This window comes from Cebidichthys violaceus, unplaced genomic scaffold (assembly GCF_023349555.1).
Source record: "Cebidichthys violaceus isolate CVI_PGR_0920_01 unplaced genomic scaffold, fCebVio1.0.p SCAF_15, whole genome shotgun sequence".
NCBI classification, from domain to species: Eukaryota; Metazoa; Chordata; class Actinopteri; order Perciformes; family Stichaeidae; genus Cebidichthys; species Cebidichthys violaceus.
This window is the reverse complement of record NW_027176318.1, coordinates 8,581,392-8,725,570: the sequence shown is the minus strand read 5'-3', so window position 1 is coordinate 8,725,570 and position 144,179 is coordinate 8,581,392. Positions and strand designations below refer to the sequence as shown.

The following is a 144,179-nucleotide window of genomic DNA, read 5'->3' as shown; positions in this document are numbered from 1 at the left end:
ATGTACTTTATGAAATCAAGAGTTGTCCTTCAACATCCAGCAGCTTCACAAACCTAAAGCAGATGTCATGATAACATTGAGATTTGCCACGAATGGCTTAGGGTAGACCAAACATATAATGTGTTTCAGGTGACCAGGAGGGGCTGTGCGTCTACCTCCGAGACAGACGCACTTCCTGCGTCGTCCACTGCCATAGCCTATATAAAGCCCCATAGACGGACTTCTCCTGAAGCACTCACAAAGTTTGCAAAGCGCCAAAGCTCCAGACTTTCCCTCCCTCTCTCCAATCCGTTACTGAGGCTTTCGAGGTGACACAGCCTTGGCAACGCAGGCACAGGGTACCGCTGCGCGAGAAAAGGTAGGACCACAGACTGTGTGAAGGAATGCCACTGGTATTTCTGTATTTTAAAGTAATACGTCTTAAGCGTGTCTTTTTTTTGTAATTGCAAAGCTTATTTGCGCGCACCACAACAAGACTTAACGTTTGTTTTTGTCTTGCTTTCTTTTCAGATCGCTCCTAGACCCGGGATATTGCGTCTGCAGTTTCCTAAAACCGAAAATGAGACCTGAGTTATTTGCAGTAGACTTAATACTGCTGTGCTTATCTTGCGGAGCAAGTGCATTGGCAACGACTATTCCTGCCGTCTCCACGTTCTTGCCTGCCGCCAATTTCACCAATCTTGGCCCAGCGCACAGCTATGGGTCCGATATCACGACTATTTCTAAAACCAGGAGGAAGCGTTATATTAGTCAGAACGACATGCTCGCCATTCTTGACTACCATAACAAAGTAAGAGGGAAGGTGTTTCCCCCAGCGTCCAATATGGAATACATGGTGAGTGAAAGCTGAATTTTTTTTGTTCATCAATATGCATGTATTTCCAATCAATGCAATTATTGGATCCATGTAGCATATACCTCCTCTAATGTGTTATTATTATGTGCATGTTCTGGAAGTGACCAAAGTGCATGCATCAAGTATAATTTTGTATTGATGGAGAATCAGATTTGTATAGCTGCAGTTTTGCACAGAAGTAAAGTGACACATTTCTTGAAGTTTCTTGAGCTGTTAAGCAGATTGCAATGCAGGAGACCACCAAAGCAGTCACACAAGGAAGAGGGGTCATGTATAATACCAGTAGCCTGCTGGCAAGTAATATGGAAAGAGCCGTCGTGGTCCCTTGATGGGAACGTCTAAATCAGACTTTTAATTTCACCATACACACCATTTCAGCTCCAAAAAAAACCTGTTGAGGTGTGAAGCAGTATAACGCTCGTTTTCCTTTGAATGGTTGCTCCAGCAACTGTTTCAGATGAATGAGCAGACATACTGTATTTCCATTCATAAAATTGGCAGCGTCTCCATCCTCTATAACTGAACTGGCAACAAGATGTCAAAATTACTGTAGAATGAAGTAATCAGTAATCTCTCCTCATCTCTCCAGTCACAGTTCATATTCCCATTATGAGTCATGAGTGTGACTGTTGACAAGTTAGGGTATCTGGTATTCTTAAAGCGATGCTGTCCAACTCCCCGTCTATTCGGTGAAAGAGTGACATCGGACACGAGGCAACTAACTCTGATTTGATGGATGACTTTTGCGTCTTGCCATGGCAACACCTATAACAGAGCTATGAACTCAAGTGCCGACTCTTATTTCACATCTCACTGCTGAATGAGAATCTAGTGATGATATTTTCAGTTATGTGATATGTTTCCATGTTCCCTGTGTGTGTAGGTGTGGGACGACACCCTGGCTAAGACGGCCGAGGACTGGGCTCATGCCTGCATGTGGGAGCATGGGCCACCTCACCTCCTCAGGTTCCTGGGTCAAAACCTCTCCGTCAGGACAGGACGGTGAGTGACCTTTGACTCCCCGCCTCCCCTCCCCGACATCTGCTGCTCCTCTCAGGGATGACTCTCTCTCTCAGCAGTCATGGTCGTTGCCTTGCCGCCCCCTTCTTCTTTCTCCTAAAGGTTTTTGCACTGTGACCCGGTGACTGCTTGAGGAATGCTCCTGTGACCCTTCAAATAAACACAAGTTGTGTTTTCAGCCATGACCCCTGAGGACAAAGGCGCATCCCTTTAGTGGGTCTTGACTTTCCATTTGGAAACACAGGGCACCTTCACATGTTCCAACACTTTTAGATTTTATTGAGGAATAACATGAGACTCAAGGGAATACAGCTTATTCTGACTATTCCTTGTGACTCGCTGAGAGAGTTCTACAGTGAGGTTAATTCCTAAAAAATCGACTAGATCTAAGTAGTAATACCATTTAGTTGACTTACTTACTTATGTATGTAGAAACAATTCTTTAATTAGAAGGAAATAGTTTATCTAGTTTGACTAACTTTTCTGTGAATTGGAATTCACTGAATGCACTGCACTGTCAGCATTTTCCAGTGCAGAGCGTGTTTGAATATCTTACAAATAAACCTTGAAATCATTGCTGTTTGGCTGCAAACCCTGAAGCTCTGGGGCATCTTCAAAATGCCCATGTTGATGTGCTGAAATGTGGCCAGTTTGTCCATCTTTAATGTGGTTTTGATAGTGCAGACAGTCCATATTGTATTTCAGAACCTCAGGTGATTTCATTGTTATTGGGGTCAGAGTAGCTTGAAAAATGTAGCAGATGTTCTAAAAACCATAACAACGACCATTCAGGGTAAGTCTCAGTACACAATGTGACAATGCATATCCTGAAACACCGTAATGACTCTGAAATTTGAAAAAAATCCAATCAAATTCACAAGATATATTAAAACAAACTGTGTGGCAAGTTACTAGATTTCAATGACTGTTTGAGGAAACCGAAGCACCTGAAGGGTATTGAAAACTGCAAACTCACAGAAACAGGATTGAGATTAGAACCCAAAAGCTTCTTAATTCAAGATCCAAGTCAGTGTCTAAAGGTTTTTTGTTCCCTAAATCCTGAATGCACCTGCAGCTGAACTGCACGACAACCTCTTACAAGTTTTTCCTAAAATATATTGACAAATGACAAATCAGACGTAATCAAGGTTTGAATCTCAGCCTGTATTAGTTCCTTATCACCAGTTGTGACAAGTTGTGCAGTGTAGTTTTCTGAACATGTCTGTCTTCTGTTCACAGCTATCGATCCATTCTCCAGCTGGTGAAGCCATGGTACGATGAGGTCAAAGATTATTCTTTTCCATACCCCCGTGACTGCAACCCTCGATGCCCTCTCAGATGCTACGGGCCCATGTGTACCCATTATACACAGGTACAAAGACACCAATCAGCATTAAATGTAACACTGTCGAGCTGGTGTAACAACGGCATTAACTGGCTGGTTTTTTTTTGTTTTTTTTGGCAGATGGTGTGGGCAACATCCAACAAAGTTGGCTGTGCTGTTCACACGTGCCATAACATGAATGTGTGGGGTTCAGTGTGGAAACGGGCAACGTATTTAGTTTGCAACTACTCACCCAAGTAAGTATGGCCAATCTTGTATGGTGTTAATTACATGCTGTAAGGAAGCCTGTTGTTTCTAACGAACCTGTTAACCTGATGACGATATGGTGACGTCAGGCTTAATCCCGACACAGGCGGCTCTGTTCTTTGCCGAGTTGCGAAATGCCACCCATGTTGCTGGGAGATTCAGATAACCTCGATACAAGCCTGTGAACCGGTACCGCATTACCAAAGCTCAGAAGAGCCACCAAACAGAAGAATCAAAGCCTGTTTGGACTTGTGACTGACTTGTGACCTAGGTTCTTTAATCCCACTGGTTTGAGACATATGTAAGAGTAACAGGCTCGGGACATTGTTGACTGATTATAGTTTGCCAACTGCAAAAAGGAAAAGGCTGTCTGCTCTGCAATGGTCACTGTATGTGAATAACTTGATGCAGCTATAAAACCAGCTGGCACTGACATCTAAACATTTGACTGGTTTCCATTTATACACCTTATTATAAGATGTCTTGATACACATACTGATTTCTCATTTGCTCACAAAGTACAGATTGCTAAACAAGTGATATTCTGCTCTGGACAAAACAATCTCATTGTGATATTTAAATTTCATCTCAAGGGTCATTTGGTATCTGTTTTGGAGCTTTCGATCACATCAAATGATCTTCATCAGCAGATAACTGGATTCACTGGATTCCACATGTTTGGATTTACTTTTTTTCTGAGCACTGTAAGGGCTTCAGATGAAGGAGTTAGAACTCCAGAACCGCTACTAAATGGACATTAAGATGAAACTGCTGTCTCCAATGCCTAGAATGAACATCAATACACTGTATTCTTTAACTTCTTGGGAATAAGTATCTTGACAACCCGCATTCATTAATTTATTCATCAGCTTTTACTTCTGCATTTTAGGCATTTTCTAACTCCATTGACACTGTACATGTTTCTGTCTTCCAGGGGTAACTGGATCGGAGAGGCTCCCTACAAAGTAGGAGTACCCTGCTCCGCCTGCCCCCCCAGCTACGGGGGCTCCTGCAGCAACAACATGTGCTTCCCCGCTCTCAAGACAAACTACCTGCACTGGTTCAAATAAACACAGGTTTCCTCTTGACATAAGCTGACAACCTACAGTACCACAGAGACATTATTTTAATCCCGTAAGGATTTGCACAAAAAGTCTTGGACCACACTATTTTGTATATATGGGCTTATTTAATGACACAAACATACATTTGAAGGCAGCAAACAATTTTGATGACTTGTACATAAACTGTAAATTAATTTGTTACGTGGCTATTTTCTAATTGATGAAATAATAATTTATGTATAGAATGGGTCCTTAAACACAGAATACACTATATGTGGTGCTGCGAAATTCACTGTTCGTTTACCATTGACAATGTGGTAATTAAGGACACAACAAGATCATAGCTGCTGATACCTGCTCACTTTGGTGCTATGGGCATCACACCTTCATGTTGTGTGCTCTGCCTCCACAGGAATGTTGTGATATAAAGATCAAAGCTTCTGACCTCAGAGGGTAAAACCTACACTGTCAGTGTCAACTTTGTAGCTGCTGTAGGCACAACAAACATCATACTCAACTCTATTGCAATTTACATTTGTGTCCTGCAACAAATTGTTGCTGAAAAGTGCACTTACTGTTAACTTAAAGTATATGACAAAAGGAATATACGTCAGTAGGAGGCCTTTATTCGAAGGCCTTATGCTAGCATAGATGACGTTTGTCTGAACAGTTTAAATCCGTGCAGATTGGTTTTGTTACATTACAAATGTTTCACTGGTTTCATTTATACTTGTATTGTTATTCATACAATAATATTCATGCTGAAGAGAGCACATACAATAAATCTGGCCCACATATCTGTTTTATAATCATATTTGTATGCGGTGTATTGGTATATTTTATACCAATATATTGATATATAGGACAAATCCATTGTTTATATTTTGTTATGATCACTGATGTAGTTTGGTTTTTGGAGTTAGGCACTCAAGTGCACCTTAATTTTGAAAAAAATTCCGAAATACCAGGATTTTTTTTGTTTTGTACATGTAGATAATCATTATACCTTGACTATCCTAAAAAAGTATACTGTAAGTTATTCATTTTTATATGGGAAAATATTTAATTGATATCAATTTTGAATTGTTTGTAAAAGGATTGTAAATATATCTGAACGATTAAAAAGTATTGAATATGGTTCTTTTGCATGTCAGCTTTTATAATGTTGAAGGAAATTTACTATAGTGTTTTTTTAACTTGGTACATTTGAACTAAGCACTAGCGTTATATTGACAAGCCAATGCCTCAACACTTTTAATTTTGGCAAATGTATCAGAATCTCTTTTCGAATCGGGACAGTTTCTGAGAAGGACATGATCCAAACTTAAGTGGGAGATGATGCTTTACAAAATGGGAACATTTACCGCACTGACTGTATTTAAATCAACAACAAGCTATTTATGCAATGAACTGAGCTTTCCCTGTTGTGACTTGTATTTTTAATAAAATGGTGTATTTTGATTGTGTCCTTTTATATTCTTTAGAGCTGGTCTAAACAATAAAGTTGTTCTATATACAAGTATTGCTGAAGTTATGACCCCATCAAACCTTTTCCCTTCATGCACTTTGAGTTGTACCACTCTGCTTTTTTAAATTTTGTTCAACCAATGGCTTTCCTCTGTCCAAATCAGTATCATTGCCCTTTGTCTGTGGCTGTGTTGTCTTAGCTCTTCCTAATGTCTGATATTGATTAGCGGTTCTGGCCACAGTTTCAATCCAGCTCTTTGATTCTCAGCTTTCATTTTCAGTAAGATGGTGCCATTGCAAAAGTCCCACATCCTGCATATCAAAGGCTGCGAGGGAGAAGAGAAAACATGGTGGGACTACATCTGAATCCTAATAAGCAAAGGTTGACTTTGGCCCCGTCGGTCCATGTCTACACAAATGAACAGACAACTGACAGGGTTTCAAGGGACCGTCTTGTCTGACTTTGTCCAATGACACCACTGACCTCAGAGGGAGAGACAGGGAGCAAAGTATAATGCTAGAAGCAGAGAGAAGGAGAATGTGTGACACCACCATACATAGAGACTAAATCAAAATGTAGCCAAGTTGAAAGACTGTCTGATAGAATTAGATATTTTCTTGCTTTTCAGCTTTAAATTTTGTGTGCAGAGGATGATGGAGAAATTGGTAAGAGGTAGGAATAAACATAAAAGGGGAACCATACTGTTCTGATGTGCTGGGCAGATGCTGAAGTTTCTGTTTCTTCAGCTGGGATTGCAGGATGTGGTTCTGGTCCAGCCTGAATCAAAGTTATATGCATGAGATTTACAGGTTACCAAACAATCAAATCAAACCCTGCGTTAGTTCAGGCACAAGCTGGGCTGCAGAAAACGTCTTTTAAATTGAAACATTTGCTGCACTGCAACGCGCTTTGGCAGGTTGGATTACAATGCCTCACATTTTCATGCCAAACTTTGTGAAGCGGGACGTTTTTAAACCATTTCCTGCACTTTTTTAAGAAGCTACGCAAACCAGCACAGTCCCTGGAAACAACCACCAGAGAGTTTTTGAGGAACACATTAGTATGCATGGGAAAAATCCTTCTGTCTGAGCAAATGCCTGAGCCAGAGCCAAACAGATGATTGGTGGGTGTTTAAAAGGCACACCATGAGCATGCTGCTGACATTTACCTGGCTTATCCATCAGTGGCAGAGGCAGAGCAAAGGTTAAAGATATGGATTTGGGTTGAGATGAAAGTAGCCTGTGATGGTACCCTGTCACCACAATGTCGAATGAAACTTTTTTTTTTCTTCAGCTGACACTTGAACTTCTTTCAGATCTCATACTTCCCCTTAATTTCAACTACATCCTCTTACTACTGCAACTCACACAACCTCCACAGTTCATACAACTTGTTCCAACAGCTTTTCACCCCACGCACTTCTTCAACGCACATCAACTGCCTCATCCTTACTCATCAAATGATAATCCAACTGCTTTAATTTCTTTCTTTACAAATGACATTTCAACTGCTTTTACCATGCAACACTAGAATGACACTTCAAACCCGTTCAGGTTTCATTAAAAAAAAGAAATTCAGCTCTTCCACTGTTCATACACAGGTCATTTCAATCTGCAATGAGCTGACTTGAAGACCAAGAAGAGGGAGAGAGGAACGCAATCAGAAAGACAGAAAGAAGAAACAGAGATCTCCAGTTGCTGCAGCAATAAATTCTATTCAACTAGTTTATGTTATCAACCAGTGCCAACACCCACTGAGGCCACGATGACGCATCTGCAGCTCATCCGAATGTGTACCACTTTTTCTAATAACACACGTGAATTACTGACCTGTCGGATAAACTGTTATTGCTAAAACAGTTTCGCCTCCCTCAAGTGTGAAGGTGGTGAATCGTTTATTTGGAAAGAAGATGGAGACTTCACAAGGACTACGGCAGGGTGATAGATTATTAACAGGGAGAGGGTGAGGTTGGGGGACTCAGTTTCCAAAATGTGCAAGCAGCCATCCAATTCCAATAATGGTGAGAAGTGTGAGATCAAGTTTGATTGAGTACAATGCTGAAAAAGGGGGATAAATCTTTTGTAGAGGGAGCTTGTTAATGGTTTAGAGGCTCGCTGATGTTTGCTGTGCAGCTGCAGAAAAATCTCCTCTCCTCTCCTCTCCTCTCCTCTCCTCCTTTCCTCTATCGTCTATGTACTCTACAACCTCTCTGCCCTCCCTGACTTAAAGCACTGAATGGTTGAAAACTTGGCCTCTCTGTACCTCGAGGGGGATATTGGGAGAATTAATTCATTGCATGTTTTCTCTTTTTGTTCCGTCTCTGTTGGAAGCACAACAGCTATGTTTATTTTGCTCCCATTGCAGCCCAACCATCTGAAATGTAGCCTGTCCTCAAACCTCCCCAAAATCTATCACTGGGACCACAGATTGAGGACATCTGAATGGAGCTACAGTTAATTCACAATGTAGAAAAGAGCTGCAATGCTAAGCTGCTGTGCATAGTACACACAATAACAAATTACCGTTACAAAACAATATCAACTCATGGTCCACCTGTTTGCTTTTTCTGGATTCTGCTTCGTTCTTCATCTTGGAAGCTGCTGTTGACAATACAGTCTCAACTCAACATTCACTTACTTGCTTGTTTCAGAGCTTTTGACCAGATCACACAGTATCACATGTCCTTTAAAACTGCCCATTTTAAAAGAAATTGAATAATTAATAATTTGTAGTTCCACAACAGCAGGGCAAACTACATAACCTGGTAAAATTATACAGTCGAAAGCATCAAACTAACCCTTTTTTTGTTGACTACTCGTTCCAAGGCCAAGACATTCAAACTCACCAAATTACCTTCATATTTATTTTTTATTTGGATGAAAGAGAACATATGGGATGTGTATTTACTACCACTTAAAATATAATGTTTATGTATTGGCAGGATGTTTAATAGAAGACAGTTGCATCAAACATGTATGCATGTACATGGATTAGTATTTTATGTTATCATAATCACATTATTATGGCCACTTTTTTACATATTGCAGTAAAAACATCCACAGATATTTATAATATAACTTTTAAACTGTAAGACAAACTTGATACTTGTATTCATAACTCTGACATGTGCTTAGGTTAGGCAGGAGTAAGTTGACTTATGTGTTTCCCAGAGACTGATGTCAGCTACTTGAAGTATGTTTTGGGATCTCCTCAAATGTTAATGTGTTCATGTTAAAACACTTTCGCAATCGTAAATCTCTCGAGGCAGCAGAGTTAACTGCAGGGCTCGTTTTCTGCACTGCTTCTTTTGAGTTGGATGCCCTTACTTCAAACAAGAAGTAAAAAATAGCGTTTTTTAGGTACACAAATCATTTGCGGTGTCTCATGTGACTATTTTGGTCTATAAAAGTGTTTATTTAGGAGAGTGCCGCTATAACATGTGGGGGAATATTCATTTCTTCCAGGTTTTCATGGTTGAATTTACATGTATTCCCTATGCTAGCAACGTGCGGATGCTTCATCCATAAGCCACAATGAAATAAGACTTTTCAGTTTATGTTATGGTCACTTTTCTCGTCTAGTGACTTTTCTGTGGCAAAGTAAGTTCATCACATGCTCTAGTAAAATACATATAAAGCATATCTGGCATACTTGAGTATAGATATTCCATTTTATGACAAAGGACGTAAGCTGGTGCAACATAGTACAATTGTATAGTCTGTATTCACCTCATATTTGACATTAAAAGTAATGACATGCTTTCTGACCCTGGCACTGTTTATCTCCACCACAGTGGATATAAGAATAAGTCTACAGTATGGCCAACCCTGAGACAGACTAGACTTGACCTTTCTGTTGAAGTCCAAGAATATAAACTATGGGAAAGGTGGCTCATGTTCGGTGTTTGCCCTCCATATCCCACTGTCGTCTTTGTCTTGGATGGAGCCACGTTTGCCTCCTTGCGGGGCCTAGCAGGGACTTCAGACGAGCAACATCCTGCAGCTGCAGGCCAAAATCAATGTCCTCAGAAGCACAGCGCTGCATAATCAGATGGGCTTTTCTCCTTCACTCTCTTCTCTCTTTTATACCTGTAGTCCACAAGCTCACAGAGGCTTTAGTGCTCGACTGGCTTATAGAACATTGAACTCTTTGTACTCATGGTGTATTGTAGCATTACATGATTCCTTCTAATGGGATATTCTGTACAAAGACAAGACATTCACAAAATGTGTGTCTCTTCTGTTACCTTAACTCATAAAAACAACTCTATCAAAGTTAATTTTCATATTTATGACAAAGTCAAAGATTTTTTTTTTTTTAAATGTGCAAACCAGCCCACGTATCAAATCCAAGAGAGAGCGTGGTTATTTCATTCTCTCGAGAAGACAGTCGGCATTTGGCATTATTGGGAAATTTCTTGGTTAGCACCACAAGCAGCTATCCATTCAGCATAGAGAAGCAAAGAACACTCTGAAATAAGGTGAGAGGAGTTTCTGATAGAGTTACTTAATTGGAACATCTGTAAAATATGACATACAACAGGAAGAGTTTGGTACTGAAGGTTACAGCAAGCTGAACCTGACATCTAGTGGTTATGTGAACAGTGTGCTACTAAATCTATTAACAGTCACTTCTGTGCAGGAGGATAAACAAGTATGATTCAAGAACTGCTGCACGTCATTTGATACTGTAGATTAGATTATCTTTAATTTGTGACAGACAACACTGTGGAAAACACACAGAAGTATTCACACAATAATACTTGCAGGTAAATGATGTTTCATGAGGAGGATCATGAGTTGATAGAAAGAGAAAGTGTGAACGTGCAGGTAAAGTTAAACATGACCGATTTTACATACAAAGATCAACTCCATATCAAGATAAACATTACAGTTGATGCATTGTTCACGATCGAACTATCAAGCAGTATATAAAGTAATAACAATAAGCTCCTTCACCATCTACAACGAAAAAACACATTTTATACATTTTGTACATTTTACACATTAATGAATTAGTAACAATAATCCAGTGATATCATTTAACATTAGTCAGGGTCATTTTCCCACAATATTAGTACTTTTACTTTTGATGCTTTGATACTTCTTTTACCAAAGTATAATTTAGAATTTATTTTTAATGACGTATATTTACATTGTGGTATTTGTACTTTTACTTAAGTTAATGTATCCTTTACTTCAGTAAAAGTACTAACTGGTATTGTATTGTATTGTATTGTGGTATTAACTATACAGTAACACATAGCAACACAGAGCAACCTACAGCACATTTTCCATTTTCCTCACAGATGCATTGGCATCTCTTCACCACAAGGGGGTAGAGGCAGACAAACTAAGCCAAACAGACCTGAAGTAGATATCTGAAGCAGCCTTCTGCTGAACACTGCTGATAATGTCACGAAAGCAATGAATGATGTAGAACAGCTGCCAAATGACCCTGATGCTCTTCACTCCCATTCTCACCCCGACGCCGTTCCAACTCTTTGACCTCAATCCAGCTCAACCAGAACCATTAGGGAGCAACGTGCCAGATATCGTGGGCCAACAAAAAGTGTTCTTCAAGTGTGTTTGTGTGGTTCGCTGTTGAGTCCAGAGGCTACTGTTGTGTGGATGCCGAGTCTGGCTCGGCTGGCGCATTCTGCTGGGTTCACGGGGTTTCTCGCAGAACCAAATACTGAATAGAGGATGTACCAAATGGAGCATCTGGACCTGTGGCTCAGCAATGACTGCATGGGTAAGATAGAAAGAGCAAGGGAGGGGGATAACAGTGAGAGAGGGAGAGGGGGAAAGTGTGTGTCGACAGAAACATACAGGTAGAGAGGAGGTCAGCTATAAAAGAAATTAAAAATGTGAAGTATTAAGACAGACAGCAAAGAAATAGAAATAGAAGGGATGAAAGGGAGAACTCTCAAGAAAGGTTGTTAACACGAGAAGCCCAAGCATAAAATCATTTATATTGCTCTACCGCAGGCACAAATAGTGTATATTTACTGGCAGGCATTGTAATAAACATTAATCAGAACGTCTCGTCTGTTACAGATGGCTTGACCTAAATTACCACACTGTAAATCATCGAAATCCCTGAGCAGTTGGTAAATATTTCCTTATCCACACAATTTCATTTTACAGTCAGGGTCAGAGACATACTCTTACAGTCAGTCTTTGTCTATTTCAGCCTTAACCTTAATGTAATATAAGTCATGTCATATCCCAAGCCCATAAAACTTATTTTGAGTCTTTAAAATAATTGCATGTTTTATGTATTGACTCATACATTTATGTCATGATGGCATACCAACACACACACACATGTACCATGTCACTCACCTCTCCTCTCACTCTTACTGTCAGAGACACACACACACACACACACACACACACACACACACACACACACACACACTCTCTTCATCCCTGTCAGACACACATCTAAATGTAGAGCAACATTAATTCTATAGCAGATGAATGAGTTTTTTCGGCGGTGCTTCCCTCATGGGAGTTACAGCGTTGCTATTTCAGCTGTAGGGTAAGATGGAGGGGGGTGGGGGTGGGGGTGGGGGTGCTGCCGGGTCTGACCGCAGAGAGAGGGCCGCTGCTGGGCCTGTGGCCGAGGCCCCTGCTACTGACCCAGGGAGCAGACAGTAAACCCTGGGTTTATGGAGGTTCAGAATGCGGTGGGTCCTCAATGTGAGAGCTCTTGTATCACTTTCTGGACGTATTCAGACAGCAGAGGCCCCCTGGAAGACAGTGTTTTATGTACATCTACGATGCTCAGTAAGCACTGGTGCTTCTTAACAAAGACCAGTGGTAGAATGTAAATTATCAAGTACTGTACCTACATTTTGAGGCCTGTTATTCCCATTTTATGTTACTTAATACTTCTACTTTGGTACATTTCAGAGGATGATATTACAGTTTTTACTCTACTACATTTAACTGACAGTTAGTGGTTACTTTTTACATTTTTACATAAAAACAACTTATGATGAGCTTATGAAATACATTAAACAAGTGGTTCCCAACCTTTATGGCTTGTGACACTTAACAAACAAACCAACACTGGGTCACCTGATGGGACCCATAGGTTTGGAACCACTGGACTAACTGAAGTAGGTAAAACTCATTTTTGATACCTTAAGTATATTTATCTTTACTTGTACTAAGTGATTTTGAATACAGGACTTTTACTGTCAGTGGAGTACTGGAGGATTCTCAAAATGGAGACTGTATTGTATAGTTTTAAGCGCAATGGCATGACATATCTTTTCACCTCACAATCTACCAAACCATGTTTTCCCAGCTTTCCGGGACCATGCTAAATGTGAAATGTGGCACAGATCACAAAACTCTAATATATCCATAACTGAGTGACAGAGCTAACCATTCAGTCACTGACTCACCTAATGGGTATAAGGCATGAAAACATAAGGGAGTCATGGAAACAAGGGGATTTACTGAAAAATACAGAGCAACGGTACTGCCGGCCACATGGTCGGCTTGGCTAGCGTTTGGTTTATTATATTTGTCAGGTAAAATACAAGATTGTGTCGCCCCCAGTGGAAAGTAAGTCTGTACAGGGGGCAAACACACAGAGGTCTGGTGATTAGCTACTGTTTCCACATGTGCAACAGCAACCGGTGAAAATGACCAGATGACAAAAGACAAAACCTGCCTGTTTTCATTATGGAATTTGTACGGTGTTGCAGCGGGAGGGGAAACAGTGACGATGAGTTTGGGGATTTGAATTAACAGAGAGTCGGTTTGTGTTTTAATCCCCCTAAGAAGTCACCTGTGAACAGTCAGAATGGGGCCACTTTTGCTTGCTGGCCCCACAGAGGAGGAAGATCTGGTTTAAATGAATGTATTTTTAATACATACAGATGGGCAACCATCAGTCAACAACCTTTACATGTTACTGTTCTGAGGATGAACCACTATCATTAAAAGGAGTACCATATAAACTACAAACGTCATCATTATTGTAATACTTGAGATAAAAAAAAAAAGATTGGAATATTATAAAGAGACATATTTAAGATCTACTTCGACAGACTTTGTGGTGGTTTTGCTCTTGTGTCATTATGCAGCTTTTTGTGGTGTTGTGTTGATTTGTAGTTGTTTTGAGTATCTTTGCAGATGTTTTGCATATCTTTGTAGTCGTTTTATGTTTATTTGTGGTAATGCATCTCTCCCTGGTTGGTACACGTTTCCCTGCATGTAGGGGGGGGGGTTGCGCGTTCTTGCTGGGTAATAGGTAGTTTGTGGGCATTTGAGAGTCAAACTTGTCCAACATTGGTGGAAAAAAAAAGTTTCTTCTTACAGGCCTTTCTTTACACACGCACGACCACGAACGCGCACGGAGGTCTTGGCAGGACCGAGTGTGGGCCGTTTCCAACCTTTTTTGAGGGGCGTGGTCTGGGGCGGCACTCTCGAAGCGCAGCCAAGTTAAGGATAAAATGTGGATAAGTGATGCTTTAGCAGCTTTGGTGCAAGAATCCCGAAAGAAGAAAGACCTCTCTCTCCCTCTCTCGCTCTCTTTTCAAACGGAGTGAAGCGACCACCATCGCATCTTTGATTTATGTCATATGGCAGCCAGCGACAGTCATCACCGCTCCACCTGAGCTCTGCTCAACTTACTTTGAAGGCGGACTTTTTTTTCTCCCTTCCTCTTGCTGCTGAAGTTTTCTCACAGCCAGATCTCTGTCAGGATCTCAAGAAGCGGGCTGCGTTCCAATTCATTAAAGGTAAATTACTTCCCAAGTCTACGTTAAATCACACCACTCCATTTCAATATACATTAGCCTACTCTTCACGTTTTCCATTAGCTATTGGCACTTTGTATCAGCTTCTGTCAGCATTGCAGCACGCATACCAAAAACGGGAAATATATGTATGCATAGGGTATTGTAAATTCATTAGCTGCATTGTGCATTCTGTGCACTAAACTACATACAGCTGTACTGCTAAATTCGATGCTGTATTTATTTTGAGCAGCTCCCAAGCTGTCTTTTTATTTTTTATTAAGGAAAAAAGTCCTCAGGGAAGTTCAACACTAGTAGTAATTTCTTTAATTCACACCTTCACTAGCCATTCGCAGTCTGCCAGCTTTCCCCCAGTGAACTCCATGAGGTTACCAGTGGCGCTGCACCAAACCACGTGTCTGCAAGCCAATGCGGTGTCCTCACCAAGTTCAATATTGACCCAAGTTATTCAGCAAAAATTTGATACACCATTCCTTCCAATAATCCTGTTTTGTTCTCTCCTCTCGACTTCTTTTGCCAGCTCACATTGTAGACTTAAAGGAGTGTCTTTCTGTGCTGTCCCGCTCCCCGGTCCTCGCCATCCACCCTGCCTGAGTTTGAGAGGATAACCATCACCATCATCACAGTCTCCAGGATGAGGCATGTATCTCCGCGCTGGTTTAGGGACGTGTCCCTGCTCCTGCTGCTCCAGACGGCCACTTCCATGGTGATGCTTCCTAACTCCAGCTGGGAGCAGATTCTGGACAAGTATCTGGACGAGGAGGGGGACTGGTGGGAGGCCAAGCAGAGGGGGAAGAGGGCCATTACCGACAGTGACGCTCAGCTCATCCTGGACCTTCACAACAAGCTCAGAGGCCAGGTTTACCCTCCTTCTTCCAACATGGAGCACATGGTAGGTGGACGGAGGATGCGGAGGTTTTGTCTGTGGACATTGATTCCCATGAAGTAGTGCATGTATCCTTCATGCTGTTTATGTGTGTTAAAAACACTTTGACCCCATTCTGAACTCTCTAAGAGTCTTGCACACTTGTAGACCATGTAGCTTAGTGAACTGACCCAGTCACCAGACTGGCTGCCCGCTTGGCTCACACACAAGCAGCATGCCAGCATCTAAGCACCTTCAAAGATGAGGACAGCCCCCCCACCACACACACACACACACACACACATGCACGTCTGTACCCATGTGACTTTGGTTGTTTTGCCAGAAGAAAAGAATTCCACCAACTTGCCAATGATCACATTACTACTGCGTTTTTCTTTTACTCATGCTGAGAGATTTGTTTGACTTTATCCTTTGGCCATCACGCGTGTGTACAGCGCCAGATCACTTTTCACAGTGCAATTAGAATCAGCGCACGGCACCGGGGCTTGTTTTACCAGCTGTCTACCCCCCACTAAACACACCCATACACACACACACACACACACACACCACACCTTCTGTAAGTCAGCACTCCACAGATCTGGAACTTTTCCAAATACACTACATGTGTAGGCACTGCTTGACCGCCACAGTGCATTGCCACCAACAGTACTTAGGAGGTTGAAAATCAATACAGTGTGCAGAAAGTAATGAGGTTTTATAATCCTTTCATCTCCACTTAAAGAGCTACAGAACAAAAGGCAGTATTATTCGATGGTTAAGGCAAATAAACAGTTCCTGCTGGGGGCAATTGCTGGACTGTGTAATTGTATAATTGAGAGGTTGGACTTGAGGACCCCTTGTGTGCGTGCGTACGTGTACGTGTTTGAAAGCAGCACTCTGCCTGACAGGCTTTTGGTTGAGGCACACTCTACTGGAGAAATGCTGAGCCAGCAGTGCACAGCTCCTTTCTACTGTCTCCTGTTACAGTTTGCTGTTTTTTTTTTAGCTCCTGGGGCACCCAGGGGTGAAGAGGCATGCAACAAGAGGACGTTAGGTGAGAGAAAGAGAGTGAGAGCTGGCAAGGAATACCGTAGGTACATAAAAATAGAGGTGTAAACATGATAAAGGAGTTGCTCATAGAAAAGCAAGGCAATGAGAGATGGATGGAGGGAAGGACAGAATAGAAAATAAAAAGAGTGAAAATAGATGAGATGGTTGAATAGGAGTAACGACAGAGTAAAAGAAAGATGGAGACATTTGGAAGGGGCACAAAGTTAAAAGAGACAATGACTTTTAAAGATACGTGCAGAAATTATTTGCAGTTCTGTAGATGTCAAAATCTGTCAGGCGAAAAACTGCTCAGGTCACAGGGATTGCCAATGATTTTCTTGCGCTTTATTTTGAAAGGGGCTCCCAATTTCTCAGATTTTCTTCCAGTCTGTGTTGAACTGCTGTCACCTTTCAGAAACCTCACAGCTTCACTGTACTGGAAGACTTCATAGACATGCTTCCCTGCTCTCCCTACACACCCATGCATGCAGATGCACACACATATATACAGACACACACACACACACACACACACACACACACACACACACACACACACACACTCTCACACAAATACCCAAGCGCACATTCATAACAATTTCGCCATCAGCTCTGTTATTGTCTGCCATTCTATTAAACCATAACTGGGCTGACCCTCTGTGGCAATCTTCACAGAAACTCTGAGATAACATCAATTCAAATCCCCATCTTTCCTCCCCCCTTCATCTGTTTCCTTTTCTTGCCCCCTCTCTCTGCCTCCCTCTCCCTTATCCCTGTGGCTCCGTTCCCATTCTGTCATTATCCAACACAGAGGCCCAAAAAATTTCCTGGATAAGCATTCACACTCCATAGTGATCCACAAAGCTTCAATGCACCTTTAGAAGGGGGGGGGGGGGGGGGGGGGGGGGAGCGGTTCTGCCTCTCACTCAAATGTTGACCCACAGGTATAAACAGAGAAGTGTCAGTGTTTGAAGTGCTGCAAGACAAACAGATGGCATCATGGGAGAAATGGCCCCACCTGCATTGATGTTTAACTTGGCATTGCCGCGCTGCGGTCAGGTCTGAGGTGGCAGTGATGTTTGTGGTTTAAGATAAAGCTGTATTGACAGTTTTCTGTTTGGGATGAGTCAGAGTTTTGCTAAAAGCGCTGGCCATTTTAATTTATTGTTGGATAATTTGGCTGTTCAATCAGACAATAATTAAGGTCTAGACTAATAAATTAGCCTTGCATTAACCCAAGATGTTTAATTATGGTAATGTAGAAGAGCGTGTGAAATAGACAGCTTAAATGTTAAGAGAAAGTGCTTTAGATTAATAAGATTGCCAAATAAAAAGTAATTACCAGACTCCAGTGGCAAAACAAAAAAAATGAAGGAGAGCTGTCTAAACTTCTCTTTATCCCCGCAACTCTGATTACCTCAGCGCTCACACAGGCCAGCTGGGAGATTGAATCTCTCCAGTGTGTCTAGGGTTTGTCCCTGGGTCTGGTCAACTGGTTACACCCAGGTAAAACACATCCCCTGGTTTTCTCTAGATTTTAAGAGCAGCAGCTGAATATCATAGTAAGAAAAAAAATGTTGATCCTCTCAAAGACCGTACTGTAGTTCCTACGAGTGCTCAATTCCACATCCAAGGTCATGCTCCAGTGAAGCAAAGAGGACAACACTATCCCAAAATAGCAAAGATGCCACCCGAAAGCTGGAAACTCTCTTGGCCTCACCTGCACCGGCTGTATCCTGTCCGCGGATATCACGAACAGAAGAGGCGAGTGTCCACATTGAACTTGCTTGATGTAATGCCAAGAATGTAAACAGATGCTCTTGCGCCGAACGCACTTATAAAGAACACCTTCTGCGAATATTTCAGGGAGCGTTGGTCATAAAACTTTGCAGAGATGCAAAACACATGGAGATCGAATTAGCAAATTCCAATGATCCCACAAATATCTGTGAAGCTTTATGCCCAAGAGGACAACACCCTCAACCTGCATCCTGTCCAGACTACAATGTCTTTTGGGTTTAGGAGTGACTCAGCTACTTGCTTGGGTTGCTGCCATGATGAGCACCAACCGCCATTATTGGGCAATGAAAAGTGAAAGGGAACTGTGGAAAAAATGACTGCTTTTGTAAAGCTATACTCTGGAGGATTTTTTTTTTTTGCTGATATTGTTTATTGTTAAGAATGCTGAAGCTGTTATTATTATTTCCAAGAAATTATAAATCTTTATAGCAGACCAAATCGAGTCTACCCTTACCATTACTGGCTCACTTATGATGCCCAGTAAGTGAGACAGCTTCCTGATTCAACGCTACAATAATTGGCTACGCTGTTCTGGTCAAACTATGCTCCTGTTATAACATGATAATGGAAGATAATGGCATTCACTGGTTGACAAGATTCAGACAGTGGTCAGCCCCAGGACCTCTGAAGTGAGTTGTTGTGGGCTGGAATGTGCTGCATGAAACATTGTTTACTCTATACTGCTGTGGGAAATTAAAGTAGTAGTTTGGGAAGACAATATATATCATTTTCCCGAGTCACCCCTTTGTCTTTCTGTTTTCTCTCTCTTACACCATCTTATCACATCTCCTCCTCCATTCTCTGCCAGGTTTCTCATGGAATTTATTTCATTTTTACTCAACGTCACCTCCTCCAATTCCCATATCTTTCCCCTGCTTTCTTAGTATTTCTCTGCATGCACCATCGACTATGAACAGGAAACTCAGACTTGCAAAGGAAGTACACCTCTGTACCCTTTGGAATGCAACCAGATGACCAAGGAAGAGAAAAAAAATAACTCCAAAACCTGCAAATGAAGTGTCAAGCGAAATACACAATGCTGTGTGCACTGTGCTGAAAGATTTCAGCAGGGGAGGTGTTTTTCTTTTCGGGCCCCAGCAGAAGTGCGGTCAGGGTGTGTGGAGTGTGTGTGTGTGTGTGTGTGTGTGTGTGTGTGTGTGTGTGTGTGTGTGTCTGGGGGGGTGTCTTGGTTACACGGCCTCCCCTGCTGGGCTAACTGTGCAAGCAACAGCAGCTTGACAAGCTGACTGCACTCTGCACCAGGTTCAACAGCTGAAAAATACGTGTCTTTTCCTGCAAGTTTTGGAACGATGGAATGAGTTCCTCAGCTGCAAGGGTGCTGCTTGTATTCATCATTATTTAAGGCTTCGAGAGCATCACAGATCATGTAAACTGTAATCAGCTACACCCCCCCCTCCACGACACTGTAGCCAGTGAGACCTTAGTTGTGGCCAGCTGAATGTTTTCCGACCCATAACCATTCATTAATGGTCAAAAACATTGTGTTGACCCCGCTCTAGGACAGAGCGTCCTATGTGCTGTGGTTTGCGGATCGTAGTTACCACAGCTCTAAGCAATGTGTTTCAGTCTGCTTATCAGGGTAAACATTGATTATTTGGATGTGCAAGGAGGTTGTAGAGAAAATCAAAGCTCAAAGGGACGTTGACAGAAACAAAAGGTAATAACCCAGGCTCAAATCTCTTCCGATGTTTCTGTTTTAGCATCGTACGCTCTTGTACTGACAAAAAGGGATAACTGGGGACAAAACAAAACAGATCTGACAATACTGACACACTGACTTTTATTTTCAGCTCACTACCCACAAAGCTAATTTCTGAGCGGAGATAGGGTTTCAGGTAAACAAATTGTCATTCCTGTTTTACCCCTGGCTCTGTCAGTCATCATTTGGCCTTATTGTGCAAGACAGACTACAGGCAACTGCAGACAAGGTTGCTGTAACGACAATATGCTCCCTCTTTGGCAATGTAGAATGAAAAATACACCCCACACCTCCAACAGCTTATTTATTCTATATGTCAGTTATGTAACATTTCTACGAGGCTTTGTGTTGAAATCTAACATAGAACACCGTGCCAATATGGAAGAGTCAGACAATATTGCCCTAGCGTTGTTAATTTAAACAAATAGGTCCTCTCAACAGCAAGCTGGATTCCCAGAAAGAGCTGCAGAAACTGCTCAGAGTTAAGAGTTAATTTGCAGCGCTGCCAGACATCCTGTTGTTAGGTAAGTGTGTGTTATTCAGAGTAATGCAGAGAACAGCAGTTGTTTCTGGTGAGACTGTAAGAGGGTGACGGACGAAGGAGGTAGTGGAGGAAGCGGGGGAGTTATTTTAGTGTCTGTTATTGGATGAGATTTCAGTGAGGGTAAGCTATTACTTCCCGGGCCCAAAGTGTGAGATGTGAAAACTTGTGACACCTCCGCTGGTATGCTAAGGCTAACGCACCCAAACACATTCGTATGCACACACACACGCACACACACACACACACACACACAAACTAATTGACCTTCTTGTAGAAACCAGTTACGTTAGATAACCCACACTGAAGGTGAAAGTGAAGGTGTGCAATTAAAGGCACATACAGTGTCCTTCAGAGGAATTACAGCTGGAGTTTCTCTAACATTTTTTTATGAAAGAATGTAGGTCAGCAGAGAGGAAGGACACTCTTCGCATTCCCAGAAAACCCCAGAATGGGAATATGATCCCTTAGTATCCAACCAGAGCCAAACTTAACTGAGAGGGCAATTCAGAGAGAGGTAAAGTGAAACAAAAGCTTGCACCCAGACATCTCACCAGAGACATATGGAAGGTATTACTTAAGAAAAAACAGCTTTTGCATTTTTTGAATAACACCAGATCCTAGGGGACAACCCATTTGGGGAAAAGTCAGCTGAGCAGCAATAAGAGAGTCAAAAAGCTCTTTTTAGCAGCAGGAACACATCAACATAGTTCTGCACTTAGTTTAGAGATTAGTGCAGTTACTTAGACAGCCATAGCCGCTCCTTGTCCCCATTACTTATCATGACATATGATAATGAATCCTTGTTCAGTATGTGTTTGAATACCACCACATATCATTGACAGCTGAACAAACCCTACAAGGCAGTGACTTTCTCCAGTTTCACACTAGCCGTTCAGTGACCTGCCATCTCTATAGCTTATGGCTCATTAGTTGCAATAGCTTTGTGTTGCGCTGAGTCGCTTTATTTTATTATTTTCTGTTTATCAAACATAATCCTGAAAACTTCCTATTGTTTTTCCATCTCATCACCTGTGTAGGTGTGGGACACAGAGTTGGAGCGTACGGCAGAGGAGTGGGCAGAAACCTGTCTGTGGGAGCACGGCCCTGCCAGTTTACTGCCACAGATCGGACAGAACCTGGGAGCACACTGGGGAAGGTAAACAAGAATTGACTATACACAGTTTCTGCATACGCAGACTTTTAATTTATCCAAGGTTGAGGGTAAAAGGGTTGCTTTGCTGAAAACATTTAAAGTCTTCAAAGTCAGCATGTGTGCGTTTGTGACTGACGGGAACATCGATAAGAACAGAATTGTTGTATAATTTCATTTTACAGACACAGTAACATACAAATGGGAACTTGGACAGAGTCTTTTAGGCTGCCGTGTTGGCCAGGAACCCATTGGAAAATTTAAAATCACAACATGACTATTCTGAATTAATAGTTGGCCATATTTGGCTCAGATTGTTATTTTAAATAGTAAGGAATATTATATATAATAATTCTCTTCTGCTAATTAGCTTTTCTGCCATTTCCTTCACAACACTACCACGTTCACACAGGACATATAATTTGCTACATTTGTACACTCAGCTATAGAGCGTCTGAAAACAGCACTGCTTCACATAAGAGACTCTTGTTCCACATCTAATCATATCACTTCACAGTCAATATGTTCACTTGATTCTAATCAGATTGACTAACCACACATGCGGCCTAATTAGTGGCAATCTTTGGTCACTGCTGTCTTTTCAGAGAGCACAAATGTTTGATTGAAAGCTAGATTCTTAATGGCAGCAGATGTGTTTACATCGCAGTGCTTCCCAATGGGTGCTTACTACAAATGGTAACTACTTGTGTTACATACAGTGTTGTGTAAATGACTTTATCTTTTGATCTTGAGACACCTTGCCAGGCTAAATTTTGAAGTTATGAGATGCTTGCTGTATGTTATCTCTTTAGCTTCCACCTGTATCTTGGAAAACATTTTGACAAACAACTTAGTGGTTTTGTAAATCCAAGAGTTGCTTTGTTTTGCACTAATAAACCATAGACTATGGGTATCATGCATATGCATAGGTTCTTGAAAGAGGACTTGCAGTAAGCAGAAAAGAAATTTGATGCATAATACCAACTCCCACACCAAAAGAGACACAAGACAATAGAAATGTTTTTTTGGAACATTGTCATCAAAAGGTACGCTTACTCATCTCCCCAGGTATCGCCCACCCACGTTCCATGTGCAGGCCTGGTATGATGAAGTGAAAGACTACTCCTTCGCTTACCCTCAGGAGTGTGACCCCTATTGCCCCTTCAGATGCTCCGGCCCAGTTTGTACTCATTATACACAGGTAGCTAGGTCTGGATCATACCATTTCTTTATCCTTTTTACTCTTTAGCCTTTAGTGATTTATGACTTAATAATCTGTTTTTCATGGTGTGTCTTGTTTTTCTTTTTGCAGCTGGTATGGGCCACCAGCAGTCGAATTGGCTGTGCTATCAACATGTGTTACAACATGAATGTGTGGGGACAGATTTGGGCCAAAGCCGTCTATCTTGTTTGCAACTATTCACCAAAGTAAGCACTTTTGTTGTGAGGTCTGTTCACAGCTGCATGACTGATATACAGGTTGAAACAGGATTTATAGTAATTTGCTGCTGAATTTTTTACGTTTCTTTCACTCATAGTTAAAGTTCAAAACCGTCACACACAAAGGGGTTGTACAGGAATATTCATTTTAAAAGTAGTATGTGTTTTGTTCAATAATTTCTGTTATGCTACCTGAACAGGGGAAACTGGTGGGGGCATTCGCCTTACAAACATGGGACCCCATGCTCTGCCTGTCCTCCCAGCTATGGAGGAGGCTGCAAGGACAACCTCTGCTACAAAGGTATGTGTCTGAAAAAAATAAATAAAGATATTGCTAGAAAGCCTGAGGAAAAATAAGCTTAATATACCCTGTTTTTGTGACTTTACTTGAAGATGACAGCTCTAACCCTCCACAAGAGGAAACAGAAGAAAACAATTTCATTGAGCCGGAGGCCCCCCATACTCCACAGAAGCCCCGGTCTAGGGCCTCCAAGCCCGAGCCTCCCAGTCTCCCCGCTCCAGCCCCCACCAAGCCCCCCACAGAGGACCTGCAGAAGAATGAAGTGGTCAACACACAGCAGATGTGTAAGCTGTCATTTAACTGTTTATTCTGGATCTAGTTTCATCTTAAAATGGAGAGTGTAGATCTGGTTTAGGATTGGGAAGTGGCAAGACATTTAGGACATGATCTAAAAGAAAAAAATTGGGACAAAACCAAATAATTTAGTGTTTACCCCGCAATCATTTTTAGACAACAAGCCCCAAAAAATGTGCTTGATCGGAAAAACTGTTCTTGCAATTTATCATAAATTGCCTTGATGTTCTGCAGCCTTTTGCTGTCATCTCCCTGATTAACCTTGACAGTTTGTGAAGTGTACTTAATATTGCAAGTCACTCTTTGGAGCAGGGAGGGGAGGTCTATTTCAGCATGATCCACCGAGTGTGTGTTTGCTTTTGGCCGGCTGAGAGGGGTTGAGGGGTGAGAGGCGCTCCATGCGGTTTTTAAATGGCTTCCTCTCTGCAGTGAAAAGGGCCTGTGCTTGTAAACTGAGAAGCTTCCTCTAGAATTGCTGACCACCCTGAACCTTGTTGCAGGAATTCTTCTCTTTGGTTCTTGAAGCATCAGAACAATGGTCCTCACTGGGTGTCTCTCAACTCAGCCTTTAAGAAACCGGCCGTCTGCATCAGAGCCGCCGCTTTATGCATGTTGGCTCCTGTACGTGCGCTGAAAGGCCTTTATGTTCATGTTTTTCAGCTCAGTTTGTGGCCTGTGACACTAAGCTCCGAGATCAGTGTAAAGGAACACCATGTAATAGGTACAGTTCATATTAAATATAATAAAAACAACAAAACTACAAAATGGAGTATACGCTTCATTTCACCTTATTTTTTCCATATTATTCACACAGATATGAGTGTCCAGCTGGCTGCCTAGATGCTACAGGAAAAGTAGTTGGGACAGTATACTATGAAATGGTGAGTACTTCAGTTCCTCAGGCTGAGTAATGCAAATTATGTGGTCAATATTAAGCCAATTAACAGACATTTGTCCTGTCAAAGTGTTCTAGAGACATTGAAGTGCTACTTGCATACAACTGTGTCAGCAAAAGGGCATCGATATTATGTTGTAAATCAAATATTCTATTTGCAGCAATCCAGTGTGTGCAGAGCTGGTCTACATGCTGGTGTCATAGATAATGACGGAGGATGGATGGATGTAACACGACAAGGCAGAAAGGACTTTTTCATCAAATCCAACAAGAACGGAGTTCAATCTCTTGGGTGAGACAATAATATAAGAAACATTACCATGATTTATACTGATGATATTTGATAGCAAGATTGGTAAAATATTCTCACAATGGGTGAAAATAATGTAGTCTCATGTCAATGTTTGTGTTTCCTCTTGACAGAAAATATCTAAGTGCTAATTCCTTCACAGTTTCCAGAGTAGCAGGTTAGTCTGACAAAAATGTGACACTATTCTTAGAGATACGTAACATTTTGCATGAAATTACTCATTATAAGCTGTGCTGCAACTGTGTGTGTTGACACTCCCTGTAATTCTTTCTTACAGTCAAAGCCATCACATGTGAAACCACAGTTGCACAGATGTGTTCATACCAAAAGCCTGCAAAACATTGTCCAAGGTATGAACCTGACTTTATGTCTGCCTGCATGCATACGTTTACTTTGTCAGCTTCATGTAAGTTCAAGTTATTAACCATGTCCAACTGTTCTACTTTTAGATTATACTGCCCGAGAAACTGTTTAGAAGAAAATCCTCACATATCCAGAGTAATCGGCACCAAAATATACTCCGATGTAAGTCAAGCTATTGAAGCTGAATTCTTCACTAGGGTAACCAATGTCCAATGTCAATATTTCTTATGTGAACTTTTCTCTTGCATACCTCTGTAGAAGTCCAGTATATGCCGAGCAGCGATCCACACTGGAATAATCAGGAATGATGTGGGTGGCTATGTCGATGTAATGCCAGTGGACAAGCGGAAACACTACATTGCCTCATACCAAAATGGCATTTCCTCAGAGAGGTATGGGATGCCTAAGCTGACCTCAGTGGCTAGTATGCGTGTGCAAATTGTCATGTGCAAATTTTAGATAAGATACAAACATTTTAAAATGTTGAACTTTGAGGGATAATTTTGCAACAAAAACTTCACATTTACAGTCAAAGTGATCACCCCTGTTGTAACAGCGTTGAAAATAGTTGTACCTTATATAGAAACAGCAGTTATATTAATAGAAGTGAATTAAAAGTGTTTAGGAGAATACATAGGAAATAGAAATAAAGTATAAAAAACTAACAAAGTCAAAATCAGAGGGTGGTTAGCATTCTGTTATGGGTTTCATTGTTTCGGGAGATCACTGATCCTATTTCAGTATTATGTCTTAAACTTTGGTTGGACAATGAAGGAGTTCATTTTCTGGGGCTCAAAGAAAAGGAATGAGAAATCAATGGCTTCCAGGTAGAGAGAAATGTATCCACTCTGCCTTCCCTTGTGGATCTAGTCTTTTCAATATGCAGGCAGTTCATTACATCTTTCATGCAGTGTGCATGGGGGGGTGATTAACATGCCTCCAGTTTAAAATAATGAATAGCTTGGCAATTAGTGCAGAGGAGATGAGTGCATCTTAATGTAGTTCTGGGAGGGGTTTCTCTTTTGGTAGTAAGTCAAAAAAGGGCAATGAGCAGACAAGGGTCTAAAGCTTAATATAGTGGATCAGTTAAAAAAAAAAACAATAATGCAAAGCGGTGACAAACAAAAACAAATGCATTGAGTAAGAGGGATCTGCCAGCATCAAACACAAAGGGGATCAATATAGGGTTAGACCGCTTTAGCTTAGTTCCACCAATTTGGTGGATAAACTTGAAAAAAGTGCAAAGTATAAAGAAGGACTTTCCATTCTTTTTGTGAAAATCTGCCTTTCAAATCAGTGCCTTACTGCTATCTCACCAAACAATGGTGGAGAATTTATACAAGTGGAAATCAGACCATGCACAATAGAGGCAACGTCTTTTGCATTACCATTATAGTCTGACTTTGGTTTTGGTAGGCTTAGGTAGAATATCCTGGACTGGGAGCTTGTTACCTTAGCCTTGTTATGAAGCAATTTAAAAAGGTAAGGATTTAGCAGAAGCTGTAGTAGGCATTAGGTTAATTGTTCTAATACAGTACGAGTTGGTCAACAAAAGTGGGAAGCACGACAGACTTTCTGCAACTGAACTCTTAAAGGGACCAAATCACTGCCGCTGTAGAGGCCATGTGAATAATTTACAGTAAGAGCCTGAGAATATTTATACACATGAAACAAAAGGAGGGGTAAGCTTTTTGAAGGTTGAAAAAGATAAAACATATGCAACACATCCACCTTCACAGACATAGTAGTTTAACGGTTAAGTCTTGTTTAACAATGTGACACATACTTTTAGGATAAAGGATCTCAAGTAGGAAAGAGCAGGTTAGCAAGTAGAACACTGCATCGTCCGCATAGAAGTACATTTTTGCTTATATTGCCCCATTATTTTCCCATTTCTACTCTGAAGAGGAGGGGTGACACTCTCTGTTTGAAACCACCTGCTAACTCAGAGCAGCAAACAAGATTGGTTTGTCATTGGTTGTAGAGTGGCTATTGGTGTGTTAGGAAGCATAAGCCAGGCAATAAAATACCTACCCAATTCAAAAATCCCCTATAGGAAATAATACAGCTGTTCTGTATCAAGAGGACCGAGAAGGTATTAGCTTTTGTCCAGGATACATCTTAATAATGTTCGATGCCTCTGATATTGAACAACGTACTGTTTTAATTAATCCTTTGGTATGTGTGTGTTGTTTCATAATAATAATGATAGTTGTTTGTCACCATCTTTCTCCATAATGGGTCCTCTGAGGCTGAAAGGGAATCGCAAAGAAGGGAGCTTGTGTTTGCATAGGAACAGAAAGTGAGAGCATGTGTTGAATCATGCTGTAACACTTTACAACAGCATTAAGGTGACAGGTCTGTACCAGCCTCTGTTCAAAGCTTAAGAGTGACCCACATACTCTATAGTATGTTCTAGTTTTTTATATAAAATTGCACCACCTTTGGGTTGTTTTATGGTCTGCAGAATGACTATTGTTAACATGACCTGCATAGAGGACAAACACACACTCATTCATTCTATGGCCTTCCCCCTCTCTTCCCTTGCTTCTCTCCACCACATTATTCTTTGTCACTTCACTGAGATGCCTGACGTCTGTTAGTATCTGCTCATCATTTATCTGTCTCCTTTAACTTCACAACATGTCTGTCTTTGTTGGATTAACTCACGAAGGCCCCCTGTGTTTGTGTAAAAATGGCTGCTTTATCTGTTTTCTCAGGGAGCCCCAACCCTATCTGGTTGCGTCCTATCTGTCATTAAAGTGTCAGACAACACCGATGCAGACTTTTCTCCGTAAAAACCTGAAGTCTATTTGCTTGTGTGTGCATGTCATCTACGTCTCTCTGCAAAAGGCTGGGACATGTTTTGTATCTGACAGATGCCGCAATCCAGACTGACTCTCCCTCTTCTTTCTCTTTTCCCTGTAGCCTTCAAAACCCTCCTGGAGGAAAGGCGTTCCGGGTGTTTGCTGTGATTTGAGTGTCCCAGAGGGCGGCTTCACCAAACAGAAAGCACACTTGGGCTGTTGAATAGGCAGTAATCAAGCCCCGTTGTCAAACTCAATGACTGAAATGTTTCTGGCTTTGCTACACTCCAGGGATTAGAGGTCATCTCCATGACGGCGTAAACCGAGCAACAAAAACTTGACACATACACAATGAGATACTGTCAGTATTCACTCGCACTGAGTGTACAATTTGACATCTTTAGCAGGAAATGTATATCTGAACATTTTGTAAATATCTCTGAAAATGTTGTTGTACATATTTGTAAATAGTATCACACTTGTGTCTTTGTGCCATTACCTTGCCCTCTTAACAAATAGCTGTGTATGAAAACTGATTCTAGAAATCCTACAATATAACATTATAATGGCACTTAAGGATGAATCATTTTTATTGTATTAAGTCTGGCACATTTTTACTGGTGCTCTGGAGAGGTCTCTTGTCATATTTTGTTCGTTTTTTAATGATTGGGGAACAAATTGTTATGCATTTATTTTTATATGATTATGCTCTATATCAATATGATTTATAAAGGATGCTGCTATATGTTTTTTTAAATTTCTTTCTATTGCTGTTGCAATTGCCAGTGTGATGGGTTTTGTTTGTTTGGTTATTTTTCCAGATGATGTGGTTTAGTTAAAACTCCCTGCAGGTCGGGAAGTATTCTCATCCCTCAGAGCTGTCATTCTCTAAACAAAACCTATACAGCATGTGCCAGACTTCATCATGCATTGCATTTTACTGGCTGTTGTTACCCCATATACATTTTCAGCTCATATCCATTCACATTCGTTTGACATAGATAAACAGAAGCAATACCATGCAACACTTTTATTTCATACAGTATTTAGAAGAATCAACAGATATATTTGCTCATATTTTTACCAGCTCTCCGTTTTATTTCAAGCTGCAGTCAATATAATGGTCAATTCATTGTATTTTTGTCACTGTTTCTATCTGCATTATACATATTTTCCTACCTCAGGTTATTAGGGAAAGTCCATTTTGCAATAAAATACTCCAACCAACACCGTTCTCTCTCGGGCATTGGCTTCTGATATTTAAATCACTCAAAGTCAACATGAAATGTGTTTGCAAAAATATTTACATTTGGACTATATACACTTCAAAATGGCAGAAATGTGATTGTATTATAATTTGCATTTGTTGTCATTATCAATATCTTTATAACTAAACATCAAAGGCGCCTTATTCCATAATTCAAGTGTTTGAAAACACTTGAAGTATCCGCTTCGGAACCACTGCCCCAAAAATTGCAATTCCTACATTTTTTAGATTAGAAATTGACAAATGTCTCCTTCAGACTTATGTTAATGTTAGATTTCCTGCTGGCAGTGATTATAGGGCGGTGTGCCATGTTCATTCCTATTCTTGAAGATTCCTTGAAAGTAACATGATTGTAACTCATGTTTACTTAACCAAAAAACACCGCACTGACTCAAACAGTCAAAAAGAAATCTGGGATGAGTATTTTAAAGTTGCAGACTTTGACAAAAAATACTCTCTTAGTCTAAAAGTAAAAAAGCTATAAGATATCATAACGTGAACTATTGGCATTCTAAAACTGGGAAGCTACGTCCACAGAAAGCTGCCAGTGGACAGTTCATCTGATATGGGTCATGATGCCCGTACATTAAAGCTGACAATCTGCTCTAAAACCTCCTTGGCAATCAGTCGTTTTACATTTGCTCTTACCCAGTGGATAAGTATGCAGACTCAAAGATCAAAGTATCGCAGGGAGTCACTGAAGTGGTAGGTTTTGTGGGTTGAATGACAACTAAACCCAGTCCCCTGGACTTCCAGATCCATTGCTGCGTTTGAGGGAGAAGCCTGCACTACCGACGTCAAAGTCTCACAGGATGTGGCAACCTCCTCTCTGATATCCATACTGTTTATTCATCCAAACCTTGGAGAGCGGAAGCGTTTGATTTTAAATGTCCCAGCTTTCCTCTTAGGGTCCGTCACCAGGGAGCTGAGTCGTCACTCCTCATTTGCTTTTGAGCAGCAATGGAGCGAAATGACCAATCCTTAATGGGTTCCACCATATCCTTGTCTGACGGCGTTATGATGTCTGGAGGGCTGCAATAGGTGGTGACTCAGGCTGCCAGTCTTTGTTATTGCCCAGACAAGTGCTACGTAATCTAACATGATGCCACTGGGTCAGTGACACAGTATGAATGCCACCAACTGAAATACATTGTGTATGAGTTTTATGGGTGTACATGTGGGGGTATCGCATTCACATATCTATCTGCGTTGGCAGATTTAATTGCGCATGTGGTGGAGTACATGCTACATGCACTCTGACCCTCACAACATATGGAAAACAACTTATTGGTCTTGAAGCATGGGAAAGTGGAGATAAATGTGTGTGTGTGCGTCTCTGCATGAGGTAGACAACTTGTATTCCTTCATTCATAAATGCACACAACATCATGCTCAAATATGTGTGCAAGCATTCACTCATTTGCAACACATCACGTTTAGATCAAACCCAATCACTTGTGATTGGCTGAGCTCTACAGGAGAAAGGGCTGCGGAGTGATTGATAGGCTGTCCATGTGCGCCCAGGTCCTGTGAGAGAAAAGAGAGGCATACATCAGACAGGTGTCAAAACTCACAGCAGGGTGTGGTGATAGGTGGCGGGGCTCTGAAGAATGAAAGGTAAGAGGATGACGAGCGCAGTGAAAGGGAGAAAGAGGGGGACATAGGAAAGGGCAGAGAGATAACTTGAAGGCTAGAGAAAGCAGCGTGGTGTTTTGATTCTGTGACACCTTCATAAGCATGACATTGGGATAGCATCTGCAGCATTTTTCATCTTTTCCAAACTTTTTGAGTTTATAAGAACAATACAAGATTCAAGTTTCATGAAATACAAATTCACAGGAGCAGTTTTATAGCATTGTTGGACACTATTAGTTAAAAACAAATGCTGCATGATTTCAAAGAATTAAGGAAGAGGTGCAACACATCAATTGATGGTGATAAATCGTTGTGTTCCTTCATCTGCGACCCACCAGACAGACAAGGGTGTGTTGGGAGCAAACTGACAGAGCGACAGCCACAGGCCCATTAGGGCCAAGGAGACTGAGTGCCGTGAAGACAGATGGGATGAAAGACAAGCTTGCAGCTCGCAGGGTCTGCATGGTGCCACCGGTGTTTTCAGACTGTCGTTTAAAATAAGGAAGGCCATTAATAACCTCCTCACTGTGCTCTGCTCAGCTGCAGTCTGGCGCTTCTTGCAGGGCTAAATGTGGCGCTGCATGGCAGCAGACTGGCAGACTGTGTCAAAGAGACCATATACACCTGGGGAAAGGGGGGGGGGGGGGAGGGGGAGGCAGGCAGACAGACAGTTTGAATGTGCTTGTGCATTTGTTTGTGCTGTATATGTGTGTGTGTGCATGTGCTTTATATTTAGTTGTATTTTTTTCACTCGCTCACCTGTTTGTTTTTGTGCTATGTCTGTGCTGCCTGTCCCACTATGGTTGGATGGGAATCAGATAGCAGTGATGCAGTCAGGGAAGCCGTCAGCACCAAGGTGAAAAGTTATGGTTGCCAGTGGTAATGACTGTGTTCCTTCTTGTCAAGCCTTTACTTTGGCAGATGAACAAAACATAAAATCTGACAGGGAGTGGGTTTTTTCCCCTCATGATCCAAAAATATTACATGTACATGGCCACACTGTGAATGTGTTTTTTCAAAGATGGAGTGGGTACTTTGGTGGAGAAAAAAATAAGCTTTTCCTGAGTGGCAAGGTGACTCATATAATTATCGAGTTATTTTAGGCCTCTGTGCTTTTAAAACAAACCTCTGACAAATCTTAGACATTTGATTTATAATAAACATTCATTACCAACTGGCTCTGCTGTGACCAACCCACCTAACTACTTGACTGAAATTGAAAATCTTATAACATGCAGTCAAATTGGTGCTCAAGACCATTCAGTTCTACTGGAATACAATATGTTTAACTTGATACTTTAAAATCAATCAGGATGACTGAAGATTCGTTAAATGTTTTTGTGTAACTAGCATTGAAAAAGGTTGTATTAAAACCTCTCAAACTGCATTAAAGTGTGTCACATGGTTCTCTTACTAAGGTGTGAGCAGTCTGACCTAACACCGTCAAACCAATGGTTACCTTCAAGTGAATGGTTATAGTATTCTGGTATAATCTGCAATGTGCGCTTTAGTGCTGCACATTACATCCTGCAACAAAATAGTGCCATTGGAGAGTGCTGAGGCTACAGCAGCTGCGCGATGTCAGCAACTCAGACTTTGCCAATGTGTTGTACCAGGTTAATTGCAAGAGGCTTCAACAGATCAAAAACTCCCTCTTTTCTTCGGCCCAGCACAAATAAATGAGGCTTTCCAAAAGAAAAGGCTCCTTTGTTTGATAGGAAACATGTGAGCTTTTGGTCCTGCAAGATTATTTTGGTAACAGGTAGGAGTAAAAAACTCAATCGAGAACATCTGGCAAAGTAACTCCTGACAGATTATGCTAAACACAATAATGTGCATCTATATATTTACATGTTGCATGCTATTGTGCTGTCTCTCACTGTCTTTGTCACTCTTGTACACAGACATATCTGTATGCATACAATGATGAACATACACATTCATCTTACTTCTGTCAGACAGGACAACAGACATATTTTCCAACACTGTATTACCAAGGGGAGGAAAAAACCTGTCCATCAGATGATTTATTGTCAACAATTTGCACACATAAGACACTAACACTGATATTTGTTCCTGTATAAATGGGTGTCAGTGAAGCAGTTTTATGCTCTGGATGCAGATGTGGGCCACATGTAAAAACCTTTCCCAAAACAAGCACTGTGGAGAAGGGAAAGTTGTGCTTACAGTACCTCTCCAGGAGGGGTTGGCTGCCTCCCAGACTGGACTGCTGTTAGATCTGTCCCTCCGAATAAATAATGACAGTCCACATCATCTGGACACTTACAAAAAACAATTAATATCTCCTCTTTGAAGGCATGTAAGTGCCAGGACCAAACTTCAAGCCTACCAGTTAGCCCCGTATAATTCATCAATGTTTCATAGAAGTCTTACTTATACAGAACACATTTCTACAAGTGAGCTGTCTGGCAGAGGTGTCCTGTTTATGCTCCAGATGTGATTGCATTAATGACAATAATAAAAACAAAACTAGCTCAGGAATGTGGCATCAATCTTCACACACAAAGCCATGAATAATAGAGGAAATGGATTGAGTTTCAAAGAGCCCTGCCTATCCGAGACACAATCAGATGACCTGGGCGTAAAACAAACACTTGTTTGCAAAGGAAAGAAAAATAAATGTTGAGGAAGAACATAAACAGAGTATGAGAGGCCTGGCAAGACAACAAGGAACTCTCTGAAAAAGCTACATACAGTCGAGTTGAGGGTCATAGCCGAACAATAAGGCCATGCATGGTAGATGGGCACACTTCTTTGCGGTTAGTCATAATAGAAGAAAAATGAAGTGGGAGAATCTTTGGGCCGAAGCCTAGAGGGCCCATGGGTAGTGTGAGAAGAGCACAGCGTGAAAAAAAAGTCATGAGAAACTACAGTTCATAGTAAACTACATCAAAAGGAGTCCCAGAATAAGTTTGTTTACAAGATTTTGTATGAGTCAGCAAAAAACAGTCCCCTTTGTAGCTGCCTGCACTACATAGTTCAGTCGCCAGAATTATGAGCAGTGGGTGATGCAGCAAACACAATTATAACAGAAGTGTTCTGGTGCATTCATATTGGGATCATGGTCAGGGAGCAAAGAGTGCAAAATATAAAGAGCTGCAACGAATCAGGTGTCGGCGACAGGCCGCAAAATCACGGAGGAGGCTGTCCCCGGACTCTGACGTCATCGCTGACCTTTCGTGTATTTACAGAGGAGGTTTGATTTCCACACTTTTTTCCATGCTCACACATGAGCCGTTGTGAAGCGGGCCCTGGAGGTAAAAGAGTAGCTTTGTCCCGACCTGGACGGTGAGCACTGGAGTCATGTGCTTCTGCCAATCCCGAAGAAGGGCCCACAAGCCACGGCCATTGAGAGAAGCACAAGCATCACCTGTTTTATATTAAATCTGTCAGATTAAATAAGGAAGCCAATAACCTGCAGCTTTCAGGGAACAGGTTTAGCCAAATGTGACCCTCTGCTACTCTGATCATACTTGTCCAAACTGTTTTCACACTGAGTTGAGGGACAGGACAGACACCTTTTGCAAAGAAATCCACGAAGCTGCATCATTTGTTGACGTATTAAATAAGATGCACGGTGATAAAGACATCTTCTGTATTTCAGCAACAACAAAGCATCTTGGTTTCTATTTGGGATAATGCAGCTTGTGTTAAATCCCCAGCACTTAAACTGATTGATTTTATTTTTTTTATTTGCAGCAAAATAGAACGTCTATTATACAACTTATATGTTGCTCATTCATCACCTTGTTAAATTATTGGACAAGTACAGAGATTTCATTGTCATAAAGTAGAAACATGAAGACATTTAAAGAGCTCTTTCAAAGTACTCCCCCTAACGCAGCAGACAATATTGCCCTCTACAGGGCATACATATTAGTCACGTTTGTCTGTCTCCACTCTTTTTTTGGTGGGGAGGGGGGGAGGGGGGGGGGGGGGGGGGACTGTGATGAGTTAAAGAGACACATGTGTTGATGGATGTATAATTAGTTTAGAGAGTTTGAGATTCAGGGGGTGCAGGTTGGCACCATGAGATCAAGACCCTGGAGTACACCCTCTTGACATTCAGCATCTGCCTTGCTGTGGTGTCCTCCAGCATGAGTCCCTACTAGCTTCATGTCAGGTCTTCTGTAGTTGACACTCACTGTGAAGAGCACAGGAGAAAGAAAGACAGCGAGGAACTCAATAATTCTCAAATTGCATTGATGAAAAGGATAACAGACATGATGTCAGTCTTATAAATTCAAAATAATGTGTTGAAAAGAAAAATAATTGTGTTTTTATCACGTGGAATTGAATAAAAAAGATATTATGCAGACTGATTAATAACTCCAAAAGATATGAATTAATCCAAAGGACCATGGGCTCTAATTCATCAAGTGTCTCTGACTATGAAAGATGATTAAAATGAATGAGATGGTCACATGAAGGACCTGGTCAGCGATCCAAGACCAGTCCCTCCTTCACTTGATGATACACAGTCTATGAATTCTGCCTCTGGTCTCCAAATTAGCTGCGTGGCATGGGGGGGGGGGATCACCTTACTCCTCTTGTCCTTCAAGAGGAGCTGAGTGGGATGAATTCAGCCTCCCCCGGTCTATGAGAAACACCACAGCAACAGAACAGCTACGTCTCCATAGATCCAACCCCGGGTTCAGCCTAACTGTGGCATAAGATGGACCCCAATTTAGGACACAAAGACACAGGTCACCAGCAGGAGGTATAGCCTTTCCCTGAGAATGAGTCACTCCTTTTCTATTCATTGCGACCATGCTCTGTCCTCTCTTCTTCCTATTTTTATGCTGCTTCACCCTCATCCGTCTGCATCTCTTTCCTGCTTTCCCTCACTCACTTTCCTCACCCTTCATCCTCCCCTATTACCATAACGATCATTAGTGTACCTACACAGTTTACCTCTGAAGCCAATTTTCTCAGTCCTGCTCTCATTTACAATTATAAATCTTCTCTGAATGCAAATGCGCACTTCATCTCATTGTAGATAAGCCAGAATTTAGAACGGACAATCATGAAAGGTGTATCTGCCAGCCATGAATTTGAACAAGCAGAAACACTGCCGCAAATTAAATCTTATCCTCAGCTCTTCTGATAACATTTTTTGGTTAATTTGCCAACGCGAGGAACCCTTGTAATAGGTTTATACACTCTACTCATGCGCTCATCTGAGATTGAAGTAAAGGACCCTCTTGAATCTCCCACTCTCACGACTCACCTTCTAGAGAAGGACAGAGAGGCCCTCCAACCACTTCTAGCTGTTATGGAGTAAATCACAAACATGTCATAGCTTGATCCTCTGGGACCATACACAACCTTAGCTGTCCTATATTGTGTGACTAACCAATGTCCTCCTTAGATGGCCAAGGACCCACTGAGCCCAGAACAGCCCACATCTCTTATTCTGAGAAATGGGCTTTTTTCCCCCTCTCTTTCCACACTTTTCCTTCAGGCATTGACATTTAATCAAACCCAAATCCCATTGTGCCTATTAACATATCAGGCTGATACGGGATGCTGTAAAAAGCTTGAGTACAAGAACCCGGAGCACATTACCATAACTCTGCCTGTGTGATCTCTATTTTCACTCCTCCGCCCACATGTAAAAATGCTTACCTGGCAAACAACTAAGCATGGAATCATCTCTCTCTCTCTCTCTCTCTCTCTCTCTCTCTCTCTCTCTCTCTTCCACCTCATTCCCCCCTGCTTATCTTTTTAGAATGTGTTAATTATTTAGCTGCTCGTGAATGTTCGCCAAATAGCACTGAGACAAAACAAAGCATCTAATGCAAAAGGCAATTTTAGTATTTCACCAGACCATCAAAACCATCTAAAGTTTGCTTTGCTCTGCTGTGACTAAATAAACTATTCAGGGCTTTGGAATGCTTAAGTGCTTTTAATGGATGATATGGTTTCTCTATGAGCAGCTCGGTCTTCCCAGTATTAATCATCATAGACGTGGAGGGACTCGGATATGTGATGCGGAACGTCTCTGAAAAATGGTGATGATTATGAGGTCAATACCTGATAAATTGCCCGTATTGGACAGGAGTTGTTTTCTGCAGCTCAGCAGATATCGGCTGCTTTGCTCTTCACCTTGATGAAGGTCCCTCTGCTCTTGAGTGACTCTCCACACATTTGACCCTGTTGGCGGCCGCTCATGTATATCAGGGCCATATGTTGGTTTGTGAGGCGGCCCTGCATGCTGAGCCTCTCTACCTGTGACCAACTGAGGCCAAACTGGTTGTCGGTCTTGTACCACAGCAGGTAATTACTTCCCCCCCGAAAAACTAGGACAGCTCTCCGTAATAACACAATTGTGACACGGAGCACAATATTTAGTGCAATCAGAAGACATTGTCGCTGTCAGCATTGGTTTCGTAGAGGGAGGATGACAAGGCAGCGCGAATGGAATGGGGCCATGTTGTACAAAGAGGATTATGAAGACAAAACAACTTTGACAAGTCTGAAATTTGAGGACACTTCCGCGGAGATATGAAGACTATCAAAGTCAAGCTGTTTGTCGGAGGGGCGGCAGCTTGCTTGAATGTGATGAACAGACAGGACAGAAAATACAGTCATTGAGTTTTACCTCCGCATTCAGAAGCTGACACTTGACAGAATAGCACTTCTCAGAGCGGCAGCCATCTCCATGCGCTGAACAAAGCCCCACTGTTTCTCAGCGGATGACATTTTCTTTCAGTGCAACACAACAAATAATACATTAGTATGAGCAATAGGGTAATTGTGCAGAGCTAGGAGAGATACAAATATTTGTGTCCTCATTTATCTGTTTTCTGATACTGACACATTCATTTATGGTGCTATCCTATTGTTAGATTAAAGAGTGAAAAATAAAGGAAGAATTATTCCTGAAGTGATCAGTTGTTTATATAACTCATGTTACATAAGGCATCTCTCTTCTCCACATTTTAATCAACATAAGTAATGGTAGACCCTCATATCAATATACCTGAGCCATCTGCTCCCTATACAACGGATTTCACTCTCTGCGATTGCACAACCGGAGTTACGCCTCTCACTACATCCCGATCAGGATTATAGCTTTGGCAGGGATCAAAGTGTGTTTCTGTGCTCTTATTTTCAGAGATTTTTGATTGCCAATCTGCAGCATTGTATCAACAATATACAAGCTGCAGGCGGTGGCTGTATGCTTTGTACAGCCTGGTTCGCTTTCAATTTATTTGATCCTTTACTGGACTAGCCGGTTTTATTATTCAACAAACCAAACAACATCAAGTCAAGTCAAGGCCACCTAATAATGACAAAACACGGTGCTCACACACTGGCAATTGTATTTCCTTATTAGCGGGCTGTCTGGTGGAAAATATGGAAATGATATTCATACTCAGGCAGGTAATAACGACCAAATGGCAATGTAAAAAACTGTTTTGCAAATTAGTCTTAACACTAGGCTCTGTTGTATATTTGCATATTGTCTTTGAACATATTGTCGGGGGGGAAAAGTGGAGGCCAGAAGTTGAACTCCAAACGTCACGTTTGAAAGTAGTCGTATAAAACATGTTGAGTGTTATAAATGACCAAGCGGAGCACATTAATCTTGACCTTGAGCATTTTTATTTTAGTGATCAATATGATCAATGACCACACCTGTCAGAACTTAGCACAGTGGCCTGTATAGGTTATGGAAGATCATTAAAATATGCTGTTAGAGGTTGACTCCAGGTAGGTCTATGTGTCCTATTAAACCTTCACTACCGTGCAAAATAAAAGGCTTAGTCAACTCATTGTTGCAATGTATAGTCACCACCTATATGCCTGGAGTCTAAAAATAGTAGGGCTTCAATTAATGGTTATTTTCATTATTGATACTATTATATTGATCTGCTGATTTTACTTTCACTAATGATATATTAATTGTTTGTGTATTTATTAATTGTGACATCTTAAACAAAAACAAACCATATATATATATATATATATATATATATATATATATATATATATATATATATATATATATATATATATATATATATATCTGACCATGATAATCTGACTGAGCACATTCCTTATAAATATTAGGCATTTTGGAGTAGGCTTTATTTGGACGAAAAAAATCCCTGAAAAAATGCGGTAATTAATGGTGATCCGCTACAGTAGGCCCTTCTCACCACAAACAATGGTGCAAAAAAATATTTTGAAAAGTCTGTATCCCCGCTTGAATTGAAGAGATGCCTACTCCCTCTCTCCCTGCACAGCCGTTATCCCCCACCCCCCTCACTGTTTCGGGGATGGTGTGGTCCAGGAAGCGCGCCTCTCCTGCGCTCTCCTCCTCTGCTCTCCTCTCCGGCTGAAGTGAATCAGCTGACGAATGGTATCTCCCTCCTCTCGCGCGGATGGATCGCGCCGCTGAAGCCGGGCAGCCTGAGCGCTGACACCAGGAGCAGGTTGCCCACCGCCCGCTCTCCTGCCGCTGGATGTGTCACCGACCGACCCTCAAGTAACATATTTCCGCTGCCCGTAAAAAAGAAAAAAAAAAAGGTCACTTTGTTATTATTTTTCACCTCGAGCAGGAAGCCACCCGCTTCCCCTCACCATGGCTTCCAACTTCAACGACATAGTCAAACAGGGATACGTGAGGATACGGAGTAAGAAACTGGGGGTGAGTACTGTTGCACTTGCTGTCTAGCGCGGTGGAGGAGGAGGAGGAGGAGGAGGAGGAAGAGGAGTTCCAGTTGTTTGCCGTCTTTAAGCATCAGGGGCGGCTGGATTAAGAAAGAGGCTTTAATTGCTCCATAGGCAGCCGTCCTGCTGCGAGCTCTTCAAGAGGAAAAACAGATTAGAGCAGCGCGAGCAGCGGCCAAGTTTCTCTCAGTTCATTGTGCAAAATAAAACATACTTCTTCTGCACATACTGAGATGTTGGTGAAGTCCACATGATTGACGGCTGGTGTCATGTGAATGTAGTTGTAAATTCCCACCTTTATTATCAACCTCTAGCCTGTTAGTAGTTTGTTGTAGTTTTCTCACAAACAGATAACCCGCTTTTCAACCAGAGCTGTAGTTATACAAGAGAAACAGGGGGTAAACTACCAATCTTAAGGAGTTAAAAAATGCTATGAGATAAAGCTAACTGAGATACTTTGTAAAAGTAGTATAACAGACATTAACCACACCATAACTGACTCTAATAAGGTCACTTACATTTGAGCACCACAGGCTATAATTGTGTCTATCATGAGGCACGGTGCCAATTAACACCATGCTTTATGGATTCTAGGATGTACAACATAATAGGAATTCTGGGAATGCCATTCATCACTATACACATTGTCATCAGCCTATTACCGGTTTAGAGCCGTACTGTAGTCTAACTCTCTTTTCAGTAATGATGAATTATTCCCAGCACTGAGAAGTCTCATTGAAATCCAGCTGATTTTGGTGTGATGGCAGCCCTTCAATATGCATTGATAATGGCTTTCCATTGAGGTACGGCACAGGGGGGGGGGGGGGGGGATGGCTAGACTGCTTAAAGTGAAATGAATGATATATATTCAATCATGAGCGCCTTATTGTCTGACTCATAAAGCCATCTGCTTTTGTTCATGCTTCCAGCTCATTACGCCAACAGAGCGGGGCACACTCCCTCTCCTTTTGATGAAGTGTGATGATGGAGGCTAATGATGTCTGCCTCCTCACATCATCACCTGGCTTCATCAACATTATTCCACTATTGTTTGCTGCATTCAAGGTTGTCTTTGATTGCTGTTCAAGAGTAATTGTTGTCGAGTAAGAGCAACCTTTACCGCCCCTATAAAAGGAACTTGCACAACACAAGCTCGACGTGACAAATGAAAGCGCAAGACATTTGTTGTTGTTAACATGCTAATTAGTTTGCTCACATACAGTTGGCTCGGTTTATTTATTTACTAGCGTTGTGCTGCTAGCTAGATGCATTCGGAGAAAGCGGGAGTGCGCGTGTTTGACTTTGCAAAAAGCAAGCGAGGATGCACGCTGCGTTGGCTGTGCTCGAGGTATGGATGCCATATCTCTGCCAGCTCCACATCTCATGCTGCTGTTTGTGGAGAATAACAGTTTGTGTCCTGATCGCCCACTCCCTCAGCCCTCCACCGCTCGCTGCCGTTTCATCATAGAAAAAGCCACGCTGCGATGGCCTCAGAGGACCCTGGTGTGGGAAGACAGAAAGTCTTTATCTGGCCACGCTAGGGTTAGTTATTCCAGGCAGATCCTCATTCAAACAACTAAAATGGAGCAGGAATTAGGTATTTGTGTGCCTGAATCAACAGGCACCAATGGAGTACATCACTGTGATTATTCCTGTTTTTTTTTTTCCATGGGGGAAAAAACACCTCATCATTGCTAAATGGCTTAATTTCAAGTGTTTCGAGGCAGATGAAAATCCAAATGTGTGACACATGCGTGGGCTCACTGGAAAAAATACACATCTGGAACGAAAGGATGATATTTAGAGTTGTGAGTCTTATTTTGTAGCTATTTTATAGCGTGATCTCAACCTGCATGTTTATTTCATCTTTGTCTCGTGTTTGACTCAACAGCTAAATAATGTTTATGGGTGTGAAGAGACACTTGATATGCTGAACGGAGAGTCATAACAGAAGGAGACTCAGAGTTAGTATCATGGACATGTAGATGCACAGGCCTCTTTGCTTCATAGGATTGCTCATCACTAAAATGAAGCCAAACGTACAACATACTGTAGACCTGCATCCAGCGGTCCACCATGCCGCTGGGGGCTGATTAAAGTTTAACATATCATATCTTACTTATAGAAAAATAAGATTTATTCATTCTTACTGAGCAAAAATGAGCCATAACTAAAGATTATTCTCATTAACTATTAATCTATTATAATGTTGTAATTAATTGATTACATCTCTGATCTATAAAATGACAGAAAAAAGAGAAAATTTACCACCAAAAATGCCCAAATCCCAGGGTGACATCTTCATAAAAAACTGTCCATGAAATAACAAAATATACTCTTAAATAAAAGGCAAATCTTCACATTTGACATGCTGAAACCAGTGTATTTTTGGTATTTTGCTTATCAAATTATGAAGTTATCATCAAAATGTGTTGCAGATACATTTTCTGTCTGTCTACGGATCAACATGTTGATTAATCCATTCAGCTCTGAAATAGAAGTCCTTGAATGTTTAATATAGACATGTCGCCAAATCAAAAACCTTATTTGAACCAGAATAATTTGGGGAATTTTAGACTTCAAAGTGGAGTAAACAAGATCAGAAATCTGACCAACCATTTGATGCCAGTAGAGCTGCAACTATCGATTATTTGATTTGCAGATGAATCGGCCGATTAATATCTGCTTTTCATTTATTAATAGATTTTTTTTTTTACTGTCACAATTTCTTAAAGCCCAAGGTGACTTCATCTTCAAGTCATAGTCTTGCCCATCAACAGTCTAAAACCCAAAGACATTCCGTTTACAGTAGTAGAAAACTGAGCTTTAGATGCAAGCTTTCAGTTTTCTGACAGTTTATGATATTAAGCTCTACCGACACATTTCATAAAAGTACCAAGAGTCGAAACCCAGCCCTACCTGTCAGGTTGAACCTTCTCAGTTTTAGGACAGAAAGGTCCTGGGTGTTTTCCACCTCATGTGATGGTTTTTTAATGTTTTTTTTTTTAGTGCTTTAAAGGTCTTTCAAATATCACATATCAAGACTTTGCATCACAGTTGACCTTCTAGTGCTCCCACCCACTATTATAATGCTGTGCCATTTAAAATGCATTATACATTATTTTTTATTCGAAAGTGGTACAGTTGAATGGTTCTCCTTATGCGATATTAAAGTGGCCAGACCAACAGCTTCGCCTGATCTCATCAGCATCTGTCAATATGATTGGCTCATTTCCAAACCCCATCAAGTGTGAAGGTTGAGGCCACGAGGTCAGCTCTGTGTTCTTCAGAGTGATCAAAACTACCAGGCGGGGCACTTTCTCTTCAGTTTTTTTGTTTTCACTGGGACATTTGTTTTTTCTTTTTTTCCACTGATGTGAATGGCAATGATTTCCTACATTAGCCAACTTCTTTGTCTCTTTGTTGGCTGAAGAGACAACGGTGCAGTGTTCTTGAATGCACAAGTAGTCTCTCTCTCTCTCCTTTCCTTTCTCACATTCCCCTCCTCTTCCTCACCTCTCCACCCATTCTCTCACCTCATGTCTCACCTGTGCTCCCCACCCTACAGTGTCTCTCTCACCCCCCCTCTTTTATCTCCCTTCTTCCTCTTTATCTGGCTATCTCCCTCACCTCATCCCCCCCTTTCTCTCTCTCACTATTCTCTCCTTCACTGGTTTGCAGACAGTTGAGAGACTGAGCACAAAAGCATCCTATTCATCACCCCACACTGCACCCTCCATAACCCCAACAGACTATTCCCCCTGACACAGTGCAAAGGCACGCACACACGCACACACGCGCACACACACACACACACACACACACACACACAAATTGGCTTGGTTCAACAGTGAACAATTGGCACACACATGCACCCGACGAACAAGTAAACAATCTGCTGCCAGAGAACAGTGTGTGGATTCTCAATTAATTTTAATCTTGTGGCTTTGGACCATACAGTATTTTTTTGATGACATAAAGATAAACTAAATGCCGAAAAGCGGCAAAAACAAGTGTCTCCGCACTTGGAGCTGCATGGATGACGGCAAAAATACTTTTTCTGTCTTTCTCCCTTTCAGTGATGCTATCATGGTCGCCTCTTTGACGAGCTGAATAACATGACCTTTGAGTAATTTGCGCGTCAGTCTCAGACCAGGTACATGTTTCCCAGGTTAAGCATCCCTGCGGTAAATAGAAAAGGTCAGCTGTTGTATGAATATTTTCCCCTCGTCCGTCCAATGTTTTCTTCCAAGCCTTAAACGGTCCATTTCAGTTTGCTGCAGGTGAGTGTGTGAATGGAGAGACTGAATGGCAGACAAACATGTTTTGACACTTCAAAAAGGAGCTGTAGATTCGATGTTGGCCCTAGAGGTAAAATATGTAATATTTTAGGAGAACGCAGAGCACTTCACACACAGACTTCACACTCAGGTTATTCTTGTTAAATTTCCCACCACATCAATGCCAAAGGAATTTCACCAAAGCAAATACCATGCAAAAAACTCAACATTCATTTATTTTACATACAAACAAATGTGCAATAAGAATAGAACCAGAAGATTATGATTTGACTTCATACCAGATATTTAAAGTGCCACATTACTCATATGGGAATGGGGTTGCATGTAGTAAGAAAGCCACAGAGAACTATTGCCTAACTCCTGCGGTTATAGCAGCTTTAATCTTTTTTGTTTTTTACGGCCTACAACTTTACTATTTTGGTTCATTTTCACCTCTCATAGTGTTGTTTTCAAACACAGCTGGCAGGGGGAAAAAAAGCTTTGAAAACCCACTGTGCACTACCTGCCTAGCACCGAACAGCAGACAGACACAGTTAGCATTTAGCTGGTGATGAAAGTGGAGGATTTAGCAGCTAGAGAGCCAGATATTTCCCACAGGCGTTGGTGGAGATCAAAATCAGAGCTAAAAAGGAGAGCTGTGAGATGGAAATTAGCTGAAAGATGCTAGCTGGGGGCAGCTGCAGAGTCGGTGATATTTCTCTGTGGGTACATGACAACATGTGATATCTTTCATATTGCAAACACAGTCATTGGTTCAATTGTTGTAAAAATATTTGTTATAGCAGCTTTAAAGTCATATTTTTAAAGCTAGACTACCTTACCTTGCACTCTCACTGATTTTGTTTTGGTGCCCAAAAGCAGACCAAATCCCCAAATTCCCCTTCCAGCGCACTGTTGATATTTTGAAACTTTGACATTTTTAAAAAAGTCTTATGGTTCACCGGAGATGCTGTCGGGCATCTTAAAATTACAAGTGTACTGGGAACTGCACAGCTGGTCCAAAACTCAAGCCCAAAAAGTCGAAAACTAACAAACTAACTTCGATCTTAAAAAGATACACACTGTATAATATTTAATAGATTGCTAATCTAATTAATAATAGCAAGAATACAATTGAAAAGCTCAAAGCTGTACTCTACTGCCATCAGAGTGCAGTTATGAGAGCGCCTCGGTCAAACCACAAACCTCAAAGCAGAAAACACATTAAAAATGCATTATGTCTGGTCCAGAATGAGGAGGAGTGAAATACAATCAGCCAAAAGTGTGGTTGTAAACAAATAATCAGTAAACCAATAATCAGGGCTGCAGACTGAGACTTTAAGTTATTCATCATCCAAACACAAAGGATATCATTCGCAAAAAAGACGGGTTACTCCCCCGTTTATAGATTTACAGAAGTGATTTGGGGTCCTAAAATTACTTTTTTACGAGATAACAATTTCACAATGTTAGGAATGCATACCGTTTGTTTTGGGGCAAATATCCCTCTGTAATTTAAGGACCGCTGTAGCTCAGTGCTTATTGGAACATTGCCACCTTTGGTCTTGTAGGAATGTTTGAGGGAAGTTTAATGTGTGACAATCTACAGTACTTGTGTTACAGTGGCTCTCGCCACAATACAGCAAACAGTAAGTATTACAGACAGTAAGTAATGCAATTTGTGATGAGTGTTGTACACATCTAATTACACTGTGTAGTACTCCTACCAACTGTTATGACTCTGTGAGTGTTTGCTCATGAGATGAATGTGAAATTCATGCATCCTTCCATGTTTGCTCTATTAGGGAAGAAGTTAAGCATGTAAATACTACAGTTGAACTACAGTTGAAGAACAGTTCCATTTAGAGCAATATTTAGCCGATTATTCTCTGGTTCCAGCTTCTCAAATGTGAGGATTTTTATATATTTTTAAACCAAATATATTTTATCAGACAAAACAACTATGGAGAAGCTGTTCATCTAAAGGAAGAGGAAATAAAAAAATTCTAAATGTGTTTTGCAGACCTTTGATACCTGAGTCCGATGCTTAGCTTGCACTTTACGCTGATAAAGACGTTCATTTTGCAAATGAAGCCTTTTTCTAAGCATTATATAAGAGGACAAAGTCAAGAGTTATTACTCGCATTAAAGTACTTTTTTGGACCCAATGGTGCTCTCCTCCTATCTCTGTCCACAAATACGACAGTTAATAAGTGCTTTGTCTCACTCAGCGGTTTTTGTCTCACAAGTGGGTATTTGTGTTCAGTGGCCGTTACGTGGACAGCGTGTGTTGTAATGGTGCGTGGGTGTGTTCCCCCTGGTTGCCGCACAAGCATCCACCAAAGCAGGGTCGCAAAGAAGTGCCGAACAATGGATCTATTGTCCAAGATATTAAGATAGGATCTTGCCACTTCCATGCACTCACTATTAACAGTGACAGGCTGTCCACAATGGTGGATGTCAGGAGATTTTTCACCCCAGGAACTGTACTTGTCAGTGGAGCGTAGAAACGACACAGTCAGCTATGTTAGACTTGTATAGCAGTTGAGACTTCCAAGCAACATGGATAAACGTGACGGGGCTTGTGCAGAAAAAAAATCAGATTACATCAATTAACAAATCATTAGATTCGTACATCCAGTGGCCACAATTAGCCGAGTCCTCCTCTCCATCTTTCTGCTTATAGAAACTGTAGCAGATAGAGGCTTTTTAACAAGCCTTGTATTGTTTATGATTTTATTTTTTGCCTTGTGGGTGCATGTAGCCTACTTTCAGTTCTCCTTGTGATGGATGCTTTTTCGACTTGGTGCATTAATTCACAGATATGCAGGGCTATACATCGTGTGGTCACTTCCTTTTGGTTTTCATCAGCTTCCTCCATCAGACAAAGACCTGAAGACAAATTACCAGCTCTTATTGGGCCTGATGAATTGCATCTCCAGCAGGATATGGGAACAACAGTCCAACAGTCGTTACTCACGGTGAAAAATGTGCCTCTATTATATAGTCGCTTTCATAAATAAATCTCTGCCCGGACCCCACTTGAACATTTCACATCATCGATTCCTCTTTGTTACTAATTATCAAAAAGGCTTTTTGTCATGACAGAATGTTGTTATTAGTAGTTCGTAATGTCTAAAACCCAATTGATTAAGTAATGCACCATCAAAAGACTAGTAATGCCAGAAACACTCTCTTTCCTTGCCCTCACTCAGTGTCATGCTCGCCAAAAAAAAAAAAGCAGACATGACTCCTCTTTTAATCCCAGCAACTTTTCCCGTCTCTCGCCGCCTCCTCTGTCTCGCCTCTGTGCCTGAAATCCGTACACAAACACACGTCACACCAAGCAGCCGATGTCCACAACAGCTTTGTGTTCCCAATGTTTTCTGATGAGCTGCTTTGTAAAGTGCAAAGTTCTCTAATCCCATTGAGGGAGAAGTCACAGCTCAATGGAAAAAAGGACTCTCTTCATGGCTATTTAATCTTTCCAATCCCCACAGACCCTGCCCCCCCCCCCCCCCCCCGACAACAGACGAGACACTCGATTCAACACCAAAAATCGAAGTAGAGAGAACAAGCATATTATCCAAGTACATTTAAATCTTTGTTCCACTTTCAAGTCATTACTTTTCTATATAAAGTGCAGAAGGCATAACAGAGCATATCATTTGAAGCAGCTTTAACAAGATTTATACAATCAATCACATAAGGATTTGTATGTGAAAGGGGTCGCTAATAGCGTTGAACCCACGGGGAATTATCACCCGGCTCATTGTTTTTGTGGCAACTTTAATGTTTTTGGTTCACTCTCACTGCATTCATCACCAGCGTTGGCAGCTGATTTCTATCTAAAATCTAAAAAAACAAAAACGACAGCATGCTAACTGCCCACCACTAAACGATGGACAAACAAAGTTAGCAAGTAGCTGTAGAGTGGAGCATTTAGCAGATACTTCCTTCTGGAGTTGGAAGAGACCAAAATCAGAGCTAAAAGGATGTGTTGGTCTTACAATGACGACAAATACATACAAATGTTGCCACCTATCGGCACAATGTGTAAATAGCCAACTGTATGCTAACAAGTTATATACATCAACACCAAAAGGTGAGAATATGTTCGTGCCTCCAAGTGGCCCAACACGTTATTGCAGATTTAACAAACTTGAACAAAAGCTACATGATCCTCACTCCTGATTGGCTCAGAGGCCTCTGTTATTTCAGGCTGCCAAACCCAGCGAAGATGATGACGATGATTAAATAATCAGAGTCAGCAGGATAGGAGTGGGTAGGAGCAGGACAGGTAAACATATCAACAGTAACTTTATTAAACAAAGGCTGTACTTTCAGCTACATTATATCTATTTTGTTATTCATAGATACATTTTGTAGCCAAAAGTATTTTATTTCACACAAGACCATTTCTAAAGACTATTTTGACACTATCTGCGATGTGATGTCACTTGTGATTGTTGACTGTTGACTCAGCATATTTAGTCAAGCTGTTAAATATTACATTTCAGCGATGTGACAGTCACAAACAAATCAGATTTTCCTGTTTGTCACAAAGCTGCAGCTTATGTCTCTCAGCAGTGTTTTACAAGAGAGGCTTTGCTCCCTAATTCTAAATGTTGTCAAAGATATTTTCAATTAAGCCGTGTGATATTGAAAAGGTATATGTATTTTTTTCTCCATATTCAGCCCGTCTTGTTCACATATTTCCCCTTCCACACAAGGCTTGTGCTTTACAGTTCTCTGTGGTACTGTAATGCTAGATTGTGCAGATACACCGGAGGCACACCTATAAAACACCATGCCTAGAGGAATCTATCATAGCTCCATTAACACTTCTGCTTCATCCTCCTCTCCTCGCCTTCCTCCCCTCATTAATCAACAGACCAGCCCTCGGGGCTCTACTCTGCAGCTAAGCTCACTCTCACTTGGTGTGTCTGCGTGTGTCTGTGGGCATTGTGTTTATGCGTTTTCATGTGTCAGATATGTAAAAAATACAATTTCCAGAGCAATTTACTTTATGTACTGGTAAGTGCAGGACTAAAAAAAAAATCATTGAAAGATCCATCAGAAATTCCTTCAGATGTCGTTATCAGTGTGTATGGTCTTATGATAAGAGTCAGTCGTCCCTCTCAAACTGCTTCCAAATTCAATTCAGAGAAATTGCATCGGGTCTTTAAGGATGAGTTGACAGACAATCAGATTTGTAAATACCGTCTCAAAAGGGGACCAGATGAAGTTATACTTAGATAAAAATAAAAAACCCTTTTTATATTTGAATCACGATCTATAATGAGTTCTTCTCCTGCTGTTACCTTTCATCAGCCTGCTTGCCAAGCACATTGAGTACAGTGCACAGCCAAAGATAGCCTCAGCTGTGTCTATGTGTGTTAAGGGGCTTGTCTTCGTCTGTGTTCTTAATTTAGTCAATGCGGCGCATAGGTAAACATTATTATGGCCTTGCTAAAAAAATAAAATAATGAAACATTACACCTGATCTGCTTTTAATTGTAAGCAAATAGCCTTGTTGAATAATGTAAATTAGCCCTAGCTGTGGAGTAAACAAGGTTTTTTGATGTGGCACTAATTGTCAGGCTCTGTATTATTAATGTGTTGTTAAAAAAAACAAAACTTGACCTTGTGTAAGAAAAAAAGCTCAAGTCACCCATCTACGTCGTTTGTTTTGGGATGAGTTTGTACCCTCCGCTCTCCTTCTCTCCCTCTTTCTTTCTCAGGGGAGTTCTTTTAATAGTAAGGAGGTGACAGCTTTACCTCTCTCTCTGAGCACCGGGGCGACAGTCTGGTACCTGCCCAACTCTCACGAAACGTTACAGACGACTCGCTCAAGTTGCACGCAAAGCTGCCTGTTTTATTTTGAAATCGCACTCCATTCTAATGAGCCGAAGTGACCTTCAGTGTATAGGCCAAGGTAATCGGATCCCCTTTTCTATAATACAGCGTTTAATATTTCCCCAAGAATTATTGTTCAGGGAATGAATTTCCGAGAAGGTCTGGCAAGAGAAATGGAGCCCACAATGGTATAGCCTTGGCAGTGGCAGTTTGGAGCGGATCATTCAAAAAGGTCATAATGGAGAAAATAATGGCTCTTAAGAGTCATAAAACAATTGAAAAACAAGGTTATTGGAATCAATTATAAAAGAGATGAAAGAGGAGTTCATATGGTATGAATCGTAAGTTAGCCAGCAGATTAGGACTTTTAAAGATAGGAAGTTTGAAGTTGAGGGCACACATTGGGGTCAACATTAACTGGTGTTACCCCACACACACACACACACACACACACACACACACACACACACACACACACACACACACACACACACACACACACACACACACACACACTCCTCCCTCTAACTCCCCTCTTAATGTTCGCTCACGTCTCAGAGAAACGTCTGTTGGGCTAAGTGATAATTGCATTCCTCAATGATTGCATGCTGAGACACACAGTGACACCGAATCACAGCCCACTTATTCCAAGGGAGTGTGTTCTTTTCGGAGGAAATGAGACAAAAACAATATGACCAACTCCATCGGACCCCTTTTCTTTGACACAAAGTGCACTTCCCTCATTTCCCTTCTTTCGCAAACACAGCCGTCCATTCCCCAGCGTCCTCTTTTGATTTGCAGACCAAACGTGGCCCGAGTCAAGTTAGTTCCAGGGCGCACAAATCTCTGCTTTTCTGGTCGTGAGAGAATAGTTGTTGCAGACACAGAGCCCGCTGCTTTCCCAGCTAACCGTATCAGAGAAGCAGCCCGAACATCAGTGAGCGAGTACCTCTTTAGAATTAATCCTCTGGGGGTATGACTGCACCAATGCATGAGGATTACTGCTTTTAGGGCTTCTGATGAAATTCAAATAACAAAAACGCCTGCACAGTGTCCTGGAAAACACTCTGCGTTTCATAATATCCTGCTGAAAGTATTTGCTGGAACACCTCGCAATGGTCTGTGCCTCATTCGGTTTCACAGTCTTTATTGATATGATAATCAAGTGGTCAGCTAATGGTAATTGGCGGAGTTGCGTCATTGTTGTGTGGGTGAGAGCTCCTTTCATTCTCTTACTTTATATTCTCTTCCCACAGAGGCTAGTCGGCCACTTCTGAGGCACTGTGTTTGGTTTCCGTGTAGCGGCCCCTCACCTGACTTAGATGCTAATTTTGCTCATCCGGAAGCCGCCTGCAGCGCAAGCACCAACATGCTGGAGTGAAAAAGATGGCTTTGCTTACATTACAGCTAGACCTAAATGGAGTTTTGTGCATGCAGACCATATTGCTCTTTATTTATGGATTTAGTTCAGTTCAACGTTCAGCCACGCTCGAGGATACACTGTGCTGGACAACTCATTCCAGTCTCATAAGGAGAATAACACCGCTCTGTATTGTTGCTTTCTGTCTACAGTGGTCTCAGTCTGCTTGTTGGCGAGGGTATTCTGCCATAGTTAAATCCTTCTTTGTCTGCGTGTTATTGTCTGTGAACGCTTCAGCCTTGTACATGGATTAAATGGAAATTGCTCTGTGTGTGTATGTGTGTGCAGAGGATTGCTGACTAAAGCTGTAATACATAAAGAGCTTTGGATGAGGGATGGTTCAAAGAGCAGGCAATTGTCATAATGATGACTTAAAGCAAAATTGTCCCACCGTAAAAAAAAAATGTTTTACACATTGCACTGCCTTGTATACGGTTGCCAGCAGTGCTTGGCAACCTCATTGTCACGAGAATCAATAGTGGCTGAAATATACGATGGAATAACTGAAGTAAGCAACATTATAAAACTATAAGTACATTATGGGATTATGATTGTGGTGTAGTCCTTTGTCCTAGCTTTTGTCAGTTTGACTCAATGCCCAAGGACGGATGCCGGTGAAGCCATAGTCTAAGCCCTGTTTATACCATTTAACCAAAAAAAATCCCCTATACTCCTCTTCATTTCATCACACCTGCAAGAGAAACTTCAATATTGACCTACATCTCCTTCAGAATAATTTGGCTGCTATTTTCGTGCTGTGCTTTTAAAAAAAAGAAAAAGGAAAAAAGAAGCCCTGCTACTGTAGCCGTGATGGCTGGATTCAGCACAGCGTGTGACATTTTAACTAATGTTTTCCTGCTCAAGGCTGCGTTGCCCAGCGTGGGTCAAACACGTCCCTCGTCTCTCCCCACAGTTACACAGTTATAACAAACAGTAGAAATACTTCCCCCGCACTCGAGGACGACAATTGGAAGCACAAAAGGACTCGGCTCGGTAGGTTTCCAAGGTGTATATGTTGTGCCGTAAATTAGGGGAAGAGGGTTTCTTATGGACGATACAGCAAAAGGTAGTCGTCAGGATCTGTGATCAGTGCTCTGACCACAAGCCCCAAGCATTATTCATCATGAATCCTAATGCTGCAGACAGCCTCTTTAGCTCTGACCCATTCCAACGCACCACTTTTTCAGCAGCGGCTCTCACCACCTCATGGTCGTTTCCACATCTTCAACCTTTCTCTTAAGCAGACTTTTTATTTATGTTTACTTCTTTAATGCTCTTATTTTTCATCATTCCTGGCTTGCTCCTAATCTCTCGCTGGCCCTCTTTTATTTCTCCGTGTTACGTGGTCATTTTAATGTCACTTATATCATATTGGGGAGACGCACCCTTTGCTTTCGGGTGAGGAATCCGCCGTAACCTGTTGTCCTTTATGTTTCACGCCACATTGTGACATTCGAATCCAGTATTCAGCTATGAATTAAGGGTTACTAATATTGCAATTTTACAATTCAGGACCAATTTGGCTCATTCGTGTTGGATGAGAATGTCCAATCGTGCATAGACACAAGAAAGAGATGATGAATGGGAGAGGAGAAATTTACAAGGGAGAGGGTGACGACAGAAGGGCAGGAGGAGAGACAGAGATGAACCAGGCTTGAAGAGAAAGTGAGGAGGGGGGGGAGTGTGTGTGTGTGTGTGTGTGTGTGTGTGTGTGTGTGTGTGTGTGTGTGTGTGTGTGTGTGTGTGTGTGTGTGTGTGTGTGGCATGAAGTGGGGGGGGCAGTGATTACTTGCTGCTGAGGTAGCACTGCATTACACATGAGGATTTGGAATGGCCCAGATAAAGTAATCTATGATTAACTGGGGCGCGGCTGGCTCGCCACCCTGCCAACAGCTGTAGTCAGGGGCGAATTACAAAATTATGGGATGTCCAAACATTTTAGATGCGGTGGGAAATGTATTTCCATACAGGGGGAGGGAGGTTCAGTGGGGATGAGTGTTACGTATAAAGTCAAAGGTGACAGCCGGCGACTAGGGAAGAGAGCGACAGAGGGAGCAGTGGTGCATTTAAGGCAAACGTTTTTTAGTGGTCGCATTTGGCAGAGGATTGTTGAAATGGTCCAGCACTCCTGGGAGGATTTGGGGAGGGGGAGGCAGGAGGGAGGCAGGGGTCATGGCGGGCGGAGTGATCGCCGCGATGATTGCTGTAACAACTGTCCGACAGAATAACAAATCAAATTATAAAGATGGACACCGCGGCACAGACCCCGCCGCCGTCTGAAATTGATTGCCAGCACCAGGAGCTGATATCGTCGGGCCCGGTCTGTCATAGTCCATCAGGCGTCATTATCACCAGGGGAACACTGAACCTCATGCAGAACGAGGAGGACGACGACGACTTCATCCTACTGCTTAGAGTCAAGACAGAAAAACAAACAGAACCAGGCTAGATCAGAGGTTTTATGCTTTTTTCTTTGTCATTACAAGGTTAAAAACGTGTCGTGTTCAGAATACTGTTTAGAAATAGCTCAGTATTCAACATGCTAAGTGCCAGCTAAATCCGGTCTGTTATCATCATGGGTTGCAGGACTACGTTGATTGAAGTGCTCTCATGTCTTGCATGTGCGGCAGCAATCATCTTTAAATCATAGCTTGTAGGACAGATGAATCACTGAGAGGTTACAAACCCTTCCCCCATTTGTCCCTTTTAAAAAAAAATAAAAAAAATCACATATCTTAGGAATAATGAATGCAAGTGCGCCTCTGAGGTATTATGATTGTGTTTCAATATTAACTCCAGAGAATTTAACAGGCGTCTATTTTTATTCTGCCATGTGATTAGTCATTTAACTGAAGCAGGCTGTCATTGGAAATCATTTTCATGTCTTCAGACAGTTCCTCAGTTCATCCAAATGACAAGTGATTTTGCCTGTGGGGGGAAATAGGCCCATATTTTATTGAGAGCCGAGACAGTTCTTTAATAATACCAAAAGTTTCCCGTGAAGTGAATGGACTTTGTGTTTGAGGCCACTTTCACAAAATGACTAAGGCTTGAAAGACGGCTCATTACTGAGGTCTATGAGGTGTCTGGCTTCCTAAATTATCTACTAGACCTCTCAGTCATGGTTTTACATACTCACCTGTCAGTAACCCAAGTTAAACTTTATTTTTTATTGTAACATTAAATGTTGCCATTAAGCAAGGTTATGTAGACAGCCATGCTCTGTTTCCTTTTGAACCTTTTACAAGAGCCCATCCAACAGCCTGCTTCCATCTGTCAGTCTGTGATCCTATTTTGGCTCCCATCCTTCTTCCGGTCCCCCCCCCCCGAACAACGGTCTCAGTGTGGTTGTCGTAGTAGAGCTGGTGTTGATGAACTCACTGCACCTTGCCAAGAGCCTCCTGAAGTGTTTTCCTTGCCACAGACAGACCTGCCTAAAACTGAAGGGTTTACCCTTGAAATGTTCTCTCCAGCGCCTTGCTTTTTTTTTTTTCTGCTGCCTAGTTCACACACTGCTTTGCTTTGTGTGGCGCTGTACTCATTGTTCTTTAGTAGCGTATAATCATACAGAGATTAGGGATGTCACGATAGCTGAAATTTGGCTGTCAATACCAATACCATTGAAATTCAACGATTCTTGTTACCAAATACGTAACAAAAAAAAGAAGAAAATCCCCTGGAGCTTTGACTTACTCTCCTTTATTACTGTTTGCATACAGTTTTTGGGGAATTCATTATGATCCCTCCATGTTTCTTGCCAAGAACTACATTTTAGAAGATTACATTTAAACACATCATGATTACATTATAATTCACCTTTGCCCTGATCCCTGTGAAAAAACAAGTACTGTCACGTTTTTCAGAATTTGGCATCAAACTTCTCAACCAAAGTATTGGTGGTCGTGACATCCCTAACAGGGATACACTAAAAGAACAGAAGAAAGAGTATCTTATTCATATCTTGTTAGCAAAATGTATTCAACTTTGATGACTTTTCTCAGTATGTCGAAGGTCGATCACCAAAAGGATTTCTTACACTTCTAGTCACGGCCTACACAAAATACAACATGACAACAAATGAAAACATGCTATTGGACGTTTTGGTATTTTTCCTTTTCAAATTTCCACCATTTTTCAAGGTTGAAAATTGAGTTGTTAATGCTAAAGTGAAAACCAATTTGAAAATCTTCATTGGAAATCAAATTTTGTCCCCAGCACAGAGAACCAAAGAGTACGGCCTCGTTTCAGCTGCCTTATTTGCAAACTCTTGGCATGTTATCATGTGCCTTTTATCAGAAGAGTTTTCTTTCTGGCCACTCATACATATGTAATATACATATATATATATATATATATATATATATATATATATATATATATATATATACATATACATATATACATATACATATACATATATATATATATATATATATATATATTTTAGATGCTCATTTGTACGGTTCCTTAGAGTATTGTAAAGACAGAGACCTATACTGTTACTACACTGTACATCATTGTAGCTGGAGATACTCGCCATAATCTGCTATTGAAAAATGTTGATCTTCGTGTCACACTTGGTTGTCCTTGTTGATAATACAACTACAGTTTTATGTGACACTTTTCAAAATTGCCATGGTTAAACAAAAACATCACATATATGATGTGCAACATGCATTTGAACTGCACTATCATAATTAAAAAAAACATGTTTTTTTTCTGAATCATGTCCAATCAGTTGAACAAATCTCATGTCTAACCCAAAGATTTGTCTCTCATCACTGCTAAGTTGTCATTCTTGGTTACATTAATCACATGGAAACGTACACGTAGGCCATGTTGAACCATAAAGAGAAGTCATTTGTTTTCCTCACATTCATTTCTGTTTCTGGTCTGTTTACTTATTAATGAAGAGGACAGAGCCACACATGCACACACACACACCACGCAAAATCGTGGGGAACTTGTGTTGGAAAAATTATTTTCTTTAATAAATCATTCTAAGATTGTGTTAATGAAGTGTTAAATTTTAATGACCCAATCTCGTTTGGATTCCAGTGGCCCTGTGGGTTCATTCCACCTCTCAGAATTTAAATAAATGCACAATAAAAAGACTTCTTCTTTTGTGATCCTCGTGACCTGCTGAATTTTGCCGTTCCCTGAAAGCACCATTTTGACTAGTGGATGACATGAATAATAATGATTAGTAATTTGTCTTCAAACGACTTGTGTATAGAGGCTTTATTTTAATCATCGTTGTGGAAATGTGCTGAGATGGTAGTAATTGTGTGTGTGTGTGTGTGTGTGCGTTTCTAAGCAGGTACATGTTGAGTGAGGTTTATGTGTCTGTTTGCAGACGAGGCAGCCTTCTCTGACTTTTAATGAGCCTCTCCCTCATTAATCAGACTTGGAGAGACCTGCCAATCAGGCCTATACAGGAAAGGTACAAAGTCCAGAGTTCACATTTAGTCTTTAAGAGGTCCCCTGTTGAGAAACTGCTTCTGTTAATCCATGTAGAAAACATAACGAACAGAAGGCGATTGGACCTGTTGCTTACTGTAGTCTGTTCAAGTGAATTCATTCAGAATTTGGTGTATTCTCCAACTTCAAATATCAGTGAAGTCATTGGGACTTAATTAATGTTGTCCATGCAAGATGGAGGAGCTTGTGTACTTGATCTGAACTTAGCTCTTGAAACGGTTGATCATTAAATTATTTTAACCCCCTAGTTGAGACATTGCATCTCTTCCCATATGCTGATGATACACTGCTTTTTGCGGCTATGTCTCCTGAGGACCTGAAGACCAATTGATGCTCTTTTTATATGTTTTTTAGTGTCTGGATGTTGCAAAACCTTGACAGCTCAACCCCATTTATTGGATAAAAGGAAACTATTAGTTATAGGCTCCTATAGGTTGAGAGAGCAGAACTGGACAGAGACAGACCTACCCAAAGTAAAGAGTCCTTGGTACTATGTTTAACTCAGAACTACACCTCAAAACTCACAAAAGGAATGTCACCAGATCTTCTTTTTTTATAATCTGAAAACAATTGCTAAAGTATGGCAATTTCTCTCCCTGACACAAAGAGAACTGGTGGGTTGGCTTTCACTGAAATCAATGTATTCTACACTGTTCTGGAATTAAATGAGTTGCACCAAACTAGCAGAGAGTCCCATTCACGGCTGTGTAATTACAATAAATGCTAGAGTGTCTCTGAATAAGATCCTGCAGCAGCCAAAGAACAGGACTGCCTTGACAAAGCATTGACAACTGTGGAACAGGCAAAATTTAGCCCACTCCATTCATACACCCTAGTTCTTATTATGCACAAGCTATCTCACTGAGCTTGCTTTTGTGCTGGTATAATTACATAATCTGAGCACTCCTATGGGTGAAATGCTTTGTGTGCGGCAAGCAGGCAGCATTGCTTTGACTCAAGTTCCCAAAGGGGAATTGAGGCTAGCTACAATTTTACTGTTTAAAAGTTGCAAATGTGGTAAGGGCCATTGTCAAAAGGGTTTCACATTGTTTCTTGTTTTTCTGTCAAAGCTGCAGTTTTGTTTTGTTTTAATAGCCGTTTTTTAAAAGACAAATACAGTATCTTCAATTTTGAGTAAGATTTGATTGCCCCTTTGTTTCCTTACTTTAAAGCCTTTCATGTATGGTGGGTGTGGAGAATGATCCTCCGTGCAGAAGGGGGCGTGTTATGCACTGCTGTATTTTGTGTTGTTTGCTGTTTATAATGGGCCTGGGCAATACTTAACTAGAATGGAGGCCCATCAAGGCAGACCGATAAGGACCTAGGGATCCACTCTAGTCAATTACTGCAAGTGCCAAGTTCAACTCAGTGGGCCTTTTATGAAGTACACCGGCTGAGTAAACAAATTAATCGTACATCCATGGTTCCCAAACACAGCCATGCGGCCCAGGGCAATCATACATCAGGCAGAGTGATAGCGGCTGTCTGCACCAGGAAATAGAAGGGTCCCACTATTAAAGATAGGCAACCACATAGGACTCATAAGCTATTGGCCATCACACTTAGTCTGTCTCTCAGCTGCACTGTTGTATGTTTTTGCTTTTTACACCTCGACACTGGTTGTGTAAAGAGAAAGGGTATCTTTTGGAATTGCAGAGTTTTGCTGTGAGGTAATACAGTGGACTGATATTAACAGCTCTTTTTATTGATCCTCAGGGATGTTGCAATCCAAAGAAAACCATGTATTGACAAATGTAGCGATCTAAAATGTGTCATATAAACTGAGGAAAGAAGTGTTTCTTTAGGAGTTACGGAAATTCCCTTAAACCGTTAAAAAGCTGTCCATTGTATTAGCTTAACATGTATAATGTACAGGGCAGTTCCTCTTAGCTCATGAATGATGATTACTCGGTTTGCTAAAGACTGCTATGTGACTGCAGGTAAATCATCCTGGTACAACATCCTGTGTGTGTGTCATCTACAGCTGATGGATAGGCCATATTGTGGTCCAGTAATCAATACAATGTATAGTAATGTGAGAGAGAGAGAGAGAGAGAGAGAGAGAGAGAGAGAGAGAGAGAGAGAGAGAGAGAGAGAGACTTTTTGTCTGGGCGAGTGTGCGTTCACAATGTATGGCAAAAAAGAAAAACTGTTTTTGTGCACACAGCCTGTAATAAATGGAAGCACATTACTTCAGGTTGACGCCAAGTTGCTCAGCCTATAAAGCAGGGTGTAGTTTGCTCAAAGCATCTTAGGAATGCAAGTTATTTGGTGAATTTGAAATGTGTTGAACACTTGCTCTAATTTTGATTCTGGGACAATATTTGTTAGTGTATGCGTGTATTCTGAAATGCAGTTTAATGTCTACAGTTACAGCCCATTTCTACCCTTTTGCTCATAAATAAACCAGGGAAGTCACTTAGAAATTGGGAAATTAATAAATCAGTGAATCAATAATATATCCAGGATTTGGGACATTAATCAATAATATTATATTATTATATATTTTTTTACTAACCTACAATCCCCCTAGCAAATGTTTTTTTTTTCAATCAAACCAAATCCTCAGCCAATATTGAGTTGAACAATCATATAGCATTAGTGCAAACTTAGTGCCTCCCTTTGGTATCCGACTTCTTTTATTGGCCCCTTCAAATATTCTGTACATGCCTTAGAAAAGGATTTCTTGAAAAGACTGAGAACTCAGAGCACTACAGCCTAAACACACAACCAATGACGTGTTTTTCCTAATCCTTCACCTCATCGGAGTCATTTGTTAGAGGATCGAGAACAAGTTCTTTAATTTCTTCTGAAGGTGCAATCTGAACGGCCTATCAGCCCACATTACTTCCGTTTTTTTCAACCCTATGCAAACAATCATAGGAAGAGTTTTTGGAGTCGCTATTGACCAAAATCAAAAGCATTTACTCAAGTCTCAAAACTCTGGTAATGCACCATCAGCTGTCATAGACAGACCCGTGGATTGTCTAAATGTATTATTAATGAGCTCATAACATTTGAATGAGATACATTCCAAATTTCTTTTATTTACAGATGTATTTGATTTATGAGGCAGAATGGTTTCATTTCCTTCCCCAAGACTTCTGTTTGGTGCTTTTACTTTCTTCTTGACATTCAGCTTGATTAAGCATGTAATGAGGGTGAGAATCACTTTACTGTGCATGTACTATACGTCAGTGCTTTCCAATGTAAACAACACGAATGAACCCTAAGGCCAATCTAACTTTAGATCAATGGGAAAACTTTCTCAGTCAAGTGTTCAATTGCTTTGATCTTTTGGCATTTTGCTGAAGTGGCTTTAGTGATTGAATTCTAGGATGGTAACTGGCATTAATTTATCTGCTCTCAGCTTTGGGAGAGCAGGCGTTGATTTTTCTGTCCTGTTTAGTCGTTAGTGTAGTCTTGTCTTGTACAGAGGGTCGACCTCTCTGCACAGTCAGTCTGTGTTTTGCTGTTGTCTGTATGTGCAGTTACTGAAACGCATGTCTTTGCTCTGGGAGAGTTGTGTTTCAGTAACGGGACTGCCATCGTTCTCTGTTGTCAGATCTTCCGGAGGTGTTGGCTGGTGTTCAAGAAGGCCTCCAGTAAAGGTCCACGACGGTTAGAGAAGTACCCGGACGAGAAGGCAGCCTACTTCAGGACCTTCCACAAGGTACACACACACACACACACACACACACACACACACACACACACACACACACACACACACACACACACACACACACACACACACACACACACACACACACACACACACACACACACACTCCCCCTCCTCACTTTCTCTTCAAGCCTGGTTCATCTCTGTCTCTCCTCCTGCCCTTCTGTCGTCACCCTCTCCCTTGAAACTCATTACAGATCACATTCTGGTTTTCATTCAATTTGATAATCTTTTGATTTACCTTTACCTGTAAATAATTAGTAATTTATTGCAACCCCAAGCAATATAATACATCGTAAAGCCCTTTTCTGAGAATGCAGAATGCGACACTATAAAAGCAAATAAAAACAAAGTATATAGTGTCTAGAGCAAGGGTATTCAATTAATATTCATGGAGGTCCAGTTAGAGAGAATGTCCTCATGCAAAAGTCCGGAACATCACAATAATGTCTAACTTGCGCAATGATTTAGTACCATATTTATTGAAGTAGCCAAACTGTCATTTCAAATAAAGAAATTTCAATTGAATAATATCTCAACAATATGTATTGGCAGATTTCAAATTCAACTGGATTAATTATAAATAATACATACTCTAATAATGATTTTTTCATTTCAAGTCAAATAAGGACTGGATTAAAACAATAATATACATAACAGAAAGCTTTTGAAAAATGTGAGTCTTAAAATGTGCTGAACTGAATTGTCCTGCAGTATTAAATTCAGTTCATTCAGGTGTGAAGTGAAAAGCCAAGATATCCATATTATTCTCATCTTCTAAAAAGATACATTTGTGTGCAGCGACTATATCTGTGGTTATTAAACCACTTGTTTCAGCTCTATTCCATCATTCAACAACATCATTGTTGGTCAGTGAATTCATGTTTTAGGATTCTGATCATATTGGGCTCTTAGGTTTATTTTTCTGTGCCTTAATTTCGAAAGCGAGTGGGTACGTTTGCTCAAAAGACGTGTGCTTTGTCTCGTAGTGGTGCTTCACATTGCCGCTTTTAAAAATTCCCACGGTCCCTGAACATGAGACATACTGGTTTTGAAGACTGAACATGTAAGAGTCCGTCTGGTCTCGCTGTCCACTTTTCTCTTTTTGGAGAACGCCATGTGAAATCATTTCTCTGACTCACGTTCTCTCTGACTGTTGGTCCTCCCTCCCCCCTGTGTTTATCTCACACGAGTCGAGGGCGATACTTATCGGAATACACATATTTGATTGGCCGAGTAGCATCACGTGATACGATGTACAACGCATGTAATTGGTCCGTGTGTTTGATCAACTGCTGAACGAGGCGCCCCGTCAAAATGTAATAATTCTCAATTATCTATCGGTTTCAGGTCTGGGTCCAGATACGACTGCGTTTGGGACCCCTATTAGTGACCCCTGGTCTGGAGCTTTATGGATATTTAATTTCTGTGTATATAAAAAGAATTTCACTAAGCAAAGAGTTTAAATTTACATATTTGTCGCTAGCGGTGAAGCCTAAGGGTACTAATGTCAGTCAGTTCTTCAATCAAGGTTATGCAACATGTATTGACGAGATTTTCCATGAAATTAGTAACTCAATATTCCTAATCTCCAGAGTGGTATTCCTAATGATTTGGTTACAATCTGACCTTGTGTCTTATGCCACCATCAAGTCGGACAATGCCACTAATATATAACACATATATGGCATTCAGAAGTTGGTTTTCTTGAATACCAAAAAGAGATTAAACCTGGTGTGTAACTCCCAAGGGATCCTTTTTTGGCTGAGTGTAGATTCTGCTGACATTGGCACATTCATCAGACAACAGTCGAGATTTTCATTTAGCAATTTGGACAACAGCTGGAATGAATTAGCTTTAGCTGATTCAATCTGACACCGATGGTCGTCCACCAAAAATGAGGAGCCTGGCCTTCTATTTAGGCAGTTAATGAATTCTCATTAAACATCAGGAAACGTGCTCCAGTAATACTGTGAAATCAATTAATCTTAAAGAAAGTGACGCAGTAAAATGCAGCACTTGTTGTGTAAGATTAGGTCACTCAAGGTGGGTGTTTTTTACAATAAAAAATAAATAAGTGAAATCACTCAGTACTGTATTACACACTCCTACCAATAACGTGGTTTTCATCCACTGGCCACAGATGATAAAGTTATATATCCATTAAAACACATTTTGCAACTTTATCATCTCCTCTGGGGCCTTTTCCCTCCCTTTTGAAAGTAATAATCCAGTATATAATATATCTCTCTCCGCCTCTTAAGCCCTTTGAAAGTCTCCATTTATGACTCATTATCATGGTGATAGGAGACGGTGTTAAGAGGAGTAGCACCGTGAACAGTGTTAAAGTAATGAGAGGAGATAACAGTAGATTATGGAGGACTTTGACACCAGGTTTCCTATGTGGCTGCAGTTTGAGTAGCCTGAAGCATTACTGTAACCATGTAATTATGAATTAGGTTGGGACTGTCTCACTGGCGATAGTTAGAGGTTTAGATCCACTTTGTTGTTAGCATCCCTCGCTGCAAAAGGATCAGCCATGTATGGTGAATGAAGCATCTCCCTACTACATCATGCTGCCACACTGGGCGTCCTGTGTGGCTGTAACCCCCCCCCCCCAGAGGCATCTCATACACCCAGCGCTGGAGTGAGCGATGAGCGCACACATGCACCAGTGCACCTGGTAATGCATCGCCACAAAGATCAAGAAAGGTCCCGTCTGAGGGCTTCATTCAACGCTGCAGTGCTTTGGGAGGAAATAGGCTGCACTGGTGGCTGATTTACAGAATCAACACAAAGGGGATTGGCTTTCTATAACACTTTTTTTCTCCCCCCTCCTACTCACACTCTCTCTCTGTGCCTTTTTCTCTGTCTTAGAGGCGCTGGTCCACACAGTAAAACAACCCCTGAATATTTTTAGCAATATTTCTAGCCCTGTGAAAAGTAGTTTTTTTCTGTGTGCCACACTTCTCGAGCTCTCCTGAGCTCCTGACAGAGGCAGCTGCAGTACAGAGATGGAGCTGTATTTAAATGCCTTAAACACAGTATGTCCATATGGAAGCAGATGGTTTTAGTCACACTAGTGCAGTCGGTTGGTTGGGACTCATATCTCAACAATTGGATTGTAGTGACTCTGAATTATCCTCTAGCGCCACCAGCAGGTTGACACCAATGTCTTTTAGTGACATGTCTCAACAGCTATTGGAGGGATTGGCATGACATTCGGTACAGATATAGTGTGGAGTAACAGCTGCAACTCTTGGATCAGATGCACTATTGCAGCAAGGATCAATAGAAACAAAATGCCGGCACTCACCATTAAAGGGTCTTTATTCATGATGGGCACAAAACAAACGCATTTCTAGTGAATTTTGATACAGACAGTCATGAACCCCTCAGAATGTATGGTGATCCCTTGACTTTCTTCTAGCGCCATCATAAGGTCTAAATGGGTCCAGTACTTTGGTTTTTACTTTGTGGTTTGTGCCAATTATCAAAAGTGAACATGCCAACTCACTGAACTGAGAGATCCAGCATTGTTAAGATTACCTGCTAAAAGTCATCATGTTAGCATTGTCATTGTAAGCATGTTAGCAAGCTGACATTAGCATATAACTGTAAGCACTGCCCACAGCATGATCACGTCGGGATGCGTCTTTTTCAACTTTTTTCGCTGCATTTTTCCTTTTTCCCAGCATCCCCTGCAGTCCCCATAGCCGTAGCACAGGACTGGTGGTTTTTACTGTGACACCTGATTTGGTTTGAATGCAGCCTTCTTGATATATGAGATTTAATTCACACCTTTGAATAAACAAGAAGAAAGATGGAGGGGGAAGAGGAGGACAGATGAGATGAGGAATAAGTCTCATCACAAATTATTCACTTTGCTCGGACTGTAGCGCCTCAGGCTGGGAATGCACCCAAATCTCTCCCTTAGACACATGGCTTCACACACACACACACACACACACACACACACACACACACACACACACACACACACACACACACACACACACACACACACAAAGATAGACTAAACCATGCACACTTTTGCAAACAGAGACAGAGATGAATGGCTGGTGGAATTCATGGCTCAGAAATTCCCACAGTCGATGCTTGCTTTGTAGCAGTTATATGTATGAATGGTCTGCCTGAGGACAAATACATACTGTATCCTCACAGGGACAAAAAAACATAAAAGAATCACCTCATCTCATATCAAATATTTAAGTACTATCTTTGAAGAGGATAAGAAATTACAAATGGAAAACCTTCATTATCCATAGCCTCTTCTCTTTTTATTGCATGCTTTTATAAATCTCTCTCTGCAACTTGAGTGCCGAGCAGAGGATATCTGACAATAGAGGGGAAATTTACGATACGTAAACTGTTGTCCACATATGTTGTGTGCGTTATTAGGTCTGGGCTTTTAACCTTAAACAGTCAAGCTTTACTATACGGGCAGTGAGCCCAGCTAATTCATTTCCAACAGTCTGGCAAAGGGCCCACAGTTAGCACACAATGGACTACAATAATGTAATGGGCCTTATCTCCCGGACAGAGTGAACACAGAGGAGACTGTTGAACAAAATGGCCTGTAAATGCTGGTGATATTCAATTAAATGTAATCTTCTCTTTATTTTCCATTCGCGATCAATATCCTGGTAAAGTGATTTAGATGCTTTTGATCGCCCGCCCCCCCACCACCACCACCACCCTATTGACTGGAAAATCACTTTCAAGGAGGCACTTGAACAGTGGATACACAGTGGATACAGTATGAGCGTCAGGTCACATTTATTCATAAAGTGCTTTTAGCGATGCATGACATACTACACTAATACAGCAATCACTGTGCTACAACGAGCTGACACTGGATGATTTCTTACTTTTTAAAAAAGCAGCTTTTTGTAATCAGCGGGAAAAAACTGCCATTGTTTATCTATCCCTTAAGATCGCCCACATTTCTGTTTTACTTTGCCATCCTTTATATGCTAAGCCTCTAACTACTATTGCACTTTCAGCGAAGTCGGTGCAAGATGGCAATTAAGCCTTTGCTGGCGCTGCTGCTGCTGCTCCTGGCTGTGTTCATTCAAAGTAATGTGCTGGTGCCACTCTCTCCTTCCTCTTTAGATCACTGAGCTCCATAACATAAAGAACATTACCCGGATGCCGCGGGAGGCAAAAAAGCACGCTGTGGCGATCATCTTCTGTGACGACACATCCAAGACATTCGCCTGTGAATCAGGTAAGTGCCCTTTTCCTCAAATTCTGATATCAAATGAGTCTTTTTGGCCACAGTAGACTCTGTAGCGGGGGAGAGAGGAAAGCTTTGACTTCTTGGATGTTTCGTTTTTATTTATTGCATACAAAGACTTGAATGCGTGGAGGGATATGCTGCATGACAAGTGGAGGGGTGGTTTGCAGAAAAGTTTGTCAAGAAGCGGAGGAAGAATCAACTTCAGTGAGAGTGAGAGAGGTGAAAGAGGTTGTGGAGAATTGGAGAGTAGCCAAGTGATGCTCATTTGCCGCTATATTAAGAAGTGGGAGGATCTGTTCCGAAATATTGATTTTCATACCGCAGGTATGAAAAACTATATTGGGCATTGTTTGCAACCCAATTACGGACTGTAACAATAGAGATTGCCTCTAATACGTGGACAGGAAGCTAAAGAGGCACATAATCTGCACACGGTCGGGTGAGATTCAGCAGCCTGTTCTTTAGGTGCAAATAAATGGAGCTGGGTGTAGAGGTAGCCAGGGGCTGGATAAGGCGGATGCACCTTAATGTGCTGGCGCTACACAGACAGAGGATGAACGTCTCCAACTTAACTCCAGCCTCGTGGATGTGTGTGCACATGTGGGTAGCAGTAAACATCAGGGGAAAAAATATTATTGAACGAAGAGCGGTGAAGTCTCTCTTGCCTTTTCTTTCCCATGATCACTTCTCCTTCACTCTCTTGGCTCATTTCCATGCCTACAGCCGCCCCCCTCCCCCTCACACCACCATATGGATGTCTCCATCACCCTGTGTACATGACCTATCATAGTCCTTCACTATCTGGAAGCCCCTTACATTTATTCCCCTTCATTTCCCAGGGCCTTGTGTGAGCATACAGTACGAACAAATGCATGATGTTAATGATTTTTCCCTAATGTAGCCAGCGATGCCAATGGGAGTTTGGATTGGAAAACTTGCAGTTGGAAAGCAAATCTCAAACTCATTTGACTGTTTTTTTAAAAGAAAAACAAAAGTGATTAGGCCTCACGATGATCTCCTGATATAGATATAGATATCTTTAAATAACCTTAGTGTTAAAAGATGGTAACAAATTTCACATCTTTTGACAGATGTGTGTTTTGGGTGCATCTGTCAAATATGCACCATAAAGAGATAGAGAGTACGAGCTGAAGATTGAATAATGTGTCAACTCCTCATTTTCCACAGCTGAATCAGGTCCAGAGACATTGTACACATGATATTATCTACTTTATTTGTCTGAAATGAGAAAAATCAAAGACCGTCTCCGACTTGATTCCCACATATTCTCTCGCTCTAACATCCTTTTTTTTTTCCTTGCACTGTTTAACAAAAAAGACATCGCTCCATCTTATACCATCGCATACCTACACTTCCGCACACACAGATATATCCGTCTACCGTATTTCTTCATGCATGGCACACACTAGTGAGGCTGCCTCTGTGTGGATGAAGTGTTTGTTTAGCCAATTTTCCACTCAGTGGCCTTAAAAGTGTGGGAGTTTAGAGGCACTCAGAGGCCATGGTAACTGTGAATGAGAAAGCTGAATCTGGGGAGGCATGAACAAGGAGCTAAAGTGCAGAGCTGCTGTCTTTAAATGTGTGTGTGTGTGTGTGTGTGTGTGTGTGTGTGTGTGTGTGTGTGTGTGTATTTCTGCTTTTTGTTTTGTGTGAATGAGGTGCTTCAGGCAGCAGCAGACCTTTCCTTCACCCTGCAACGTTGTGTAGATCGGTCCCATTGGACACTACAGTTGATCTGACAAACAGGCAGCTGTCATCCCATACGTTTCAAGTGAATGAAGTGTAAATATCTCCACACACATATTACACAAGCATGCATTGGCTTGATTAATAGACACAGAAACCGGGTGCTGTTCCCGCGCTTCCAAACACGTCTCTGTACACATCACTGGCCATAGTTACATATCCCAGAATTCCACAGGGCCTGGAGATAAGGAGCTTCTGAAAGATGACCCACTCTGGCATTTGCCTCATTTCATACCTCCGTAACTCTCACCAAAAGCTCACACAAGACAATTGGAAATCCTCCCCATTATAAACAGTGTTGATTTCTGAGTTAACGGGAAGATGCATTGGTATTCACAAACAACAGATTGCCACACAGACTTCCAGATTTGATACATGAAATAATTTGTCTCAACTTAGCCTCCAATTAAGAAATTCAGTCTTACAATGAATGCCTCTCCCCCCTTTAGGTGCCAGCTGTCACATGTTGTAGATATAACTCCCCACACAGAGCTCAGTTCCTACCAAGACTGCTGCTTTAAAAAAAACAAACAGTAAATAATCACAATTCTTCTGATCTACTCCAAAATACAGTGAACCCTTAACAGGAATTTGCTTTCTTGCCAAGGGTTTGATGAGAAGATTGATACTGCTCTCATGTCTACATGTGCGTTACTACCGCCTTCTGCCAGCAGCCGTAACCCCTGTAAAAAACCCTCAACGGTTTAAGTATTGATTAAACAACACAAGATTGTTTTTTTTAATTAGTTAAGTTAATTAATGAGCTGCTGCTGGTCGGCAGATTTGTTGCCCCTGTAAAGAGCCAGGCTCTCCGTTTCACCCAGTTTCCAGATGTGCTAAGCTAAGCTAAATGCCTGCTGGTGCTAGCTTTACATTTAAAATACAAACATTAGTTTAATTTTTTTCATCTTACGTTCCACAAATAAGCATATAAGTGTGCATTCCGTTGAAATAGTCCATTTTTAGTAGAGGATCACTAGTTTCCGTTGTTACTGTGGCCGTATTGTTCCAGCAGACTTATATATTGTACGGCTTTGAAACTGAGTATTGGCAAAGGAGGAGAGGAGAAACCCATCTTTCACCCGTCGCTGTTGCTGAACCCATCTCCTCTTTTAATCTGCATCGAATTGATCAGATTGATTTTTCCCCTCCCTGGTTACTGTTAGCTCATGTTCTGTACATGCAGCATTTTATTCTGAAATTCCTTGGGTAATTTATGTGCATGTGTAAACAACACACTGAAAGGCAGCGCAGTTGTGGTGATATGATTTGTGTTTTATTATCTCTGCAGTGTTGGATATGGAGGTGATGTGTGTGTGTGTGTGTGTGTGTGCGTGTGCGTGTGTGTTTAATGGTGGACATGCCTTAACGCTGTACTGCTGTGTGCAGAGCTGGATGCAGAGGAATGGTGTAAGCTGCTGTGCGTGGAGTGCCTGGGCAGCCGTCTCAACGACATCAGCCTGGGAGAGCCAGACCTGTTAGCAGCGGGGGTGCAGCGGGAGCAGAACGGTGAGTGCCCAATTAGTCCCTGCTACCACCGACAGCCATTCAGGGTCAATCTCTCACACTCAGCTCGCCACCAGCGGTTAGTGGTCGCAGTCCAGGCCGGTATGTGTTAACGCAACTGAGTCCTCAGAGGGTTAGAGGAGCAGAACAGCCACTGTCCAATTAGGCCTGGCTAATAAGGGCCACGTTTTTTTGTCAATATATGATCCGAAGTCCCCTGTAACAGTCTTTAGTTACATTAGCACATGTTGGTTCAACTTCAGAAGGAAGTTCGGATGTGTGTGTGTGTGTGTGTGTGTGTGTGTGTGTGTGTGTGTGTGTGTGTGTGTGTGTGTGTGTGTGTGTGTGTGTGTGTGTGTGTGTGTGTGTGTTGAAGGAAACCTGTGTGTGTGTGAGTTAGAGCACAGGTCACAGGCTGTGGTCGGGGCTCTGTTCCAACCCTAATGAGAAGTGCTGTGCATCACTGGCTTCCCTCATAATGAAGCTTGTCACAGAGATGGATGAGATTATGGCTCCTAAAGCCACGTGAAATAAATGTGCTTCCCCCACATATTCCACTCACAGGAAATGGAAATGGAAAAGAGAGGAGACAACAGGGCGCTGCTATCACAGTGGAGCTCATTGTCTGTGTAATTTGTAAACTCGCAGAGGAAATTGAAAAGGCAAACAGGCAAAGAAGAGCAGTTTAAAGTTGTAAAAGGAGCGAGTAATTGAAAAGAATCTGCCGTCATTTCAGCCCATTTCATTTCACTCTAAGGGGAATTGTGTTCTTCAACATAACTTGGCCTCATTTTATAAAAGATATACAAGTTTTTGACTGAACTGTAACAAAACAATTCCGCTCACTTCCGTTGCAGCAGACGTTTCGTGCTCATGCGACAGTTGCAGCAGTGTGTTACGGAGACAAATTGAGTCTGTCTGCTGTCTGTATGAGTGAATGAAACAAGAGGCTTTGGGCCTGCACCCATGTTTCAATTAGTAGCCCTCCCCAAACAGCAGGGGCCGATAATTAGATCAGAGTTCATTTTCACTGTCCCTAAAAATACGCCGCACTATGACGTTGCCATTTTCTATCCACTGCAGACACATACTTATTTTGAATCATTAAGCGTAATTAGTGAGAACTAATTTAGATTATGGAGAACTCGCTCCCTCTCTTCCTCTCTTTGTCTGCCTCAGAGAGTTAGTTAATGTGAATGGGCAGATTTGGCTCCTTGATCCCAGTCTAGATCACTGAACGGCTAGTTAGACCCACTTATTAAGGTAAAGTCAGGTAAAGTGTTATACCTTTTGTATGGTTGCTGTACTCCCCTTTTGTCACATCGGATAAAAAACACAAAGGGTGAGTCAGTACAGTCTATTTAGTGTATTGTTACGATGTATAACTAAAGATACTTATTGGATAATTGCATCCAAAAAATAGCTAACTATTTGAAATGGTGAGGCAAACCCCTCTCATTTGTTTCTGCATGCAAAATGCTTATATTGTAGAAACATTATATATTGTTGCAAATTATTTAAAAGCCACGCGTTTCATGCTCCCTGCCTCATGCATCCCTCCGACACTCCATATCTCAGATAGCAGAGAGGGAAGAATGATCCATCACTTCATAAGAATTAATCCTTTATCTTAATCAGGCTCTCTGCAACCCCTTGTAGCAGCTACATCCCAAATTATTCAATTTAGGTAGCTCGTCTTTCACTTTACTTCTGGTTTCAATAAATACCATTAGATAAATTACAGCTGAAATAGGTAATCTCTAAAAGGAAGAATAATCATCTGCACCAGGAGAATCATGCGATCGCTTGTGTGCGCGCATGCATGAGGGAGTGTACACCTCTGTTGGTCCGCGACTAATCTTCCATTCTGCTGACCTTTCGTGGTTGCGGTGACTCAGCTTTTTAAAACCCCTTTTTTTGCCTGTTTTGTGCTGACCAATGCCTGCCTGCTGACTGCCTTACTCTCCCCTCTTTAGGGGCCTTGTAGGGGCCTCTAATGATAACACAGGAGGGGGCATCGCCAAACCCCCGGCCACTGCTCTGCGTCCAGAGACACAGTGTGGGAAAACAGTTTGCTCACTTTCATTGTTTTGGACAGTGTGTTTGGCTAACAGCTAACCTATTGGGTATCTGCCTCACGTTTACACCTGTATTGTCAAAAAAAAATAGACTTGAAGCATAAAATAGATGCTTTTACTTGAGGTTACACTGTGAGACGGAGCTGAGACACGCCAGCACAGAGCCGGTGCAGACATCTGCATGGATTAAAATGAGAGCGCATCTGCTGTGTGAGACGTGCGAGTGAAAAACACGTCTGATATACATTTATGTACCCTCAAAAATCTGAAGTTCTATCTTTACAAGCACAATAGTTAATAATAGTTTGCTTATATGCTCTCTTGCCAAGAGTTAGATGAGAACATTGATAACACTTTCATGACTGTACGGTAACAATGAAGACAGGATACAACAGCGAGGTTGTAACTCTAGTTTGTGAATCTTTGCAGAACGTTTCAACGTGTACCTAATGCCCACTCCTAACCTGGACATCTACGGGGAGTGCACCATGCAGATCACCCATGAAAACATCTACCTGTGGGACATACACAACGCTCGCCTCAAACTCGTCATGTGGCCGCTCAGCTCGCTGCGCAGATACGGACGAGACTCCACCTGGTTCACTTTTGAGTCCGGAAGGTGTGTGTGCGCATGATAAGAGCTTGTTTTTCCGTGTGTGTGTGTGTGTGTGTGTGTGTGTGTGTGTGTGTGTGTGTGTGTGTGTGTGTGTGTGTGTGTGTGTGTGTGTGTGTGTGTGTGTGTGTGTGTGTGTGTGTGTGTTTGAAATGTTAGCGGTGGGAGGAAAATAAAAAAAGTTCTGGAAATGTCATAAAAACTTTAACAAAGCAACTTTGAATATTGAAACATCCCGGGATATCAGCATTTGCCGCAGAGCCCTTCAGGCACTGAAGTGACAAGTGCCTCTGTGAATGTGTCTCTTTGTTTGTGTACTGTATCTACTCATGCATGTGTGTGTGTGTGTGTGCGTTTGACTTCAGTGGGGTATTATATCAATGCGCCTCTCTGTAAGTGCACACTCAACCATGCATTTTTGTAAATCAGCAATCCAAGAGTGAGCACGATCAAAGCGTGTGCACTTCTCTCTGTCTCTGTGTGTGTGTTCCTGGCGCAGGATGTGTGACACAGGAGAGGGTTTGTTCACGTTCCAGACGCGGGAGGGGGAGATGATCTACCAGCGGGTCCACTCGGCCACGCTGGCCATTGCCCAGCAGCATGAGAGGATGATGGAGGAGATGGAGAAGAGTTCCCAGGTACGTTTTTTTTACATTTTGCTTGTTTATCTGATTTGCCCACAGCAGCTCACAATGAGGCCATCACATTTATTCTAGCACTGCCAACGTTGCAAACGGCTAATAATGCGTGCGAGTGTCAGCATGCATTTGTTCCAGGAATAATTACTTAACGCGTGCATAGTGTGTGTCACTTCCATGCGCTCGATGATGTACCCTGTTGCGCATTATGCTCGACGAACCATTTGTACAAAGACTGCATCTGTAAACATATATAACGTGTTTTTGTTTGAATTTCAATGGTTTCTTCGCTGTCTGTTTGATTTAGGCTGTTCAAACTACAGTAGCATGTCATTGAGGCTGTTCACAGAATTATTTTTAGAAACCAGTGAACACCAAGGCAATAAATCATGATTTTCACATAAGATGCGCGCACACACACACACACACACACACACACACACACACACACACACACACACACACACACACACACACACACATTTCTCTCAAGGTATTGCTGCCCAGTTTCTCCCAAAAGAGCTGCCTTGGACCAGAAGCCCTCTGACACCCCACAGTCTTGGCCTCCGCTCCCTCCTTCTATCACAACACCCGTCCATCCCTTCCTTCCTCCCTCCTTCCTTCCGTCCTTCCTCCCCCTCCTCTCCGCTATCATCTGTATTCTTTATTTATGTAGGCCTGCCTAGTGTTTGATGAGCCTTGACCATATGGCCATGCTCTTGGACCCCACCACTTGGGAACATTTCCAAATGCAGCATTTACCCTCCGCTCTATAAATCACATGGATAGCAATACTAATCTGACCACTCACAGTTGCAGAATGGGTGAAAATGCAGATTTACTCGCTTTACTCAGGGTGTTTCTGTAAAATATTGACGTATTTAATACATTTCCAGCAGCAGTATGGCTCTAAGATGAAGCCTTTAGTTTAAAGCTGCAAATAAAAGTCTAAAACACATAATGCAGTGGTACAACAACATCACAGTCCCAAATGAATCCTCATCTCGCCCGCCGAACAGCAATTCAAGATTGGAAACATGACATTCAACCAGCAATATACCGTATTATGTGCGCCCTTTGTTTACCGACATGCCCAGAGCAATCCCCCCTGTTGGGAGTGGCTGACTGAGATACATTGTAAGCTTTCTGTCTCTTTCAGATCCACCCCAGAGAGACGCTAACCAAGTCCATCTCCCTGCCACGCAGCGCCTACTGGCAGCACATAACGCGCCAGAACAGCGTGGGAGATCTCTACAGTTACCAAGGTACAGGCATGAAGTTACTAATTATCATATGCGCCGTGTTGCTATTTCTTCACCTGCTTGTGTCAGCGTTGATGTGTGGAGCACTTTGGATGAGCTGGAGGAAAGACAGGCGGAGAAACAAGACAGAGGAATAGTGTTCTGGGACTAGAACTGGTGACGTGCACGGATCAGTTTTGAACCATAAAAGAATAATTTGGTTACCTCTGAATTCCAAATTAAATGTGTTTAGCTTTGAAGTCTAGATTTATCCCATAATAGACAGTTTAGATTCTTAGCTTCAGTCATAAAGAAATTGTTTTGAACTGAGTCAAACCAGTGTTTTTTTTCTGTGATAAACAAAAAACAGAGACACAGACGGACTCATAATCTTAATTCAATTATATGGGACAAAATAATGTGCGAGTGTTATTGAAAGTAAATGAGTTCATGTCTGTACAAGTGTGTGTGTGTGTGTGTGTGTGTGTGTGTGTGTGTGTGTGTGTGTGTGTGTGTGTGTGTGTGTGTGTGTGTGTGTGTGTGTGTGTGTGTGTGTGTGTGTGTGTGTGTGTGCGCGCGCGCGCGAGAGAGAGAGAGAGAGAGAGAGAGAGAAAGACGGATAAATGTCACTCCAAATACATTGATGTTGCAGCAGGTGCTCTACAGCTTTCAGGCTCAGCGCTGTATGTCTCCCCTGAGCACTTCATTTACACATGGAAGGGTGTTTTAGTTTGTGTGCGTTAACGTCTAGATGTAGACCAGAGGCAGAGAGGTGATTAGTGAGCTGATGAGATTACTCTCTGTCCATGGTATTAGTTGATTAGTAGTCTTATCTGAGGATTATGGGCCTTTTGGCTTTCACTGATAGAGCAAAACAGAAAGCCAGGCAAAGATGAAAGTCACTCTGTCGTCATCATTTTCTTTTGAAAACCTAAGGCTGGATTTATTTATTTCTTCACTATCATTTAATTGTGGCCTGATAAGCTTTAAAGCAAAATATGTCTTCTATTCCAAACATCAACATGTTTTTTACTCATTTACACTAAACAGAGAAGCTTCTACCTCAGGGTCGTTATTTATAGGCCCGGTCTCGGTTAAACTCCTTTTCTTTTTTTTGAAACTCTTCCTTGCCAAACTTGGGTGAGCAGAGGAACTTCTCTCTCATCCATCACCCTGGCATCTCCTCTGGTCCTCCCACGCTTTCTCTGCATCGTCTGTCCGATTCAGAGTAACCCTCCACCTTCTCCTGCTCATACACATTCAGCGCTACCGCCACCCCCCCCCCTCTCCTTTCCCATGAATAAATTGAATGCATCAGTGTGTTTGAGGACGCAGCGAAAGGTCTCGTCAGACAAGGGGGACGACAAGGTGATTCTGGGGAGCGACAGGAGTTTAACTCCTGTTGTGACACGGGATGTTTGGACTGTGAAAGGCGTGTCAGGAGAAGCTCACACGCGTCGGGTGTTGGTGCTGCTTTGAACATGGCTGCGGGCCAATCTCAGATGGGGGAGAGCCATATAGAGTAATTGCATCGATTCTTCATTGGCAGAAGGTCTCGACCTCCCCGGAGCTCTTTCACGTGCCGCGTGTGTTCACTGTGCTGCTCTTTGCACTTTTAGCATAACCTTATATGTTGAAACAGCACAAAACACACACTGCGTCTTTAGTAGGGATGCAACTGATTATTAATAGAGTATTTAAATATATATATAGATATGAACCCATATGAGCTGCATCCAGATTTTTCGCAGTGATATTTTACCTCTCACAGAATTGACACTATTTGCCACAAACATAACACCACATTTTTTCTGAAATAAGAATTTCACGCAGACATCACACACACTCTGTGGCGGTATTGATTCCCCAGATTTCAGCTGATCGGGAAGAAGCCCGAGAACTAGTTCCCAACCACATAATACAGAAATATTTACTTGGAGAAAAAAAATAAAAATAAATCACGCAAGTGCCTTCACAATAATAAAGAAATGCCTCCTTAATAATAAAGACAATATTCCTCTTTGATAATAGAAGTTCATATGAAGGGAGTTTCAATGAAAATAAACCAGATAAAGCCTGCAGGTGTAAGGTTATCGTGAGGCTAGAACAAACTCTTGGCAAACAGAAATAAGGTCTGCACTGATGCAGGTGACGTAGTGGAAAATGTGTTCCTCAATAATCTCTGTTGAAGACCAACATATCTGGCAAATGAGGTTTGCATTAAGGCGAGGAAGGATCATAGTGCCCTGAGTGTGTAATTCCCCACCTGTCTTAAGCCCTAAGGAAAGGGCTTCGCCACACCCTGATTGGCCAAGAGGGGAAATGCACCCAGCTGTTGTCAATTCTTAATCAGCAGCCTGTTCCCCCCCCCCCCCACACACACCTTGCACAACAGGTGATCTAAATAAACCTCCAATCAACACAGGGGAATCATGTCATTCAGCTAAAATGAATTGGGGGAAAAGGGAAATAATAGCAAGAGGAGGATACATTTTAATAAATCTGTTTAAAAATCATAGAAAATTCATCAGAATCTAAATGTGTCTTTAGTATTAATAATAGCTATTATGGCCATTAAAGATAACAAAAAAATAATAATTACAGAGTCGAAGGAGAGGGGTAATATTCCGAGTCATACGTTTTTGAGAAAAAAGCTTTTTTTCGATGCTCCTAAAGTAATGTTCTTATGGTAAGGATTACCTCTGAGCGAGGCGAAGGTCCCAAAAGTTACATTAACACATTTTCATTTTGGTTTTATTTTATGAACATAATGCCGACATCGGTATGCATTGTACTGTATCCTCATGCAGGTAAAGGTCCTGAAAGATACATGTCTCTGTTCTTTTGACATAAATAAATACTAATGTTGTAGACGTTACAAGAAAGTAGAGACAAACAACTTATTTTTTTATTACACAACGGCGTGTCTTATTTCAGCATAGCTAGCACTGAAATAACAACCGTTGAGAAGACTTGAGTCCGAGCACACCAAGGTACCATATTACACACTGACCATGTCCAACTGTCACTGTGTCAGTGTGTAGTGAGACCACAAAAAAGGAATATAACATAACTGTTTGTTGAAACAGATTATGATGACTAATACCCTTGGAGTTTGCTGGGAATGCCCTGCTCCCCCATCGATAAACTGGTTGAAAATGGAGGGATGGATGTAATTACAGTCCGCTACAGTATAACACACTTTCTTGTAAATTTACCACTTCAATCTTAAAAAAATCTCCAAGTTTTTTGCTTGTGAATTTACGACTTTAATCTTGGAAAAAAGTTTTTTATCACCTCCTCCCCCAGCTCCGTAATCATTTTTTTTTTCACCTACACTGGCCCTAATATGCTGTCATATAAAGCTGACTGATGTCACACTGGGGTGATTTTTACCTCATTATCTGATATTGAGGCATTAGCGCAACTTGTCAGGTGGACAAAAAGTGACGAGTTGAAGTTAGTGACCATCTCAAAAGTGCACGCAAAATGGCAAGAGAGCTATTCAGAGTTTTACCAATAGCTTTCTCGTTGTCTCGCCACCACCCCATATAAAGGACAGATGAGATGGTGTGACGCCAGAACACTTTGAGAGGGACGCTGAAGAAGTCAATTGGTTATTAAGAAAAATGGAACCCGAGAAATTCATTAAAACTACATTAAAGTGAAGCAAAAGAGCACCAGACAAATGAAAGCTGCAGCCTCACACCAAACCATTTTAAGGGCAAGCACCTAAATCACACAAAATAGTGAACAAACCGTTTCTTTACTTAACATTTGTTTTTCCAAGATAGTCCCATTGAGATCCCTTTTTCCGAGGGAGTCTTGGCCAAGACGGCAGCATAAAAGTGCAAATAACAGACTTGCACATAAAAGCACAAAGAACAAAACTGCTAATTACATCATCCAATGAATTTGCGGTGTCGTTCGGTAATAGGACAAATGCATTCAGTATTCTAAAAGTTCTCCAGATGTTGCACAATTCCTCTGTTACTGCTGACATCATCACAATTTATGTATAGGCACTCATATATACCAATGAGCACACCATCAATAATAAAACGTAATTTACTGCAGAACTCCCTTACCTTTCTTCTTCCACATTAGCAGGGCCCCGCCCCTCCCTGCTGAGAGGACATAATTAGACAAACCTGTTTGCACTATCACTGATTGAGCTGCTGAGCAGCGAATCTACCCCGACATCCCAGGCAGCAACCAAGAAACATCACAGACCCAAACAATAGGGTGAACTCAACTCAACTCAATTTATTTGTCTCTAATAACGACGATATAAGCAACAATTATTTGGTTGCAAATAGAGGTAAGAAATCAGGACCATGATGGCTGGCTGCCTTTGTTCTTGGATTCATCACTGGGTGCGGGATGAATATCCAATCAGCACAGTCAATTTGCTGAGTCATGCTCGGGTTGCTTTCAAATACCCTGCGGGTCTGAGGGAATAATTAAGGAACACGTTTTTTTGTCCCGTTGAGGTTTATCCACCTATTTGTTTATTTCTTCGCCTTGATTAAAGGGGGACCTGGCAGCAAAGAACAAATAACTTCTTTATTTTCATATATTTCACATCTGCTCTTCATTTGTCTGGAAACGTCTCAAAAACACATCCCAAAAGCCTTGTTTGCCGTAATTGAAAGTAATAATTGTCAAGTGTGTTTTATTTCAAAGAAACTGAGTGATATGGTGTTGAAAAAAAATAACAGTCAGCGTTGATCATGGTGCTGTATGAAACAAAATCTGCCCGTAGTATTCACCTTTTTAAGTAAAACCAAAGGTAGGTTTTTTTAATCTCCAGAAATAATACAATGTATACTTTCGACTGCGTCCCACCTCTACTCTCCTAATGTTATTCCCTCTTTTGCATTTCAGGGATACTGCTGGGGCTCTCTGAGTTTGCTGATGCATAGAAATAAGTGCACTTTAAAGTTTTTCGAGTCGAAAAAGCAAGGCGCAACGCCTGTCGGAAGTGGTTCAATTACCAATATTGGAGTGGAACAGAGACAAGAATACCTGTATTTCTTCCCGGATTCATTTTTATGTAATCCATTGCCTTCACTCTCTCTCTCTGCATGTCATTGTGCGCCACAGTTTAGTGCCGTATCATTAGCAATTCTAATGGAATGGAGCGCTTTTCTGAGTTTGATCGGCTGGGAGTGATACGAGGGGATTTTGCAGAGAGGGAGCAAGTATCAAAGGCACAGGGACAAGATGATAGGAGAACAGGATGATAACACTATCTTATCTGCAACAGGCGACAAGGAACATAGTAGACGGGAGATGCAAAAAAGTGAATCGCATGAAAAATTCATTGCAGCCAGGTAAAACTGAGTTCAAATCTTTCTCGGTTGATGTTCGGAAAGTTTTTAATCTCAGCCATCGGCTTGCATTATTTGAAACTCAAATGAACTGACCCAATCTTCAGGTCGCATTGGGCTGATCTTTGATAGTGTGCCGTTGCTCCTGTGGCTGATTTAACACACTAAAGACACAAAGCTCCATGTCACCAGCCTTGCATAATCCAGAGTTCGTGGTACACAGCCTCCTCTCTCTCTCTCTCCTCTCTCTCTCTCTCTCTCTCTCTCTCTCTCTCTCTCTCTCTCTCTCTCTCTCTCTCTCTCTCTCTCTCTCTCTCTCTCTCTCTCTCTCTCTCTCTCTCTCGTTACAGCTGTTACTAGGATGCCATCTGGGTTATCGCACTGTGAGGAGGAAAGGTGCAGACAGGTGTGTGGGTGTGTTTGTGTGTGTACAAGCATTCATGAATGGCTGCTTGTGTGTCCGGGTCCACCATTGTATCTGCTAGTGTGTGTGTGAGTGCCCTCCCTGCGTGTCCTGTCTGCTCCGGCCCAGCAGCTGCCACCCCAGGCCAGATAGGATGACATGACCTTCCGTGGTAATGAAAAGGCACTGACAAATCACTGTCTGCTTCTCATAGGGATGGAGAGGAGGAGGGATGTTGACACCGCCCCCTCTCTCTGTGTTTTTATTACTTTTTTTTTTTTTTATTTGCCAGCGAGCCTACATTTGCATCTCCAAAAAGCGTGACTCTCGTTGGGGGTCTGGCATCGCACAACAAACGCTTCCGTTTACGACTGAGGAGATGATGAGATCTGCTTCGCCCTCTCGGCCTGCACTGGGCTCCCTGCCTCCTTTTTTTTTTTTTTTTTTTTTTTCAGCCCCAAATTGGCCTCGGTTGGGGAGAGGGATTGTCTTGGCAAAGATGTGAAAAGGACATGCCTGGTTGCGCACCAGTCTTTTCGGCAATCTATTAAGTACAACGTGGAGAGAAGGTGTCCTCTTTTTTTTAACCTGCAATGTTTTGTTTTTTTCTAGAACATGGACTGAGCTGTATTTAATACCTTAAGCCGGAGCCTTATCTCATTTTCCTTAATTTCAGGGAGTGGAGGAAGGGAAAGCCTAGTGGACAGAGGTGTGTGTGTGTGTGTGTGTGTGTGTGTGTGTGTGTGTGTGTGTGTGTGTGTGTGTGTGTGTGTGTGTGTGTGTGTGTGTGTGTGTGTGTGTGTGTGTGTGTGTGTGTGTGTGTGAGACTCACCTGTTATGGCAGGTACCATTGTGGTCTCATCCTCACACCCACACCAGCCGCTCTGCGCTTCCACCTGCAAGCTGTTACCTGAACTCACACAGGAAAATGCTTTTTTTCTGTGCTTTTTCCTCCTCCTCGTCTTACTTTACTTGTGCGTTGTTTCCGTTCACGCACGTTTCCGTTAAACTCTCTGTGGCTCTGACACGCATCCACACAGCCGCTTGACATTGCTTGCCAGGCTGACTGGGTCATGTTTTATATTCCACGCCGGGGTGAGTTGGCAGCGCGACTCGCGGTCTGAGCCTGATTCCCTGCGGTGGCGGCGTGACTGCTTGGTGCTGCTGAATAGACACACGCAGAAATATATTGTGCGTGTGTGTATGTGTGTTTGCCGTATTATGAATGATTTGCACGGCTTAAAATCGTATTTGTTAATAAGCACTTCAGCACCACAAGCAGAAGAGAAAATGATCTCCTTGTCGATTTTTGTCAATGTGGCCTTGGAAGAAGACGGCTTATAGAAGACAAAGTCAAATTTTAATTTGCTAATCAAATTTCAATTAACCTCTGGAGGTAAATTGATTTGAAGTGTATTGACCTGCAGCAACTTGTCTAAGCCAGCCGTGCTAGTTGGTACCATACATGCTATACGTTGATAACGGTACTGTGTTAGGTTTTTGCGCCTCCTGAAATATTAATCACTGGCCACTTCCTCCTTGTTCAGTACATGATCAGCAGCCTGCCAGCCACTTTATCCTCAACCTACCTCGCCGTGCACGTCTCCAAACAGCATTCTAATATATTATTAATGGTCTCACAGTTGCACAGAACAGCCCTCCACCCACAAGTATCCATTACTCCCTCTCAGCACAGTTAACCAATATGAACTGCAGAACAAATTGGTCCAATTAATTTAAATTAAGGTGGAGATGGAGAGAGCGGGGTAAAGAGGGGAAACAGCAGACAGTCCGAAAAAATGAGACGGTACATCAGTTTGTCTTTTATTTGAGGTGAAAGGTTCAAGGTCCATCAAACTATTGCACAGTTTATATATGATATCTATTTATATTTTTATGATCTGAGAACCACATACATCACAGAGTTTTAAAAGGTCATTTTACATAAATGAGGAATGCCAGGGTTATTCTTGTAATCTTCATTTGTATATGAAGGCATCAGCGTGGACTGTAGCTAAGCAACAGTTGTACCATAAATATATTGTCTAAGAAAACAGGACATGTTGTGGAGAAGGAAGGTCGCGTTAAGCGAGACGGATGAACTTATTTCATTCTGCTAAAAAGAAGCGCTTCATTTACACTCTCTCCACTTATTTTCCACAGGAAGCGGCCTGACAATGACTTTTATCCCTCGAGCTCAGACGTTCCCCAGCTTTCTGTCTGATGAACAGGAGGAGATCCAGCACCAGGAACAGGCACCGTCGCCCTCTAGTGGCCCTGAATCCAGTTGCAGCCGGAGACCCCTTCAATGACAAAGAGACTGATCCACCAAAACAGGACACTTTCCCCACCACTGTAGAGAGGATGTAGAAATGTGTATAGTGACATGTGTAATATATTATTTCCTGGTGATACTTAAACAATAGTGTCAACTGTAGAGCGAGTGACACATGACAAGGGTCCTGAAAAGGACCTTTTTGTGTGTGAGGTGTGCGACAGCAGCAGTAGCTTCAAAGATTGCACCAAAAATCCTGTAAGTGTAGTTTGAATGTGTTTTATGTTGTCATTATGCTGTTAGAGCCAGCAGGACCTCCTTTTTTTCTTTCTTTAATCACTGCATTACCTTAAGAAGTAAGAGGTACAAACACACTGAGGCCCATTGTAAAACAGTGTTTTAAAAAAAGCCTTTGTTCTGCAATTGATGAAATCACACAAGACTCATTCCAGCAATGTGCAGCCTCAGCAACCATTCTAAGAGAAACTCCACCATTTTTGACACATAATCCTCCCAAACTCACTGTACTTTGCTCCCTCGCTAGAATGTGAAATTGGTCAATGTCTTACATAGAAACAGTAGACTTAGGTGGCAGTGATGAATCAGCGAAAGCCCTTAATCAGTTACAACCAGCAAAGGGAAGAAGTCATTCAGAAATGAAACGATATGTGGACCGTCATGCTAGAAAATGCCACCTTCTCACAGCCTCTACTTTAAACTGCCAACCATACACTACACTAGCAGATCAGTGTGATTTGAATAGCTTCCGAGCTCTTCTCCAGCCTCATAACTGGTTCATTATCAAAAGCAGAGAAGCGAGATGTTGGTGACCCGATGGGGAGAGTTAAACAAAAGCAATAGTACATCATGACATGGGACTCAGATGTGGATCGTGGCAACAAAATCATGGTGATATTTGCCCAGCTGGTATTTTCATAATAGATTCAAATTTAGAACAAAATATTAGCATCATGAGTTGTATTTCACTGAAGCTGTGGTCATTAGAATACACAAAATAGGGAAAAGTCATTAAAGGAATAGTTTGACATTTTGGGAACTTTCTTGTTGAGAATTAGATCTCATCTAAAACAAGTTTTCCCAGATTGTGCAAAAATACCTTCATAGCATTTAGTTTCATCATTAGCAGCTGTATATAATCTAGAAAGAAATGCTATTGGTGGTGGTTGTCGCTGAAATCAACAGAAAACCTATCAAATATTTTCAGTAAACTCTTTCTGTGGCATTTAAGTGACATTTTTCACAGAGTCAGTGACGATAGCATTGTCCTCCTCGAGTAAGAAGTGCCTTCCGACACAGACCGCAGAGTGTGAGAGCTAACCAAAGCAACGTCTTTGGGTTTGAGTTTACAATGGTGGACAGAGTTTAGCTCTGTAGCCTACCTTCAACACATTTTTGAAAAGTCTTAAGTTCCTCTTAAATACTGTCCAACCAGCTTTGAAAGGCCATATCACCCCGAAAACATTTAGCGAAACCTAACCAGAGCTCTTTTAGAAAGTTGAGAAAGTGGTTTTTCTTTTACGTTACGTTATGTTAAAGAAAGGCAAGAATCCAGAAATTCCAGCAGCAACTATGAAATTAAAAAACGATCCACTGACAATCAGTTTGAGGCAGCAAAGCAGTCCTTTAATGTCAAATATATCTGAATGTGTTTTGTTGTTGTTGTTGTTGTTGTTAAAAGATTCCTGTAGAACTGGAGATACAAGTACAAGCACTTATTTTGTGTTGAAGTTAAGTTTCGCAGTCAGGCACTTTATTTTGTATATTGTAATTAAAAGAACTCAACCGTCCTGATAATTTGAGCCTGGAACAATGTACCCATCTATAAATGTGTCTGCATCACAGAGCCCATTGTAACAGTATGCAGAAGGACAGTTGTTGACATATCTGGCCACATTTCTGCCCTAGTTGTCCTGAGTCTTAGCTCAAGTGTGGTTAATACATGTATGTATAATAGTTCCACTACATCTGGAGCACTAGAGCAAAACTGAGGAGACTGGAGAAAGTTGTAGTTGACCGTTTATCATTTGTACATTTTGTTCTTTATGTAGCCATTGACTTGTTTGTAGGTATGACGTGTTTGATTTCTGTCATTGTTACTACAGTAGGCTTTATGATTTTGTTTATGTCCATCACATGTTGTGTTCTGGTACTGTCAGATTATGTGTTAATAGCACTTTGAAAACATTGAGTGTAGGACTACAGTTTTCACTAAATGTACATATGTAATGTTTTTGATGACAAACAGGTAATAAATTGAATGTTCTATCATGTATCAACATATTTTATATGCTAATAGTAATGTTGAATGCATTTGTGGAATTGCCAGACATCTTGGGAAATACACGTATTTGCTTTTTTGCCAAGAGATACAGAAGAAGATTGATTCTTCTCTTCTATAAATATGAAGCTAGAGCCAAGCTAGCAGCCAGTTAGCTTAGCATTAGCACAACGTTTTGCTGCAGGGTAAACAACTAGCCTGGCTCTCTCCAAAGGTAAATCTGCCTACCAGCACCTCTGAAGTGATGAAGTAGTATAAACGTCTTCTCACCAAACGCAAATAATTTATGCGAATAAATCCCATGTCAATAAAAAAGAAAAGGTCTATCTCTTTGAGCCATATAGAGATCATATTTCACAGTGCAGGATTGTTTTGAGTGCGGCTGGTTGGATTTCTGCAAATTATGGACGGCAATTAAAATCAAGCCAGCCCATAAAATAATGACTTTTGCTCCCTTAAATCAAAAGATTTTCTCGCACGTCAATGTCATAAAGGCCCAGTCACACGAGCGAATGAAGGCAAGTTGACGTTACCTGTCGAGGTGATATTCACGCTGAAACGTTACAATGCTTCACGCTGGAAGCAAATGTTTATTTTTTATTTCTTTAGCACCACCAATACAAAATGAAACCACATTATAACTTTTCCACACAGTATTGCATACTTTGAATAATAGCCAGTGGGTAGAGTTGTGTTGTTTTATTATAGTAAAAACAACGATGAATCGATGATTGTGTGTTCTTTGTTTCGTTGCTTGTGTGTAAAGGCCTTTTACTATTTCTTGGCTGGGCACATGCAGGAACTTCCTGAAGCATCTGCTGACTACAGGATTCCAGGAAGTTACTGCTCCCAGCCAAATCACAAATTGTTATTTTTACACATTGTACAGATTAAACAAACAAAATTCAACATAATTAGTGAGCTTCTCCCGTGCTGTTAACCATGCTGCTTTCCCCCGATTACAGTCTTTATGCTAAGCTAAGCTAACACACCGCTTCATATTTACCTTACAGACATGCAAGTGGTATTAATTCTCTCATCTAACTCTCGGGCGGAGAAGTGAATAAGCAAATTTCCAGAACTGAAGAATTCACGCGAAGATCATTTGGTTTCCTAGAAATAGATTTCACTTTCACTTTTCTGATTTGTTTCGTCTTATTCACAGGAAATAAAGAAGCTAGTGGCTATGACATTGTTTTATTTATACCACATGGGAGTCATTTACAGTCACACACATCAGCTTCAGTATTGCTGCTAACACACACAGCATTACAAGTATCACACTCAAATGTACAGTTGCAGCTTCTACTGGTTTGCCGGAAACAGCAAGATGAGACATTGAAGGTATAAACTTGTGGTTCCAAACTATATTGTCCCTTCATGTTCCACATTTCTAGCTTGTCCACATTTGTCTTGTTTCCTAGCAGGATAGCCTGCATATCCATTACTGCCTCTGCCACAGCCTCCATTTCTATGGAGATAAATGAATCACATTACACATAAACAATACACAGCTTAATAGCACTACCATAAACCTTAAATATTGATTTACTGAAGCCTATGGGCAAGCTTAGAAAATCAAACAAAATAAATACGACGTGGAAGACTTGTGACAGCTTATCATAAAAAATGACTTCTTTTTTTCAATTATATTTGCAAAACGCAGAGTGAAAAATGAACCAACACATTCATCAATAAACAGTTGATAGACAAAGTATAAGGAGCTGTAAACTAAAGCACAGGATTATCTAATTAGAGTTTAGCTTTCACAATAAGAGCATGCTGTAACTAGAATGCAGCCATCCTAGACGGAGAGCCCTTCGGGGAAAGCGACAGTCTCAAGTGATGGTACAGTGCTGAGTGACTGCCTCTCTTTTCCGTTAGATGATTAGACACCATTGTCAAGCTTTGAATGGAAACCAGGAGGGATGAAAGTAAAAGGAGAGCAATTACACAGGCTTTTGTCAATCGTTTTACTCGGGGGTTGGGGAAGTGAAAGGAATGATTATACAGGCCTTTGTCTGCTTTTTCTGCATAACGGTTACTGTCAAATATTGTTTTGCACAAAACAAATATTTCCTCAACAGTAATTATGAAGTACATACTACATTTAATTAGTGGGAGCAGGGTAGAACACAAACAAACCCGTCAGCTCTCTGAGACTCACATGAGCGCCAGGCTTGTTAACTCATGCCAAACCACAGTGTGAATATTAATCAGTGTGATCCCTCCCTGCTTCTTATTGAAAAAAAAAAAAGAAGAAATGATTAGAATCAGCCCAATGTCAATATATGTTCAGTCAGAAAAGGTCTTCAGACGGCTTCACTTTTCACACACTTTATTGTGTTGTAGAAGTGACAAGCCGAGCGAGACCTTTCTAAACTATGTCCAATCAATGCAATTTGCCACAGGTGGACTCCAATCAAGCTCTAGACACATCTCAGGGATAATTAGAGCAAACAGGATGCAGCTGGCAACAACTTAAGAGTGCCAGAGCAAAGGGTCTGAATACTTTCTTCACGTCGTCATTATGGATTATTGAGCTTAGATTGATGGGCAAAAATGGCAAATTTCATCCATTAAAAATAACATCTACAACACAATAAAGTGTGTAAAAAGTGAAGGGGTATGAATGTGTTCTCAAGCCAGTGTACATGAATCTGCTTTGTTTGGGAGGAACTACACAATACATCATATTTATGTACGCTCATTTATCACGAAGCTGACGTTTGGTTTTGTGTGATCGCACAGTCTGTAGGTTGGCATAGATCGGGCAGTTTTTGATCTGCCTGGACTTCTTTGCCACCCTGGGACACAGAGAGATGTTCTCATAGAGGTTTAACTGTAAATATGAGGTAGATTGTATTAGTATATGTAGTGTTAGACAAGGAAATGTCACAGATGATAGAGCTTGGCAAAAAGTAAGACAATGTCAGTCTAAATGGGCGGAAATATGCTTTTTATGATACTTACCTCATTACATGACACTTTTTTTACATCACAAAGACTTAACATATTTTATTCAACTAATTTATATTAAGATGAATTAAATGTCGTATAAGGATTACTTTAAAGAAGTAATCATTAGTTAATGTTTCAATTTCAATTTCATGCATTTCACATCCTGACAAGTTGCTCTCTTCACCGTGAGTTGATGTAAAGCAGCGTTAGTTCAGTCAGCAAGCATGAATAAAGTGGAGCAAGTTACATGATGACAGAATGTGCTTAATAAAGTGTAACGGTTTTATAATTGAGTGCGTGTCTGAAAAGAAGGTAAGGGAGGGCCTTAAATGTGTCAAGCGTCAAGACAAGAGTAGATATGATGACTAATGTGAGGCTCACCTCTCTCTGAGATGGGTGCAGTTTGACTCTGTACTCCTCTCTCCTGTTCTTCTTCCTGTCATTATTGTTGGACAACAAAAAAACAAAAAGGTAGGATTTTTTTTCAGGAGTTGGAAATTTTAGATGCAACCCTCAGCTAAGTATGTAAGTATGTCGATGTCCGTCTGTCGGTCAGTGCTCCGCTTTGGTTTGCTTTGGACTGAAATATCTCAACATCAATCGGATGGATTACTATGAAATGGTAAGGTTGACCTTAACCCTAACCCCTCATTACCCTAACCCCTTCTCCATTCATTGTCCCCAGAGGATGAGTCAGATAAATCCGAGGACAGAAAAATATACATATTTCTACCTGGACCTCCCAATAATCTATGCTCTAGCACCACCATGAAGATGACATTTTTGTTTTTTTTCGTGAAATGTCTCAACAACTACTGGATGAATTGGCATTCAATTTGATGCATATTGTGCACCACCAGAGGGTCAAATTATCTACTATTTCAACTTCATAGATTGGCACAAACTTTAGTTCAGACATTCATGGGTGCTAGACAATAAATCCTTACAACTAGGTAAATTCCATGACTTTTCCTCCAGCCCCACCATGATGCTAGAAGTTTGGGTTTTGACTGAAATGTCTGGACCACTACAGGATGTCCATCCTGTAGTGGTCCATGAAATCAGTCACATATAGTACATATTACATCTGTCAATGAATAGACCCATATGTACACAATCAATATTTGTGTTTTGCTTGCTAAAGATATATCCCACATTGTGGGATCTTACCTGTGCTTCACTGCTAGTATAATGATGGCAATGAGTAGAATAAGCCCAGCAGCTCCAGCCCCGATGTAAATATACATCATGTACACGGATAGGCTGAATCCACCTGAGAATGAGAGAAAATACTTGTGGTGTTCGCTCATGACATCACACCAATGCATGCATGTAGTGTGCAGACACACACATCTTCCTAATGTATTCAGCGACGTTCCACAGGATGTTGTGGTTTCAGCAGGTGTGAGTCTGAGTTTGCTGCATTATTTGAGGTTGTATTGTATTAACTACGTTTCATCAAGTATCCATAAATCATTTAAAGTATGAGAAATGACTCATCACCCAAGCCATAAGGCCATATATACAGTATATATGAGTATTTTAAGTGCTGCATGAGGTCTGTCTTTGTACCTGGAGGGGGTACAGTGAGCAGCACAGTGGTGGTCCGCGACCCTGCATCTGTGCTGAAGCTACAGCGGTAGAAACCGCCATCTTCTGGCACCACACCTGTCAGGTGCAGACTGACATCCAGGCTGTCCGCACAGCTGACTCTGCCCCTGTCGCTGTAGTCCTCGCTCACCAGGCCCCCTTCCACCTTCTTACACACTCCGATGATGGCCCAGGGCTGGCCATGCGGCATCTTCTCCAAAATGACCTGGTAAATGGTACCGTTGTGCTTGTGGTTACAGCTGATGGTCACGTTGTTGTTCGGCTCTGCCACCACCTCTGTGTCCGTCTCGATCACCTCTGGACCGGGGGGCTCTGTGCCGTTGTTGTCCTCTGGGGGCTCATCTGTAAACACGGGAAGGTGGATGACACAGGAAATAGCTCGTCAATAAAATCTAAATGCGTCAAGGAAATGAAATAATCTATCAAGTTTCATTTCCAACATCATTGTGATTAAAAGACTTCCACCTCAGTATTTTCTCACATCTTTTACCTAAGTCTTCCACCTGAATGTTCTTTGTCCAGGGGCCTTGAGGGAAGGTCTGAACAGAGCAGTGGTAGACCCCGATATCCTGGTGAGTTACGTTCCTCATGGAAATACTTCCATCCATAGGCGTGGTCCTCAGGAACTCTATCCTCTCCCGGTAATGGTGAGAAAAGGCCACTCCATACTCTGGATGGAAAATGGCTACCGGATCCTTGTCTGGTACTTTGGTCCAGGACACCATGCTGAGGTTGCCGTCCCAGGGGCACAAACAGTTGAGAACCATCCCTTCCTCCAGACGGACTGAAACAGCCTCCATCTGCTGGACAGCGCCTGGATAGAGTGCATGTTTCTGTTCAATCACAATCTAGAAATCATGACTCTGTTAAAGATACAAAACGATGTAAATAAAAACCAGTAAATCACCTACAAGAATAACAATGTGTAGGATTTTAATATTCTAAAACAAAAACTAAGAAATCATGTTTACACCTTTGTTACATAGCAAAAAAAAGAAGACATGTTTCCCCCCCCTAAATCTTCCCTACTTGAAGATTAACACAGCCATTCACAGCTATGAGGCCATCCCTCGGTTAATGGTAATTAAGCTAATTTGAGCCACTACACAAAAACACATCTGACAATAGTTGGTGATCAAGCTTCCAAGTTTTCAAAGCCTTTTATCCGAGCTGAATGACAATTGATTTCAAGTCCAGTGATGCCCTCGGGAGAGTTCTGGCAGGTTTAGAATAATAATGTCTTGCAAAACTCACAATAACAAGCTTTCCTACCATCTTCTCTGCCAATTAAAAAAACTAAACAAATAATGGAATAAAGGAATGTTTAGTTGTAATTACTGATTATGAATGAAGTATTATAAAATGATGAAACTATATGAAAGGTATTTCGATAAATTAGACTCACTTTTCAGAGTAGCCCACTGAGAGACAGTGAATGCCACTTTTCAACTTTCAATAAAAGTGTGGTCTTGTGACACATTACCATTCATGAATCTACTATAAACTATAAAAAAATATAAATATATCAACTCCATACCTTTAAGAAAAGGAAGAAAGATGAGTACCACGAAGTACCAGTGGTCCTTTTGTACAGCTTCCATCTTGCCCCACCGAGGGAGAATGAAAGCTGCATTGATGAGACGAGTCGAGGGGCGACCGAGCTGCACTTCCTGCTAGCTCTCTGGCTGCAGGGGAACACTTGAGCAACTGGGGCACTTCATGGTAGAACACTGTTGGCTCATTCCACACAGAGGGGCACTTTACCACTGGGGCTGGGAATGGGAGACAAGCTTATGGCATAATGTGGACCAGTGGGATCCACACTGACGTCTTCTATCAATTGTACCGATGTTGCCCTCAGCTACCTGAAAATACTGCAAAAGGATTTTCATCCTACATGCAAGAATTTCTATCCTTCAATTAGGACTTTTGAGAACTTTTTTTTTTGACATTTCATAAAACATAAAGTATGATTAAAGGGTGTAAATCTTTTAATGAAATGATCAACTCAATTGATGTTTAGTTTGTGAGGTTTCAAAGATTTCTAAGAAAGACGATGTCAGTCTGTCCACCGCTTTAGTCCAGACTGAAATATCTCGACATGACATTTAGTAAAGACATTCATGGATCCCAGAGGATGAACCCTACTGATTTTATGAGCCCCAACTTGTCCTCTAGCTACCTATTCATGAGGTTGACATAGTTCGACAGCTATTGGATAGATTAAAGGAATTTTCCACTGATATTCAAAAAACACCTGACTTTTTCCTCCACCACCATGAGGTTTACATTTGTGTTATTTATGGAAATATCTCCACTAGATTTCCATGACATTTGGCAAAGACTTTCCTGGTCCCCAGATAATGATTGACAAGAACTTTCATCCAGCGCCTTCCGTTAGGCCAAAATGTCTGTTTATCCATTGTGGCCTGCAAAAATGATGACATTCACATCAGCACAAGTACTTTGTGTGAGGTACAAATTTGCAAATGCTAGCGTGCTAACTCGCTAAGCTGAGATGGAGAACATGACAAACATTACAGCTGCTGAACATCAATACGCTAGCATTTTCATTAAGCATGTTAGCATTGTGATATTAGCAATTAGCTTAATGCATCCCATGTGCTTAAGTAAAGCCTCACAGAGCAACTAGCCTGTCCTATTGTTTCCTGTAAAAACAATGTTTGCAGTGTCTGTGGAACTTTCTTTTCACCTCAGGTGGTAATATGTGAACAGCAGCTTAACACCACCACAACCACAGCTGTCTAATACCACAATAGGCGTACTTCCTGTAAAAGTAAATTCAAAGTACACCACCACGTATGACGCCAGTTCTTACTTTGCCCCAGTGAAATCAGACCATACAAGACAGCAGCTAAAATCTGCCACATGGCACTTTAATATCAAAATGAATTCATATCTGATAATTACAAAACATATTACAACAAAACAATATAAATACAATTAGTTATTGAGCAGCTGGGAAAGGTTTTCAAGGCACTTCAGCAGGTAGGTCCTCATAGGATCCGGCTTCTTCTCTGCATCTGCGGTTCAAAGAAAAAAAAGCATTGTAAAACAAAACCTAATGTTCACATTCAGCACAAGGGCAGGTACCCATGTGTCTTCATCAAAGTGAATAAATGCATACCCTTCTTAGAGATGGTACGCGCCTCCTCAATTCTCAATCGAACAGAGGGACACTTCAAAGTAGTCTTAGCCTTTGAGGGAAAATTACAAAGACAGATTAGGAAGCAGATGAGCCTTCTTTTTTTCAGTTTATAATCAGGAGATAAAAAGCGTTGGTCATTTCCTCTTTATGTGAGGGGACAATGAAGATTTCAAGCTGATTTATTTATAGGAGCAGACGGAATGAAGACACGCCGTGATATAATTTGAAATGCTTCACCAATAAACTCCAATAGCAGCCGGTGAAATGCACTAAAATGAAACTGTGTGTTTGTGCACGTGTGTACCCTCTGATTGTTGTGGAGCAACGCCCAAAGTGCAGATGCTCCCATGGAGCGGGTTTCCATCTCTTTACTGCTCAGACAGCAGAGTAACACCTTCATGGCTGTGTCTGAAAGAAAGATACGCAGATAATCAGAGGCATCCATCGACTGTCAGATGAACATCAATGTGCTGAAAATAGAATTGGTTTGATTCAAAATGACAAGAACAGTTCCTAGTTATCAAAACACATAATATACTAGCATGTAGAAAACCATTGACCAAGATAACGCAACATAGTGATATTTTTAGGTGCAAATAACTGATAAACCACACTATTGTTATCTGGGTAATTACCTCATGCCTAGTTAATGTGGATATAATATAATGGCAATGTTTTCATTTTACTAATTTCCTGCCAAATGATTGATTGATTGCGATCACCCTACACAACATACACAGGAAATGTGATCTTTCCACAGGAAACAAAAATCCACCATCCACCTCCATCCGCCTACAACTCTCACCTACAGCTTGCATTGCACAGGCGGGGGGGGAGTGTGTGTGTGTGTGTGTGTGTGTGTGTGTGTGTGTGTGTGTGTGTGTGTGGAGGGGGGCAAACAATCTGTCTTTAGTCTTCTCTGTGACTTCCTCTCCTCTGTTCATCTAAAGGTCTCAGACTCACTAATCTTTTTACACCATCCAAAATTCCTCCTACTCATTTAAATACATGAGTTTACCAAAATGTTGAACTACGTATTTTAATATCAAATGCTTTGATTCTTGGTTTTTTTTTCTGCCTTCAATCTGAGCGATGGTAAAAGCAGATTGAACAATTAACATTTTGTATGCGATAAGATTGCCAAACCACACACACACACACACACACACACACACACACACACACACACACACACACACACACACACACACACACACACACACACACACACACACACACACACACACACACACGGTGCATGTTAACTCCGACTGTGTGACTCTGTTGTTTTCACACAAGCAAAATGAAGTCATTGCAAGATTCTGTTCCACAGAATTTTGGCCACATGAACATATATATATATATATATATATATATATATATATAAAAAAATCTCCTTTTTTTCACTTTCATATGCCGGCCTCCCTTCCATACCGTTGGCAACGACATGTGGCTTGTTGGCAGGGCAGAAGCAGAGGTTGTGAAGGGTGAGGAGTGCGTGGCGCCGGTGTGGTGCCAGGTCCGCCAGCAGTTCCAGGGCTCCGGTCACTCTAAAGATGCTCTGCTGGCCGTCCTCTGCGAATGAGAGACTGACCAGCAGCCTCAGCCACAGGCCCAGTAGCCCCCCCCCACCACCACCTATGGATGTGGCCTTAACACCACCCGCCTTGGGCATTGGCACGGACAGGAAGGCTTGCAGGAAATTATTCTGAGAATGACAAAAAAAAAAAAGCAAGCAGGGAATTATCATGTGGACAGATCATTAAGAGCGGCTCCCTAGTTTAGAAAAATATATCACCAGCCAGCATAGTGTGAGGGCGAGAGAAGCACATGTTTATTAATAGCAAGTACCGTGCATCTTCTAAACTTTGCAACACGGCATATCACACGGTATCTTGTGAATTCGTTTTTCACAGCCAGTTGATGAACTTAACTGGCTCATGTGAGCAGATACATTCTAAAACAAGGCATCCCTCATTTAGGGAAATATCTGATATTCTTCATATCTCACGCTGACAAAACTAATCATCACTAAAGTCTAAGCTTCTGTCACGTAGCAATCAGACACACATCTTGTCCGCTGTGTTGTGTGCGCTTGTACCTTTTGCAGGAGGCATCTGCAGTCGCGGGACATGGCGAGGTTAGCCAAGAGACAGAAGGATAGTTTCTGGACAGGGCTGTTATCTGGGGCGACCCCTGAGGCCAGCTTCATGACAGAGAGCATCACAGAGCTACTAGGGGGGCTTTTAGATCCTGGTGCAGCACTGGGGCCAGCGCCACAAACACAACTGCATGCTGGGAGGAACAAAAGAACTTTCTTTGATTAATCAGAATATTTCTTTTTATTTGATCAGAACTCAAGGTAACAAAGATAACTCATTAAACAACCTTCATCTCTCACACACACAAACAGACACAACTATTATATACTGAGGGCAATGGCCACGCCCCATTGCAGTGGATTGTGGGTGCAGGAAAATATGCCTTCCAACCAATAATTTACCTTCTAACGTTTGTATTGGGCTGTTACTCCCTGAAAAGTGTGCCAACACAATATTGCATGAATCCTAAACGTGCACAATTACCAACAACCAAAGCTTCAGTCTATAGTTCAAAAGTGTCACGGGTCAAAACAGGAGACGTTCCTAAAATTCCTCTGCTAACTCTGCGTTGTACTGTAGTTAGCTTCGCTATGGTGGCCATTTTAATCACCAAGAAAGAGTCCGACACAAACTAAGTTCAACACTCAGCACAATGCTCTCTTCTTCTTGTTGGAGCTAGTTGCTTCTTACTGTTTATCTTAAAGCTAGCTAGCTGTCCAGCCAGCAGCAGCAGCAGCACCGGCACCCGCAAAAAAATAAAGACTGACCCGCCGGGCTGCACGGCTGTCTGCTCACTATACCAAAACACCCTCTGCATGACTGCATGCGCAGCTTGTTTGCTGTCTAGCCAAATGACAAAAAATGATGAAGAGTGGACTTCTTGCACAAAGACAGAATTAACTTCACCTTAGTGGGCGCAATGAAGACGTAGCTGCTGAGAGAGACCAGATAACAGACACTGAGTAGAGTTCAGAAGCACTGGAGCCTCACATGAAGCATCAGCTTCGCCTCTGAAACTTTCATCTTCATTTATCATGAACGCACTCTGACTGGTGATGAAAACACACTCCTCCGACTCTGGCAGGGAGGGAAATTACTTAGCCTTGGGCTATGGCTTCAATTTATTTTTGACTTGGCCATTCAGAAATGCAAACAAATAGGTAACATACAAATAAAAAAGATCTCTTCCTGCACCACATTCGACACCAGTACAACTGACATGACTAATTGCTGCAAGCTGTAGAATACATACAAAATACAGAAAATAACAAGCTTGACAAGACAGTCTGAACCTGATTGATGTTGCTCATTGGAGAACATGACGGCTTGTTGGTTATGTTAATCCTGGAATGGTAAGATACAGCAACAGGAGTATGCTGATGTTCGCCCGAGGTTATTTCAATACCTGTCAAGAAAGCTCGTCTATCACAGAATTGACGAGGGAGGTCTGCTTTATAATGGATCTACCTCACTGCCTCACTGATGTGAGTCTAAGGCGTTCCCACTGCTGCTACAAATCTCCAATATTTTTATGATCATTCCATAGAAAATGCTTTTTTGGTCTGTGGGAGCAAATTCTGGGGCTGCTACAAAAATATCTGAAAATATCTGTGCAAACAAAGCCGTGGATGAAGGAGGCAGACTGGAGATGAAACATTGCGTAGAAATGTAGCAGTCTCAGGAGAAGAAATGGTAGCCTGAGGGTGGATGGTGTAATACTAAGCCTGGCTGCATGCAGCCTGAACATAACCTGCTGTTCAGTTAACCTTTAGGGACATACTGTGCCCGACTTCACTGATTTCTGGTGCCTCACAGCTTGAGCTTACGAGGGGGTCTAAAAGCGAGAGAGTGTAGATCAGAGCACATGCGCCCACCGAGGAACTGGTGCCAATCAAACAGCGATACAGACACACAGACACACAGACACACACACACACACACACTCTCAGAAACGTTCATAAGCGTTGCGCATGAAACTTCCTTTCCTTCAATGATGAAACCGATTTCCATTGCACAACTACATCACACGCAAAACAGATCAAAGGGACCACGAGCCGTTTATCAAAGTCAAATTTCCCTACTGTTTCCTCCCCACGAAGCTCGACTTTTCTCTACTCAAAAAGCTTTTTCTGCCATTCTGATCTCCACATATACAGCTCTTACATTTGTATGATGGAATACCAATATCTCAGGCAACACAGAGAGGCTTTGTGCTTCCACTCATCTCCCACTGGTTCTGAAACCCCGTTGCCGTACACAGAGTGAGGCGGCCATGCAGCCTGAACCCTGGATCCGGACACTGTGGCCATTGTGACTGGCAGGCAAGCAGGCGCTGGCCTTATACAGTGAGAAACAATGTTGTTCAGTGGTCATTGGAGAGCACAATGGGGCTCTTAGTGCAAAGTGTGTGTGACTCAGTCAGAATGCTAACTGCAGACAGAGGCGATGGGCAAGCACGGGCCAGGCACAGTGCCTGCACAAACACATGAGACACAGACAGACAAAACAGACAGACAGACAGACCGACCTGTGGTGCAGTTGGCCGTATAGACGCAGAGAAGCTCCAGCACCGCCTCCATGGTGGGGTCATCCAATAGTAGCCAAGGCCAAAGAGCATAGAGTGCCAGTGTTAGGCGAGCATCTGTGGCCACCGTCTACACACACACACACACACACACACACACACACACACACACACACACACACACACACACACACACACACACACACACACACACACACACACACACACACACACACACACACACACACACACTGCTTTATACAACAGCACAAACACAGATGGCAGTAATCACCATAAAGTGTTCCGCTGTTTTCCTAAATGTACAGGAAAAACACACGGGGAGGAGAATAATGGCGGGGTAAATAATGCAGCAGAGCCTCCCTGGCTGTTTAATCGAAGGTAACCACCAGTGAAAGGCCACTTAGAAAATGAAAATCGGCTAATATGCTCCATGAGTAATGCCATTACAGGGTTTAAGAAGCTAAACTTGCTGAGATGTTAGCAGGGCCGTGCACATTTAGGTGAATCTCATTTACAGGCACAGCATTGGTACTCTGAGGTCCCATTAAAAACCAATTAGCAGTGGAGAATACAAAGGCAGATACAAGAGGCTCACTTTGCATTCATCGTTGCGGTAAAGAGCATTCTGCAGGATCTCCACAGTCAGCTTGACTTCCTTTAAGTAGCCTTCTTCCTGATGATATAAAAAGACAAAACAAAGAGCAATATGTCGTATAGAATGTTGAAAACACTGCAACGGGACTAACTGCTGGGAACTGACATAGGCGATCATAATATTTGTCCAAAAACTCATGCAAGTTGTTATTCTGTGCGATGGGGAAAAAAAACACAGGCAGCACAGAAACGCTGAGACTGGAAAATTCCGGCCAGTCACTGCTCACCTTTTTGCGGTGGGAAGCCTTGCCGGGTCGGACGGACTCCAGGTGGAGCTGGGAGTGAGTTTGCTTCATTTGCTCAACACAGCTGTCAATTAGACCAGCTAGGGAAACAAAAATACAGTTATCTTAAGGGTTCAGAATAGGACACTGTCGTGTTAAATTCACAGATGCAGTGTTTTGGAAACTATTCCAGTGTATGAGGAAGCAGCAGACAACAAGCTAGTAACAGTAAGTAACAGGTAGGAGCCTGAGTTTTGGGGAATTACCTTTGGCTGCGTGGTTCTGAGCTGTAGGACTGCAGGCCAACAGTGCCATCAGAGCTCTGGCTGTCAGCTTCTTCAAAGGGTCCTGAAGTGTCCTCTTATCAAAACTCTGGCACCAACAGTCAAAGAGGGACATAGTGGTTATTCATAACACATAATCACAGACTCTCAAAAAAAAAAAAGCATCAACATTTTTTTGAATTCTTGAAACTTTGCCATTAGCACATACATTGTTGTGTGTTCAAAGTAATCAAGTTTAGACAAATCTAAATTTCCACTGTGTGCCAAGGTTTAGACAAGACTCCCCCCCACCCCCGAGCCCCCACCACCTCCACCTACCTGCAGCAACAGTTCACACAGCTGGCTGGCTGAGGGGCCGTTCACAATGTCAGACAAAGACGTAGCATGTTTAGAGTTTGAAGTTGTGACATCTGCTCCCAGACTCTTCGTCTCCACTGTGAAAACTGAACTGAGAAACTGCAGAGCGACTGTGTGGAGAAGAGGCTCTGCGAACTTCTCATTCACACACACTGATAATGTTCCTGCAGACACACGGGGAAAATAAAAAGAGTGAGCTGGTCTTTTAATGACACTGCTCTATATATATATATATATATATATATATATATATTGAATCACAGCGAGACAAAATGGCAAATCCATTCTCTAAATCCCCTGAGAGATATTTGTCCATGACTGAGGCAGTATGTACTGGTGGGGAACGCACTGATCATTCCAATGTGTATGCAGACACCCAGCTGCCATAAACAAGTACACACAGACATAAATACAAGCACAAAGGCTCAGCATTCATCTTTTACTGGACTCATCACATTTCCCTGCTGCGCCATTAATCACAGAGGAAGATGAGAAGGAGGAGTAGAGGTAGTATAAGGACAGGAAGCAATTATCTTATCCCAGCATCTGTTCAGGGAAGTTAATACACACAGTAATGAATTTTTGTTTTTGTTTTTTTTAACCAGAATTAAAGCTGCACAATACCTAAAATGCTAATCCTGGTTATTTAGTGATTTACTGCAATCAGCATAATTACCCTCAGTCTTTGTGATTTGAGGAGAAAAATTATTTTTAATGCCAGATTTCATGTCATTTATCAAGATCTTGATTCTTAAACTGTAATGGGCTGTTCAAATGAAATGAAAACACCCAAAAACAATAATTTATTATTATAAATAGTGATAAATGATCCATAATTGATTATTAGAAACAAATTCTACAGCCTAAACCAGAATAATTAATGTTTTCTCTTTCACTCACTCTCTTTAACACACACACACACACACACACACACACACACACACACACACACACAATCTGTGTACCTGCAAATGTCCGCCAGCGTCTCCCCAGCGCAGCAGAGACAGATGGGTACGCTGCCGAGCTGTCCCTCCTCACCAGAGTAGCCAGGAGCATAAACACGTCTGCCCAGCACACACAAACCACGTCCCGGGTACCTGCATCTTAAAAAAAAAAAAAAAAAAAAAAAAAAAGGGGGAAAGAGTGAGTCACACATTTTATGACACAAGACAGCCACACACACATCACACTGTAGAACGTCCTGCAGGGAGAGTTGGATACATGTGTGAATAGGAGTTGTATTTGAAGCGGCGTTGATAGTTTTTCGGCTCGATAATGGACTACTATTGTTGGACTAAAAACGGATGACTTCCATTTGAATTCAACATATGGCACTGACCTAATCCTTTGGTATCCAACATGAGTACTGCCACCAGAGTGGTCAACAGCTGTTTCAGGAAGTCCATCTGGCCAATCAGCTCCTTGCTCACCATGACACATGACCGCAGCAGTTTGGAGAAGCTGGACAGGAACTGAAGTAGCGTGGCAAACTAGAAACACGTACATTCACACAGGAAGACATTTTTTTTTTACAAATGAACCACACATGCAAACAGATTGCACACATTTATTGAGCAGCTGAGGTTAGAGGAAATATGAACATGGATGTATAGTAAGAAGAAGTTATTCTATGTTAATAGCTTATTTTCCGAGCTGCAAAAACAATGGTATGCTTTGAGTATTCCACCCACACCAAAATCAGGAGGTGCTCTCAGATAACCCAGCGCTGCACTGAAGCACTGTACTGTTCCAACCCACGTTTTTTTGTGGTAAGTTGCAAAACTCTTCAGAACTGTCTATCACAGTGTTCCTCACCTGGATCTTGATGTCTTCTCTCTCCCATGATAGGATATTGGGTGTCTTCAACTCAGTCAGACATTTCTCAATGGGCCCAATATCCACCAGACTGAAGAGGAAAGGAAAGATTTTAGAAAATGTGTGTTTGTAAGAAACCAGCTTGAGGGGATTAGAGCCACTTTATCTTTAATAATTATAAAAAATGACAAAATATGTTACCAGAGCTCAGTGTTGATTTTATGACTGCAAAACCATTCTGCCGCCACAAAGCATTTTACATTTCTACTGACAACTAAAACAGTTACTATTCCATTATTCAACTCTTCCGTTTAATCAAATAAACACAAAACATTTCAGCAGCTTGAGGCCTCTTACCTGGCCAGCGCTCGGAGGAGCCGGTTGTGTCGGATGGCTGTGAGGGTGAAGTCTGGCAGGACGGCCAGCAGGTTACCCAGCAGGCCACAGTGGGCGGTCACGAGGTCGGGAGTTACCATGACAACAAGTTCCAGGGCCGAGGTCTCGCCCTGTCGGGAGTCTTGGGAGGTCACAGAGTCGCTGGCGTCTGTGTCGCTCTGGCCTGTGAGACACATCAATAGACAGCTAATAGAGACGCCTCCGCAGTTGTTCACACACTGTGTCTGTATGTAACCACATAGTCAAAAACATTAAATTAAGATAAAACATTATTACTATTACTGTGTATGCATGGACACACTCCCCTCTGCACTAGTACCTTGGGTCATCAGTCTGCTGGCAGGGGTATCTTCCACAATGCTCAATGGGGAGGGACCCTTAGGGGTGTGTGGCCCCGAACCTCTTATCTGTAATAGACAAACATGAAGATAGTTTATTTCCACACATGTTAATTTGTGTGTGCATGTCTGAAGGTACAAGGGCCTTGCTGACCATGGTGCTGGATGTGGAGATGGAGCTGGAGGGTCTGCTGGAGTCGGTAGTTGGCGCAGGGGCGTCACATCTCCAAAACCACAGAGAATTCTCAGAATCTAGACAAGCACACACACACACACATAGTGCCACATCTATTTACACTGGGAAAGCAACTGATAAATAATGGAACACAAAAAATAAAAAAACCTACTCAGAGAATTGCTCTCCTGAGGATGCGATCCACCGGTAGCGCCAGCGCAAGGTTGCAGGTGGAACGTGTACCTGCCGAGGTAACATTTGGAGGCAGAGAGAGCCGCATGTTGGAAGTACTGACAGTGGTACAGCAGAGCCTGGAGTGCTGGAAGACCCACCAGAGACACACCAGACACCTCATCATGGACACACGGGTGCTGGAAGAGGAGAAGATCCAGAGATGAGTCCACATCCACTGACATTTTAATGATAAGAACAGGGCAAATAGAAGAGAGGAGGGGAAACAGGACTGAATACAGATGAGATGAAGATGAAATACAGCTGGGCTTAACTTTGAGTACTACTCTACTTTGCAAACTTAAGTATTGCAGTGATACTAGATTGCCATTTGTTTTTCTAAAAGTCTGATTTGACCAGTGTCTTAATGAACTTCTTTCCAAAAAATACAACTCTACAAGATTTTGAAAACAACAAGCCTGGTTTTAAATAAATACTATTTAGTGTTGACCTCCCAAATTAAGACGCTCTTGGTGTTTTCACAGAGATTTAATCTTAATTATTTTGGATTTGAGCACTGGAGGCCTGCGCCCCAACAGAGCTTCAATTTTTAGAAACACCTCTGGTCTGTACCCTGCAGGGCACAACAAGGGGGGAATGGGAGGGAGGAACAGGGTGGGGGGGGGATATAAACAGAAAGAAACTGAAAGAAGGGGAAAGAGAAAACATTTCATGGTCTATAAAAGCTTTTTAACTGGTTGGCAGAGCTGCTGACCTGCCAGTGGGAGTCCTTGGCCTCCTCTGCGTTGGCAGGCATGGGCATCACCATCAAGTTCTGCAGGATAAATGCAGCCTGGACACACAAGAAGAAAAAAAGAGACATGCATACACTGGGCCAAGTAAGACTGCATCAGCAACAGTGCCATCTGCCTGTATTTGGCTGGTAATACATAAGTCCAGCCACATTGTCTGACCACAGAGGAAATAAAAGTGAAACTGGCTTTATTCTTAATCATTTTGATAGGTGTGTGGAAATCCTACAACAACAGTAAGTGATGAGTTTTAACAATTTACAATACATGGGGTTAGCTTTTGACAATAATCTCTGTAAATACAAAATAAGACTCCTCAAAGGAAGTTATTTATTGTGTAGAAACAAGGAAAACAATGACAGCAGAGCATGGTTGTAGTATCGTACCTCTCTGCGAACCATGCTGCTCTCCTGCTGATCCAGGAGGATGTTCAGCAACGTGCCCCACAGACCTCCGCTGATGTTCTGACAGCTAGCACACAGAGCCTGGCACCCGCTGGGCACCGAGGACAGAGCTGCACCTAAACCCAAACTGGCAAACCTCACCTGACATGAGAGGGGAGACCCAAAATTTGAGTGGATGTGTGAGGAAAAACAGTGAAATAAGAACATATATATATAACATATATGACATAGGTGAATATACATCTGAAGACCAAAAACAATATTGTGAATGTGCATTTGGCCATGCTGGTTATTCATAACACCAAACTCGCATTAAACTGATGATGGCAACGACAGAATCTACCTTGCCGAGGGAGCGTCTTAGACCGACTTGTGCGAGAACTTATTTTGGGAGACAGACAAGAGACTTTGGTACGACTAGCTGTCATTTGCTTCTTTTTGTCTGCGAGTTCTTGCGCAACTCTTTTGGGTTTCATTTTGTCCCAAAAGTCAATCATCTGGAAACTTCTTTTTATGACAAAGAGTTTATGAAGTTCAGCTGAAGGATGAATAGTGAAACAGCTAAGCATTGAAGACTGGAGTGTCATATAAATATAGTTTATATACGTTTAAGTGTTTGAATTACTATGACTTTAAAGGAAGCTAGAGGCTGCCCGTACCTCTTGGTCGCGGTCGACCCATAGCGGGATGAGCCAGGCCAAACCAAGCTGAGAAGCACTAGCCTCCTCAGCGGCTGCCTCATTCCCCAAAGACCACTGGGATATGAAGTCCTGATGCAGACAAAGCAGAGTGAAATAGGTTGTTGCGGTTACATTCCGACATTTCTTTAATACTGTGTAGACTGGGCTGAAGGTGCAGACTTTCAGTACATGCATAAACATTGTTGACACTTGCCTTGTCCTTGTTCTCCACCATCATCTCATGGGACAGGTGAAGCAAGCAGATGACGGCATTCTTGGTCACCCCTTTCCCCATGAAAGACATGGAGTTGCCACCCCACTCTACATAAAATGATGAGATCACCTGTGTGAAGGAAACAGATCACGTTGGGGATATTGAATTAAAGAGCAATCACCTGGTTTTTTTTGTTGTTTCCCAGTCATTTTCATTTCGCAAAGACATGTTATTTGGATTTGGTGCACTAAGTGGTGTTTTGACATGTTGCTCACACGTTTCTGGCAAAGACGTACCGGTAGCTGAGCTACTGTATGCTTGTCATGCAACTCACTGCATCCAAAGGAAAAATAAATACAACTGAGACTAATTATTCTGCTTTGATGTGCCATCAGGATGTGGGACTGCACCGAAGAGCAGATGAAGAGAGAGGAGCCCAAGGCCTAGTGAGCTTTAGGGCCCTACAGTGCCAGGAGTATCAGATTGGGAGGTGGGTCAGAGGCTTGAGAAGACGGGGGTGAAAGTGTTACGTATCCGATTGTTATCACTGAGATGAAAGCAGCCACCAGAGATCAGGACTAAAAAAAAAAAAAAAAAAAAGAGGGAAAATAACCTTCAATCTTCATGCAATCTTAATTCATGAAAGCTGCCCATTAGAACAAACCAAATGAAGAAGCATAGGTATTGTGTTATTCCACCGGGGTCTTCATTCCAAATTAAAAATAAAAGTTTAGACACCTCGGTGCTGAGGACTGCTGCGCAAGCTGGTCTACACCGTGTTGCGCTAGTGTTTTATGGAGCGGTTCAAACAGATGGAATAGGTAAGGTTGATTGATCTCACCAGCATCTTCACAGTGTGGCATATCGAATCAATGAGATTTCTACCTATTGCAATGCATGTCCCGTAACCACATTTTTGCTTAACTATAATTAATTCCTCAGAAAGCACCGGGCTTTTTCCTTTTATTCATTTCTGCCGGCAGTCTCATCTCTGATAAGAGGGTAGGAGGATCGCATATGCCCATGCAACACATGAACATATGCACACATACTATGAACATACAGGCACGCACTCATACACACACACACACACACACACAGACCTCTAGTAGCCCACTGAGATACTTGGAGCAGAGGAAGATGGGATCCAGGTCAGAGCAGTGGGAGCTCCAGCCAGGCTGGGCCGTCAGACTGGCCATGCCCTGCAGTGTTCTCTCCAGGCTGGGAAGGCCATAGAAACGCGGGGCGTCAGAAACCCGCAGGCTCTGAAGCAAACGGACTGCCAGCTGGCTCTTGAAAGGGCCTGCTAATGCCAGACAGAGCCTGGACAGACAGGAAAGCACAGAGTGAGAGACAGCAAGGCACCAGCAAACCAGAGAGGCAGGAGGGTAGACAAGAAGCAGAACAAAAAGAGGAAAAAAGACAAGATAACATTAACAATTAGCATTCAAATTCTTTTTCATAAGCCACTGGCTTTTTTTTTTTTAATGTGTTTGGCATTCATTTTCATGTTCGAAGTGACTAAGCTAGTTGGGTTTCCATCACTAAAATGAGCCCTATAGCCCCCTTCAGTGGAAGACCGCTTCACTATCTGAAATATACTGTTTACCTGTTTTTAAAAAGGTAGAACTTGGTACTTGACTGTTTGTAGATAAAACCAAATTCTACCTATTCTAGTATTATAATACATGAAATTATCTTTCAAAACTATAAACAACTTGTGACACTTTATGACTTCAAATTGCAAAAAAGAGACACAAAGATCTAAAAATAAAGAAAGTTTCTGATAATGACATGAATAATATCCGTGTTCTGTTACCTGTCTTGTGACTTTCCGAGTGAAGTGTCACATGTTTTTGAGTGAAGTGTCACATGTATTTGAGTGAAATCCTCCTACCTGTCAGTGGTTTGTGAAAGTCGGAGGAGTAAGCTGTTAAAGAAGCTGGTGAGTTCTTTCTGCAGTCTCTGGCTGACATGGTTCTTCAGTTCCTCCGGCCCCCCTGGGCTCTGAGTTGAAGCCTGGGTCTCCACACCAAGCAGCAAATTAAGAATGGATGCCGTCTCCTGGATGATTGATAGGTGAAAGAACACCAACAATTTTCTATTGGTTTGTTTTTATATTTAATGTTTACAGTATATTATGTATATATTCTTAAGGATTTATCCCATCTTAATGAGATAATGTCTCTTCTTCTTCTGTTAATTCATTGTTGTTCCTTGTGCTTCCTTCTTGATCCCACCCACCCTTTCCCTGCAAAACTCTGATCTAGAAGAACCAAACACGCAGAATTTCTCGTTGAGCAGTACACATGGAGAGTTAATAATAAGTGTAGAGAGCGACAGATGTTCCTGAAACAGCTCAGTAATTACAGAAAAGTCAGAGCAGAGCCGCTCACCCCTACCAGGCATTCAATCTGAGTCTGCTTTAGCTGCCAGGGGAGGGCTTATTGTTTACACACACGTTAATGAGAAAACCAAGGTGAGACTGATTAAATCCTAAAAGTAGCTCTCCCCGCTAAAACAGTGTGGTGATTCTTCTCCTCGGGCAAACGTATGAATCCAACTTTGTTTTAAGAGCTCAGGAAATAATCTCTTCCGCAGGTCTGAGGTGGTACGCAGTGATACTACTTTTCTGTCGTTATGAGAGAGTAATATGTTCAGCTTGTCTGCCGGCGTGTGATTTATTCAAGCTTTGATTACAGGTATATAACCCTCTGTGTTGGAGAGGAGAGAGTCTAACCAGATTACTAGTGATTACAGAGATGCACACACATATTTTACAAGCTTATACACACACACACACACACACACACACACACACACACACACACACACACACACACACACACACACACACACACAAGCTACTGTACAGATACACATAATAGTAGGGCTGTGCAAAAATATCAATATAGCTTACTATCGTGTTTTTTAAACGATAGCGTATGGATATGTCTGCGACTACCATCGGTACATACGATTTGTTTTCCTGTTTTAAACAGATTTTAAATGTCCTTTAAATTGTCTTGAATCCCTGTGTGTCAACTTTACTTAATGCACTTTATTTCATATGATGTTTATAGCATCTATATGCAAGAGCGGTCAGTGACACACTAAGAAAAGAATACAGAGTGTATTTTATGCTCAAATGAAGGTGTGGCAAGTGCATGTGTTCAGTGACACAATGAGAATACAATATGCACTTTATTTTCAGATAAAGTGCATATTGTAATTTTAAGTGCATTTCAGTTCAGCATGTTCCCTTCTGAGTGACTGTGTGTAATACAAATACCTTTTGAAGTAGTTTGTGGTGGACGTATTAAGACTATCCAGGTGGTATACAGCGAGTTGTATTTTCAGCTCCATTACATTTTCATAAAAAAAAAATATTATATTGCAATATGTATTGTATCATATCGCGATATATCGTATCGTGACAGGTGACAGCCCTAAATAGTGGAAAATAGTACATCATCTAAACCCCAACCACACTGAAACTTCTACCAATTTGTGTTAAAAAGAATTCTCAACTGCCCCTTTAAGTCAAAACCTAAAAATATTTTTTTTAGTAAGGTATTACTTTCCTGCTTGCAGACAGTGTAAAATATTTGTACCTGGTTGAGAAGCAGCTCCAGTATCCAGCGTAGGTCCTTGTCTTCTGGCTCAGATGCAGACTCTGTGTGCATCTGTTTGAAGTAGGCATTCAAAAATGCAACAATGCCCACCAGCAACCTCTCATCCTCAACACTGGCTGGAAGCACCTGGAGAAACCTGCGGGGAGGAAGTGACAGAGACCGAGACAACAAGAAGACGAGAAAAATCTCAGTAACAACTTAGAAATTCTTTGTCTAGTATACTGAATACTCTTCTTTGTTTTTTTTTCTATTAAACAAAGAAGTGAAACATCATTGTACAGTGGAAATATTAATTGTATTAAGACATATGCTGCAACAGTAACTAAGAAAAACCTACATTTTGGCAGAGCAGTGGAGATCAAATGATGGAATCAACTGAAATAATTGACTTGAATGCACTTTGGTGGAAGCTCCTCTTCTTTTAGTCAGTATCACTAATGCATCACATTTTTATTATTTTCATTTAGTAAAATTTTTGTTTCAGGATTTGAGTAGTTAGAGAAAGAAAATAAATTTAAAATAAATAAATATATATTTATATATTTGTCATTTTATTCACACAAATGTTTTGTCAAAGATATCATGAGTCCCTCATACTTCCTCAGCTTTAATACTTGAATCAGGCACTGTAACCAGAAAAGGCATTTAACACTATAAATGATGTCAATCTTTCAAAATAAGACAAAAAGAGCCACACTGAGCTCACTGAACCATGGAGATCAATTGGTTCAGAGCAAGTATTGTTTGGTTCGACAGCAGCAGTAATAATAATGGCATACTGCTGGGGAATGCCATAAAATCCTACCATCGTTTCCTTAATTCATAAACCTTAACAAGACATATTTGCTTGTTATTAGCATGTCAACCTAAATGACGAGAATTTTTAACTGAATTTGTATCCTGTGTACCTCGTCACTGCTGCCTGCCAGCTGAGGGAGTGAAGGGTGTCTCTGCAGCTGTGGGTGGGGGTGTGAGGGAGGGCCAGTTGGTCAATCAGTAAATAGAGGCTCAGCCTGGAGAGGGCGGAGGTCACCGAGCTGTGTCCCGCTGCCGTCACGATGGCCTTGATGCAGCCCTGCAGCGCAGCGGGAAGATGCACCGCCTGCAGCGACAGAACCTGTGCTTCTGACAGCTTTAAGTCAGGATGAAATCTGTGGGGACGAAATGTAAATGGTTAAAAAAACAAAAAAAAAACACATATATTCAAAAAGCAGACTACGTGACTGTCAAGTGCCGACAAGTGCGCTGCATCAGAAGCATACTAATGACTTCATTAACAAACATATTTGATCACCAATCTGGGGGGATGAGACATTTATGAGTCATCCAAAGAGAGATGTTATTTGAGAATTACTTGTAACCGAACCAAGCAGAGGCGAGCATCATACCAGCTACGATTAACAAGCAATTCTCAAGAAAACTGTCAAAACAAGATGAAAAACGGTATGCGGTAATAAGATAAATAAGACAAAACAATACCATCAGAGACAACCTATGCACAGAGTTGTACTTTACACAGAAAAGGAAGACGCCTCTCAATTTTCACTGACTAGCTCATCTCAAAGAAGCACTCTTCTCCCAATCATAGCACTGTTAGTGGATTGATCCATCTATGGTGTGCTTTAAACATATTTATGTAATCAGGCTGGTTAGAACTGTGTGGGAGACATTCTCATCTTTTTGAATTAGGTCACATTAGAAGTAAATGAAGACAGATGAAACACAAGATGGCAAGCCTTTTGAAACAAATTATTTACTACAATTCTCCACGACAGAGAACATTGTATAAGAGTGATGCGCAGCAGGATTTATATTTTTATATATATATATATATATATATATATATATATATATATATGAAAACACCCCACTGCCTGCATAAGAGTAAGACACATTCTTACTCAGTAACATTGGTAGAGATTCCATGTAGCTCTTCGAGGACGTTGTCTATCCCAGAATGCCATGCAGTGTTCCAGGCCACCTGCAGGGCGAGGCGGGCGGGAGGCAGGCTCAGGAGGTCAGAGGACGAGGGCAGGACACAGCAGTACGGGCTGACAGCGTGATGAGTCGCTGCCTGGAATGGGATGTTGTACCTGGGAGACGAGTTAACCGTTTATATCGCTTGTGCAGTTTGAATGTTAAACGTTGATCTTCATAACTTTACAGATGAGTTTACCTGCGTATTACTGACAGCGGCAGGGAGAATGGTGTGAGGGTCACATCTGTGTTGGATACGTCCGACCTGATGGGACACAAAAAGCAGGAAGCGCAACAAAATATTGAACGGATGCACATTTATTTTAAGAAATTAGAAATGTCAAAAAGAGGAAAAATAAACTCACCATATTTTAATGCTGGCAATCTCGTCAAATAGCAGTAAACTCATCAGGACAGCGATCTCATTCCCATTGCCTTTGTTCTCCTTTAATATCAATGATGCTATAACGAAGACATAACAGACAATTTATATAACAACCATCACTCTCCACATCAGGCCGATGACTGAGGTTTTAAAGCAATAAGTGAGCGATATTTTTTGCATAAAAACTCTCAATAACATGTATTTCTGTCTGAATCTTTAACTGTACAGGTAATCACGCTAATCAAGATGCTATAATTTAAATTAATTTAGGCAGAAATTATGCAGAGATGAGCACCATGGCAACTAGTTGCATCATACTAATATGCCAATTACTGCAGTGTGACAACATGGTTAAAAGCTATGCATCAATGGTTGACTTGTCACCGTTTTTTTTTTTTGAGAATGTGCCCCCGAGCTACACAACACAACGTGTCTAGCTGTTACTTAATGAGTTGCCTTGTGAATGTACCCCTGAGCAGTGTGAGGAGCAGGAGGTTGCGATGTGCCAGACTGTGCCTCAGAGATGGATCAGCGTACACCAGCTTCCTCAGGACACATACGCAAGGCTCCAGCAGGCAATCTAAGCTCTGGGGAGAACAGCAACATATGCAGCCAGTGTTTAATTGCAGGGAAAACACAAACAAATACACATATTCTCTTCCTGTCTCCTCTTGCACTCTGTCTCTCACGCACAAATGCACAGGGTGTCTTTTTACTGTCTCTTCACATAAGCTAAACCCGAGACTGCTCAGGTTGCAGGCAGTGGAGGGTTGGGACAAATATAACCTGCAGGCATCCCTCTCACACACACTTGTTAGTTGAGTCAAATCATTCTTTGTGGCCCTGTTCCTTCACCTCCATGTAGCCAGACATGCTGGACGATTACCCCTGTTAGCGGCGTCTGATTCAAGGCTTGGGAACGATCAGCAGACTGTAGTTACTTGAGGGCAAAAAAATCACTGCTGACCAAGGCCTGTCTGACACTATTAATACAGGCCATTTCACCCTTCTATCATGCACGCCTCAGTGGGTTTCCTCCACATCCGCTGGCAACTCATGTACTCACATGAGCAGATACAAACAAGGACATGTACACGAACGGGAGTGCATGGAAGTGCATTTATGAGACGCGGAGGTTGTTTCATTCGGCACACGTCCATTTATCTCTTTGCCCCAAAACAAAAAGGTGTGTTTTTACCTTGTTGCCGTTTACACTCCCCGTAATGAAAGAAACTACTTTGTCTGTTATTCCAAGGTTCTTCAGCACCGGGTGCATTGCTGTGTCTGCAGGGAAGTAAGAGACCAATTCAAAATACAGACAATAAACATTTGCATAATCATTAACTATTTGCTTTTTCTGCCTGTGTGAAGCATATGGCGGTGGGAGGGCACACACTCTGCTGCAGTCGTTGCAATTATTTTCTGTAGGAAAGAGCTCTCCCTCATCACACACACTTTAAAGTTGTTTTTTCATTTTATCAAGTCCATAAAATTGTCTCTAGAACCCTGTTTAGGCCTTTAAAACCTATTTTTATGTGGTAGACAATCCAGGCACTATACCTCATTATGGAGTATCAAATTCAATATCATTCTCAAATCAACTATTAAGGGGATGTGAATTGTTTGCAACTACATTCTGTTGTAACACTTTGCAGTGATATTATCCCCTTTACAGAGTTGCAAGTACTTGTGGTGCACAGAGTGGCTCCAAAGTATAACCAGTCAGTGTGTTTCCTAAATATTAATATATGCCTCCACATGAGCACTCTCATAAGACTCAACCATGGGAGAGAAATGCACAGAGAAAGACTTACAAGTTGGTTTTAAAGTATTAGCCTAGCATGGGAATGCATTAAAAACAATAGATGATAAATACATTTTTAGATATATAAACACAATAGATGCATTTATAACAAATACTGTAAATTAAAGTCAGTATATGTTACAGACAGCTGACCTTGTAGCACTACAGACAGCTGCTCTGCAGCTGATCTTCTCAGGGAGATGTCAACAGTTTCTGAGGACAGGATGCAAAACAGCTTCTCCACCGACTCCACCTAGCCAACATGAAACACATTAACGATCACTTTATATCGGCCTGTGCAGATGTGTCTCCAAGTGTGTTGTTCTTGATGTGTATGTGGCTTTGTACCTTGAGGACAGACTTGTTGCTGGTGTCCAGCGTGACGTCTAAAGGGTTTCTGAGGCTGAAGAGACTGGGGAGGGAGGAGATCACCGTCTGATCCAGGTCTGGTCTGGTGTTAGCATCGTCAGCGCCGGTTAAGTGGGGCACGATTTGTTTCACTGCTGCTATTCTCACACTGTTAATAATGAGCAGAGTTTATGCAATACTTGGAGTTAAATATTTCATTGAAAATCCTACTGTTTAACTTAGCTTGGAAACCACAAAAAAAGCAAAGGCAAAGCAAGCCTTTTTTCTGCATTAGAATACGAATACATGGTTGAAAATGTCACCTGCCTCTCAGTTTTTGGTTGATTGGTTGTCAATAAACGGCGGACAGGGTAGATAAATCTATTAGCTGTTGCCAAAAATGAACCAGGGCTCATCTACCGGCCAGTGTCTGGGGTTAATTTCCATCTCTATAAATATGCATGGGGTGGGACTGGATAGCTGTTTTACACACGCCTCACAGAGCACTTAGATGACTTGATATGAACATCAGCTGACAGCACCAGACAGAGGTAATATGTCCATCACATTATGTGTTTTGAAGAAGAATATTTAGACTCTCAGGAGTTTTGTCTGAATCACAAAAAGCCCCGAGACCCAACGTCAAACTAATCAAACAACTTAGACGCAGAATAAAACATACCATCGCAAGACTATATACGCAAACCACACATCTCTGATATATGCAATCATCTGGTCAGGCACATAACACCCAAACAAACACAGCGTTGACAAAAGAAAGACTCACGTGGGTTGTTTGGTAAAAAGAAGTCGGAGCGCTGCTTTTAGCTTGGCGGTGCTTGGGACCACGTTGTCTCTTGCCCCGTCCGGCATGTCACTTATCAGCAGGACGCAGTTTCCCAGCGATTCTTCAGTGCCGGCATAACCCTGTCACACGCACACACACACACACACACACACACACACACACACACACACACACACACACACACACACACACACACACACACACACACACACACACACACACACACACACACACACACACACACACACAAACGCAATTCTCACACTGCCTTGGCAGACAATGAAACGAACAATGGGGAATTCCAGCTAAGCTGCACAACAGTAAATAAAATATGCATTGCTTTGATTATGGGTGGTTTCATTTCGTCTCTTGTTGACATGGTGGGCCCCCATCTCTGAATGGCCTCCTTGAATTAAATCACACTTGACAGCCTAGTCAAAATCTCATGTATATTCATGAAGAATTTTCCAGGCTTTCTGTTGCCTGAAACTGAACAATTAATAAATGCTTGTTTTTTTCACCCCAAAAGGAAACAATATAACACAGAATATGTAAATGAGAGAATAACTACATTCTTCTCACTGGCAGCTCAATATACAGTCTTTGTGGTCCAAGAGCGCTAAAATTGAACTTTTGATCATATTTGTTTTGATTGTGTAGAACATACACAACAACACCCCCCCACCCCCGTGCCATAAATGTAATGTAATATGCCGCTTTATGAGCTCTGAAGTACAAATACAACACAGCCTCTACAGGGAGCACAACACCTGTAATATGGGCATGACCGGGTAAAGTGCCTCATTGAATCTGTCCCAGGTTGATGCTGTCATCATCAATCGTCCTTTGAGCAGGAATAGCAGGATATCCTTGGCAGCGACGTTCACCTATAGATCACAGGTAAACTGCTGAATTCACAAAGGCGCTGCTGGCAAAACATTTACTAGCAAGTAGTGACAGTGACAGACTTTTAAAAGGCCTAAATCACATGACACCGGTGAACCCTGACAGCTTAGCGTGACCTTAAAGCAATGTACAATAACTTAAACAACACGCAGAAACCCCCGTACTTGTACTTTTAATAGTACTTGTGTTCGATAACATGTATTCCTTTTAACCTTGAACTAGCATATTGAAGACCTACGGTCTAAAAGTCAAGTTGGTTCTATAAAAATACAAAAAGTAAACATTTTACCAACCTTCTCTGCAGAATCCTGGAGTCCAAAAGCACTTATTTCATAGAGCACCCTGTGGTGCAGAAGGAAGTTGATTCCACCGCAGGCTGCCGATTCCTGTCGTGACACATTCTGGATGCCGAGGCAGTCCTAGGGGTGTATGTAATCACACCAAAGCACATCATAAATTATCACCATCGTCTCACTTGTGCTGCTATACGAGTTCCAATTCACTTTAAATGTAGCCGTGTGTTCTAGACGGTAGTTAGTAAAATGAAAAGCAAATCTGATTTCAAATGTCAAGCGGGTTTTTGTTTATTGCGTCAAAGACGTGCGATTCATCCATCTTCATCCTGCTTCTTTACATACGGGTGCCCCACCAACCAGACCCACATTAGGGCTTCAGTAGCCATAATTGTTTGGCCATGAACCTGCACGCTCTCATTTAAACACTGATATTAGACGGCTTGCTCTGACCTTGACCAGGTTTAAAGTGTGCTCGTATGTTTCCGTCTTGACAGGCAGTGACGGATGGGACAGCAGCTTGAGGAGAAGTTTCTGGCTCTCTGTTCGGAGGAATGGACTGGGCTCATCAAACTTCCACCTAGTGACGGACCACCAAAAAGAATTCAAACTAGCATAAAAATAATAAAATACAAAAAAATGCAGCAGAACAAATGACTGACTTTACATTGCATGATTTTTAACTCACAGGTGAGAGCAGATGGGAACACATTCCTTGACAATGGGTAAGTGCTGGTGAAACGGGAGGCCGTCTATGGCTTGGTCTGCCAGCTCCAGCAACTCCAACCAGTTCTTCTCTCCCTTAATGCAGAAATAAATCAATGGATTAAGAAAAAAAGCCTTTATGGGTGACGGGCTACACAGGCCTGAGGGCCACAGCAAGTGACCGTTTTTTTAAGACTTTTTTTGAATTGTTATATATCTATAATAGAGGACTGGCCTTTCTTTGCTATTTGCTTACTGTAATTATGCGACATGCAGCTCATACCTCGGCTTGTGCTTCCTTGAGAAAGCTACAAGTGGATTCCATCCAAAGAGCAGCGCGGTTCACCCTCCTGTAGAGGTCATGGCTGTCTGAGTTCACCTGCTCCAAGTAGGCCACCGCTGTGTCTTGCATGCTGGGTAATAAACTTCCGAATGAAGTGTCCAAGCACAGGTGGAAAATAGCTGTTGCTGTGTTTTCTGGGAGATTGTCACTCGCCTGTGTGAGGTTGAGACATCTTAATGATCTACTACTTTTGAGTTTAAGTTAAGTAATCACAGAACACCAGAACAAAAAGCATTGTGATTTGTTCACTCAAGTGCACAGAAGCACACCTGCACACACAAACCTTCTCAGGAGGGAGGATGGTCTGAAGGAGTTTAATGGTGAATACAGCAATGCCTGTGTAGGCTATTCTGTGATGAACCTGAGAGCTGTGGGGAATATCTGTTGAATAGCTCTGATGGTAGCTGAGGATGTCCCCCAATAGTTCCATGCAGGCTTGCAGCTTCTCCTTCTAAATACAAACACAGACAGAAATGTAGACAAAGGCATGCATGCCACACAAACACGACAACACACGTACATGCATTCACATCGTGTGCATGTTCACATACACAGGCACACACCGGCGCAAAGCTAGCTGGCAGGGGGCCAAGAGAAAAATTGCTCGTTCCCAGCGTTAGGAATTGAACGTAATCAGATTTCAGGGTTATTTTGGGACTAGATACAGATCCACCCTATCTCTGTATGAATAAATTGGAACAATCTATTCTCAGCCACTTTGTTCTAGGGAGGAGAAATTGAACAATAGAGGAATTAAACCAGCAGGGGGCAGTAAATGTCCTGTGCATTGCTGTTGCTGGCATGAACAGTTCGGCCCATTCCCATAGGGAAAAAACCTAGAGGTCTGGCACACTAAAGCTGCTCTCCACATAAAGATGACAAAACAGTTCTCAGGCTGCAAGACTCTGGGCATGTATTAAACAGCAGAGGGCCAGAGGGACCTGGGCTTGACAAGTGCATAAGTCCCCCTGCATAGGAACATACTCTTTAAACAGTCAGGGAGGATGACAAATGACTCTGCATGGTTAAAAAAAAAAAAAAAAACACACATCCATTGTGTGTGGAGTTTATACACAAAGTAAATGGAGACATTTACCAAACCAACGATTCTGTACCTAAACCCAGGAGTACAGACGAGAGGTGTGCACACATATGTGTGAGAAGCTTTGTAAACAGCAGAAAGCCTTTGTAACCTTATATCATTCATTCAGCTCAATCACATGCCTGCAGCTCTCCTTGACAGTTGAGTACCATATGCCTGTTTGTGTGTTGCAAACTGTCTGGTGGCCAACCCAGCCCCCCCCACCCCGCCCCTTTCAGTGAAGTGTATCCATTCATCTACATAAGAGGCTGTCATGAGTTGTGTTTTGACTTGCCAGCTCCATCCCCACCAGGCTGCGATCGTCCCAGACCAGCTCACGAACACTGTCCCCGAGCAGGAGGACGGCGTCGCACAGCAGCTCCAGAACACGATGGAGCGCATGCGAACCCTCTGAGAAAGAAGAGAGGAGGAGAGAAACTGAGTAGGAGCAAGGGAGATTTTTTTTTTCCAGAAGATCCAGAACTGACAGAATGCAGTCAATATGGTGAAACAGGTGATGGGATATCTGATCGTTACTAAAACAAACAAAAAGACGGTGGTAGCTGATTTATATAATTTACATAGACTCCTACCTGTTTTAAGCAGTGGGATGGCATGTGTCATGGTGGCAACAGTGAACTGAGCCAAAGTGAGCTGCTGTAACTGCAACTCCAGGACATCTTCTGCACCCAGGTCAGGAAGCTCCAAGTGGGCCGCGTCTGCGGGTGACTGGGGCGTCTGCTGGGGGGCCTGGACCGATGCTCCCCCTCTGTGCGAGCTGCCACTGGATGGATCACAGACAAGAGAGAAGGACAGCTGGAAATTCATGATCTGTACTTGGACCACTCAAATACAAGAAGTGACGTATGTACTGTATAGGGATGGATCATAAAAACTGCCATCATAGGAATCAAAACTGATTTTTTTAAACGCTGCAGACCGGCCGCTAGAGGGCTCCTGGTCTTATTTATATCCAAAAAGAATAATAACATCCTCCACAGTTTCTCTCATGTTGTTTCATCTAAGTGTGCGGGTTGCTGGTGTCACCAGCAATTTTGTCATTATCAAAGCCACAAAAAAAAAAAATCCTGCTCAAGTTTCTAAAAAGTATAAGACTCCCTTTTTAAGTGTAAGGTCTGGTGAACGGAGTTGACAACGATGCTGAATCATATCAAAAAGCAATTTCTTCAAGCAAGAGAGATAGACTAAGATAATACCATTTGTGCCTCAGAAGTGCAACTGAGTGAATCTCTGCTCTCACTGCCGAGATGATTGCTAAAGACATGCAAAGAAACAACACAGAGCAAGAACTGACGCACCAAAAGTGATGCAGTTCAATTTTGTCCATAGTCTCCTTCAGCGTGTTATTAAAATGCACAGTTACACACCTGGTGGAAGCTGCATCTCCGTCTTGGCCATCTCCCCTGGCCCTCTGGCCTGTGCGTCCCACCACAGAGGGCCGGGGAGAGCACTCTGCCGCCGGAGATGAGGCCTGGGAACGCTGGGTCCCACGCACTTCCTGGGAGTAGGAAAAGGACGAGTTCTGGGACACAGGATCTACACAAACACAAAAACAAAAAAAAAAGGAATTACAAAAGGTAGTTAAGAGGTGATACAAATGACACATTGTGAGAAATGAATCAGTTGAATCGGAAAGCTGTTACATTTATTTAATTTAAATTGATCATTTAAAAGTAAAACTACAACAACAATAATGTAAACAGAATGAAGTTTACACTTGAAACATGTAAAACAAAGTGGTATGATTTGAAAATTGGTCATGTAAAGCATATGATTGAAAATTGCAACCAAATAAGAAATATATTTGTTTAAAAACTAACTTTATAATAAAAGGAGACATGTAAACTGACAGCATAAGCATCCAAAAATCTACAAATCACCAGCTGCAACTCAATATGGCACGCTACCTTGCTTTGTAGAGTAAAAGCTTGGATCTTGATGGAAGCGTAGTCTCCTCCGCAGCCCCACACAAAGCTGCCGAAGGCAAGAAAGCGCCTGCAAGTGGAGGTAGCCTGCCTCACCTTTACCCGAACCCAGCCTCAACAGGGACAGGAGGTTCTGAAAACAGAAGGGGATATCAGAGCAGTATTATAACTGGAAATCTGGCTTATGGAAAGGTTTTCTGAGGACCTCATTACCAACCAGTAACATCCAATTAGGACATGATCGTAATTGGGCAAATATATTTATTTTACGGCTCTGAATAAAAACAGAAACAACAGAGCCCGAGCTGAAACAATGTACAAAGACTCTGATAGAAAAGTTGCAATTAAGTTCGCTAAATAAAAAGGGCAAGTAGAATTGAATTATTGAATTTGTTCCAAGTTTAGATTCCATGCCCTCTTCAGCTAATAATGTCATGTCTCTAAATCAAAGTCTTTCATTGTTCCTGAACAGCTCTAGTAACTCAAAGGAGGGCCAAGTAAAGCCACAATTGGAAAAGTACTTTCCCATAATGATTTTTGATGATGAGACTGCAGGGTGACAGTATGCTAATACTGCCTGGAGACCGATCGAACGTAATGCACCGCTTTATTACGAACAATAATGTTCGCAGTGTGGCTCGTCGGAGCACGTCTCCTCCCAACACTCTGTCTATGCCAATTAAAAGAAGAGCTCAGTGAAGAGGTGAACTATGTTGCTGACATGACACTGGTGGATACCTCAATAAGTGCAGGCCACTATTTTTTACAGAAGTAGGGAGAGAGAATATCTCTTGAACGTAAAAAAAAGAAAAAGATGGGGAACTTGACAGAAGCACATTGATCTTTTTATTTGCAACGAAGGACATTTTAGATTCCTCCGAAGCCAAAAAGACCAGGACGAGGTCACCTGCAGACAATTTGGACCCATTTTACAGAATCCCTGATATTCAACATTCGAGGAGGCCTTAAGAGGAAAGAAGCAAAACGTTCCACGAAGGTCTTTCGAACCTTGCAAGAAGGACATCGTGACCAAACTATATCCTCGTGGCAATCTAGTGCCTGCTCAAGCAAAGTAAGGCCCCAGAGGCCTCCACAACCTCCTGCAAGATCAGGGACACAGAATTATAAATTGGCATTTTGTTCAAGGACACCATTTGACAGGTTATTATTTTGACAGTGGCTTGAGTGACCATCCCATAAATTCCATTGTGGGACGGTCATGCTAGCCACTCAAAGCAATATATGTCATCTAACTGATGTGAATAAACAAGAATGCTGAACATTATGAGCAGTTGGCCGATTGCCATCACAAAAGCCCTGGTGGAGTTCTTCAGTCACATCTTTTATTTTGTCTCTTTGGACAGCCACGTTGAATCAAGCACTGAGAGATTTTAGGGAAAGCAACAAGCCACCATTTTAAAGTCAAATACAGGCGTTTGTCTCGAAGCATAAGCATTGGGACTGTCAAAAACCAAACACCCTGTAAAGTAAAAATGAAAGCCATCCTAATGCCCTATTCAAGGTGCTGAAAATAATACAAATTCTACTTGTATTTGTTTTAAATGACATACTTGATCTCAGTATGCCGAACGTTGCACTGACACCGAAACATTCAGAAGAAACTCATTGCACCTGAAGATGCTGAGATTCTAACATTACCTGTTAGTGCGTTTGATCAAACCTGTGACAGCAAATAATGGGACCCACAACCACTACAGCACGCCTCCTGTATACAACTACTTTCTGTCTGCAACAACCTTGCAGAGTCGGGCTCAGAGAACAACCTACTGCTTAACAAAAACCAAGGAGCCGATTGATGGTTTTAAAAAAAAAAAAAGAAAAAAAAGAAAAAAAAGAAAAGAGGAGTACAAGACGCACACCCCTGTCTACATCAATGAAGCTGAGGTGGAGAAAGTTCCTCGATATCAGCATCACAAACAATCTGACATGGTCCTCATCTCCGTCCTGGTGAAGAAAGCTCATAAATGGCTGGATTTCTTCAAGAAACTTAAGAAGATAAAACTCCAAACTTTTGCAGAGGAGCTATAGAAAGCATCCTGACTACAAACTGGCATGGGATGTGCACGGCCCAGGACAGGAGGGCTCTACAGCAGGTAATTAAAACCGCCCGAAACATCATTGGCACACATCTACTGAGCATCAGTGATATCGGTGAGAAGAGGTGCCTGCGAAGAGCTATGGGGATATTAAAAGACAAAACCCAGCCACCACCTGTTCACCCTACTGCCGTCTGGAAAGAGATAAAAAAGAGTCGGCTGCCGAACCAACAGACTTCAAAACAGCTTCTTTCCTCTGGCTGTGAGACTCCTTAATTCATCCTCCACCCTCCACATATAATGTAGGTTTTTTTTTTTTTCTTTCCTATGTAACACATTGGGACTACAATCTAAATGTCGTTGTCCAACTCTGTCGTACAATGAAAAATAAAAACCTTGTACAATTTTAGTGACGCACTGAATGGTTTAGGGCCAAAATACATCTCTGATCTGCTGCTACCTTATGAAGCATCCCGACCCCTCAGGTCGTCTGGGACCGGTCTACTTTCTGTTCCCAGTCAAAACTAAACATGGAGAAGCAGCGTTCAGTTCTTCTGCTCCACATATCTGGAACAAAGTCCCAGAAAGCTGCAGGTCTGCTGAGACCCTCAGCTCCTTTAAATCCAGACTGAAGACTTTTCTGTTTGCTGCTGCCTTTAATTGAACCAGATTCAAGGATATTAATCAATTTCCTGCCTTTCTGCATTTTACTACTGTATTTTATTTCTTACACAGCTTTTTACTGTTTAAATGACTGTTTTTAATGTTTCTTAATTGTTTTTCCTTTTTTGCCTATTGTATTGTTTTGATGCTTTTAATGGTTTTATGTGAAGCACTTTGAATTGCCTTGTTGTTGAAATGTGCTGTACAAATAAACTTGCCTTGATGATCTTTCTGCTCATTTCTTTAAAATGTAGCATCCAGCTAAGCATAATCGTATGCACATTAACAATACTAGTGCAAGAACATGGTTGTGTACTGATACCTGTACAATACTTGGTCTTTGCAGGAAGATCTCAGCTGGAAAGTCTTGCATAATGACGTCACACAGAAGTTCACATGTGGTCCGCACCAGGTTGGGGTTGCTGCTCCTTAGAGAACTGTTTCAAAAGAATTAAATCTGATACATTAAATACTCAGTAATTTGACATCACAGCACATGCATCTTATTTGGAATTCAAACTGTTAAGTACCAAAAGTTGGCACAGAATGTTTCTTTGTCTGGTTAACTTGTTCTTCAATGATTTGTTTCCTAAATTAAATCTGAATTTTGTAATCGCATTAATTGCATTTTAACTGTGCATAAATTATTCATGATTCATGAATTATTAAAGATTCATGTATTGCCTCTCACCTCTCATTGGATGCAAGTATGTGTCTGTCTGTGTTTGTCAAAGTCAGCCACGGAAACACAGAAAACTTGAGACATCTCACAGACTCATGCACTGTGCAACACAGAGGGATAAAACGTGTCAAACAAGTCATTCATTTTATAAACATAAAGGGCTGTCTTTAGCTAAAACTGCAAGACCCAGCACACTGAGGAGAGACAAATGAGTATTGAGTATTCAAAACACTGGTACCTGCTATCTTCTGAGCTGGTACATCTGTGTGGCTTGGCATGGTCTTGTGGAAATAACCCATTTTAGGAAAATTGTCATCAGGTGGAACAACTGTAGGTGCTGCTGCAGAGACACCAGATCTGTTAAAATATCCTTTTACATACTGCAATTATTTGATAAAAGCTTTATAAGATCTGTGTAAAGCAAAACTGACAGGCCACAGCACGCTCTTCAGCCTCCCTACTTCATAAGATGACGAACATTTAGAGGATTCTAGAAGACGGAATCATAAACAAACAACCATTTGGCTTTAACTTGCAACACCTGTTGGAGTTGTAGAACGCTGTCCATGCGAGTAGACCATTGTATGACTAGGGAGTAGCTCAGGTAGATGGAACAGCTGGTCCAGGGTTCCATCGATGACAGCTCGCAGTCTGGGTTCCACATTAGGAGACAGTTGAGAGAGGAAGTCCACCGCCCCAACGTCTCTTAGCATCTGGGCTGCACTAGGATGCTTGGAAGACAAAATGACAAATAGAAATGGGAATGGAATGAAAGAAAATGAGAGTTCAATGTAATACAGCAATAAGTCTGGTTAGCCTTGTTAAAGAAAGGCTGATGCCAGAGCCAAAATCACGTAACCTGGTGATGAAGGCATTCTAGAATGTAGTTAGAAGTGTGTTTATCTACCTTTGACATAGTTGAGAGCAACTCAAGGACCTCCTGCTGCATTGGCACCTCGGGGAAATTGAACCATTCAAGGAGATACACAAAAAGCATCTTCTCTTGGACGATGTCGGAGACGGAAATCAGGGAATGGTCCAGCTTAGAAATGATGTTCTTTAATGCTCGAACTCTTATCTCCACCAAAGAATGACCTGAGGTTGAGCAGAAAACATCATAGCAGAGTTAGCGACGTTATGTTTTAGCTAATCAACAGCTAGCTCGCTGTTAGCTAACTTTGGTTTGAAGTTCAGAAAAGGTTTGACTGACTTGGGTTAATTAAGGTTACTGAGATAACGTTAGTGTTGACAATGATTACACCTGTGCTGACTAAAGTTAGTGTAACGTGTTCCACCTAGGTGGAGGGAGTTTCTATTGTTGGCTAACGTTAACAAGCAATCGGCTAATAGGCAAGTGACAGTTTAAACAGTTCAGGTAAAGTCAGCGTCCTACGCTACATTTGCGTTGCTAAAGAGTTAGCCCACCTATTTTCTTTATAATGGGAGATAACTCCATGTTCAATGTATTGCGTCTCCCTGTGTAAAAACAGTTTTAAAAGCTTCATCAACGACCGAGGCTTGTCACTTCAGTGGGTGGTTGTCCGGCGGTGGCATGTCAACACTGCCCGGGTTTGTTTTCAACAAACGCGCCAGCGTCAGTCCACTTCCTGTAGAGGACCAGGGTGCGTTCAAGGGGTTCAAAAGGTGTAGGACAAACTTTTTTTGTTTGTCTTTTTGTGACACTGCAGAGTTAAAGATGCACTTCCACGAAACATTTACATAGTGAATGTAGACACAATAGTGTAAGCACCTAAAGGAAATTGTGCTATACTCAATCATATATACAAACAGTGCAGCATTTTTAGAGAGATCTGCTAATCAGCACTTTGAAACCAGCATGCAGCAATGTACGTGCGGAGAGAACACAAATCATTTGTCCTCAAATTGCAGCTGCATGTAAGAAAAACAAAACTGCCAAATTCAGACAAAGCTCAACAGCAGTTACAAAACCAACCAAAAAGGGCTGTGATGGTTGTAAATGACTGGAGGTTTGTTAAATTGTACTAGTTTGTTATTTATTCTACCACCTTTCCCACCAACAATGACACTATAGCCCTCAAACCCTTTCAGGGCATGTACTTAATATCTCTTTGTCAAGGACCCTCTAACATGTGCAGTAGATCTGATTAAATTATGTTGGAAGGCTTCCTGTCAGTAGGTGGGCCTTTCTCTAAACGGTGTTTGTGACATATCTGATGTGCCAATTTGTGGCGCATCTCTCTCATCGGATCTTTTGAAATGTTAAACATGCTGAAGCAATTTTCCTTGCGAGGATCCTCAGTGTTTTAAGGCATATTTCAAAATCAATAAAGGCTTTTCCATTACTTGAATATTAAATAATTTTTTTTACAGCAGCCACATTATCCTGCCATTAAATTAATATTCTCAAACATTGATGTTCTCAAAAATCAAAGTTGATGTGCATCGCCTCTTAACACAAGTGCAGGCACACATTCTTTTTAAAACTATGTGTGTAAATTAATCCAATTGCACAAGATCTCACACTTGAGATGTGATGTGGATATGATCAGCCAACAGGGTGATAATTAACAAAGTTAGCAAATGGTAATTTGATATGATAATGATATAATATAACACAGCTTTTGAGAATTCCAGAGGGATTTATGCCCATGATTCATTTGGCTGTGTGCTGTACTGTATATTATACTGTCACCTAGAAGAGTTTGAGGGAAAATTATAAATGTGCTTTCATAATCCATTACTTTTTTTACTTCATGCTTCACCAATATCATAACACTTTCCTTAAGCAGCTTCAATTTTAGATACATCACATCCATGTTCTTGGGCTTCTATCACAATGAGCCAAATATTCAAACACAAGATGCTTGGATGAATAGAAAATGATTGTTTACACATATCCCTGTAATTTTGTGTGACACATTTGTTATGTTTGGAAACCTTTGCACCTCATCAAAATTCAAAACAACGTTTTGTGAATTGGAACTTAGTTTGTCTGCACAGTATGTGTCATATTGAAAAACCTGCCAAAGGATCTGACTTGAGGAAGTTAACAAATGTACTCCAGTTTGCCCAAGCTCTGATACAGTATATAGGACTGAGTTTGTATGAATGTTGTTGACATTCTGCCGTTGTACAATGAAAATACAGAGTGAGAGTTCTGAGGAGCTGAGGAGGTCTTCTTTGCCTGGTGGAGAAATGCATCGCCCTAGGTCAGACTAGGAGGTCTCAATAGCTGTTGACTGCTTCAAACAGTACATCACATCATATCTGTCTGACAACCACTGAATGTCTTGGATCATTTGTTAGTCGGCTGCAGACAGGAAGCAAAACTTCACTTTAAATAAATAAAAAAACATGGGCTATGGTGTGTGTCTTTCGGCTCTGCATTTTTGACCATCAGAGATAAGGTATGCAACTCTCCCAGATGTCTTTACAGATGTTTTCCTATGTGTCCTAAAAACTGCAGTTATCCCTTTATTCATATGCCTTGTAAACATTTATGTAACTCTAAGCTATAAAAGTACATATTAAGTTTGAAGGGATATTTGTGTTTTGAACTTTCAACCTTTAATTGCTTTTGTTTTGAAATGGAATTTAAGGATTTTTAACATTTTAAATCCTATGCAAAATCTGTCACTTATTTTGAATCAAGCTCAATACCTCATATGCCAGAAATCACCTCGGGCGGTTAATGAATGTAAGCCTGATCTCTGAGTGGAAATCATGCCAATTTAAATACTTTGAAGCCAGATTTACTCTCGAAGCATCTCAGTCTCCGGACTCTCACAATGGTTAAAGCTGATCATGAGTCATCATGTGCCTGACCACATTAGCCAACAGACAGAAGTCATGGAGCACTATACTGCTGATGTATGTTTCATTTTGGAGATAATTGGCAGAGATAACATACTGTATGTAGCTGGAAAAGCAGGATAAATGTGCAGTGACAAGGTCAAAGAAAAATACCATTCGCTGACCCTTTCCAATAATTCTCATACAGTTAACGTTACTTTCATTTAGCAGACGCTTTTATCCAAAGCGACTTACAATTCAGTATCTATCTACACACCGTAGACGCAGCTACGGGAGACATTTTTTGGGGTTAAGTGTCTTGCTCAAGGATACATTGACACGAGACTAGTGGAGCAGGAGCTGGGGATTGAACCGCCAACCCTCTGATTGAAAGGCGGCCCTGCTCTCCACTTAGCCACGGTCACCCAGGTACAGTCCATGCATGTTTGCATATTTAAGGACTTTAAATGTGCCTGTAAACGTAAATGTGAGGAAGCAGCAGTAAACTAAGCCATGTACAGTAAATCTATCACCAAATGCTTCACAAGGGCTGCTGGGCTGAAGGATTGGTTGTTGCCCTTACAGCATTTCATGCATAAATCAAGGTAAAATGAGCTTATTAATATAATCATTATTGTAGTTGTCCAGCAAAACAATACAAGCAGTTACTTCCAGAATGAATAATGCAAAATCAAGGGTGATGTTTCACTATATCAGACCCCAAGAACATAGGCGAGCATGAAAAATGGACTTATTGTTTGAACCAGGCATTTGAAATGAGCTCAAGTCTCTATGGCTGAGTCATTACATTGCATGTGGATGCAGCTGGTTTTACCTGAGGCAAAAAAGTGATATGATGGACTGATTCAAGCATGGGACAAGCATTCATTTTTAAATATCGCAATGACAAAAAGAGGAAAATTAGTAAATGAATCTACTGAAATCCAGTGAACGACACCAAACCGAGGCAGAGGTGTAGACAACATCCTTACCATACAGTAAATCCTAAGACTGCATTGTTAAGGCAATCCCTCTCTATGTTATTCCACCGTCATCCCTGAAACAAAACCCAAGTGGTCCCACTGGCCCTGTCACTGTTTGACATGCCTGCTGTACCCGTCTTCCGCTCCGCTGCAAGTGTTGAGGATATGAGCATGGGCACAGAGGGGCCCTCGACAATCCCCCATCGGTAAAGGAGTCAAGTCAAAGGACTGAGTTAAACTGAAGCGGGCACAGACATATTTTCCAAATAATGTGGCTGATACAGCGTTCATTTGAATTTAAGATGAGGTGCGAGGAGCTTCCCCGTGTAGAGGTATATCTCATTAAACAGTGTGGCCTCACTCCGTGTGCACAAAGTTCCACCTCCACTCGAGAATTTAAAAATAAATTAAAATCCTTTTGGAAATATTGATCTTGAGAGAGAGAGAGAGAGAGAAAGGGGCTCAGAGACCCTCATGTTGTGCTCTGAGGTGTTGGACAACATCATGCAGATACTCAATCCCTATTCAATTCTTAGATTCCATTCATGTAAAATCTAAACAGCCTGCTTTGGTAACTATCTGATCTGTTTATCCTGTCGTGACACAGTCTGGGCTATGCCCCCAGCTGAATACTTACTTGTTTTCCCTGTCTGGCAACAAATATCAACCAGACTAAAGTTTGTTTGTCAGGTCTAATTTAGCTCATAGAAACATTGCATCCTTGCTTCCCAGCGTCCTTGGTGCTATATCTAAGCGTTGCCACCCCTCCTTCCTCCCCCTACGCCAGCCCTCCCCTCCTGTGCCAACACATCAAGTGAAGGCAGCCTGATCAACCCTAATAGGGCCTGGTAATTAGAGTCTTTGCATAGAGCCTGTCTGCACACAGCTGCCCTAAGCAGGTTGGGGAAGGACTGCCATACACTTGACAGTGTGGAAAAACAATGTAATGTTCAGTATATGGATCAAATTAGCCTGGCTGTGGTAAACACAATTTACTTTAGAACAATACTGACACTAATTAGGCAACCAATGTATCATTTCAGAGTTCAAGTTTTAGTTGCTGTATCAAATACTTGGAGAGCCAACTTGATGTTTCTGGAATACAAATTAGAAAGACCTTCCTGCATAAAGACTAAACACAGCAAGCTTCAGGGAAATAAACGTAGTGGTTGATATTTCTACAGTTATCTGATATAGTGGGAAATGGAATCCTGATTATTGCACTGGAGGGAAGTTATGTACTGTATAGAAACTGTAAGGTGTGACTAGCAAGCAAACAAGCAAACCGTACATTCTTTGCTCTAAAATAAACTAACACACATAATATGTTTCATCCATCAGCTATAATTTTGTGTTAAGTAGCTTCATAAGCAGCTGCGGTACACAGTCGAAACAAAAACTGAATATTGGATAAGTGAATGAAAACATATTGAAAAATATTTAGGATTTCAGTGTCATATTTTTCTACAAAAAAAACTTCAAGATAACAGACTTAAATGAAAGACTGGAATACATATTAGTGACTTAGGACAATTAAGAAAAAGAAAATGGGTATTTTATTGGACATGCCACCCATAGCACATTAACTCTTCCCATGCTGCAGTATCCTTATGAAAAGTCCAAATAACTTGGATCATGCATTTTAAAACCACAGTCTGGGGCAGTGTAGCAGCACCTTGCTAAAAATAATATTCAGTAATTTGTTCAAAAGCAAATTATTTCAGGGACTGTGAATGGGCAACTTCCTGCAGCAACTACTCTCTGTTTCTAGTTTTGTAATGGCTCGTGTTCAGTTTTATTTAGTTATTTATCTCTTACCATTCTCTGACCTATTTGAATTTCTTGTATTGATATTTAATGAGACATTTTAACATCCTCTGCTTCTACACTCAATAAAGACTATCAATACTGCACTAGTGTCAGCTTTTAATATAAGCCATATGTCTTTATATTTAATTTATATCTTAATAACGCAGCAGATGTTCACAGAGCATGCATGGTTTTAGCAACATATTGCTTCATGCCTGGCAACTGCCCTGCTCAACCACTTCCTTCTACTTTTACCAACGGAGCAGCCCCATTAGTTATAGTGAAATGCTTTGCTCAACAGCATCCAGTGGCGGGTTATTTGGGGAAGGGTGTGTGTCACTTAACCACCCAAAAAAGTTTAGCAATTATGGGATCTGATTACTGATCCTGTTTATAACCAAGTTATTAAAGTGTCAATCCTTAAGATTTAAATCTGAATTGTTTGCAAAACTGGAGAAAACGGTAATACAGATTTATTTTACACCTAGTTTGTAATACTGCAAAGACATACATGTTGCAATAGGTTCAAACACCTTCAGAGACAGATAGTGATTTAACATATATTTATTTCAATGAAAATCTTCTAGATTGCCACTTTAAGAACAAAACAACATTCCAACCACAGGTCTCCAAATGACAACATTATGTGACATGAAAAAAGCATGACACAGATTAGGTCTGTTGTTTGGTTGTAAATCAAATTATTTGCAGATTAGGTGAAACTATTTTTGTATGCTTGGTTTGTTTAAATTTTGTATTTTTTTCTCTTATTTATTTAGTTAAAATATATACACAGGATTTCTCAGTGTTTGGGTTGATCTGCCTCTGGGACGTAAACACTTGCTGTAGCTGCTGATTCGCTACATCTCATTCTGCTCCCACAATTCAACAGGCAACAAAGGAAGAAAGGAAGAGGCCGTCAGCTACAAAGTGTTAGCAAACCTAGCTAGAGAGATGTCACCTTATTGTGTCATCCTAGTCGGAAATGTAAACCGACACGTTTAGAGAAGAACCGATTTCAGCCATAATAACGCTTTACACTTTCGTTCTGGGCGTACTAGTTGACTAAAGGGAGGCGAACGGTAATGTTTTCGACAGCAAACGCTAACAAAGCTAGCTGATTGACTTAGTAGTACGCTAATATTAGCCAAGCTAACATTAGCCAACAATCGTGAAGACGCGAACCTTTCATGAACGTGTTGTGCAGGAGAGATGCCATCCTCTCTGGGTTATTTTGCCTAGTGAGACAAGCAGAAGTGACCGGGTAGGAGATAATATAATGTCTATCTCTATATATATATATATACATATACAGCTACATGTTTACAGATTTACTTGGAAAGTAGACATGCTAACAAACTAGTTCACTGGTTGTTAGCTAGTTGATGTTAGCATACCATACGTGCAAACCAATATCTGTCAAAATGGCAACTTGTATCGAGTAACCCTATTGTTTCTTATGGTCTTAGTATTCAAAGTGTAACGTTACCTATGATATCGTAGTTGTGCAGACAGTGTCAGAATAATGTCATTAAAGTCACAAACTGAGGAGCGTAGCTAAGCTAAAGGCATGCTGTAGTGACGGTAGGCCTTGCCAGGTCAGGACATACCTAGCTAACATTGACTTTATGTACACATGCTGTTTGTGTTAAGTTATTATATATATTGCATATTACGTGTTATCACCGTTTAAAAATCAAGTGCACATCAGACGTGTAGAACTTTCCAAATGAACTGGCTTTGTTTTTTATAGCATCAAATGAAAGGTGGTGGAAGTGGAACTTGACCCATCCAACTGAGTCACCATTTTCCTGCACATAATGGTGAGTAATCAGATTGCAGCTGTCTTGATATCAAGCAGCTTTATTTAGCTCAAGTCTTAAGTGGCACATGTCTCCAGATACTGTTTTAATCTTGTTTTGTTTGATGAATGATTTTTGTTCATTTAATATAGTCATGAATTACATTACAGTATGGGCATTGACCGTTGGAATCGTGATATATTTTGTTTTGTTTGGCTGTTTACAGCCTAGCAAATTTAGGTAGGAAGTGCCGGTTTTTAGTTATAAGGTCTAAACAATTTAAACACACAGTCAAAACAACCAAGGAGTTTTATTAAGGGCAAACAGTGGCAGCAGCACAAGCCTAGCCGAATATGACCTGGAAAAGTACCAAGCATCTTTTAATGTCTGTTGATCATAGACTTCAAACAGTCAATGGAACAAAGGATTAATTAAGTATGGCACTTATAGTCATTTGTTTTACTACAAATCCATTGTGCTGGGATTACAAAGTTTAGAGCTGAAACAATACTAAAATGAATAATCGAGTAATCTCTTAATTTTCAAGCTAAAATGCCAAACATGTTCAGGTCCCTGCTATATTTGCTGCTTTATTCTGTTTTATGTGACAAAAAAAACTGAATGCCTTTGTTTTTGATTGTTCGTCTGAGAGCTAATTGACTGTAATGTTGTTAACTTAAATCTTTCTAGTGTGCCATGATATGTGCGTTACTTTCTGAATTTTGCATTTTGTTGTTAAAGGGAATAATTCAATACTATGAACATAATGTACAACCCTCTGGAAGTATTTTTTTTGGAACAAATATGACTATAATTTAATATCTCTAATCGTTTGTGATTGTTCTTTCTACAGGGTTTGATGGCTCCACTGTATGCATGACTTGTTTGGTGCGGCCTGATGGGAGGACACTGTGGATAGTACTTTCATCAGGATACCAGGAGAGCCAACCCATGCCCCCACTTTGGAGGGCCTGTCAGAATGAAGAAGATAAGCCTTAAGACCATCCGCAAGTCCCTCAGCATAAAGGGCAAAGAGGAGGGTGACTTTGTCATGCTCCAGCAGCCCTCGGTGACTCCAGATTTTTCTAAGGAAGAGTCACTTTTTGGGGGCTGCTACACCAAAGAGCTATCTGGTTGTGACCTCGGTAGTGAAGAGGACAAAGGAGGCCAGAATAAGAGCCGCTCAAAGAGTGAGAGCCTGATGGGATCACTAAAGAGGAGACTGTCTGCTAAGCAGAAGGCAAAAGTAAAAGGCAGCTCCTCTGCCATAGGCTCAGTGGATGATGATGACACCTTCTCGTCCTCTTCTGTGCCCATCAGCTTCAATGAAGTGAAAGCCCAGAGACCCCTTAGATCTGCGTCCCTACGTAGTCACCATTATAGCCCTTCGCCGTGGCCTCTGCGCTCCGTAAACTCTGATGAAGCGTGTATCAAGATGGAGGTAAAAGTTAAAGCCATGGTTCACTCTCCCAGCCCCAGTCCCAACTTAAATGGTGTCCGGAAAGAATTTCATGATTTTCAAATGGAAGGGCTCTTTCAGGACCAAGCAGAATCCTTCAAGAATCTCCAACAGCCACAAAATGGAGAGCTGCATTTAAATATCGATGAAAATGACGTGCCTGTGGTGCTGGGGTTGACTCCCCAGGACTACATCCAGTACACAATGCCTTTAGATGAGGGAATGTACCCAGAAGGGTCCCACTCTTTCTGCCTGGAAAGCTCCTCTCCTATGGAGGTGGTGACTGAAGCAGACACTGCGTCCCTCCACACAGACCAGGGACAGGAGGAACATGAACTGGTTTGTGGGATGCCTCCGGATCTCTTCATGGAAGCCTCAGTTAATAGTCTTCTCATTGGTTCCGCTGGTGTGATGCTCCAAAGTTCTCGAGTAGAGGTCCCACCTCCCCTCTCTCCACTCCTGCTGCCCATGATGATGAATGGACGTATTCCAAGGACTTTTTCAGGGTTCAGCTCTTCGGACAGCCAGGTAGCCGAGAGGGTAAGACACCACCTCAACTTTGACCCGAATTCGGCTCCTGGGGTCAGTCGGGTGTACGACTCGGTGCAGAGCAGCGGGCCCATGGTCGTCACCAGTCTGACGGAGGAGCTGAAGAAGCTGGCGAGGCAGGGCTGGTACTGGGGCCCCATCACACGCTGGGAGGCCGAGGAGAAGCTGGTCAACTTGGCCGACGGCTCATTCCTGGTCAGAGACAGCTCAGATGACAGGTACCTGCTCAGCCTGAGTTTCAGGTCACAGAACAAAACCCTCCACACCCGCATTGAACACTCCAATGGACGCTTCAGCTTCTACGAGCAGCCTGACGTGGAGGGACACACGTCCATCGTTGACTTAATCGAACACTCTATCAGAGACTCGGAGAATGGAGCTTTTTGCTATTCCAGGTCTCGCTTACCAGGGTCTGCAACCTACCCCGTCAGACTAACCAACCCGGTATCTCGGTTTATGCAAGTGCGCTCCCTGCAGTATCTCTGTCGCTTTGTCATTAGACAATACACAAGGATAGATCTGATCCAGAAACTGCCCTTACCGAACAAGATGAAAGATTATCTGCAAGAGAAGCACTACTGAGGACACAGAGATAGGACAGTGGTAGCAATTTTGCACTTTTGTGTTCAGTTAAGAGATTTCAACAAGGTTTACAGACGGCCACAGTTTTGAGATGATTGGTTCTGGTGGCTCTTGATTTGTGTCCAGGTGACTCTGTCACTGTTAAGTCCTCCATTCCGTTGTAATGGGTTTTCCCGCTGGTTTTAGGAGGCTGTACTTCCATAAACATAGGCCAGCACATAATCTATTGCAGAAGTATAGAATAGGGATGCAGCCAAGTTGTTTTAGCTGCATAGATTAAGTGCAGACATTAGTGTAGTGTAACATCCAGCTGTGCAAGTAGAGCAGGTTTTCAAAGAATTGCCATCTGCTTTAAAGTTGAGCCTGTAGGACAAAAAAATAAAAAAAAACGCTCTGAATTTAAAAATTAATTTCATTTTTATCCCCCAAATTGTACATTTAAAAGATGAAAAAGTATTGCTACAATGAAGTTTTACGAATCAAATGTCAAATGTCCTGCAGACTGACCTATTTTGATCATCTTTTGCTTTTTATTACTTGTCAAATTTTTTCCAGCGTGACCAAACTACAAATTGTAACATCATTTTGCATTCATACTATGCAATTTGTCAAATGATGATGGCCCACCTATGATTGTTACGTTAACCGTATTTCTTTTCTAATTTACAAACGTATCTACTTGTCCAGTGGATGCGGCTTCTTCCTCAGGTATTCTCTGACTCGACAACTGACTTTCTACAAATACAGTTGTGCTTCAGTACGTTTCGCCTGGTGCAGCCTTTATATTTGAGTCATGTTTCCTGCTTTCATTTGTATAAACATGAACATTAATAGACATGGATGCTTATTGGTGAAACAAAAGATTAAACACTAACCACAGCACCATATCAATATAAAAAAAAAACAGGTCCACAATATCAACGACATGTTGCAAAAGATGTCCAAAATGTGCCGGTCTGTGCGAGGGCTTTAACCGTTTGGTAAGAGAAGTAACTTTAAATAGTATGGCTGCATGTAGCCATTGTATAATGTGCAAGCCTGAAGGTACTGACCATGCTGGATTTTAACGTGCCGTTTGTAGAAACGGCATCAAGATCATGTATAAACCTTTTTGAAATATTACCAATAATCGTTGAATCTTTCTGCATTAGGAATGTTACAAAAACTGCACCGCAGCTCAGGCCTAACAACTTTGTCACTCTCTGTAACGCTTGTATCTGCATGCAGTAACGGCGGTCAATTAAGGGCACAGTAGAGTCACTCTAAATGAGACAGGATGTCACAGTAAAAGTGTGTTTAAGCGCAACTCTGAGCAAAAAGCTGTTTAATGCACAATTCCCTTTTACCTTAGGCCGCTTTTAAGTAAATAAAATGGCCCTCAGTTAACCTACGACTGAAAAACAGACCTGTAGTCTATTGTAATGAGCTGGACCCTCATCTAAAGAAGAGTGTGTGAGCTTAGGTAGAAGGACTCGGGGAAAGCCAGGGTTAAGTCCTCCTCGCCATCTTGGGAGTGATGCCAGGGTCTCAGCACACGACAAAAGTTACATCACAGCTGCATGGCATCATTAGTGTCATAAGTTTCAAGGACATTTACAAAAAAACATCCAAGTTTTGCCATTGCTGCTTCACATTGTCCCCCCAGAGCTGCACTACTCCACCGACCGTCTCTACTTGGCTGCTTGTGCCAGAGTAAAGGGAAGAGCACACAGTAAGCTACGCAAGTGCTTTATATGGATACTTTGACAGGGAATTGTGTTTTCACATTATGAATGAGCATCTTTTTTTGACATCGGTGTCCTTTTTTTTTTAACAAGTATTTGGAAAATGGTCTCTCAGACAGCTTTGGTAGGTTGTTAGCGCATAGTTCTAGTTTTAGTTGGCTGGAAGTGTCGGCGTCTGAGGAAGTTAACCGTGAATCTAGCACAGCAGAAATTAGATAGGAACTTTGAATGGTGTTGCATGTTTAAAGACTTAGCATCTTAAAGCTTAAACCTTTGAGTTGTATAGGAATGAAGGATCTAGGTTGTGAGTTCGGCTGTGTAGAGGGACGCTTTTCTGTCACATACATTGGCTGGACATTCTCTGTACAAGAAATGTTTTTTTTTTCTTTTTAGAAATCCTTATGTGAGTTTGTTTTGTGACATGTGCCGTCTGGGGGATGGGGGCTGTACAAAAGGAATGTACGCTTGTTTGAGGTATCCATTCTATCCGCCTGCAGACCAGTTTCAGAAAGCATGAGAATCACAAGAACAATGTTGTCACATTTTTTTTGCACTTGAATATTCTCCCGTTGACATGCTTGGATCCTCTCCTGCCTAGAGTTCTCCTTTCAGATGGCGGTTTTAAAAATGAATTAAAGTCACACATTTGTCCTCATGTGTTCATATAACTGTTTAGATTGAAACAAGATTGTTTTGTTGTTGTCATATCTGTGGGATATAAAGGGTAAGGCACCAGCATCATATCAAAGCCTCTGCTAATGCTCATGGGCTGTCAAGGAATTAAATCATGGCAAGAATACGGATGTAAATTTGAAACTTCTTTTTTTTTTTTGGGGTGTGTGTGTGTGTGTATTTGTTTCAGTTGAAATGTGAAAGTAAAATGTTAGTCTTTTTTAATACAATGTTCTTTTAATTGCATTTTTCCATTTTAATTTGCAATTTGTCACCAGATTTTTGCCAAGCAGGAGCCAGTTTCATATGGCGTTGCTGCTGTGACTTTTCAATACCTGTTTAGTTCATTATTAAGGGTTATTGCCTTCAATGTTTGATTCCAGAAGTTGATGCTTGTTCAGACCGCTGAAGCATTTTGATTTAGTAACAGCTGTTTAGCACTTAAGCTCTGTTTTTTTTTTTTTTTTTTTGTGTGCATCTCCGTGAGTGAAGGTGATTGTTTACAACACTATGTTTCAAAAATGCCCCTCCCTCCTTTTGTTTTGTTTACCTACTCTCACATGAACATCTTGGTACAATTTGAAAACTCGTATTTCATTTTAATGTGTTTTACACATTTGTGCTGCTTACGGATATGATTGCCTTTTCTTGTATTTAACAGCGGGGAAATAGAATGTCACCAATGTAGATGTATGTGAACATATTGACTTTGGTTTTCATCTTGGGAGAGCAAAGCAGATTTAACAACTGTAGTCGGTTAAAAGAGCATTAGTAGCGATTAGTTAACCCTTTGTAGAATTACCAGTTCACTCCAGTTTACATTGGTTGTCAACTGTCAACTTTCCAAAGTAGATGGTCTTTTTGTATTTTTCTTTTGGAAAAAAAATCAACAGTGATTTATTGCACACTTTGGATACAGTTCAAGAGTTTTTTGTATCTGCCAATTATAAATTATAAATAAAAAAAAACAAACTATATTCTAAAAAAAATAATCTTTGTACACTTTGTATGTTCTCATATTGAAAGCGTGACTGTCATTACTCTCATTAGACTAGATTGAGCACCTTGCATGCAGATTTTAAATCACGCCAAAGCCTGGAGACACTGATGCACTTGACACAAGCCTGATCATGCTTGCAGTCGTGTTAATAGATAAAATCATTGAGGTCTCAATGATTTTCTCTCCACAGCGGGTACAAATATGCAGCTGGTCCCAGAGCGCTGGTTGCCTAATTTACAGAGACAACCCAGGCAGTCTTTAAATACAACCGAGTGAAGGGGAGACTCTGGGGGGAGATCAGCAGCGTTGCTACCGTCCTCGCTTTAACTTCACTTTAAGTCGTCTCTGGAGGAACACGGGTGAGTTCCTGCGTTGGGAGAGGAGAGAGGAGGAGATATGGGGGGGGCAGGGTAATGGTGTCAGGTTTGGACTTGGATCTGCTGAGATGCGGTCTGCATGATGATGAGGAGGTAGGCTTTGTTAACTACTGTGTCTGACAGGCCTCTCCAGGCATCTGAGGTGAAGATACACAACTGTTTACTCTCTGCCCGGTTCAGGATGATTTATTCATGCCACAGACTGGTGGTCGCATGTCATATGGAGATGCCTCCGTCATAAAAGGACTCATCTCTGCCTTCCACTGTTACTTTTTTTTTTTTTTTCCTCTTTCTTTTTCTTTTTAAATTTGCAGCTCTTCAAACTGTTTATACTCAGAATTTAGTGCGAGAGATTTTATTTTTGCTTGGAGAGTGCATCTTGTCAAGACATGGCACTGCATCTCAGCAGGTTTGAATTTGCAAACCTGCAAGTGAGCCGATGTTCAGCCGGCTCACTTTGCCCATTCGTACCCAGGATGCTGCCTGCTTACCCAGAGAGTTTCTCTTGCCTATGAAGCTAAGTTGTCAGGTGACAAAATGTCAAATCCGCTGCCGTTTCAGCAAACATTAAAATGATAAAAGTAAACAAAAAGATCTTGATAAAATCGACAGAAATACCAGTGCATTTTCCCCCTCAGTTTGAGACTTATTAATGATTCATGTGCTTCATTGTGACATGTACTGTTTGGCCTGGCATACTGAAATCTAGGATTTTGGATTTTTTTTTTTAAAAATAGAGCCCCTTCCTAAATGTCATGTACATATGCTTACAGTTTGTTTTGCAATTGCCATGACACAAAAACTAGAAGTTGTGGCACAATTAATAAAACCACTAACTCATGTGACCAGGTACGCTAAGCACATTGTCTGCTTTACACTAAGATTGAAATTATAAAAGAGCTATTTGTTGGTTGTGTGTGTGTGTGTGTTAAGTTGTGATACAAAAATACCATTTACGGTGTATTTTATATAGTTTTGAATGATTTGCTTATGAAAGATATTTTCAAAGAGGGTCCACGTTCCAGAATTTGTGTTTTAGAAATAGCAAACCAAAAAAAACGGTATTAACAACTATATACTGACATTGTTTTGGTTTTGGAAACAAAGCAATTTAAGAGCAATTTGAATATGAAAAGTGCACCAAGGTAGTAGAGGGTTTTAGGAGGTTACCTTTTAACTTAGCAATATCAATAGTTCAACATTTGGGAAATAGAGAGCTAGTTTAGTATTAATACCACTAACATGTCTGTCCCTTAAATATGAAGTTGCCGCCAGTTAGCATAATTTATCATAAAGAGTGGAAACAGCTAGCCTGGCTCTGTCCAAACGCAAAGAATTAACAAGTGGAAAAACAACAAGTTGGGGTTTTGCAGGGAGACAACAGGACTACAGGAAGCTACTGAACCTAGATATACACTTAACATTATTTGTTGCTGTTGTAGTTGTCTGATTGTCCTGTTTCAGCCATGTAAAGCACTTTGTAACTTTGCTTTAAAAAGTGTATAAATGAAGTTTATTACTATCAAATGCTCCTCACCAACTGTCTGTGCAGGTTTGGTGCTGTGCACAAAGTGTGCAGTGGATTTTAAAATCTTTTGCTGAAAACCGCTGGCTAGAAAAAGACTTCAGGAGAGCAGTGACAGTAAACTTAAACAGTGAAGTTGCGGGTCAGACAGCTTAACAATGAGCTCGTTATCAAGCTCCATGTAGCTGAAAGGAGCTGCAGATTTAGGTATTAACTGTAGATTCATCACTACGAGCTACCCCTGTTTGTATTGTCATTTGATATATTTTTATTGTGAAAATATTGATTATATCATTAAGTCCTGGAGACATCTGACCTTCTTGGATAGTCCTTATATTAAAAACAATCAATTTAGAGGTGATAGCAGATTCCAATCCTTTGTTGTTTTTATTTTTGGTGGTGGGACTGCTGCTTATGTTTCATTTGGATTTTGTATTGTGCCTGTAAATCCTCAGTCAAAAACATGAATAGTCAAAGACGGCGCTTACAAGTCTTTCGGTGCATAATGTCGACACAAAAGTGCTCATTTGTGAGCAAATTTCTTCTCAGTGTGGTTCTTAGTCTGAAACTGTTTACTCTGGAGAATCCATCCATCAAATGTCTGCTGTCCCAGATTGATGATCCATTCCTGCCATCTGGTGCGCTGCATGGTGCACCCATTTTTCACGTGCAAACAGGGATGATGTTGACAGCTTGAATTAGCCAGCAAACATATATATCGCTTTAAATTGTCATGCCAGGAAAACATCGGTGGGTCTAGCTGGTAATGATAAAGCCGAGGTCACCTGCTGGCAACAGATGTCTTTCAGCCCAGAGTGAAAGGTTCAGCTCTATTAACGCTTGTGATCTCGTGCCAGCGGTGCCATACTCCACTGAGACCCTCTTCTTCTCCATCTATCATGCATTAGATGCCTCTGAACCCCAATTAGACCTGTTAGAGAAGGGACTGCCTTCATCATTATCAGGTCTCCACTGAAACAACAGCTCATCGTGGTATTCATTATGATCATTCTTCACAGTTTCCCATGTATTCGTGGAGTGCATGTTTGTTGAATTTCAGCTTGGTAGCTACCACTTTGTGTGTCTCACACTGTTGGGCTGTATGCCTCCAGATCAAAACGCCTTTCATCACGGTCCTCATCCAAAAGCAACGTCTCTCCCACACCGAGCAAAGATGGAATTTAGCACACCGAGTGGTTCAAACTGTGAACACGGAGTTACCAGTCTCAGTCTCGCTTTCAGAAAAAAAGCAAGCACTTCAGGATTCTTAAGAAGTGAGCATGGTTAATGACCAGAAAATGTCCGATCCAGATGGCCTCAGCTCCAGGGTGTCAGCGAAAAAGGAGCTGGCCAGTTTGACATTTGATTGAGAAGCTGTCATGAAGATAAATCCTTTTGTGAGGCTCTTTCGTGCTTCACTTTTTATACCATTGATATATGATTTTATTTCTGCTAACATGCTGTTCTTTGTGATGTTTCTTGACAGCAGAGAGGAGATATAAATTAACTTCCTGAGCTATTGACTATGTTTCAGAAAGACAGCATTATAAATATGAATGACATAGGCATACTGACTTTGAATGATAACAACATGCAGGAACTCTGCGTGTTTAAGTGTGTGTGTGTGCCTGTGCATAGTTTCCAGTACAGACTGAAGGCCAAGGGGAGTCGTAAGACGGTCATAATTATGTCATTAAAAGAGTGACATCTGGAACTTGGGGGCCATCCAGTAACACAGAGTACCCACCTTCTTTCCTCCTTTGCCCCCTGTTGCAGGGACAATCCACTCTCATCCCCCAACAATCTGCCCATCCCTCACGCGGGAGCTAGGTGTGTGTGTGTGTGTGTGTGTGTGTGTGTGTGTGTGTGTGTGGATGTGGTGGTGTGGTGGTGGGAAGAAGGGGGATGGGGAGTGAACAGGTGGCGGCCATCAGGAAATGGATGGGGAATGTTTTGAATAGGAAACTTGCCTCCATTCCTCAAGGAGTACCTGGGTGTCTGCCCTTCACCAGCGGTCCAAGAGGCACAGCGAGGACGGGAGAGATGAAATGAGAACAGGTGGTGGTTTGTCGTTTAACGAGGAATGGAGTTCCCCTGTAGATCTGAGAAAGCACAGCCAACAGAGCAGTATGGACTACGCTGCCTTGCTGCTCGCACCTCTCAATGGGCTTCGCACTGCATCCAAAACAAAAGAGCTTTATACACATAAAGCTCACACAGTAGTACAATGCTGGTTTAAATTCACTTGGCATCTGGAAATGAAAAATAACCTTCCCTATTACCAAAGAATGAAAAGATGCACAGCCAGAAGACAATGAGCAATGTGTAATTAATGACAAACCTGCCTCCAATCTGTTTTGGGTCAAGGGCCAAACTGCTGTCATTTTGTACTTGATTGAGTTGCAGTCATACTCCCAACTCTTTGAACTGCCACTCACCCACAAGTGCTCCCTCAACTGAGATGTTGCAAAGCAATTACCCACCTCTGAGTGTGCGTTACTCAGCAGGGCCCCTCCCTCCTCTGCAGTCATATCCTGCTAATATTCTCCCCAATTCTATTTCCTGCAGCACCATATGTGTTGGTTACAGAAGCTCAGGGCCTTCTGAACCTCTGGTGCAATCATGAGCTCAATCTCTCAGTCCACACGTCTGGCTCTGCCTGCCACACTTCAAGCGTGGTGGCGCACTTTTTGTCTTTAAAATGGAGCCTCAGTCCGTCGTAGCTCTCTACATATGCCGTCATCCGTTCTCTATTTCATTCCATTTACCCCGCAATAAAGCCAGAGTTGTAATTTCTCTTCCTGGATGTGATATTTTTCTCTAGTAAAATGGGTATTCATCATTTTTACTCTATGTGACAGTGAGGCTCATAGATTTCACCTCCTTAGTCACAGCTTCAGGACAGCTGCATTTAGTCTAATCACTGAGATGCATGCTAATTGTGCTGCTTTACATCACTGGCTTATATTAATCAAAATAGCAGATTAGAGTAGTAACTTCTAGGGAGGAGCTAAAACCATTAGTGTTTTTTTCTTTTTCTTTTGGTGCCCCAAGCACATTGTTGCTGTTGTTTCCTATCCATCAGAACATTACCAGTCTATTGTAAATACTGTCCTCAACTGTTCATAATCTATATAAATGTTTGTGTGTATATGCAGCACGCAAAAGTATACCTTTTTGTATATTTTTGGCTAGATACCTCCTGTCTCCGGTCAGTCAAAAGAGCTAGCACTTTGGTCCAGACTGAAATATATTTCATATATACTATTGGATGGCTTGTAATGAAATTTGCTACAGATATTCAAAGTCCTTAGATGGTTCTCAGATTATTCCCTGGAGCCACCAGCAAGTCAACATTTTCACTTATTCAGTGAAATATCTCAACATCTGCAGGATTGATTGGTATACACATTCATAGTTCCCAGAGGCTGTATCCCAAAGACTTTGATGATCCCCTGGCTTTTCTTTTAGTGTCACCATGAGGTTAACATTGTTGTTTTTATCGAAATAACTTGACCATCTACTGGATGGATTACTATGCAATTTGATACAGACATTCATTGTCCCCAGACGATGAATTCTATTTACTTTCAAAAGTGATCACCCTCAAAATTCAAATACGTTGGTTTACAAGCACACATCTGTAAAATCAATGACATTCCCATCAGCTTCAGCTGTGTTTAGTGCTAATTAGCTAATATTAGCATGCTAACACTAAACTAAGACTGGTACACATGGTAAACATTATACCTGCTGAACGTCAGCATGTTAGCATTGTCATTGTTAACATGCTGAAGTTAATATTGAGCTCACTGTACCAAGTACATGTAGGTTACAGCCTTACAGATATGCTGGCATGTCTGTAGACTCTCAACAGTCTTGTTAGCAGCTATTTAGATGTACCAATGTCCACAGTGAGGTCTATTGATCTACAGTAACTTGGAAAATGCATTAATCGTCACAAACAAAAAATCCATTGTCTTCCATTGTATAACAGTGGTGTCCGAAAACAGCAGTGGATATCTCTTGGTACCACAAGAGGTGAGAGGGATAAACATGTTTTTTGTTTTTTTTATTTGGTTGTGCCTGCCCTTTAAAATATAGTGTTTATCCTCTGTGTACACACTTTTCTCCCCTCTGATGCAGGAGATCAGAGGAGCGGGCTCTATCTCTAACATTGATGTAAATCTGAACAAGCACACACGGGTAGCTGGCTTGAAAGTGGGCCTGCAGGGAAGTATTTTAAAATCAGATCCAAACTGAAGGAATTGTGAGGAGTATTGGCTAGAGCCTACCACTTGTAGATGTACAGCACGAGAGCCTCTCTTCACCAGCTGATTTCTTGTTATTTCCATCTCATGTTTGGTTGTTAATCAGCACTTTAATGTCAGATACCAGCATGACGCAGAAAAACAAAAGCTGTCAGAGGTATGATGTGATCAGTATCAATTTGTGGAGGAAGACCCATTTGTTTTCTGAACCATGACTCGGGTCATTTGAGTTATGGTAACGTGATCTCCTCACTGGTTCTATCAGCTAATCTTACTGACGTTGTCTCTAGCCAGCCATTTATTGAGTCTGTCTGTCTGTCAGCCCGTCCCTGCTTCTCTGGGCTCCCTGCAGCTACGTAGACCCCGCTGGAAATTCTTTCAATCCCATTAGGCTTTGCAAGTATTTCTTTGCCCAATGCCAGAACAAGTCAAAAAGAGAAGTCTTGTCCTGAATCTGTCCTCTTATCATCATCCAAAAACAAACAGCAGCCTGAGAGAAGGGCAAGTCCCTTACATATAACTTCACCATATAAAAGGTGCTTAATGTAACAAGGCATGGTAAATGAAATACCCATTCATAATTCAGGATAAGGATTTTAATGGCTGACTCCCAGTCCAGTGCTCTTTCAATTGTTTCCAGTTTGTAAATAATGTAATGCAGTGTTGATGAGTAAAAATGGCCATAGGCCATGCAATAGTAATGAAGATTGGAGCGGGTTCTGTTTGAGGAAGACAGTTAAATATCCACAGCTGTCATTAGACAGATCTACGGGGATGTGCTCAGAAAAAAGAACACGTTCCTTTATTTATTCATCTCACAAACTGTCTGGTGCTCTAAAGACGTGTAAGTTTGTTTAACGTCAGAGTGCAAATGAAGAGAAAATGCTTTGAGTGAGGTTTGATAGGAAACATCATTTGCTGACGGCAAGCTCACAGTTCATTTGAGTGTATGTACATAATTGTGCATAAAGGGAAAACTAAGGTGTTTTTTGTTTTGTTTTTTGGCATTTATGACTCAGCACTTACAAACCTCTTTTATTAAGATACGCATAAAGCTAGATTCATAAATCATTTCCTTTGGCCAACAGCAAATAGTTTTTTATACAACATTGTCATTGTTAGAAGCCCTTCATCTTTCTTTGCCCAGGTCTCAAAGGTCAAAGCCGCCTCTTGAATCAGAATCAAAACCACTAAGCGTTGCACTGATTGAGCAAGATGAGGAAAATTAGTGCTCCTGAAAAGGGTGCCTCAGTGTTTCCGGTTTGAGTGAGAGCCTTAAGAAACGTGAAGTGCTGTGTGATGTAATTTCTAAGTAGAAAAGGAAAAAAAGAAATATAAACAGAGACAAAGAAAAGCACATTCATACCGTTTGGCTTTTTGTACTTTAACAACATCAAAAAACATTTTGCAGTGTAGTGTGTCAGTTTGACTAAGTAGCTTTAGCCCATGCATGTCTGCTCCTCCTACTGAAGAGCGCCTTTCAATTTTGAGTAATGAAATCCTTCCAAATCCCCTCGAGAAAAACAGCAGCTTAAGTAAGGTTAATGTTCACTATCCCTGCTTCCTCCACTCTGTGTAAGATTATATTGGAGGATGTGAATCATTTCTATCATACAAGCTGTGAGCCGTAAGGACAAGAGTAGAAGGGACTGCAGGACGTGACCTATATGCATGTAATGGAAAATGGCTTTTTTTTTTTATTTTTCATGGATCTTAAATTTGGACAGGTGCAACTTGTTGGACCTATCATGAGCATGCATTTGCAGATATGAGGTTTTGCAAATGTGAAAATGTTGTGTTAGTTATTGAAAATAAAACAATATTATAATAATATTATTTTGGTAAAATTGCATTAGTAATTTATAAAGCACAAAAGGTACAATCAGCCTGTCAGGGCTTTTGCATTACACTATATGACCCATAGATGTCCTTGTTCAGCAAGTCATTCTGCTCTGATTCTGTTCTAAAAATAATTTTTCTTCTGTTTCAGAGAATAAAATACAATTAATACATACATTTTATTTAGTAAGAGACTTTACTGACATAATATCACATTTGTTTCTGAAATAATTAGTTCAAGGTAGTTATTTGTTTCTCATTTTTCTTCTTTCTTTTTATGTCTCCAAAAGATTCTTCATAGATGAATATGATTTGTGAGCCTTTGATCAGAATCATAGTTAGGTCCGATTTTTGAATTCAACAGCACCTCTCCTGTGTTATGTGTATTTATTGCAGTTCCAGATCAGGATGTGTTGCAGAGGGAAGCCTTTTGGAAGCTGCAGTTCAGACTCATCTCCTGGCCTCTACAGAGGCGGTTCAGCACTGAGACCCAAGTAGATCCAAACGAAAAAGTTTAATCATAATACCCCAGTTTCTGTGTTTTAGATGAATCAACCCAGACTGCCTGAAAGAGATTTAACGTGCAGGTATGATTAGCTATCACGATTATTCATTATTTTGACTGTGGCTCAGCAGAGTGCTATCAAAGTCTTTTTATTAGAACTTTCTCAACTGTTTCAAACTTTGTGTAAGAATTATTGCCTGTGAATTCTGTCACACAATCTTAAATGTCTCAAATGTTAAAGCCTCTGACATTTTTTTTAAATCCCAAAAGTCATTATGTACAGACTAAGAACTGCTTCATAATGTAATTCATAAAATCCCCATTTGGAACTGATCACGATATCCCAACCTGTGGCGTCGATTGCAGATGTTTTTGTTTCTTTCAGAGATTGAGAAATAATTTTTCACCCTCAGATATACACATTGTATACATACAAAAGCCTCTGCCAGGCCTAAAATGTCTATATACCCATGTTTAGAGGCATAAATATGCAGTATGTAAGTCTTTTGGATCTATGAATCACAAAGGTAAAAAGACTGTCAGCTGCGATGCTGCAGTGCCTAGATCTTAACGAGTGAGGAGACAAGAGAAATGTGGAGCAGACGTGGGTGGTATTTAAAACTATATAAATAAATAAAAGGTGAAAATAAATAAATAAATCCTACCTACATTGCTGAGCTGATATCTATCTCTT

The 144,179-nt window shown here is 41.5% G+C and overlaps 6 protein-coding genes across 9 annotated transcripts; 4 read left to right on the top strand and 2 right to left on the bottom strand.

The window, feature by feature from the left end:
* Positions 1-254: 254 nt before the first annotated feature.
* pi15a (peptidase inhibitor 15a) lies at positions 255-5,974 on the top strand. Its single transcript, XM_068709495.1, has 6 exons — positions 255-358; positions 511-835; positions 1,740-1,858; positions 3,116-3,248; positions 3,342-3,457; positions 4,402-5,974. Exons 2-6 carry the CDS (start codon positions 560-562, stop codon positions 4,535-4,537), a joined length of 780 nt encoding a protein of 259 aa, XP_068565596.1. The 5' UTR covers positions 255-358; positions 511-559; the 3' UTR covers positions 4,538-5,974.
* Positions 5,975-14,492: 8,518 nt separating this feature from the next.
* Positions 14,493-29,552, top strand: crispld1a (cysteine-rich secretory protein LCCL domain containing 1a). Its single transcript, XM_068709839.1, has 15 exons — positions 14,493-14,763; positions 15,302-15,673; positions 21,801-21,919; positions 22,982-23,114; positions 23,226-23,341; positions 23,554-23,654; positions 23,747-23,938; positions 24,609-24,669; positions 24,763-24,829; positions 25,005-25,135; positions 25,267-25,310; positions 25,431-25,503; positions 25,603-25,678; positions 25,775-25,908; positions 28,445-29,552. The coding sequence occupies exons 2-15, from the start codon at positions 15,416-15,418 to the stop codon at positions 28,494-28,496; spliced, it is 1,557 nt and encodes a 518-aa protein (XP_068565940.1). The 5' UTR covers positions 14,493-14,763; positions 15,302-15,415; the 3' UTR covers positions 28,497-29,552.
* Positions 29,553-39,565: 10,013 nt separating this feature from the next.
* dok6 (docking protein 6) lies at positions 39,566-85,248 on the top strand. Its single transcript, XM_068709838.1, has 8 exons — positions 39,566-39,905; positions 60,534-60,641; positions 65,790-65,904; positions 69,073-69,192; positions 71,697-71,886; positions 72,380-72,518; positions 73,678-73,783; positions 81,659-85,248. The coding sequence occupies exons 1-8, from the start codon at positions 39,840-39,842 to the stop codon at positions 81,805-81,807; spliced, it is 993 nt and encodes a 330-aa protein (XP_068565939.1). The 5' UTR covers positions 39,566-39,839; the 3' UTR covers positions 81,808-85,248.
* A 163-nt stretch (positions 85,249-85,411) lies between these two features.
* cd226 (CD226 molecule) lies at positions 85,412-90,336 on the bottom strand. Of its 3 annotated transcripts, none has more exons than XM_068709836.1 (6): positions 90,179-90,334; positions 89,132-89,455; positions 88,603-88,983; positions 88,201-88,303; positions 87,412-87,466; positions 85,412-85,540 (listed from the first exon to the last, which is right to left on the bottom strand). In XM_068709836.1, the coding sequence occupies exons 1-6, from the start codon at positions 90,240-90,242 to the stop codon at positions 85,514-85,516; spliced, it is 954 nt and encodes a 317-aa protein (XP_068565937.1). In that variant the 5' UTR covers positions 90,243-90,334; the 3' UTR covers positions 85,412-85,513. The 3 variants fall into 3 exon arrangements, with proteins under 3 accessions (XP_068565937.1, XP_068565936.1, XP_068565938.1); XM_068709835.1 differs by lacking the exon at positions 85,412-85,540 and adding an exon at positions 85,547-86,911 and having other exon boundaries at positions 90,179-90,336; XM_068709837.1 differs by lacking the exon at positions 85,412-85,540 and adding an exon at positions 85,547-85,975 and having other exon boundaries at positions 90,179-90,335.
* A 1,181-nt stretch (positions 90,337-91,517) lies between these two features.
* Positions 91,518-122,104, bottom strand: rttn (rotatin). Of its 2 annotated transcripts, none has more exons than XM_068709832.1 (49): positions 122,040-122,104; positions 121,522-121,709; positions 121,156-121,345; positions 120,853-120,954; positions 120,624-120,714; positions 120,255-120,369; positions 117,195-117,345; positions 116,655-116,823; positions 115,860-116,050; positions 115,562-115,677; positions 114,469-114,636; positions 114,126-114,338; positions 113,826-113,938; positions 113,591-113,717; positions 113,138-113,263; positions 112,709-112,825; positions 111,918-112,057; positions 111,131-111,299; positions 110,936-111,035; positions 110,177-110,262; positions 109,448-109,565; positions 108,959-109,055; positions 108,793-108,858; positions 108,518-108,709; positions 107,525-107,767; positions 106,596-106,752; positions 104,879-105,045; positions 104,085-104,304; positions 102,982-103,110; positions 102,747-102,857; positions 102,070-102,228; positions 101,647-101,724; positions 100,873-101,071; positions 100,680-100,777; positions 100,507-100,594; positions 100,149-100,350; positions 99,792-99,882; positions 99,316-99,466; positions 98,942-99,079; positions 97,938-98,140; positions 97,602-97,707; positions 97,339-97,436; positions 97,053-97,130; positions 96,440-96,566; positions 93,912-94,105; positions 93,245-93,518; positions 92,115-92,218; positions 91,790-91,859; positions 91,518-91,685 (listed from the first exon to the last, which is right to left on the bottom strand). In XM_068709832.1, exons 1-49 carry the CDS (start codon positions 122,068-122,070, stop codon positions 91,606-91,608), a joined length of 6,741 nt encoding a protein of 2,246 aa, XP_068565933.1. In that variant the 5' UTR covers positions 122,071-122,104; the 3' UTR covers positions 91,518-91,605. The 2 variants fall into 2 exon arrangements, with proteins under 2 accessions (XP_068565933.1, XP_068565934.1); XM_068709833.1 differs by having other exon boundaries at positions 120,853-120,951.
* A 5,965-nt stretch (positions 122,105-128,069) lies between these two features.
* LOC137871826 (suppressor of cytokine signaling 6) lies at positions 128,070-134,960 on the top strand. Its single transcript, XM_068709831.1, has 3 exons — positions 128,070-128,444; positions 128,934-129,003; positions 129,836-134,960. The coding sequence occupies exon 3, from the start codon at positions 129,962-129,964 to the stop codon at positions 131,570-131,572; it is 1,611 nt and encodes a 536-aa protein (XP_068565932.1). The 5' UTR covers positions 128,070-128,444; positions 128,934-129,003; positions 129,836-129,961; the 3' UTR covers positions 131,573-134,960.
* The last annotated feature ends 9,219 nt before the right edge of the window (positions 134,961-144,179 follow it).

What these genes read in the sequence shown, in the direction of transcription:
- dok6 (XM_068709838.1), top strand. Translation starts at nt 39,840, where the DNA reads ATGGCTTCCAACTTCAACGACATAGTCAAACAGGGATACGTGAGGATA. An exon ending in TTCACTTTTGAGTCCGGAAG is followed by an intron (nt 71,887 to 72,379) that starts GTGTGTGTGCGC and finishes TTCCTGGCGCAG; the next exon opens with GATGTGTGACACAGGAGAGG. An exon ending in AGATCTCTACAGTTACCAAG is followed by an intron (nt 73,784 to 81,658) that starts GTACAGGCATGA and finishes TATTTTCCACAG; the next exon opens with GAAGCGGCCTGACAATGACT.
- pi15a (XM_068709495.1), top strand. Translation starts at nt 560, where the DNA reads ATGAGACCTGAGTTATTTGCAGTAGACTTAATACTGCTGTGCTTATCT. An exon ending in CTCTCCGTCAGGACAGGACG is followed by an intron (nt 1,859 to 3,115) that starts GTGAGTGACCTT and finishes TTCTGTTCACAG; the next exon opens with CTATCGATCCATTCTCCAGC. An exon ending in TGTGTACCCATTATACACAG is followed by an intron (nt 3,249 to 3,341) that starts GTACAAAGACAC and finishes TTTTTTTGGCAG; the next exon opens with ATGGTGTGGGCAACATCCAA.
- rttn (XM_068709832.1), bottom strand. Translation starts at nt 122,070, where the DNA reads ATGGAGTTATCTCCCATTATAAAGAAAATAG. An exon ending in TGTGTGAACTGTTGCTGCAG is followed by an intron (nt 97,708 to 97,937) that starts GTAGGTGGAGGT and finishes TGTTGGTGCCAG; the next exon opens with AGTTTTGATAAGAGGACACT. An exon ending in GCGTACCATCTCTAAGAAGG is followed by an intron (nt 91,686 to 91,789) that starts GTATGCATTTAT and finishes TTTGAACCGCAG; the next exon opens with ATGCAGAGAAGAAGCCGGAT.
- LOC137871826 (XM_068709831.1), top strand. Translation starts at nt 129,962, where the DNA reads ATGAAGAAGATAAGCCTTAAGACCATCCGCAAGTCCCTCAGCATAAAG.
- cd226 (XM_068709835.1), bottom strand. Translation starts at nt 90,242, where the DNA reads ATGGAAGCTGTACAAAAGGACCACTGGTACTTCGTGGTACTCATCTTT. An exon ending in CTTTCTTCCTTTTCTTAAAG is followed by an intron (nt 89,456 to 90,178) that starts GTATGGAGTTGA and finishes CACTCTATCCAG; the next exon opens with GCGCTGTCCAGCAGATGGAG. An exon ending in CATTCAGGTGGAAGACTTAG is followed by an intron (nt 88,984 to 89,131) that starts GTAAAAGATGTG and finishes CCGTGTTTACAG; the next exon opens with ATGAGCCCCCAGAGGACAAC.
- crispld1a (XM_068709839.1), top strand. Translation starts at nt 15,416, where the DNA reads ATGAGGCATGTATCTCCGCGCTGGTTTAGGGACGTGTCCCTGCTCCTG. An exon ending in GGTCAACACACAGCAGATGT is followed by an intron (nt 23,939 to 24,608) that starts GTAAGCTGTCAT and finishes CATGTTTTTCAG; the next exon opens with CTCAGTTTGTGGCCTGTGAC. An exon ending in GGACAGTATACTATGAAATG is followed by an intron (nt 24,830 to 25,004) that starts GTGAGTACTTCA and finishes TTCTATTTGCAG; the next exon opens with CAATCCAGTGTGTGCAGAGC.